The following is a 144179-nucleotide window of genomic DNA, read 5'->3' as shown; positions in this document are numbered from 1 at the left end:
ACATTGTTCAGTTTTCCGTCCGACATTTGACGCAGAACGTGACATTTGACGTAGGACGTGAATGACGTGACGTGAATGACGTGACATTTGACGTAGGACGTGTCGGTTGACGAAGGACGTGACATTTGACGTGAAACATTAAACGTGACCTATTATCGGTTCGATTGTGACGTATGAGGTGTCAAATACGCAAGCCCAACATCAACTGCTCGTCACCAGCCTACTTATTATTGTTCTTTCAAATAAACTAGTCAAATGTCCACTATTATACAGAAGTCTTCCATTCTTTCGTCTATAAGTAATTTTTGATCAACACGGTATATACAAGTACTAATATTTTCACACACTAGAGTAATTCCAACGAAAATTTCTAATCTGGACTTTTAAAATTTCCTTATTTTATAACTTCTATTTCACGAGTAAATTCGTGAGCCACCCCGTATATACAAATACTAATATTTTTCATACATTACAATTAAAATAGGTAAATAAATGCACAAGAAATGTCGTTAAAGAAGGAAACTGTATATGTGAATCATTTCCAATAACAAAGTAGTTTAAACAAGGATGTTGTCTGCCTCCGACTTTATTCAAAATATATTCAATCATAGCTAGAGCAGTGGAGGAAACAATTATCCGGAATGGGAATAGACAGAGGCGGTGGTAAATATCTAGCAACCTTGTTTTTCGCAGATGATCAGGTAGTCGTAGCGAATGATGAAGAAGACAGACTACATGTTTAGAAGAATACATAAAGAATATGAATTATTAGTCACACAAAACGATGAGGAATCCTTTAGCGGTCATTAATGACTTAATTTGTTGTTAATTACGTGGGGGTAATGGCCTATAATAGTAGTTGTGTATTTCGAAATAAAATAAAAAAAAAACGGTTAGTGGTTTCTGATAAATTAATATCGACATTATTTAACGCATGTTGGGCAAAATCCGATACAGTAGAATACAGCAAAAGTAGACATGAAAAATGATAGTAATACATACAAATTCAATATCAATATTCGCACACCAAGCAGTCCTTGCTTATTATAGATATTATATCGACGCTTGAAAGGTAAAACTGCTAATACGCAAACTACGAATTTTACAGGAGAACCCTTTAAAGTTTGAAATATTATAAAAAAAAATTATAATTTTTGTTGTACGCTTACTATCTTGATAAATCTTAGGAATATAAATGTTTCATAATAGAATGCTTTCATGGTATAAATTTCTAAAGGAAATATTATCTAGTTTTAAAATTAATGGCACATTATACAAAGTGATTCTTGAATGCAATCAGGAGAAATGTATTATAAGCATAATGCGTTATATAACCAGGTAACTGAAAACGGTTAATTTACCATTTATGAGTAATTTTATGAGAAGGTGAAATGTTTTATAATATATTTATCTTATGAGTGCAAGCTACTAGAAATGTCTTTTGAAATTACAAGAATATAAGTCATTCTCGGTTTAAATTCTACTATTTTATTATATTTATTGCATAATTATTAGATATTCTAGACATTCCACATTAAAAACAAAAAGAAATAGTTTAAGTTATTAGAAAATACTTTATTTCTACGAAAAAAAAGTGAGGTTCATGGCAAAAACAATAAAAAACACATCAGCAATATATTAAAGTTGAACTCAATCTTCTTCGTCAGTATCTATAAGGACATCATTTACACTATTACCTCTAGGTAATTTATATGTAAGGGTATATATTCTAGGTGGTTGGCAACGTTGCTTGGCTAGATAAACAAGTTCGGAAATTTACTGTGAATAAATCGCGAAAATTCTTAAAACTGAGGTGAAAATAAAATTTAAACACCACACCAATTCGTATCTAAGGACAACAGCGAAGTGTACAAATAAAATTCGGAGTGAAACAAACATTTTTAAGTAAATAAAACCTGCAGAGCCAGTGCTGGTCAAAAAAACAAGGTTAGCTATAAATAAATAAAACAATCAATTATTGCATTCCATAAGAAGGTAACTGCTAAACAATTTTTGGCGGTGTTGCCAAATCTGAAAAAAGCACTGAGAAATAGGGAAGAAAGAAATAAATACCCTTTTAAATAGGCCAGTCTAAGAAGGGCAAAAATCTCCGCGAGGTTGAATCGGATTTTTGCACTTACCGCAGACAGCCAAATTATACGTGTGTAAAAAATATATTTAGTATATCAAATAGTAACAATCAAATAGTAACAATCGAATAGTAACAACATGGAAGAATTCATAAAAGATTTGCGAGAAAAATTGGACAGAATGGAAACAAGGGATACGAGGATAGAGCAAAAATTGGATGGAATCCAAGAAGAGCTTAAAGAATTAAGAAATCAAAACCAGGAGCTGAAAAGAGAAAATATGCTACTAAAGCAAGAAATGAGTGAAATAAGAGCAGAAAATAAACAAATGAAAGCTGAAATTAAAGAAGTGCGAGAAGAAATGGAAACGCTAAGCAAACTAAAATTTAATGAGGCAGTGCCAAAAAGACTAAGCGACCTAGAGGATAGAACGGAAAGAGAGGAGAAAAAGAAAATTGAGAAAAACGTAATAGTCAGGGGAATTAAAATAGGAGAAGAAAATGTAAAAGAAGATCTAGAAAATTTACTAAAAATAAAACTCAACGTTGAAGCTAAAATAGAACAAACAGAGATAATTAGACCAAGAAATTCACAGCCGTTCATAATAGCAAAATTGAAAAATATACAAGATAAAAAGAAAATAATGGAACAAAAGAAAATCCTCAAAGGTACAAAAATATTTATCGACGAACAAAGAACCTATGAAGAACGAAGAATACACAGGCAAGTAAAGAAAAGAGCAGAGGTGGAAAAGGAAGCAGGGAAGAAAGTGAAGATGGGCTTCAAAAAATTATGGATAGACGATCAACTTTGGGAATGGAATAACATTATAAAAGACTTAAAGCTGAAGTGTACTGGAAACAACAGAGAAAATCCAAAAAACTGAAAGAATCAAACCGAAGGATAGTGGAAACAGACCCGGCTAAGGAAATGGATAATGATAATAATAAAATAATGTACAAGAAAAAGAGGAATAAAATTAACATGAATAAAAGAGCTAAACCCATTAAAATTGGATCATGGAATATCCAGACAATGCTAAAAGTAGGGAAAATGCAGGAAATTGCTTTAGAAATGGAAAAATACGAACTAGAAATACTAGCACTACAGGAGATCCGATGGAAAAATGAAGGAAAAGTTAAGAAGAAAAACTTTACTATGTATTACTCAGGAGAAGACAAACAGGGGAAAAATGGAACAGCTTTTATGGTGAGCAAAAGAATGAGAGAAAAAGTTATACATTTCAAAGCTATTAATGGAAGAATCTCCTACATCAGAATCGAAAATAAACAAGCCAATATATCTTTAGTTAACTGCTACGCACCTACCGAGGAAGCAGACCAACAAGATAAAATGGAATTCTATGAACTTTTAGAAGAAACCTGCGAAAATATTCCTAGGAACGATATCTTAATAATACTGGGAGATTTTAACGCGCAAGTGGGAAAAGAGAGCTACAACCAAAATGTAGCAGGTAAAGAAACGATCCACAATGTCACAAACGATAACGGGGCAAAAGTTTGCAATCTGGCAGCAGCAACAAATACCTACATCGTCAGTACGAAATTTATTCATAAAAGGGAACACAAGATAACCTGGATGTTACCAGGGAGATCAGATGGCAACCAAATAGATCATGTTTTGATTTCGAAAAAATGGACAAAGATAATACAGGATGTGAGATCCTTTAGAGGAGCAAACGCTGACACTGACCACATACTCTTAATAGCCAAAATGAAGATGAAAATCATCAAAGCTAATAATAAAGTAGGAAAAAGAAGGAAGTGGAACTTAACCAAATTAAAAGTGCAACAAACAAAACAAGAGTATTCAGAGGAATTAGTACAAAAACTAAAGAGGTACAATGGCACGAACGTAGAAGAGGAATGGAAAAATATAAAAATGAGCATCATAGAGGCTGCGGAGCAAACCATAGGACCTCAAGAAAATAAAAAAACTAAAGAATGGTTTGACGAAGAATGTCGATACCAAAGTCAACTGAAAACGCTGGCACGAAACAAATGGCTTGAAAATAGCGGACAAGAGGAAAGAGAACAATACCAGAAAGAAAAGAGAGAAGCGGCCAAACTTTATAAAAGAAAGAAAGAGACATGGATCTCAGATCAGATGCAAGAGATTGAAACAAATAATAGAGACAACAAAAAATTGTTTGAATATATAAAACAACAATATAATGGTAACAAAGTGACCAGCAAAATAAGCAAAAAAGATTGGGAAAATCACTTTAAAGATATAAATACAAGCAACCAAGCAATCGACACAGAAGAAGAAGATATAACAGATAACCGAGATGAAGAAGAAGATGCACCTACCTACCAAGAATTTATAGAAGTAGTAAAACAACTAAAATCTGACAAAACTCCAGGACCAGATGAGATTAACAATGAACTTATTGCAAATGGAGGAGATGACCTTCTAAACCGTATATATAAATTAATGGTCAGTATATGGGAAAAGGAATACATGCCTGAAGAATGGAAGAAAGGACTCATTATACCAGTTTTTAAAAAAGGAGACCCAACGCTTTGCAGCAATTATAGAGCAATTACGCTATTAAATACAACATATAAGATCATGACAACAATTATAAGAAATCGGCTAACCAGATACACAGAAAAAAACTTAGGACCATATCAACAGGGATTTAGAAAAGGGAGATCAACAATTGATGCAATCCACGTTTTAACGCAAACAATCGAAAAAAGTTACGAACATGGCATAGAATTGCACATATTGTTTATTGATTTCCAGCAGGCTTTCGACAGCATCTACAGAAAACAGCTATTAAAAGAAATGAAAAATATGAATATACCTGCAAAATTAATAAGATTGACCAGAATGACAATGATGGACACAACAGCAAAGGTCAAAACAGTGGATGGTGAAACGAAGAATATCAACATAGAACACGGGGTAAGACAAGGTGACAGCCTATCGACAACGCTCTTTAATATAGCCTTGGAGGGAGTAATTAGAAACACAGGACTAACAAAAAAGACAATAATCCAAAGTTCTACACAAATAATAGGGTATGCAGACGACCTAGGGTTGATAGCCCGTGACAAGAGAAGTCTAGAAGATGCACTGCTAACATTGACAAGAGAGGCAAAAATCAGGGGGTTAATAATTAATCAGAAAAAAACAAAATACTTAATAAGTACGAGAAATCAAGACCAAGTAAATAGAATAAAAGAGATAAGAATAAGTGATAATGTATTCCAAAGGGTTGACTGCTTTAAATACTTAGGAGTGATAGTAGATGGTCAAAACAGAAGAAGCATAGAGATAAATGAAAGAGTTAAAGCAGGGAATAGGGCATTCTGGAAATACCACAAGTTACTTAAAGATAAAAACCTAAGCAAGAAAACAAAGACAAAGATATATAGAGCGGCAATTAGACCAGTCATCACTTATGGAGCAGAAGCAATGTGCCTTACAAAAAAAAGATGAAGAAAAATTGAGAATAATAGAAAGAAAAATTATTAGAAGAATACATGGCCCAATCAAAACAGATCAAGGAGAAATACGAATTCTGATGAATCACGAAATAAGAAATCTAATGGAAGGAGAAGATATAGTGAGATTCATTAAAGCACAAAGGTTAAAATGGTTTTGCCACATCCAACGAAGAGAAGCAGATGCACTAATTAGGCAGATAACAAATTGGACGCCAGTAATAAACAGACCTAGAGGAAGACCGAAAATAAGATGGGAAGACCAACTGCGAGAGGATATATCCAATATGGAAATTACAGGCTGGAGAGAAAAAATACAGAATAGGAAAGAATGGAAACAGATTACAGAAAAAGCAAAAAAACACGAAAATCTATAAAGGATAATGAAGAGGAATTATGCGGACCAATCCACCGCATGAAATGGATTAAAAGAGCTCATGAACCTGAGCGACCTATACTCTATACTAGAGTGACCGGTCTATATATATATATATATATATATATATATATATATATATATATAACGGAATTCTGAGGTTATTGGGATATGCAGCGGTGAAATAAGTGTACTCTTTTAACTAAGTTTCAAGCTTTCGAAAATGTTTATTTTCATCATCAGGAATAACTGAAATAAAGTGCTACTGTTAGTACAGCATCCTCGAAAACATATAGTACAAGGTGTAAAGGTTTAAAAACTTACGTTATTGAGATTTGCTTTCCGTGGATGTTATACTCACAGGTGACAAATTCACGCACCACTCATTGATTGAGTCAAATATTAAAAAATACATGGTGTAAAAGACCAAATTGACAAATTATTTTCTACACTAACACATAAGAAAAAGACAATTAAAAAGATTTACATGCCACGTGTGCCGGCAAGTGTGAAATGTGAGGTTAGAAGTCAATGTCAACCTCACATTTCACACTTGCCGGCACACGTGGCATGTAAATCTTTTTAATTGTCTTTTTCTTATGTGTTAGTGTAGAAAATAATTTGTCAATTTGGTCTTTTACACCATGTATTTTTTAATATTTGACTCAATCAATGAGTGGTGCGTGAATTTGTCACCTGTGAGTATAACATCCACGGAAAGCAAATCTCAATAACGTAAGTTTTTAAACCTTTACACCTTGTACTATATGTTTTCGAGGATGCTGTACTAACAGTAGCACTTTATTTCAGTTATTCCTGATGATGAAAATAAACATTTTCGAAAGCTTGAAACTTAGTTAAAAGAGTACACTTATTTCACCGCTGCATATCCCAATAACCTCAGAATTCCGTTTTCTACGTTGTCAGCAAAGACTTCTTTTCCTTATATATATATATATATATATATATATATATATATATATATATATATATATATTCTAGGTAAGGGTATGACATTCGATTGGCACAATTTATTCAGATCGCTATATTTTTCTTTGGAAATTAACAAAGGGGTTGGATATAAGTTACAATTTTCTGAATTCTTTACTTTACCGCTCATTTGTATGATCTCTTCTTGAGCATCTGAGGCCATCGAAAACTCAGGATATGATTTTGTTCATGGAAAAAGCCATAAGAGGCGGAAAAAGTCGAAAAAAAAATATGTCGACTAATGTGTATATAACCTTAAGAAAGATGAAAGAGACTTGAAGACCCACCCAACATATTTGACGAAAAGAACGATAAGAAAAAAAGAAAGAAGAAGGATAAACATGTGAATCTTCTTATTCAAGATAAATAATATGATGTGCAAGTTTTGATTAGATACCACTATGTATGGATAAACAATCTATACAGCTCCCTTTCCACACAATTAAATAAATTTAAGGGAACAAAGTATTTCGGCGATAGTTGTTGTACATTATTTTCTTACTATGGAAAAGCTAAATGTTCAAAAGGAATGTTGTTAGGGGAAATAAAATCTTATTACTGATATATGTATGCACCCGTTTTCATCGTCTACTCAGCTAGAACCACACACGGGACATCCGTGGCAAATAAGCATGTGTAGTAATAAGTGTACAAATTCAGCAAACGTGTTGCAATATTTTATCAAATTTCCTGATGCAGTAAAACGAAGCTTTATATTCATATAGGTAAAAAATGGGGGTTACTATACTTTCGACTACCGTGTTTCAACTACCATTCCAAGGTCACAAGCTAACGTAGGTAAGCATGCGCTAATATTTTAAATTGGTGTTCATGGTTAGGAGAGGAAAGAAAAAACAAAACTTTCTGATCTAAATAATATATTTTTAATAAAGAAATAAAGACTTAACATTATTTTTAATATAAATACAAAGTTCTAAACACAAAATACAGCTCGTTCTTTATTTTTACTCGGCGTTGTTCTGATTTTGTCTAGTTTTAGTTTAATCCTATAATGTAGACTTATGTGTAAATCGTTTATTTCTTTCTCCAACCAGTAGTTGGATACATATAAATCACTTGAATTTTCTAACGACAAAATGTATCTTATTTTATTTCTAAATTTAATTTCTCTTATTCCTCTTATAATATGCTCCGTTCCCTCCTCCAGTTCCTCCAACCGTCGACACTGTGCAATTTTTATTTTGGCGTCAATCTCTTCCATTGTAACCTTTTTGAGATTGTTTATATCGTCCTGGTTATAACTGTCTTCTACAGCAAAATTCTGCCAAACCGGTGTATAAAATTTTAGATTTTCGATCTTTGCAAATGAATTTCCATTAAATGTACATAGTCCGTTTGTATTAAATTCAGCGAAATTATCTTCCGACGGTAAGTAAACGATGTCCAAGTTTTTACAAGGTAAACTAAGATAACCATATTCTTTAAGCTGTTGCCTGTTTTCGAATGCCTTTACAAAGACGGATTTTGCGTATCCTTTTAAAAAGTATACATTTTTATGTCCATCGTTTTCTAATAATACTCCAACATGGGGATATTTGCCCCTATTGTTTACCGTAAAAGCAGAAACTTTATAAAATCCGGATGTTTCCATATTCTTCCAATTTTTAAAATAATTACAAAATTTCTCTTGGGCCGCAATTATTTTCTCTTCTTTTTGGAGTAAAGATTTGTATTCGTCCTTAATTGCAATAGTTTTTTCGGTAAATTCAACTTTCCTCTTTTTAATTTCTATTTCTTCCAGCTCCAATTTCCGTTTGCTGGCACTTATTACGAGAACCGTCGAAAGAGGAGTAATTTCTTTAAAAGGGTATGGAAACAGTTTACTATTCTTGTTCGTTCGTGTTCGTAGAACCTGCAGTATAACATTATTTGTCTTTACCAACCCCAAATCGAAAATATTAATTTCTTTTGGAATTGCGGAAAATAGTGTCTTAGATCGAGTAAACAAAGTTTCTCCAGCCTTAATATAACATTTGTGCGTAACAGTCACATTATTTTCGTATTCACATTCGTTTATCTCCAAATAGTTTACAGGTAAACAATTAAAACTGAATGCAGATAACACATAATTGATTAATTTTTTACGACCATCCTCGTTCTCTGGTAGTTCAATTTGTATTCCAGATAATTTTCTCGTGCATCGATTTCCCCAGTAAACATACTGCAGAAGATTATTAAACACAAGACAACAGCTATTTTGTAAGCAATCTGTTAACTTAGTCCACATTTTAGATAGCGGAACCGAGTATAACGGTGCATTTTGTAAAAATTGTTTATTCATTTCCAAGATGTCTAGGCAATCTTCTATTGGATCAAAATGGTTACAAAGTCTGTGGTTATATATTGTTGCCTCCAATCTGGTAATTCCATGCTCTTTTGCCAAGGAAGATGCAAATGTTTGCTTAAGTCGTTCATCTGGACAATTTATAAAATCTATAACATGTGTTCCAAGTTGTTGGTTGACACCAGGACTGGTAATTTGACAAACAAATTTGTTGTATATTTTAATTCTACAATTGGAGTTCAACCATGTTAAGCAGTCGATTCCAACTGTATTATCGTTATCCACAATTACATTAGAATTTTCGTCGTATTCGCCTTGGTAGCAAAAGTTAAAAGTATTTGTCAAATAATCGCACATCTCGGTCTTGTTAAAAATTCCAGCAAAATCTTGCGTAATGTCCAAATCCAAAAGATAGAAATTATCTGCTTGGAGTTGGTTTAGTAACATCGGTAATTTTTCCAGCAAAATTTGCACTTTAACATCTGCCAATTCAATTTTGTATGGTATTGCAACAGGATTTCCATATTTTTCTTTAATTTTCTCCATTTCCTCTTGTCCAATTTGTTGTTCTATTTTTTTGCTCCTTTTATCACAGGCATCCAAGAGAAATGGCAGCTTTGCTTTGACTCCGTGTCTAGCAGAGACGAAGTCGGAAAATTTTCCACGTAAATAACTGTTAAACGATCCGCACATTTCCTTCTTCAAAAAAACTTTGTTACCTTTCTGCAATATTTGCTGCTCACAGTCACCTCGGTCACATATTTTAATAACCATAATATTATCGCAAAATGGTTCTGTAATAGGCAGGAGTTCTTTATGCTTAAAGCGTGTCTCATTTTCCGTGTACTTTATACTGCCCACATCAGTAATGAGATTGTTATTTTCCAGGTTTTCGAAAAGAAGCCACAACCCGAAACGTTCATTTGTAGGTTTTACTCTATTTCCCAAGAGCTGCGTAACACTATACACTTTGGAGAGAGACATGTTAACAGTTTCAACTACTTGCGAGTTATGAGAATTGATTGTTCTGACTTCACTTTTATATATTTCGATAGTAGTTCGAGTATGCCCGAACTTTCCCGATTTTCAATATTAGCGCATGCGTAGCTGTGTGCAGTAGAGCGTAGCAGAGCACAGCAGCGGTTAGCAGAGGCTAAAAACTATATCCCAATATTAGCGCATGCGTAGCTGTGTGTAGTAGAGCGTAGCAGAGGTTAGCAGAGTGTAGCAGAGGATAGCACGTCGGACGTCACGTCAATGTCGTCCTACGTCGAATGTCACATTCGTGCTAACGTCTGCTACGCTCTGCTAACCTCTGCTACGCTCTACTACACACAGCTACGCACGCGCTGATATTTGGATATAGTTTTTAGCCTCTGCTAACCGCTGCTGTGCTCTGCTACGCTCTACTGCACACAGCTACGCATGCGCTAATATTGAAAATCGGGAAAGTTCGGGCATACTCGAACTACTATCGAAATATATAAAAGTGCAGTCAGAACAATCAATTCTCATAACTCGCAAGTAGTTGAAACTGTTAACATGTCTCTCTCCAAAGTGTATAGTGTTACGCAGCTCTTGGGAAATAGAGTAAAACCTACAAATGAACGTTTCGGGTTGTGGCTTCTTTTCGAAAACCTGGAAAATAACAATCTCATTACTGATGTGGGCAGTATAAAGTACACGGAAAATGAGACACGCTTTAAGCATAAAGAACTCCTGCCTATTACAGAACCATTTTGCGATAATATTATGGTTATTAAAATATGTGACCGAGGTGACTGTGAGCAGCAAATATTGCAGAAAGGTAACAAAGTTTTTTTGAAGAAGGAAATGTGCGGATCGTTTAACAGTTATTTACGTGGAAAATTTTCCGACTTCGTCTCTGCTAGACACGGAGTCAAAGCAAAGCTGCCATTTCTCTTGGATGCCTGTGATAAAAGGAGCAAAAAAATAGAACAACAAATTGGACAAGAGGAAATGGAGAAAATTAAAGAAAAATATGGAAATCCTGTTGCAATACCATACAAAATTGAATTGGCAGATGTTAAAGTGCAAATTTTGCTGGAAAAATTACCGATGTTACTAAACCAACTCCAAGCAGATAATTTCTATCTTTTGGATTTGGACATTACGCAAGATTTTGCTGGAATTTTTAACAAGACCGAGATGTGCGATTATTTGACAAATACTTTTAACTTTTGCTACCAAGGCGAATACGACGAAAATTCTAATGTAATTGTGGATAACGATAATACAGTTGGAATCGACTGCTTAACATGGTTGAACTCCAATTGTAGAATTAAAATATACAACAAATTTGTTTGTCAAATTACCAGTCCTGGTGTCAACCAACAACTTGGAACACATGTTATAGATTTTATAAATTGTCCAGATGAACGACTTAAGCAAACATTTGCATCTTCCTTGGCAAAAGAGCATGGAATTACCAGATTGGAGGCAACAATATATAACCACAGACTTTGTAACCATTTTGATCCAATAGAAGATTGCCTAGACATCTTGGAAATGAATAAACAATTTTTACAAAATGCACCGTTATACTCGGTTCCGCTATCTAAAATGTGGACTAAGTTAACAGATTGCTTACAAAATAGCTGTTGTCTTGTGTTTAATAATCTTCTGCAGTATGTTTACTGGGGAAATCGATGCACGAGAAAATTATCTGGAATACAAATTGAACTACCAGAGAACGAGGATGGTCGTAAAAAATTAATCAATTATGTGTTATCTGCATTCAGTTTTAATTGTTTACCTGTAAACTATTTGGAGATAAACGAATGTGAATACGAAAATAATGTGACTGTTACGCACAAATGTTATATTAAGGCTGGAGAAACTTTGTTTACTCGATCTAAGACACTATTTTCCGCAATTCCAAAAGAAATTAATATTTTCGATTTGGGGTTGGTAAAGACAAATAATGTTATACCGCAGGTTCTACGAACACGAACGAACAAGAATAGTAAACTGTTTCCATACCCTTTTAAAGAAATTACTCCTCTTTCGACGGTTCTCGTAATAAGTGCCAGCAAACGGAAATTGGAGCTGGAAGAAATAGAAATTAAAAAGAGGAAAGTTGAATTTACCGAAAAAACTATTGCAATTAAGGACGAATACAAATCTTTACTCCAAAAAGAAGAGAAAATAATTGCGGCCCAAGAGAAATTTTGTAATTATTTTAAAAATTGGAAGAATATGGAAACATCCGGATTTTATAAAGTTTCTGCTTTTACGGTAAACAATAGGGGCAAATATCCCCATGTTGGAGTATTATTAGAAAACGATGGACATAAAAATGTATACTTTTTAAAAGGATACGCAAAATCCGTCTTTGTAAAGGCATTCGAAAACAGGCAACAGCTTAAAGAATATGGTTATCTTAGTTTACCTTGTAAAAACTTGGACATCGTTTACTTACCGTCGGAAGATAATTTCGCTGAATTTAATACAAACGGACTATGTACATTTAATGGAAATTCATTTGCAAAGATCGAAAATCTAAAATTTTATACACCGGTTTGGCAGAATTTTGCTGTAGAAGACAGTTATAACCAGGACGATATAAACAATCTCAAAAAGGTTACAATGGAAGAGATTGACGCCAAAATAAAAATTGCACAGTGTCGACGGTTGGAGGAACTGGAGGAGGGAACGGAGCATATTATAAGAGGAATAAGAGAAATTAAATTTAGAAATAAAATAAGATACATTTTGTCGTTAGAAAATTCAAGTGATTTATATGTATCCAACTACTGGTTGGAGAAAGAAATAAACGATTTACACATAAGTCTACATTATAGGATTAAACTAAAACTAGACAAAATCAGAACAACGCCGAGTAAAAATAAAGAACGAGCTGTATTTTGTGTTTAGAACTTTGTATTTATATTAAAAATAATGTTAAGTCTTTATTTCTTTATTAAAAATATATTATTTAGATCAGAAAGTTTTGTTTTTTCTTTCCTCTCCTAACCATGAACACCAATTTAAAATATTAGCGCATGCTTACCTACGTTAGCTTGTGACCTTGGAATGGTAGTTGAAACACGGTAGTCGAAAGTATAGTAACCCCCATTTTTTACCTATATGATGCTGTCAATTCTTCTTCTTTATTTCGTTTGTCACGTCATACGTCAAATGTCACGTTCTGTTAGGCACTATACGGAAAAGAAGAAGAATTGACAGTTAATATTGAACGTTGACAGAAGAAGAATTGACAGTTGGCTTCTGTGTCACCGCCGCTTTCATTTGACACTCCATACGTCACAATCGGACCAATAGCAACAAAGATATGCTGTAATGCCGTTTTGGCACTGCCGCCATCTTTGTTTTTTGTCTCAACTTATTCGTTACCCCCTCCACGTTCCGACGAGCCCTCTTACGTCAAAATCGGACCAATAGAAAAGAAGATATGACGTAATGCCCTTTTGACACTGGCGCCATCTTTGTTTTTTGTCTCAACTTATTCGTTACCCCCCTCCCCGTTCCGACGAGCCCTCTTACGTCAAAATCGGACCAATAGAAAAGAAGATATGACGTAATGCCCTTTTGGCATATTCCGATGCGCACACCACATACTGCGTTCAACCCCCCTTTTCATCCCCTTTCCAACGATACGTCACACGTCATCCTACGTTAAGCCGTTTGGCATTTATTAATATTTAAGGGTTGCGATTTAGGGGATGCGCCAGAACGCAGGTTGTCTATCTACTTACGTGGGCCACAACAAATAGCCTCGCAGGCCGGATGCGGCCCGCGGGCCGCCAGTTGGACAACCCTGTTCTAGATCTTAATCATTCTTTTAATGAACAGTTTCAAATTCTTCGTATTCAAAATAAAGGCCTTAAGCTATCTATATTAGAATCTATGGAAATTAACAAAATAAAAAATACAGATATAATTCTAAATGACCAACTTCCCAGATAGCATGTAAACTTGTGGCAAGTTTGATTCTTCTTTGATTTTATTTGCTACGTCAAATATGACGAGGCAAGTTTGTGTCAAGTTTGCTGCAATATTGTTATGACAAAGATGATGATTCAAGTTTGTAGTAACTTTGCTGCAAGCTTACAGTTGCAAAGCCACGTCACTCGTGCCATCTATTTGGTTCACAAAGGGCTACAAACATAGAAACAAAACGTTTTCGCCCTGTAAATCAATTTTCATTATTAATAGATTTGTCAAAATATTCAAAAACTACAAATAAAATCAAAACAGCCATTCCCATCTGTATTTGCCGATAATATTTGTGATTTTTTTATCGTATATATTTTCCATACATTTGTAGGATGCATCTTGAATTTATTATTGCTTTTAAAATCATAGATAAACGAACAAAACTACTCAAAAACACATAAAACTAAATGCAAAATACAATATTGTACGTCCACTCTAACAAAATACAATACGGTATCGCAAATTTAAGCCGCTTCTACATAGAATTGACAATAAGTTAAACAGAGATAAACAATATAAAAAAATACTAAGTTTTCAATCTAATGGCATATAAAACATGTTACTCTACATCCCACCAGACTGAAAACAATGGGAACCTTCTCTGGTTACACCTCCAAGGCTTCTACAAATTGCAAGCCATAACGGATGCTGAGGGAATTTTACAATTTATAATTCACGTCCCATCTGCTCAGCGCGGTAAAGTTCCAACGAGAATGGTTCCCTTCATACTCCAATCAGAGTAAACATGTAAATCAAAAATGAATAACCATTTTAAATTTCCTTGCAAAACGAAAATACAGCCGTATCATATTCTAGTATAATCAGAGAGTGCAGCAAGCACCTCTACCGGTATCGAAACATATTAGTCTCTCATCAGGAGGCACAGGATCAGAGAGAGCAGCATATGTGCCTCCTGATTAGAGACTAATAAGTTTCGAAACTGGTAGAGGTGCTTGGTGCCCTCTCTGATTGGACTAGAATATGATGCGGCTGTATTTTCGTTTTGCAACGAAATTGAAAATGGTTACTCATTTTTGATTAACATGTTTACTCTGATTGGAGTATGAAGTGAACCATTCTCGTTGGAACTTTACCGCGCTGAGCAGATGGGACGTGAATTATAAATTGTAAAATTCCCTCATCTTCCTTAGTCTCAGCATACGTTATGGCTTGCAAATTGTAGAAGCCTCGGAGGTGTAACCAGAGAAGGTTCCCATTGCTTTCAGTCTGGTGGGATGTAGAGTAACATTATGTTGTTTTATATGCCATTTGATTGAAAACTTAGTCTTTTGCTAGCAGTTGCCGCTAGGGCATCTATGCCATTTCGTTCGTTGCAATCCGTGACTGCACGTCGGGGTTTGTTTTGGTTGGATCATAGAGAGCAGCATATGTGCGTCTTGATGAGAGACTAATAAGTTTCGAAACCGGTAGAGGTGCTTGCTTCACTCTCTGATTGGACTAGAATATGATGCGGCTGTATTTTCGTTTTGCAACGAAATTTAAAATGGTTATTCATTTTTGATAAACAATATAGTATGTCGCTGATATCTTGTTTACTAATAATTTTGACGTTTATGATTTTAAATGACAGTGATAGCGCATTTGTTGGTTATTATTTGAATTTATTGTTTACTTTTAGTTTTTCAAATTATTTAACTTTTAGTTTAGTAAAATTGTATATTTTCAAACATAATTATTAGAACTACTAACAACTCGAGTGTCTTAATTTGATTAGGTACTTTCGGCAAGTACCTATTTACTTTTTTACGAAAAAGATGACAAGTAATATTTATGAGTTTTATTTGTTTGGGTTTATATGACTGCGCACACTAATATTTATGAGTGTGGCTATAGTTCTATCGAACGGAAACTTATATGTATATTTGCGAGATTACTTGAAGCGTTTATTTGAAAAACAACACTTATCCAAAAATTTAAATTTTATTAGATTAAGAAATACTGCCCTTATTAAATTAATATTGAAAAACTTATTTCAAATCTTATTTTTACTAAGTTATTTATTGGAAGGAATGTGGATATCAGAAAAAACTGTAAAGTGGTCGCATACTTTTATTGATATTTTAAGCAAAAATAGGTACAAACTTACCAAATATATTGGAAAATATAGAGGTATTGTGTTAAACAGTTTTCGCCATGCTGAACTGTTTCTATAAAAATTCACTCTCAACATTTTTCTCAATCGCGCCTAAAGAATTATAACTTCAAAAAGATTATTCAATAAAATACGTTCACGGAATAATAGCCATTTACTAATTGTTACCACTGTCACTCTGACAGTTCGTACGTATAGGGCTTTTCATCGACTGTCAATTGCTTCGAGCTTCTGTCATGTGTCACATAATATTAATATATCTACGTCGTACGTCTTTGGTTTGTATTATTGTAGATACCAATAACGTATGACGTAGATATATTAATATTATGTGGCACATGACAGAAGCTCGAAACAAATGACTGTGAATGAAAAGCCCTATAGAGCTTTTCATTCACAGTCATTTGTTTCGAGCTTCTGTCATATGTTGTATAATCCGTGTATATTTTTATTATACACGGATTATACGACATTTGACGGAAGCTCGAAACAAATGACAATCGATAAAGGCCCCGTCTCACCATCAAATAATTGACAGTTATTTGATCAAACTTGACTAGTGACACAAACTATACATACTAACTGTCACTTTGTGTCACTAACTGTCAAGTTTGATCAAATAACTGTCAATTATTTGATGGTGAGACGGGGCCTTAACAGCCCTATACGACCTACACACATAGATATAATAACAAGTAGATTAAGCCAGTTCCGAAAAATAGCGTAACGCGGAGCAGTTCGGGTCGGTGGCCTATCTATCTCTCTCTACCGGCGCTTGGCTTTCTCTATCTAGCATATGATGTCCGGCGCCTCTGTGTTTGTGTCATTCCATTACTCCCACCTCTGGGTAGATACGCTCACACTCGCACGACAAAGATAGCTAGACCACCGTACTTGATATTTGCGTTTCACCCCGATGCATTGAGTGGCATATAACTAGCCTGGTCTATTGTTAACATGTCTCTGCGTACACATCGACGTACGTTTCAATCAATTTTTTGATTCAACTTGTTTGAAAATGAATCGTGACGCATGGGAAAAGTTATACGCTCTGAGCTTCGCTAGTGTCGCTCCTAGCGGTTATTAATTCAACTTTTACCGGTAATTTTTAAATTTATTATTTAATTGTTATCGCTTAATATTTACAACGCAAAAAAGTAATTAAATTGTAATCGATTTTTTTAAGATTTTGCTAATCATTTTGACGTTCTATTGATAAAATATGAATTTTTTACTTCGGATACTTTCACAATTATCGTGTAGATGGCGCTAAGATTAATTTATAATTACATATTACGGAACATTAAAAAAACGGAAATTCAGTATTTAAGACGTAAGTATATTTAAGGTAAAAATATACACCAAAGCTTTGACCAACTAATATTTTTTATAATTAATGTTTTTAATTTTAATTTTAAATTAATCACTTTGACATTTCTGTCAAATTTCCGGTAAACGTTTACAGACGCTGTGAGCTCGTACGTAGAGGGGATATTTACAAATTCGCGAACGCCAGTAGTGACAAGTTTGTAAACGTTTACTGGAAATTTGACATAAATGTCAAAGTGATTAATTTAAAATTAAAAACATTAATTATAAACAATATTAGTTGGTCAAAGCTGTGGTATATATTTTTAACTTAAATATACTTACGTTTTAAATACTGAATTTAAGTTTTTTTGATGTTCCGTAATATCTAATTATAAATAATCTATTATAATCTTAGCGCCATCTACACGATTATTGTCAAAGTATCCGAAGTAAGAAATTGATATTTTATCAATAGAACGTCAAAATGATTAGAAAAATCTTAAAAAAAATCGATTACAATTTAATTACTTTTTTGCGTTGTAAATATTAAGCGATAACAATTAAATAATAAATTTAAAAATTACCGGTAAAAGTTGAATTAGTAACCGCTAGGAGCGACACCAGCGAAGCTCAGAGCGTATAGTGGAAGAACAATATGTAAACAATTAGGCATTCCAATGAACTGTCAGAATGGCCGACGGAGGGCAAATTTCATATCGTATCTAATCTTTACATTGACATTAATTTGTAAAGAATATCCTGTTTGGTTGTATTTTGGTTAATTGTGTAGCGAAATAGTCATAGCAAATTAAATATGAAGTGATTTATTGCCTACAGAACTGAATTATCCCATAGTAGTTACCATTTTGTGTCAATAACCAGTACCGGTGTTAGGATATAAGGTGCCCGCCTGCAAAACTAGCATACTCGCCCTTCGGTTTTTTAAAATTAGTATTTTGTATAACACCAGCAGAAAAAAGCTCGTTATGGCGCCCCCTAAACAACCGCGCCCGCCTTCAGCGCATTCCTTGCAGGCCCGTTATCGCCAGCCCAGTCAATAACTACTAGGATGGGATAATTCAGTTCTGTAGGCGATAAACTACTTTATATTTAATTTGCTATCACAATTTCCTGTACAATTAACAATAACAAACAAAACCAAACAGAATATTCTTTACAAAAACTGTGTAAACATTATATTATGACATTTTTGCCCTCCCCCAGCCATATTATATAAAGTGATTTGGAATGATCTATTATAATGGCTCTTAGCTCGGTTCAATTTGCTACAGCATTGGCGCTGCAATCTTAATCCGAATTGTCAATTTTGGTAGCAGTTTCTCAGTAGAAGAATAATACATCAAACCATTCTTATGTGTTTAGATTACTACAAGATCGGCACAACATTCAATGGTGATTTATTATCAGTATGCATTGTCATATGTACTTTTAAATAATTCTTTGTTGAAAATTGTTTGGTGCAAATGTCACATTCAAATGGTTTTTCACCAGTATGCACCCTCGTATGCACTTTTAAAGCTCCTTCCCTTGAAAACTGCTTGGTGCAAATTTTACATTCAAATGGTTTTTCACCAGTATGCTCTCTGATATGCCATTTTAAAGCTTCTTTCGAAGCAAATTGTTTGGCGCAAATTTCGCATTGAAATGGTTTTTCACCAGTATGCACTCTCATATGCCTTTTTAAAACTTGTTTAGTTGGAAAGTGTTTGGTGCAAATTTCACATTCAAATGGTTTTTCCCCAGTATGCACTCTCATGTGCGATTTTAAAATTCCTTTATTTGAAAACTGTTTGGTGCAAATTTCACATTGAAATGGTTTTTCACCAGTGTGCAATATTATATGTTGCGTAAAATTTCTCTTTTCTGAAAACCGTTTGCTGCAAATTTCACATTTAAAAGATTTCTCACCAGTATGCAATCTCATATGCGATTTTAAATTATGTTTCAATGAAAAGGATCTAGTGCAAATTTCACATTCAAATGGTTTTTCACCTGTATGCACTGCCATATGCCTTCTTAAAACTTCTTTCGCTGAAAACCGTTTGGTGCAAATTTCACATTGAAATTTTTTTTTACCAATATGCACTCTCATGTGCGATTTTAAATAAGCGTATGTTGAAAACTGTTTGGTGCAAACTTCACATCTAAATGGTTTTTCATCAGTATGCACTGTCGTATGCCTTTTTAAAGATTGTTTCGCTGTGAACTGTTTGGTGCAAATTTCACATGCAAATGATTTTTCTCCAATGTGTTGTTGGCCTCCAGTGTTCACATTGGTAGTGAAAGTTATATATTGGTTCAAATGGCTGTCACTTCTATCATGATTACTTGTTAATAGGCTACTAGCATCAGTGTTCATGTTTTCACAAGATAAGCCTAAAATTAAAATCCTCTGTTAAATCAATAAAATGCAACAAAATGAGAGATGAGGCCTATAGAATCAAAACCTGCTAGATTCATTTTTTGAAATTTTTCAAGAGACTAAAACAACATTAAAAATGTAAACTTCCCATTTCTTAATCAAAGTGGCATCAATAAATGTCATAAAATGGCACACTAATTTGACATTGCCAATTTTCTGCATACCCCTTGGGCGACCTTTACACCATCAATATTATTGAAGCAATATCGATATTCCTCAATATATTGAACGTGTATTTAAGGAGTACATTGGAGACCACGCGAACACAGTCGTAGTAGAGGAAGACCACAAAAACGATGGCTAGACGACATCAAAGCCAAAGTAGGGAGAAACTGGCATCAAATAACACAAAACAGAAAAGAGTGGAGAGCTCCCCATGGGGAGACCTTTGTCCAGGAATGGATGCAAACAGGCTGACGAAGAAGAAGAAGGAGTATATTGAAACAATAATATTCATGGCAATAATATTGAAAAAAATCAAAAGTTTGATTTTTATTGAAGTCCCATCAATATATTGAGGCGCCCGCTGTCAGCATTATTGACCGTGTGAGGGGTATACGAGATATTGAACAATAAAACGTCAGTTGTGGTGAAACGAGTGCAACTACTTAGGTGTTGAAACAGTTGTTTATCCATTCTTAAAAAGTGTTGACTACCGTTTTTATCTTTATTGATCATCAATATTATTGAGTCGTGTGAGCGCTACCGTTTTTATTACCATTTATTCGTCAATAATATTGCTTCAATTATATCGACCGTATAAAGGTCTTACATCTTCAGAAATTTACAGCCCACATAATATTGCTCATTCTAACCTGCTTTCAACCGCGATTATTGCACTAAAAGTAGGTATTGAACCATTTTCTGAGGAAAACATACAAAATATACAAAAAAAAAAAGTATTTTATTGTTCATAAAACTATGGGCATAGCAGGGTTTGCTTCTACGTTAACATTGCCGTGGTATTTTGAAGAGTATTTAGAAGGTTTTGAGCCGAAACTATTATGCCTGTAGATTAACATATATTTGACAATCCCGACAGGTTTGATAAGTTTCTTTTTAACATATAATTACATTTATTTCTTGTTTTTTGTTTATGGCCATCTGTTTTTTATTTTTTGTTACTAAACAAAAGTGTTTTGTATTAAAACTATTAAACAAAAGTCGGAATTTTTACTTATGCGAGGATTGTTGCATGTCCGGATCCCGCGTATGAAAAAAAAGTTGATTAATAGCAAGTTGAAAATTTGTTAATAGCTTAAGGGTGTCTAGTCGGATAATCTTTGATATATGGGAACACTGTAACAGGCGCAGTTTTAATTGTGGAATAGGTTAAAAATTTGGAACGGTCAGACCACGAAAACGGCACATTTATTTTGTCCGACAGAACATACTTAAATTCTCCGAACAGAGATTAAACTCTCATGCAAAAATCAGACTGCTATTTATCACCTGTCATAATTCCTGTCATTTGACATATTCTACATGTTCCACTCATTAAAACGCCCATTTGGTGATAAATAGCAGTCTGATTTTTGCATGAGAGTTTAATCTCTGTTCGGAGAGTTTAAGTATCTTGTGTCGGACAAAACACATGTGCCGTTTTCGTGGTCTGACCGTTCCAAATTTTTAACCTGTTCCACAATTAAAACTTCCTCTGTTCCAGTGTTCCCATATATCAAAGTTTCCGACTAGACACCCTTAAGCTATTAACAAATTTTCAGCTTGCTATTAATCAACTTTTTTCTCATGCGCGGGATTCAGACCTAATACTTATTTATTAATTTTCAACAATGAATAGAAGTAACAAAACTAGTAATTCATCATCGATGATAAGTTCTAAATTGATGGTACAAAAATCAAGTTATTGAAACAGTATGCAGTGTCTGCTAAATGCTTCAACTAATCTTTTTTTAATAATATACAAGGCTTACTAAATATATCACAAGGAAAAATTCCTGTAAGGAATACAAGATAAGGTATATAAGGAATACAATACAAGATAAGGTTTTTATTTTTTGCTTACTAAATATTTTGGACAAGAGACAGTATTTTTTATGTTCTGCAGAACTGCAAAGCAGTCTGAAAGAATTAACGTTTTTTTAATATAAGAGTTTTTAATATATTTCAATACGTTGAGTATGACCATTGATTCCGCCGAGAAAATTGAAAACTCATTGGAAAGCTTGTATTTGAATTGGGAACCCCCTGAGAGTAAAAAATAAGCAAAGCTTTTATCGATTTAGATACGTCTGTGTATATAACTGAGGCATCACTGTAGCAGTTCATATTGTTGGTGATTTTATTGTTTTCACTGTATATCGATATATTTACTTCAAGTTCATGGAAGATAGTTTTATTGATCTTTTTCTGCATGTAAGAAGATGTTGTTCTGAAGCTATTTCCTTGTGGCATTTTTATAATTAAGTATTTTCTATGGGAAATAAGCCACAATTTTACTAAAAAATGAATTTATTAACGTTTCGAAGCCCAAATCGGGTTTCGTTGTCAAAATACAAAATACTATTAAAATAAACAAAAATGTTGTTGCTAAGTAAAAAAAAATTCTTCTAATAATTTATTTAATCTGACTCATTTATATTGGCAATTCAGACGTATATTATACATTTTAAAGTAGAAGACTTTAAAATGATATCGCCAATATTTATGAGTTGCGTTCCTGGGACGACTTTATTAAAAGATAGTTCATTCGATTACATGAAATCAATCCCAACTCAAGAATATCCGTCGCAAAAAAATCATAGCATGTGATCTGTCTTTAAAAAGACAACCAAATGCAACGATGACAGTAAAATTCTCGCGTTAGAGATTCCATAGTAAATCACGTGGGAAAACAAGAAAAAAACCTCGTGATACTATCCCGACATCGTAAGTAAGTCTTACATTTAATTTACCTTCAAAAAACTAATACTAAATTCTGACTTTAATATGTTTAAATTATAAATAATAATAATACATAGATATACAATAAGTAATACTAAAATATAAAATTTGTACTCGATATGTTATATTATATGCAAATTCCTCGGTAGAATGTGGTTACCCATACTGAAAGAAGAAGTCAATAGAAAGAAAATACCACGATTAGTAAGTCAATTACATATCGATAATTTAAACATATTAAAGTCAGAATTTGGTATTAGTTTTTTGAAGGTAAATTAAATGTAAGACCAAATACTTACGATGTCGGGATAGTATCACGAGGTTTTTTCCTGGTTTTCCCTCGTGATTTACTATGGAATCTCTAACGCAAGAATTCTACTGTCATCGTTGCATTTGGTTATCTTTTTAAAGACAGATCACATGCTATGATTTTTTTGCGACGGATATTCTTGAGTTGGGATTGATTTCATGTAATCGAATGAACTATCTTTTAGTAAAGTCGTCCCAGGAACGCAACTCATAAATATTGGCGATATCATTTTAAAGTCTTCTACTTTAAAATGTATAATATACGTCTGAATTGCCAATATAAATGAGTCAGATTAAATAAATTATTAGAAGAATTTTTTTTACTTAGCAACAACATTTTTGTTTATTTTAATAGTATTTTGTATTTTGACAAAGAAACCCGATTTGAGCTTCGAAACGTTAATAAATTAATTTTTTAGTAAAATTGTGGCTTATTTCCCATAGAAAATACTTAATGTAAGAAGATGTTCCATATTCTGTATTTCTACAGAGTCACAGTTCACATCATCTTGGTCTATTTCCCCCCATTTTACCATGTCTGATTTTACTGAAGCGACCCCCGTTCTTATGCTATTCATAGTTTTCAAGGAGGCTTTTTCTGGAATTTAGCAGCTTTTGCGGTGTGCGAGCTTTGTATAAGAGATGCCGCTCGTCCGCGATCTGTTTAATTTTCTCTATGTGCCCTTCAATACCTCTGCGTATTGAGAGTTCTGCAAAACCCTCTGCTTTATATAGATTTGAGAGTGACGTCGGTTTTATGCACTCCGTTACTATCCTGCATGTCTCATTTAGAGCAGTATCAACTTGTTTCCTTGTTTGGTGTGGGCAGATCTGACCCAAACGGGGCACTCATAAAATATAACAGCGTAGCAGCTTAGACTTCCATCTTGAAATTATTGAATTAAAAAACGCGTTTTCTGCTGACTACGCGCTAAAATAAGTGTGGCCAGTCACTTTAACGCGCAGTTTATTCCATCATTTTTGGTGTGTTAATTAATACGAAAATGGACGTTAGACGTTAACGTTACTGTGGCCCCAGCATTACAAATTGGCGATCGGGCGCCAATTAGGAGTAATCAGGAATTGTATTCTCATTGTAAATAAAATAGTTATAATAAACTGTTGGACATTTTGTTTATTTATAGTACTATACAAATGACCTGGAATCTTGTGACTAATCCAGGTCGTTTCCTGATGGGATTACACAGGGCCCCCGTAACCGGGCGTGCAACGCGTGCGGCGCACGCGGGCGTTGCCCCAAAGGGGCGCCAAACCGAAGGTTTGGTGAATAAGAAATATTTATTTTAAATCAGATAATAAATTTTTATTTACAATTTTAATTATTTCATGAACAGCTAGAGAAATCTCAAAAATCAAATATTGTGTTATTACTGAAAAAATATTATTCCCATCCTGAAATGTTAAACTTACTCCGTGAAAAATATATTACATTTTGTTGTTCCTTCCTAATTTTTTCTTTGAAGTATATTGAATTACGCTTGGCATACCATCCAATCAATTTTATGTTGTAAACGAAAGCGACACTCAAAATAGTCAAATAAACATCAAATCACACTCCTTGACGAGTAGAAACATAAATTAACACCCATAAAACGCAACTTAGCAGTTTTACTCCAACAAAAACACTACTTGCTGGATCAAGCAGTTTTATTCGTATAATCTTTAAAAAGTGAATCTTTGACTCGAATTTATGATAATTACCCTTAAGTAAACAAATACTCGATGAATTATGATTATGTATTTGACTTAAGTATCTTTTCCCTTCTCGTCTATGCGTTTATTAGCCACACACATTATTCACTGTTACTGCTGAACGGGTGGTTTTCTGCAGTGAAAGGTTTAAAATTTTATTTTATATTGGTGTTAGTAATTACCTACGACTATTATTGCAATATCCGTTGGGTTTGTTCTGCCCTGATTTTAAACTTTTGTTTTCGTGTAAAAAATATTGGACAATCTTTTTTATTTTAAGTAGTGTGGAAATTAAATTAATTGTGAAAATGGTAAGTATCATAATCATTGCATAGAATAATAATAATCTATTTTAAATAGTTATAATCGGGTTTCCTCTAATAAAATCCACAATTTACAATTTATTTTGAAAAAAAAAAGAAAATAATTATTAAGACATTGTGTCTGCGTAACTTGGAACCATATGAGAAACTTTTTTATTATTAATTTTAAGGAAAAAATTTATTCATAAAATGCTTTGCATAGTCTAAAAACTAAAATGCAACTAAATATAAAATTATGTTAATATCGAAAATTATTATTATGAAAAGTTGTTTGGAATTAATTAAAAACTATGTTTTAATATGCAATTACAGCAGAACGTCGATAATGCGGACGTCAAAAATCCGGACCGTTAATAATCCGGATTTGTATCTAGCAAAAATATCTGATTCTTTTAAAATAAATTAAGAACTTAACTGCGAAAAACGAACCTCTAGCGCAGTTCAAAAATATTTTACACATTTTTTTAAAAGCCCGAATAGTGTCTGATGTTTTTACTGTACACATGGTGCTATTATAAATTAATTACAATACAGTGTTTAAACATAAAAAAATGTTTTGATTAATTTCACCTCTAGACACTTTACTGTACAAGAGAAAACATAAAATTTTAAAATGTTTGTTGTACTTTAATGTGTATACTGGCCTTTTTTTTTGAGGTAATTTCGATAATCCGGATGGGGTCCGGTCCCAATTAATCCGGATTATTGACGTTCTACTGTACATCCCTTTATTTGAAATTTTTTTTTCTCAAATTACAGATACCCAACGCCCTCTTCATTTATTACGAATAATGCGATAACTCTTTTATTGTTATTGATTAATTAATTAATAATAATAAAAGAGTTATCACATTATTTGTAATAACTGAAAAGGGCTAATTATTAATAATAAAAGACTTATCATATTATTATTATTTCTAATAAATGAACAGGGCGTTGTTGAAAAGTACAATTAATGTACGATAAAAAGTTCTTTCTAAAAAGCTTTGCATGGTCTAAAATCTAAGATGCAACCATCAAATCCTATCAAATTTTTTCAATTTTATATGAGATATATGTAAAAAAATATGAGTTTCGATCAAAAGTAAATTAGAATATATTTCAATTAGAAGGATGTAATTGCATACAGAAACATAGTTTTTAATGCTGAACAATTTTTCGTAATAACTTTTCAATATTCTGAAAACTAAACGTACTTTGCTCTTGACCGAAATCCATATTTTTTGACATACCTCATATAAGATTCATAAAATTTGATATTTGATGGTTGCATTCTGAGTTCTAGACAATGTAGAACTTTTTATGAAGAATAACTTTTTCTCGTAAAATTAATAATAAAACAGTTTCCCATATGGTTCCTAGTTATATAGACACCCTGTATAAATTTGTTTGAAAACTTTGAAATGACAAAATATTATTGTTTATTTACTTAAATGTATATTTTTAATTTAATATGCAGGGTGCTTCATTAATGTTGCAAAAAATTTAAGGGGAAAGGCGAAAAATGTTGTCTGTCAAAATTTTCAATGTGTTTTAAATGTATTTATTTTTTTCCAATCCTGAAAAAACTGATAAGTATTTTTAAAAAATTTAAACGCAGAATGAAAGATAACGTTATTGCGGAGGGCCGACGCGACAGTCCCTTAAAATAAATAAAAAGTTTCTTTTGAATTAAATATTTGCAATTATTAAAAATCACACAAAATCTTCTGTTTTATTTTCACCCCTGCAACTTATTAAAATAAACATAGAAGTTTTCAGGGACTTTCGGTATAATGTAGTCTTTCATTCTGAGTTTAAATTTTTCAAAAATATTTATTAGTTTTGTACATATAGTAGATTTAAAGGGCGCTAAAATATGTTCCGCACGCGGGCGCCAATCAGCCTTGCGGGGGCCCTGGGATTACAGTAGGTAACTTTTAAATAATTTTTATTTTAACAATTTTCTATTTATTTAACTAATTAACAATGTCCTTAATCTATTACTAATTCTGAAAATTATAAATAATTCTAATGAACAATTCTAATAAACAAAATATAATTTTAATTTTTTTTGTGAAATTATAATTTTTATAAACGTGGTTCCAGTTCTCATTCTCAGATGAGAAATGCCAGCACTATTCATCTAAAAATATTTAAGATGAAAGGGTTTTCACCAGTATGCACTCTCACATGCAATTTTAAAAGTTTAAACGTGAAAAGTTGTTTTTTCATTAGTATGCACTCCCATATGCAATTTTAAAACTTCTCTCGTTGAAAACTGTTTGGTACAAATTTCACATTGAAATTTTCAACAGTATGCACTGTCAGATTATTGTTATTTAAATATTGTACAACCTCTGAACCGAAACATCGTTTAACCCGAACGGCCGAGAGTTTCAATAATTTCGTCAATAAAAAGTAAATTTTTGTTGCAAAACGGAAGTACAGTAGAGCGTCGATAATCCGAACTAATTGGAACAGGGGTAGTTCAGATTATCAAATTGTTCGGATTATCGAACATATGTTCAAAATACATACAAAGCTCATAAACATAGTACATATGTACATACGTTTTAGTTACAAGGAATAAAAAACCTGCATAATAAACAACTATATTGTATGTATTTCTGCACAAACAAAACAAAAATCCGCGGTCATATTTTGCCCATATTTTCATATTAAATCCAAAAATTCGGTCCGCGATCATATTTTTTAATTTTATAATTTTTTTTGCATTCGGATTAGCGAACTTTTGGATTACCAGGGTTCGGATTATCGACGCTCTACTGTAATTCTATGTTAATTTGCCAACATTGTCAACACTGTTTTCATACAACTAAAGAACGCAATTAAATATACAACACATTACGGAATAACCTCATAGTATTTTCTAATACCAACTTTGACCAAGAATACTATGTGATTTTATACAGGAAGAATACAAAAAGCAATGTTATTTTTAACAGAAATTCTTGTTATCCGAAATTGCCTCACCCCCCAAACGGAGGTTTTACTGTATACAGGGTGAGGCAAATAAAGGGCCTATTAGAAATATCTCGAGAACTAAAGGCAACTAAATCATAAAAATTGGAATAAAGGGGTTTTGAAGACTGATCTATTTAAAGAAAATATTTTCATTTATTTGGTACTTCCGGTTATACCGGAAGTTGCTTATATCTTCGTTTTTTTTTAGATGGAACACCCTACATTTTTGGATTCTCCTCGATTTCTTCTTTCTTAAAATATAAGGTTTTGTAATAACAGGGTAGTTTAAAAGATAATTACGTTTTCTTATTAATTTCCTATCAACATCCACACCCTGTAGAATTGTAGTAGTTTGACATAATAAACTCTATTTATGTTCAAATGATTTTTAATATAGTCTACTATTGTTAAGAATTATTGGTATAGTTAAATTTTTCATTTTAGTAAACAGGTTTGGTCTAAACTCGGAATGAGTATTTTCTGAGTTTTCTTAAATGGAACACCCTGTATTTTAGTATTGTAATGAAATGTTATTTTATGGTACATGTTAATTTCTTAAGCATTCCCTATACCTAACTGTTTTAATTTGTGAGTTATTGGTGATTCAAGCCAAACATTAATTACAACACAAAATACATGAAATTTTATTAGGTTCGCCGTGAAAATATTCAATCACAAATAATTTTTCGCAAATAAATACATATTAATCTAGACTGCTACTTAAAATTGACAATAATGGTTGAGCTATCAAAATACCTACGTAGTTAAGATTGTTGGTGCGATTAACAATTAAGCACTAATTAAAGCAGTTAGTTATAGGGAATGCTGAAAAAGCAAAAAGTACCATAAAATATCATTTCATTACAATACTAAAATATAGGGTGTTCCATTTAAGAAAACTCAGAAAATACTCATTCCGAGTTTCGACCAACTCTGTAACTAAAATGAAAAATTTAGCTATACTAATAATTCTTAACAATAGTAGACTATATTAAAAATCATTTGAACATAAATAGAGATTTTTATGCCAAACTACTACAATTTTACAGTGTGTGAAAGTTGCTACGAAGTGAATAAACAAACCGAGTTATCTTTTAAACTACAGAGTATAATATTACAAAACCTCATATTTTAAGAAAAATGAAATCAAGGATAATCCGAATATGTAAAAATATTCAGGGTCTCCCATTAAAAAAAACAAGTTATAAGCAACTTCCGGTATAACCGTAAGTACCAAATAGATGAAAATATTTTCATTAAATAGATCAGCCTTCAAAACCCCTTCATTCCAATTTTCATGATTCAATTGCCTTTAGTTCTTGAGATATTACTAATAGGCCCTTTATCTGCCTCATGCTATATATTTATTACACATTTCACATTCGAATGGTTTTTTTCCTCTCTGCACTCTCATATGCGATTTTAAATTGGGTTTCAGTGAAAAGGATCTAGTGCAAATTTCACATTCAAAGATTATTTATTATCAGTATGCATTGTCATATGCACTTTTAAATTACTCTTCAATGAAAATTGTTTGGTGCAAATTTCACATTCAAATGGTTTTTCACCAGTATGCACCCTCATATGCACTTTTAAAGCTTCTTTCGTTTGAAACTGCTTGGTGCAAATTTCACATTCAAATGGTTTTTCACCAGTATGCTCTCTGATATGCCATTTTAAAGCCTCCTTCGTTGAAAACTGTTTGGCGCAAATTTCACATTGCAATGGTTTTTCACCAGTATGCACTCTCATGTGCGATTTTAAAATTATTTTCTTTGAAAACTGTTTGGTGCAAATTTCACATTCAAATGGTTTTTCACCTGTATGCACTCTCATATGCAATTTTAAAGCTTCTTTCGTTGAAAATTGTTTGGTGCAAATTTCACATTGAAATGGTTTTTCACCAGTATGCACTCTTATGTGTGATTTTAAAACTTGTTTCGTTGAAAACTTTTTGGTGCAAATTTCGCATTCAAATGGTTTTTCACCAGTATGCACTCTCATATGCGATTTTAAATATATTTTCATTGGGAACTGTTTGGTGCAAATTTCGCATTGAAATGGTTTTTCACCAGTATGCACTCTTATGTGTGATTTTAAAACTTGTTTCGTTGAAAACTTTTTGGTGCAAATTTCGCATTCAAATAGTTTTTCACCAGTATGCACTCTCATATGCGATTTTAAATATATTTTCATTGGGAACTGTTTGGTGCAAATTTCACATTGAAATGGTTTTTCACCAGTATGCACTCTTATGTGTGATTTTAAAACTTGTTTCGTTGAAAACTTTTTGGTGCAAATTTCGCATTCAAATAGTTTTTCACCAGTATGCACTCTCATATGCGATTTTAAATATATTTTCATTGGGAACTGTTTGGTGCAAATTTCGCATTGAAATGGTTTTTCACCAGTATGCAATTTCATATGTTGCGTTAAATAACTCTTTACTGAAAACCGTTTGGTGCAAATTTCACATTCAATTGGATTTTCACCAGTGTGCACTCTCATATGCAATTTCAAATATGCATATGTTGCAAACTGTTTGGTGCAAACTTCACAACTAATTGGTTTTTCATCAGTATGCACTGCCATATGCTTTCTTAAAACTTCTTTCGATGAAAACTGTTTGGTGCAAATTTCACATTCAAATGGTTTTTCACCAGTATGCACTCTCATATGCGCTTTTAAATGGTATTGCGATGGAAAGGGTCTAGTGCAAATGTCACATTTAAATGGCTTTTCACCAGTATGTACTGGCATATGTATTTTTAAAGAATTCTTTTGTGAAAATTGTTTGTTGCAAATTTCACATTCAAATAATTTTTTACCAGTATGCAATTTCATATGTATTGTTAAACTACCCTTTGCTGAAAACTGTTTGGTGCAAATTTCACATTCAAATGGTTTTTCACCAGTATGCACTCTCATATGTGCTTTTAAATGGTGTTTCGATGAAAAGGGTCTAGTGCAAATTTCACATTCAAATGGTTTTTCACTAGGATGCCATCTCATATGCCTTTTTAAAACTTGTTTCGTTGGAAAGTGTTTGGTGCAAATTTCACATCCAAATGGTTTTTCATCAATATGTACTGTCATGTTATGGTTTTTTAAATATATCTTTGTTGAAAATTGTTTGTTGCAAATGTTACATTCAAATGCTTTTTCATCAGTATGCACTCTCATATGAGATTTTAAAAGTGGTTTCGTTGAAAACTGTTTGTTGCAAATTTCACATCTAAATGGTTTTTTATCAGTATGCACTATCATATGATTTTTTAAAATGCATTTCGTTGAAAATTGTTTGGTGCACAGTTCACATTTAAATGGTCTTTCACCCGTATGCACTCTCATATGCGATTTTAAATTATGTTTCGATGAAAAGGGTCTAGTGCAAATTTCACATTCAAATGATTTTTCGTCAGTATGCACTATCATATGTTTTTTTAAATAACCCTTTGTTGAAAATTGTTTGGTGCAAATTTCACATTCAAATGGTTTTTCATCACTATGCACTATCATATGTTTTTTTAAATAACCTTTTGTTGAAAACTGTTTGGTGCAAATTTCACATTTAAATGGTTTTTCCCCAGTGTGTTGTTGGCCTCCAGTGTTCACATTGGTAGTGGAAGTTATATATTGGTTCAAATGACTGTCACTTCTATCATGATTCGTTAATAGGCTACTGACATCAGTTTTCTTGTCTTCACAAGAGAAACCTAAAATTATAATCGTCCGTTAAATCAATAAAATGCGACAAAATGACAGATAATATATACAGTCGAAAAAATTAAAAGATTGCCCATGAACGATCACATCAATCACTTATTTTGTATTTGCTGTCTTTTTCTATAACAATTTATAGAAAAAGACAGCAAACAAAAAATAAGTGATTGAAATGATCGTTCATGGGTAATCTTTCATTTTTCCGACTGTAATTGGCATTTCGTCCCAAGCATTACGCCCTCTAGTGGCTATTGCAGTAACCGAGCTAAAAGCCATTATTTATTTTCTTTCACGTTGAAGGTATACTGTTTTTGTGTTTTCGAGTTTTTTAGTACTTTATTTTAGCTTTAAAAATAAATTACTATTGTTGTGTTCCCGTTGTAATTCTTGACTTAAAAGGAACCCAGAATTAAGTTATCTCTTCCCAAAACCAAAGAAAACGAATCAGACTGAAAATCAGTTGGTTTTGACATGCTTATTTATAATAATTACAAATGCTGAATATGCTGTTCCATTACGTCGCAATTAGTATTGCAAGAGTCAAGAATGTTCAATGCTGACGGGCGGTAATCTCTTATTGAATTTTTTGAGTGATAGAATATACTAGAATATAGCTGTCATTGTACCGTAACTCATGTGTGGCAAATGTACAGTTGTACATTTATGCTTTGTTAGTAGCAGAAACTATTTTGTGGAGTTTCACTAGAGACATAAGGAGTTTTCTATTTTCTACTGTTTTATTCAATGTTAGTAAGAAATAAAATTTGTAAGTACAGTAAGTACTGTGTTTCATTTAGTTTCGAAATTTGGCAATGTATCTATCAATACAGAGGCGTTTTTGTTCCATAAACTAGCAGAGTGCACTCACTCAATACATATTCATACATGTAAATATAAAAGTTACATTTCGTATTTTTACCAAATTCATATGTTCGAGCATTGTTGCTTACACACAGACCAAATAAATTGCAAAATATTTTTTTAATAACCTAACTTTGTTTTGACAAATTTAGGGTTAAAAACGTTTAAAGTGTATTCATAACTTTACAATTTATTATTCTTTATAAACTTTAAAAATAACATGTAAGAGAGAGAATTAGATTTTATTGGAATGTTTCCAACGGGCTATCTATCGAAGTCTTTAATATGTAAGTAGGTATGTATTTTACTGTAAACATACAGTAGAACTATTAAATAAATAAATAAAAATACTAACATGCCTTTTATTCTTTACAAAGGTAGTGTACGTAAAAATAATTATATTTTATTTTTAACAACATATTGAAGCAAAATTCAAAATCAATTTCCATTATTAATAGATTTGTCAAAAGATGCAAAAACTAAAAATAAAATCAAAACGGCCATTCCCATCTGTATTTGCCCATAATGTTTGTAATTTTTTTATTGTATATTTTCCATACAATTGTAGGGATGCATCTTGAATTTTTTGTTGCTTCCAAAATCATAGATCAACGAACAAAACTACTCAAAAACACATAAAACTAAATGCAAAATACAAGATGTAAACAATTATTATAGGTTTGTTTCAACTCCATACAAAACCATTCTTGAATTGTTACGCGCATGCACAATAACGAATAATTGCGCACAGTAACACATTTTTCGTTACTGCGCATACTCGTAACCGTTTAAGGACGGTTTTGTATCGCGTTGGAACAAACCTTATAATGACTCTTAGCTCGGTTCAATTTGCTACCGCATTGGCGCTGCAATATTAATCCGAATCGTCAATTAGTGAAGTAAAATCTAGGATGACTTGCCGAGTCATGACAATGGCACTAACAAGTTTTTGCTGTTGAATGTTTATCTTTATCAGTACCTAATTTTGTTTCAGTTCCTTAATGATAAATCGATATTAAGTCAGTTTAAGGTTTTTTTGTGCGTTTAGGAATTATTTTGCTTAAAGTGTTAAGATCCAATGAGAATCCAGAAATCTAACACATGAATAGTGTGCTCAGGCGGTGGTATTCTATGAATAAGGTTGGAATTATCGCTGAATAGTGAAATATTCAGTGTGTTCTAGACATCAGTATCGCAATGCCTTTGACCGAGACAGGGTAACTGACTAGACCTAAGACAACGATTTGTAAAAAACTCAGTTGCTATCTGAGTTTCAAAATACAATTATAAAATATACAACTCCCTGTTAAGTTAGGCAAAATTATTATAATTATTACCAGATTTAAATTTTTTCACTTTTTTACATTCTATGTGATTAAAAAATAAGACTCGGTTTAATTTTAACCCTCCACCCACCACCGAACACATTTTTTCGTTTTTTGTTTTTTTTTGGTAGTATATATTTATACAATTTTATTTAGTGGAGGCTCGCTTTTGGCGTGGAAAGACATGTCATGAACAGTACGCATGGATATAAGGATTTGGTATTAAATAATGGCAATCTTAATGCTGAAAGTTGCATATTAGATGAATTTGCGTTTTGACTTACCCTGAGTTGTATCGTTTCATTTTCCTAATAAAAACGGCCCTTAAAATTTTGATTGTATGGGTGTATGGGCTGTTTGAGTGGGTGGTTCGATAAGTATTTAGCCTCTCTGCCTGATGGCTCTACTATCACAAGAGAAATATACTGTTATGTAATACATTCTTGTAGACGGCCTATGTCAAAATCTCAGCCGAATCGGACTAGTAGTTTTGTATTAACCGCATGTATAAGCCGGCGTGTCTGAGGATTTTAGAAAAATGAAACAAGAGCAACTGTCGGTGATTCGATTCTTGTTTTTGGAAGGGAAATAACGCAGCGAAATCAAATAAAGGTGCGCGAGATATTTGAGACAGTTTGCATCTCAAAAAACTGCGTGGGTCATATCCTGCATGAAATTTAGGGCATAAGGGCGCGATGGGTGCCGCATTTGCTCACTGTAACGCTATGAGACGTTACGGAATCAGTTTTGAACTCTTTAATTATTTTTATAATTATTTTCTCTTAATCTATTAATTAATTTCTCTAATTTTCGCGTAATTAACTATTTATAATTATTATCTTTTATAGTTAAAAATTTCTCGTAACGATGCCACATCTAATTATGTGTGGTATCACTGTTTGATTTGTAATATGACGCCACACCTCAACACACTAAAAACTACCTGTTAGTTTCGTGGGTTGGTAGCGGTGAATATTACTACGTGTTCTGAAAATTTGACAAGGCGGTCGTGCTTTACTTGGCTCACAGATCACCTATCTCCTCTAGATGTTTCACGATAACGCTTTGGTTAAATATGAAAAACAGCGCTCCATGCCGCTTGTATCGGAACTAATGCAAGCGGGAATTTCAAAATGTAATTTTGGTGGGAAGAAAATGTTAGGTTAAAATATTATAATTTGGTTTTAAAATATGCAAATTATTTTTAATTTCAAATATACAAAATACCATTTGGGGAAAATAAGACATGACAACGTATTTTTATTTATTTATTTAATACCAGCAAAACCACTTTGTATATACTTTTTTACAAATCGTATCTTTACAAATGAAATTATTAACAGTTATCTTCCAAATACTTCTACAAAAGGGTATCTCAAATGATTGAAACATGTGTGCATCTCTACTTGTTGAAGGATTTTCAACTAAAACAAAAAATTAATAAAATTGATTTGATAATAACCATATTCATTTCACGTAAAATAATTTGTATTAATTATATATTTTCTGTAGGGGTTACTTACTTGGTGTTACATTCGTTTGCTTCCCTACACCACTAACTGTGTTACTTGTTCTCTAATAACAAATACTTGTTGAACTCACCATGCAAATGTAAGCTAGGAATTTGATCTTCCTAGGGATCTTCAAATCACATTCGTTTTGTTTCAAAAACTGTATTTGAATCCATTTTATCTAAATCAGGATTTTTTATTATTGCTAACAATCAGATAAACATTTTTACTGACATAAATATAAAAGATAAAGGCATACTGACAATGATGACAATTGACAAATTATAATGACACTCAGACTCAGTGATATAGAAGAAATCTTCACTCCAGGTGCTTGGCGACATCTCAAAGAACGTATCATTACTAAAAATGACATTTAGTTTAGTATGACCTTGAGATACCTGCGTGAAACATATAAAGAGAGTTAAGTGATCTGTAACTTGGCTGTGAAGTACGCTGGAAGTAGGTCGATGAACTTTTGGTTCCATAATGACGGAAGGTTTCATTTATTAAGTCAGTTTATTTGGAAAATACAGTTTCACTGAAGTGAAAATGGTATCCCGTGGTTTTCCCAGAATCCATCCAGTGTTTCTATAGGGACAATAGTAATGAAAACCTGAAAGATCCGGTAAATATTTTTTTGGCATATAAAGGTTAGGTTGGATCTTACATTATTTTTTTTATTATTTAAAATATTAGTCGGAGAGATAGAAGCGGATTTTGTGCGTGATAAGTAATATGGAAAAACTATACGGGGATATGTTGAATTAGTTGTGTACATGACTTTCACCAACGGCCGGAAACCAGAGTTGGGGCCGAGGGTAGTTATAAGGGGTCAAAGTCGCGGATTTTATTATTTTTTTTATGACGCTCATGATCGAGATAGTGCACCAAAATTTGGGAATAAGTAGGTCATGACGTAACTAAGTAAAATCTCTAGGGGCGTAACGCTGCGTGGCCGACAAAGGGGTGGGGGTAGGGGTGAATATAAAAATTATAAAGGGTTTTTTGCGACGTTCGTGATTGAGATAGTGGACCAAAATTTGGGAATAAGTAGATCATGACATTACTAAGTAAAATCCCCAGAGCCGGAAACCAGAGTTGGGGATTAGGGTAGTTATAAGGGGTCAAAGTCGCCGTTTTTATTATTTTTTTTGTGACGCTCATGATCGAGAGAGTGCACCAAAATTTGGGAATAAGTAGGTCATGACGTAACTAAAATCTCCAGGGGTAGCACGCTGCGTGGTCGACAAAGGGGTGGGGCAGGGGTGAATACAAAAAATATAAGGGGTTTTTTTGCGACGTTCGTGACTGAGAGAGTACACCAAAATTTGGGAATAAGTAGACCATGACATAACTAAGTAAAATTATCAGAGCCGGAAACCAGAGTTGGGCATGAGGGTAGTTATAAGGGGTCAAAATCGCCGTTTTTATTATTTTTTTTGTGACGCTCATGATCGAGATAGTGCACCAAAATTTGGGAATAAGTAGGTCATGAGGTAACTAAGTACAATCGCCAGGGGTGGAACGCTGCGTGGCCGGCAAAGGGGTGGGGGTAGGTGTGAATATAAAAAATATAATGGGTTTTTTGCGACCTGCTAGATTGAGATAGTGTACCAAAATTTGGGAATAAGTAGACCATGACTTAGCTAAGTAAAATCCCCAGAGCCGGAAACCAGAGTTGGGGATGAGGGTAGTTTTAAGGGGCCAAAGTCGCAGTGTGTATTATTTTTTTGTGACTCGGCACAACATTTGTTTCCCACGCAGCGTTCCGTCCCTGGAGATTTTACTTAGTAATGTCATGATCTACTTATTCCCAAATTTTGGTGCACTATCTCGATCGCGAACGGCAAAAAAAAACCCCATATATTTTTATACTCACCCCTGCCTACCTGTTTGTACCCCAAGCAGCGTTCCGCCCCTGAAGATTTTACTTAGTTACATCATAACCTACTTACTCCCAAATTTTGGTGCACTATCTCCACCATGAGCGCCACAAAAAAAATAATAAAAACCGCGATTTTACCCCTTATAACTACCCTCGTCCGCCACTCTGGTTTCCGCCTCTGGGGATATTACTTAGTTATGTCATGGTCTACTTATTCCCAAATTTTGGTGCACTATCCTAATCACGAACGTCGCAAAAAACCCCTTACATTTTTTTATATTCACCCCTGCCCCACCCCTTTGTCGGCCACGCAGCGTTCCACTCCTGGAGATTTTACTTAGTTACGTCATGACCTACTTATTCCCAAATTTTGGCGCGCTATCTCGATCATGAGCGTCACAAAAAAAATAAAGAACGGAACTTTGACCCCTTATAACTAACTACCTTCCTTCCCCATTCTGGTTTCCGGCTCTGGGGATTTTAATTATTTATGTCACGGTCTACTTATACCCAAATTTTGTTGCACTATCTCAATCACGAACGTCGCAAAAAACCCCTTATATTTTTTATATTCACCCCTACCCCCACCCCTTTGTCGGCCACGCAGCGTTGAGCCACTAGAGACTTTACTTAGTTACGTCATGACGAGACTTTACTTATTCCCAAATTTTGGCGCGCTATCTCGATCATGAGCGTCACAAAAAAAATAATAAAGAACGGAACTTTGACCCCTTATAACTACCTTCCTTTCCCATTCTGGTTTCCGGCTCTGGGGATTTTAATTGTTTATGTCATGGTCTACTTATACCCAAATTTTGGTGCACTATCTCTATCACGAACGTCGCAAAAAACCCTTTATATTTTTTATATTCACCCCTACCCCCACCCCTTTGTCGGCCACGCAGCGTTGAGCCCCTACAGATTTTACTTAGGTACGTCATGACCTACTTGTTCCCAAATTTTGGTGCACTATCTCGATCATGAGCGTCATAAAAAAAATAATAAATTCCGCGACTTTGACCTCTTATAACTACCCTCGGCCCCTACTTTGGTTTCCGGCCGTTGGTGAAAGTCATGTACACAACTAATTCAACATATCCCCGTATAGTTTTTCCATATTACTTATCACGCACAAAATCCGCTCCCAGCTCTTAGACTATATTCTTTCGAGTTCAATTTTCCCAGTAAATTTGTTAATTATCGAATTTAGTTTCTTAATCTTTACACCGTGTTCAATATTTGTTCGGAGAAAGTTCTAATAGTCTTAATTTTTGGTTAATAAAGTTTGAAGTCTGTCCACACCCAATATTTGATAAATTGTGAATAAAAAATCTAATGCTATGCTCATATCACACTGGTAATATAATTATCCTATAATATTTTATTCTAAATATCATATTCTGTATCCAAATTCTGCCTCAAGGTCAAACTCGTACCTTCTTACATTTGATTCTTCTTCTTTAAGTTCCATCTTCTATCGAAGGTTGGAAATCATCATAGCAATGCGGACCCTGTTGACTGCCGCTCTAAATAGCTCTGCACTACTACATTCGAACCATTCCGGTAAGTTCTTAAGCCAGGATGTTCTTCGTCTTCCCACATTTCGCTTTCCTCGGATTTTGCCTTGCTAACAAGTTGTAATAATGAGTATTTTTGCCCTCTCATCACATGTCCCAAGTACTCAAGTTTTCGTCTTTTGATAGTATTATTTCCGGTTGATTTCCTATCCTTCTAGTTACTTCCACGTTCGACATTCTTTGAATCCATGATATTCGTAGGATTCTTCCGTAACACCAAAATTCAAAGGCGGCCAACTTATTCAAATGGACTTGTTTCAACGTCCACGCTTCCAAGCCGTAAAGAAGAGTAGAGAACACGTAACATCGAAGCATCCTTAGACGTAGTTCTAACCTTATATCCCGACAACAAAGAAACTTTTTAAGTTTAATGAATGATGCACGTGCTATTTCAATACGTGTCTTAATTTCTTTGGTTTGGTCTACATTTGATGTTATCCATGTTCCTAAGTATTTGTAGTTATCCACACTCTCAATCACAGTATCTTCAATAGTTAATTGGATGTTTACTTGTGCTGATTTAGTTATGATCATGCATTTAGTTTTCTTTAAATTCATCTTCAGTCTGTACTCATGACAGCGTTCATTAAGGCGTTGCATAACGTTTTGTAAATCACTGTTGTTATCTGTTATTATTACTGTATCGTCTGCAAAACGTAAGTTGTTCAAAACTTCTCCATTGATAGATATACCTTCTATTGAATTTGAGAGCGCTTCTTGAAATACCGCTTCACTGTAGACATTGAAAAGTAGTGGAGACAACACGCAACCCTGACGGACTCCTCTCTGTATTTTGATATCTTGGGTGTCCTGGTTGTTAACTCTTACCTTGGCAGTTTGATTCCAATATAATTAGATATAATTTTCATGTCACGACTGTCAATATTTTTGCTTTTTAATATATCTACAAGCTTTTTATGTTGAACTTTATCAAATGCCTTTTCAAAGTCTACAAAACATAAGTACATATCCTGATTCATGTCCATACATCTCTGGGCCAGCACATTCAAGCCGAACAAAGCATCTTGCGTGCTCATACCATTTCTAAAGCCAAATTGTGTGTCACTGATTTCATATTCGAGAGTTTTAACAATTCTACTGTGTATTATTTTCAAAAATGTTTTAAGTGTGTGACTCATTAAAGATATTGTTCTGTGATCCGAGCAGGTTGTTGCACTTGACTTTTTGGGAATTGCTACAAAGGTCGATTGCAGCCATTGTTTGGGGATTGTGGCAGTCTGATATATTAGATTAAAGAGTTCAACCATTACATCAATACCATCTTCATCAATAAGTTTTAATAATTCGATGGGCACATCATCTGGTCCAGTAGCTTTACCCTCTTTCGTGTTTTTAATGGCATAGATGACTTCGTCTCTTAATATTGGTGGTCCGGTATCCTCTGTGATTTCTAATGACAGTTCTCCTCTTTCATCATTAAAGAGTTGTTGGATGTAATTGGTCCATTGACACAATCTCTCCTTCACGTCAGTAATAATATCCCCTTTATCATTTTTAAGGGTATTCGTTCTTGTGCTTTTTCTAAAACCTGTCATTTCTTTGATTTTTTTGTGTAAATTAAAGCTGTCATACTTTTTATCCAGGTCTTCTATTTCTTTGCATCTGTCGCTTCTCATCGCTTTGACGAAAAAATTTTTGTACATATATAGGTATATTATGTGTTTTGTATATATAAATTGTATAGAAGTATTTAAATTTAAAATAAATGTAAAACTTATTTTAGGATAGGGAAAAAGGATTTATTTCGCGACCGTCATCTCTTCGGCGAAATAAATTTTGTACGTACTATATTATGTGTATGTATATATAAATTGTATAGAAGTATTTAAATTTAAAATAAATGTGAAACTTATTTTTGGATGGGGAAAAAGGATTTATTTCGCGACCGTCATCTCTTCGGCGAAATATATTTTGTACGTATATTTATTATGTGTATGTATATATAAATTGTGTAGCAGTATTTAAATTTAAAATAAATGTAAAATCTATTTTGGGATGGGGAAAAGGGATTGATTTCGCGACCGTCATTGCTCCGACGAAATACATTATTGAAATGAACACTTCTTTAAGGACGTTGTGCAGTTTTTAGATGGGGAAAAAGTATTGAATTAGCGACCGTCATCGCTTCGGCGAAATAAATTTTTGAAGTGAAAACTTCTGAAGAAACGTTTTGACCTTTTTAGATGGGGAAAAAGTATTGAATTAGCGACCGCCATCCCGACCGTCATTGCTTCGACGAAATAAATTTTTGAAGTGAAAACTTCTTTAGGGACGTTCTGCACTTTGTAGATAAGGAAAAAGTATTGAATTAGCGACCGTCATTGCTTCGACGAAATAATTTTTAAAGTGAAAACTTCTTGAGGGACTTTGTGCCCTTTTTAGATGGGGAAAAAGTATTAAATTAGCGACCCCCAAAGCTTCGACGAAATAAATTGTTGAAATGAAAACCGCTTTAGGGACGTTGTGCACTTTTTAGATGGAGAAAAAGTATTGAATTAGCGACCGTCATCGCTTCGGCGAGATACATTTTTGAAGTGAAAACTTCTTTAGGGACGATGCCCTTTTTAGATGTAGAAAAAGTATTGAATTAGCGACTGTCATCGCTTCGGCGAAATAAATTTTTGAAATGAAAACTCATTTGAAGTGAAAACTTCTTTAGGGACTTTGTGCACTTTTTGGATGGGGAAGAAGTATTTAATTAGCGACAGTCATTGCTTCGACGAAATAAATTTTTTAAGTGAAAACTTCTTTAGGGACGTTGTGCACTTTTTAGATGGGGAAAAATATTGAGTTTGTGACCGTCGCCACGTTGCCGAACTAAATTTCGTACGATATTATGTGTATGTATACATAAATAGCATAGAACGTGCGCAACGCGTATATAATATAGGTATAGTACTTCTTTTTGGATGGGGAAAAACGTTGAGCTCGTAATTGATATACTATAAGAAGTTTTCACTTCGGTCGGCACTCCCATGAGTGCTTTAAATTTTTTCTGACACATGTTCGATTGGAAATTGAAACTAAGACTGGGAAATGTTTGTTTTTAGCCATTTGGGAAAAATATTAAACCCTACCATGTAGACCCTTCGACCACCTGGAAGGAGCCGATTCCAGCCACGGCCACAGTCAAGTCATTTGGGACCAAGCTTATGGGAGATTCCAGCTCCTGATTTCCTGTACACCTGGACCTACAGGAGGTACAGATTTGCACCACGATGGTGCTCATTTTCCGGTATACGGCAGCAACCTTTTCATAAGTCAGTTGGGTTTGTTTGGGAACCATCAGTTTTGTGACTTTGAGTAACTATTGTGGTTTAATTTGCAGACATTTGGTTGATGTATTATGTTAATAATTTTTTTTTCAGATTTAGCTTGCATTTATTTGTTTTTTATATACATAAAAGTTAAGTACGTTCCCATTAACATTAAGTTAATTTTAGTTGTACGTAGCAAGCGTACTATAACCAATTGGTAAAGAAGTCTCATGTGAGTTGTACCCTATGTATAAGTAAGAGGTTTATAATTTTGTAAGATACATATAACAGGACTGTTGGTTTATTGTATAATATCCTGTAAAAACATAACTTTTGTCATTTTAGAGTCACATAATATTAAATTTGGTTTAACTCAGAGATTGTGCAAATCTAGGTAGTTATTTTTAATAAATATTTACTTATTTTGTATATAATTTATTTTTATTATTCCTTTATGTTCACATTTACTGATTTATTTTATTTAATATTTGACAGCAGTTACAGCAGTTTAAGATACCTGGGAGAGTGATCAAAGATCATGTTCTTGGCGCCCATGATTTGTTAGGTTTATTTAATTTGTTCTTCTTTTGCAATTACTCATCTTTATTCCTCTCAAAACATTATTCTTATCTTAGTATTTTCCTTTCTTAGTCATCATCCCTATCTACTTAGAGCTACCGTCTTCGACCGGCATGCAAAATTGGCCGTATCCATCCTTGAGTGTCAAGTTGTTCTCTTGCATCTCTTGCTAGCCAACTCCATTCAGTTTTGCGTCTGTCTATTCATACTTTTATTATCAGTACATCTATTTCTACATGTCATCATTTTCCCCATACATAATACTACTGCAAAAGTAGTATTTTTATTACTTCAGCCTCTCCAGCGCGAAGCTCTCTTCATTTTTGTCCCATTAGATAACATCTAAGTTATTCCTCTTTTCCCTTACTTCTGTTGGAGTTTATGGCTCTTGACTTTCACTCCAACAGAAGTACCTCAATTTTGTTTCATCACTCCGGAAAAATAAGCACAACCATGAGACCACTTCGGAGCAGTATCTTAGGCTGTTTAAGCGTCATCCAAAATAGTTTATACGTTGTTTCATAACCGCCGACGAAACATTGTTCCACTGGTATACACCAGAGACCAAAGAACAGTCGATACAGTGGACGTCACCCCGCTAACGTACTCCGAAGAGGGCGAAGACTGTCCAATTGGCCGGAAAGCTAATAGCCACCATTTTCTGGGACTCACAAAATGGGATAAACTTCCAATAAAAGGACAAGACGGTCAGAGGGCTTTACTGTGCCGCAATAATGAGCGCATTCGACACCGAACTTCACAAAAAACAGCCCATTTGGGGAAGAAACCAAACTCTTACACCATGATAACGCACCGGCTCATACCTTCGCGTCGCCATGGCCAAATTGGGCTACGAACTGCTATCTCATCTACCGCATACTCCAGATTTGGCTCTGTACGACTTCTTTTTGTTTCCAAACTTGAAAAATTGACTCACCGGACAGAAATTTAAGTCAAATGAGGTTCATCGCCGACACGGAAGCCTACTTTTAGGTTTAGGGCAGTCAATGAGGGTATTTGGCTCCGAATTCCATCCTACTACATCGATTTACTTGATATTTTCACAGTAAGTAGGGAATAGCTCAAGAAACAAAGTCTACCCTATATACTATGGCGCTTTTTATGTTGGAGGCGGTCCCCACCCCATCAATGGGTGGAAATTTACTTGGTCAAAATAACCCCGGAAGTGGCTAGAGAACCTAATTCTGAGCAAAAACTGTTCTATAATTTTTTTTGAAAACTTTTTTTGATAACTGATTTTAGGTGTATAGTGCTGCCAATACTTTTTGTAGTACTTGAAAAGTCCTTTAAAATGAGCAATATTAGATGTCGATTACATTTAAAATAAGCGAGATATGCAGCAAAAAAATTGATGACTAATGTATTTTAAGAAAAAATGAGATGTATATTTAACCCCTCATCCACCACAATTTAAATGCCTGGATTTCCTTCTACAATACTTTTTATTATAGTGTTATTTCTATGTTCAAAAAGTTGGACGGGGTTAAAACGAATGGATTTTGAAAAAAAAACAAGAGCAAATTCTAGAGCGCATTTTTAAATTTTTTTAAAAATCTTCCTTTTTCTCCATGTAACTCGAAAATGATAAGAGATACGAAAAAAGATACCGCACAAAAATGTAGGATTTTTTTAGAAGAAAATTTTGTTTTTTTTCATTACTGTATCCCTTACCAGTTTCAAGTTAGATGGAGAAACAGAAAATTTTTAAGAATATTTAAAAATGCATTCTATAATTTGATCTCATTTTTTTTCAAAAACCATTAGGTTAAACCCGTCTAACTTTTTGAATATAGAAATAACACTATAATAAAAAGTATTTTAGAAGGAAAACGATGCATTTAAGTTCTGGTGGATGAGGGGTTAAATATAATTCTCATTTTTTCTTAAAATACATTAGTTATCAATTTTTTTGCAGCATACCTCGCTTAGTTTGAATGTAATCGATATTTAATATTGCTCATTTTAAAGGTCTTTTCAAGAACTACAAAAGGTATTAATGGTGTATAAAAGGTAGCATTATACACCTAAAATCGACGGTTTCTCTGTTATTTCAAGTTGAATACACCGATTTGAGCATGCACCAAAAAAAAAAGGCAAACTCTTTTCACCTATCATATCTCTTTTTGTATTATAACTAAAGATTTATCAACGAACGAATCTCTTTTTTTTTATTTATAAGCTACAAAAATGTTTTAGAGTTTTTTTTAGTTAGATGCATAGTTTTTAAGGTATTCGCAAAAAACCGTTCGAAAAGATATTGTTTCAATAAAAATGGCCAATTTTCAACCACGAATAACTCAAGAAGTATTCAGTTTTCAAAAAAAAATTATAGAGCAGTTTTAGCTTAGAATTAGGTTCTCTAACCACTTCCGTGGTTATTTTGACCAAAAAATGTTCCACCCTCGAGGAGGGGTAGGAACCACCTCCAAAATAAAAGCGCACATCGGCACAGGGTAGACTTTGAATTAGGACATAAGTAGAGGCTATTACCAAAATTCCATTAAAACCCATGCAGTAGGATAGAATTCGGAGGTAATATCCTGTTCTTGCTCTCATTGACTGGCGTATAGGGATTGCAATCAAGCAGCATTTTCAATCCAGCTGGATTTTTGCAAGATTGGCCTGAATCCAGCTGGACCCAGCAAAATGTGGAATCAAAATAAAAACACGATTTTAATGTTTTTTTTGTCTGTATTCTAAATTTCTAAACAACACAAACATGAATTATTTAGTTTTTTGGAAGTGAGACCTTAAAAACATATTTTATCTATCGTCTTATCGGTTAACCTACTTCACACAGAACTGCACATATAGCCGGTTGCGGAGAAAGCCCTTTCGGTGTCTATGCTGGTCGGCTTTAAGGTCATCAAATAGTCATAGACCATGGACAAATGATCGCCTTTCACTCCATCGGTCTCATAAACGGTCATTTCCTTTTCCAAAATCTTTTCGTAATCTTTCTGAGAACCATTTTTTTTTGGTTATAAATGTTCTCTCTTTCTGTTCAATTCAATCTAAAGTTCTTGTTCGAAAGTAAAATTCACGGGCTTCGGATTAGTTGGCCCATCTTCTTCCATAATGTCCTCTTGCATTGGTTCCTTAATCACTTGTTTATTTATACGCCTCAATAAATTTGTCTCTTGTCGCATTGCATTGTTTTTTCGGCATGGGGAAATAACCAGGATTGTTTAGTCCTTCGTCATACTTTTTTGGATTTTGTACGTACCTACACTAATGTACCTCTAATTTCATAGAGGTGCCGTTCTGCGATTCTGTTGCATAGTGCTTCCGATAGATCGGCACTAAGCTAGAGTCCTGGCTATTTAATTTGTCTAACACAAATTTCACGGTTGTGTCGGTTGTTATCAAAGTGGACTCTCTTCTGAAAAGAGCTTCTACGGCCAGTTTCACCGGTTAAAGAGATCAACCCATTGATTATTGGCCACTCGCGCTGAATTTTATCGCAGAATCAATGTCTATCAACGCTTTATCGATGCAAACTTTTAGGCTGTAGGAACTTTCCAGCATACTGAGCTATTGCTAGCGCGATAGAATGGCAACTTGTCGACTCACGGCTTTGAATAAAGAGGCTAATGAACACATTAAGTAACTTATTTCGAATTTGACGTTTGCGGATCCGTGCTGCTGGATGCAGCACGGTTTGCTGGATGCAGCATGTAAAAAAGCGCTGAATCCGGATGCTGGATCAAGCAATTCCTATCTCTATTGGTTACTTTCCTCTAGTTTTATTGAAATATATTTCGTGCAAATTTCACATTCAAATGTTCTTTCTTTCACCAGTATGCACTCTCATATGTGCTTTTAAATAACCCTTTATTGGATATTGTTTGGTGCAAATTTCACATATAAATGGTTTTTCATCAGTATGGATTGCCATATGCCCTTTTAAATTTTCTTTCGATGAAAGCTGTTTGGTGCAAATTTCACATTGAAATGGTTTTTGACCACTATGCACTCTCATATGCGCTTTTAAAAGATGTTTCAATTTAAAGCGTCTAGTGCACATTTCACATTCAAATGGATTTTCACTGGAATGCCAAATCATATGCTTTTTTAAAAGTGCTTTCGTTGAAAAATGTTTGGTGCAAATTTCACATCCAAATGGTTTTTCACCAATATGCACTGACATATGTTCTTTTAAATATATTTTCATTTTGAACTGTTGGGTGCAAATTTCACATTCAAATGGTTTTTCATCAGTATGCACTCTCATATTATGAGATTTTAAAAGGCGTTTCGTTGAAAACTGTTTGGTGCAAATTTCACACTCAAATGATTTTTCACCAGTGTGCAATATCATATGTTGCGTTAAATTACTCTTTGCTGCAAACCGTTTAGTGCAAACTTCACATGTAAAAGGTTTTTCCCCAGTATGCACTCTCATATGCGATTTTAAATTTTGTTTCGATGAAAAGGGCCTAGTGCAAACTTCACATTCAAATGGTTTTTCACCAGTATGCACTCTCATGTGCGATTTTAAATATTCTTTCGTTGAAAACTGTTTGGTACAAATTAAACACGCAAAAGGTTTCTCCCCAATGTGTATTCGCATATGTAGTTCTAAAAGATAATTGTTTGAACATGATGTCTTACAAATGATACATATAAAACGTCCTCCAGTGTTCACATTGGTAGTGGAAGTTATATATTGGTTCAAATTACTATCACTTCTATCATAATTCGTTAATAGGCTACTGGCATCAGTTTTCATATCTTCCCAAGAGAAACCTAAAATTATAATCCTCTGTTTAATCAATAAAATGCAACAAAATGACAGATAATGTATAATTCGTGAAGTAAAATCTAGGCTGAAAAATTTAAATGAAGTGTACAGTATCTTACTATATTCTGATTTATCTTTCTGATCTTTCTGATTGTCCATCTTCAACATGTACCTGGCATAGAAGTACCGGCAATCAATTTTTATCTGTTTGCCCTTTGTCTAGTGTATGTTATATGTTAAGTTAATTTTGCCACCAAAAATCAGACAAATGCTTATGACATTCAAGGATTCCTGTTTTGATGAAATGCCCCTGAAGATGCTCTAGGAGCGAAAATATACTTAAGCAAGATTTAATAAACTCGGTGCTCGATATCTGCCTTTTACTCCCGTAAATTTAAGGTACTAGTACACTTTAGAAGGCCAAAAATAAGCATTTTTTCAAGATTTTTTTTCTCCGAACCTTTATTAAAAATGAAAATAAAACTTTTTACATATTAATATCTAACTCTTAGAGAATACAAAAATATATCTTTTTTCATTAATGCACGTACACTAATATTGTCCAGGGCACCAAAGTGGAGGCCTCGAAAAAAAGTGGTTTCAATGGCGGACAGTTAATCTCAGGATTGGGATCTCTGAAACAAAAAAATCGTACGGCACTTGAAAAAGGAAGGTTTCTTACGTGACAATTTACCACCGTTAGTGAAAAATTCCGCAAAAAAAGATATTACGGAAATTTAAAAAAAATTGTGAAAAAATCGCCCGTTTTCCTTCAGTTTTTCATGGTTAAAAAATATTTATTTTTTATGTTTTGGTCAAATTGTGGTAAATTGTCACGTAAGAAACCTTCCTTTTTCAAATACAGTACGATTTTTTTGTTTCAGATATCCCAATCCTGAGATTAACTGTCCGCCATCATTTTTCGAGGCCTCGACTTTTGCGCTCTCTGGAATATTAGTGTACGTTCATAAATGAAAATAGATATATTTTTTGTACTCTCTAAGAGTTTTAGATAAAGGTTCTGAGAAAAAAATTCTTGAAAAAATAAATATTTTGGTCTTCTAAAGTGTACTAGTACCTTTATTTCTTTTGCTGACTCATGACAATGGCACCAACAAGTTTTCGCTGTTGAATGTTTAACTTTATCAGTAATTTTGTTTCAGTTCCTTTAATGATAAATCAATTTTAAGTCAGTTTAAGGTTTGATTTTTACGCGTTTCGGAATTATTTTGCTTAAAGTGCTAAGATGCAATGAGAATTCAGAAATCTAACAAATGAGTAATGTGCTCAGGTGGTGGTATTCTACGAAGAAGGTAGGAATTTTGGCTGAATAGTAAAATACTCAGTGTGTTCCATACATCAGTATTGCAATGTGGTTGAGTGATATAGGGTAACTTGCTAAGAACTAACACAACGATTTGTTAAAACCCGTCGTTGCAATCTGAGCTTCAAACACAACTGTAAAGGGTAGGTACCCCCCCGTTAAGACAGGCAACATTGTTATTATTATTGGTTACCTACCGTCCGCTATGTGAGGACGCAGTGTAACGGTACGAAGGTATTTTTGAACTCTGTAATTATTTTTATAATTATTTTCTCTTGATCTCTGAATTAATTTCTCTGATTTTCTCGTAATTAATTATTTATTAGACGAAGCAAGTTTTCAAACCTAATAGTAAATTAATAATATTGAAAAATATTAAAAATCACTAAAAGATTTTTAAATTGAAAACTTATTGGTACATTTTCATGGTAACACCTCCAAGACTTCTATAATTTGCAAGTCATATGGATGCTGCAGTGAAGACGAAAGGGAAGGAATTCTACACCTTGCAATTCACATCCCCCGTCTGCAGCCGGCAAAGTTCCAACTGAAAAATGCACCTGGTTACTCTACGGAGTAATACGAAAAATAAAATAAAAATGTGTACCATTTTTATTCGGTTGCGATGCGAAGGCAGACCAATCTTACTTTTTAATTAGAATACGGAGTGCAGTCCAGTTCCTTTAACCGCGATTTTCTGCTCTTATTGGAGCTTCATCAGAAGGAACGTAGGCACTGTTCTCCATACTCCAACTAAATTGCATCGAGAGGTTTTCCCACACATCGCAACCAAAGTGATGATAATAGGTGGCAAGCGCCATCTGGCAATTGAAAGACGAAGCAAGTTTTCAATCCTAATAGTAAATTAATAATATTGAAAAATATTAAAAATCACTAAAAGATTTTTAAATAGATATTTCAAAATCTTTTAGTGATTTTTAATATTTTTCAATATTATTAATTTACTATTAGGATTGAAAATTTGCTTCGTCTTTCAATTGCCAGATGGCGCTTGCCACCTATTATCATAAATATCTATTTAAAAATCTTTTAGTGATTTTTTCAATATTATTAATTTACTATTAGGATTGAAAACTTGCTTCGTCTTTCAATTGCCAGATGGCGCTTGATACCTATTATCATCACTTTGGTTGCGATGTGTGGGAAAACCTCTCGATGCAATTTAGTTGGAGTATGGAGAACAGTGCCTACGTTCCTTCTGATGAAGCTCCAATAAGAGCAGAAAATCGCGGTTAAAGGAACTGGACTGCACTCCGTATTCTAATTAAAAAGTAAGATTGGTCTGCCTTCGCATCGCAACCGAATAAAAATGGTACACATTTTTATTTTATTTTTCGTATTACTCCGTAGAGTAACCAGGTGCATTTTTCAGTTGGAACTTTGCCGGCTGCAGACGGGGGATGTGAATTGCAAGGTGTAGAATTCCTTCCCTTTCGTCTTCACTGCAGCATCCATATGACTTGCAAATTATAGAAGTCTTGGAGGTGTTACCATGAAAATGTACCAATAAGTTTTCAATTTAAAAATCTTTTAGTGATTTTTAATATTTTTCAATATTATTAATTTACTATTAGGATTGAAAACTTGCTTCGTCTTTCAATTGCCAGATGGCGCTTGCCACCTATTATCATCACTTTGGTTGCGATGTGTGGGAAAACCTCTCGATGCAATTTAGTGGGAGTATGGAGAACAGTGCCTACGTTCCTTCTGATGAAGCTCCAATAAGAGCAGAAAATCGCGGTTAAAGGAACTGGACTGCACTCCGTATTCTAATTAAAAAGTAAGATTGGTCTGCCTTCGCATCGCAACCGAATAAAAATGGTACACATTTTTATTTTAATTATTTATTCTTTTATATTTAAAATTTCTTGCAACGATGCCACACCTAATTATGTTGTGGTATCACTGATGGGTTTGTAATATACGCCACCTAGTGGTGAATATGACTTCGTTTTCCAAGTCTTAATTTTGGGGGACAGAGAAATTTCTCGTCACTTTTGGTTTGGAGGGTCAACGAGTGGCATGTGACAAAATTAGCTCAAATTTAAAGGTTAAGACTTCGTTTTATGGTTAAATTGTTGAATTTCGAAATGTGGATCAATAAAATGTATTCAGGAGTGTTTAGAAGAAGTCAACAAATAGATCTATCTAGTTTTCCGGCATAGAATTTCCGTCACATGGTAACTACATCTTTTTATATTATTTTTTTATGTTGTTACCTACTGTTGTTACCAACCTGTTGTTACTCCGTTTCATTGTAACATATAATCTTTCCAATTAAATCTTATGTGTAAATTTATTCCGTGAATTTAGTATCTTTTAATCATTCCAATATTTATAGGTAAGTAATATTTATTCAGAGAAAATCCCAACCTTATTTTTTCCATATAAAAGTCAAAATTTCTTTTGAATTATTCCAACATCATTAATAAGTATCCGATAATTATTTTAAAGAAATAATATCTATTCTGTATTTAAATTCCAAATTCACGTGTCTGTAATTTGAAATTGTCACATACATCCATTTTGTCAAGGCCATTCAGTAATGAGAGTTTTTGTGTGATTAATGCCCTTTTTTACATTACTATCTATACTAAAAACACTTTCCTAGTTTTTCTTTTTCTTTCCTTTGATTCTTTCGCACACTTAAGAAATTGAAGTAAACGGTAATTATGTTTTTTAGTCACTAATGTGAAAACTTAAAAACACTGAGAGGCCAATTTCCAACCACCAGTCACTTGGGAGAACAAGCTTGTGGAGCGTTCCAGCTCCATTTTCGTCTTTGCACCTGGGCGTACAGGAGGCCATCCTGGTGCTCATTTTCGGAGATCCAGCAGCAACCTTTTTAGGAGTCGTTTGGGAACAATGAGTTTTTGAGATAGTAACTTTCTGTATATGGTGTTTCATATCACAGACATTTTGGTTTAATGCACTATGTTCAGTAATTATTATTTTTAAGATTTAGTATTATTTATTTATTTGTTTTTTTAATATACATATAAGTTTAGTAAGTTCCCAAACTCATGTATAATCCTGCTCTACTGTACGTTGAGCTCGGCGTATCTGCCAGAAAGGTATTGTTGTATTTTGTTGTTAATTTGGTTGATTTCATTTCATTATGTAAATTTAGTTCGTATTGTTAATTGCTTGTTTCCCATGTATTTCATTATTTATTCGCTTTACCTCATTTATTCGGTCATTTTAAGTCGTCTGTATAGGTATTTATCTTAACTTCAAGTTTTGTAACGTTCATTCATTAACTTTGCTTAATTCATTTTGTTGTATTTCCCTTAGTCCGGCTTGTGCCTGCTTATTTATATTATTATTAATATTTGTCGGTTTTTAATTTAGTTGTGCGTAGCAAGCGTACTATAACCATTTGGTAAAGTTAGTCTCATATGAGTTGTAAGTAAGAGGTATCTTAATTTTGTAACATGTAACATTATTGTTACATTACAGTACATTGTTTAGTATTGTAACCAAATAACTTTTGTCATGTTGGAGTCACATAATATTCACTATGTGTAACTCAGAGATTGTGAAAATCTAAGTAGTTATATTTAATAAATTTTGTTTATTTGGTATATCATTTATTGTTATTCCTTCATTCACATTTACTGATTTAATATAGTTTTGGTAGCAGTGTAAGATACCTGGGAAAGTGATCTAAGATCATTTCCTGGCGCCCATGATTTGTTTGTTTTTATCAAATTTGTTCTTCTTTAGCAATTATTTATTTTACTCATTTTCAGTACATCATTCTTATCTTAATATTTCCATTCTTAGTCATCATCACTATCTACTTTGAGCTGCAGTCTTCGACAGGCATGCAAAATTGGCCATATCCATCCTTGAGTGTCAAGTTGTCGTTCTCTTTCATATCTTGCTAGCCTAACTCCATTCAGTTTGCATCTGTCTATTCATACTTTTATGATCAGTTCATCCCACTTTCTTCATATTATCATTTTGCTTCTACAAATACTACTGCAAAAGTAGTATTTTGTAACCTCGGCTTCTTCAACGTAGAAGCCACCCTCTTTTTTTGTTAAACTTATAGTCCGTTCTTTAACGGTAAAATATTGCGAAACCTCTAAATTTTAAAGAACCGCTTGGATTGACATGAAATTTGGCATACGTATAGCTTACATGTCAAAGAAAAAAAGTGATATTGTGCCGATGTGTGCTTTTTCCCTGGGGGTGACTTTCACCTCCTTTTGGGGGTGAAAAAATATATGTCCAAAATAAGTCCGGAAATGGGTAAACTGACTAATTTTAAGTAACTTTTGATCTATAGAGCTTTTTCGCCAAGTCAACACTTGTCGAGTTATTTGCAAGTGAATATGTTCATTTTTCAACAAAATAACCACATTTTTAGACGGTTTTTCGCAAATAACTCAAAAAGTAAGTATTTTGTCGAAAAAAACGTTCTTAGAAAAAATATAGCCTATAAAAAAGTTAAAAAATGGTGTACGCGTTAGGTCTCTGGATCTCGTAGAACCAGAGTTATAGCCAATGAAAAATAGATTCATATTCACCAAATTTCAAATAGAATATTTTGACGTGAAATATCCAAAAAATTAACCACTTTTTGGGGAAAACTCATTTTAACTTTTTTAAAGTGTTTAAAAAAGCTTTATTTCTGTTTTTACAAAAAGTTTCTAGCATTAAATTTAAGCAAGTTACACTCAAAATAAAGTTGGACCCTTTTGTTTTTGCAAAAAAAAATCGGCAAGACCACCCTCTAATTAGCAACTTAAATGAAATTAATCGTTACCGCTCCACAAATTATTTTACTTATGTTGTGTTTATAAAGGGTGTCCCGAAAAGATTGGTCATAAATTATACCACACATTCTGGGGTCAAAAATAGTTTGATTGAACCTAACTTACCTTAGTACAAATGTGCTCACAAAAAAAGTTACAGCCCTTTGAACCTCTAAATTTTAAAGAACCGCTTGGATTGACATGAAATTTGGCATACACATAGCTAACAAGTCAAAGAAAAAAAGTGATATTGTGCCGATATGTGCTTTTGCCCCGGGGATGGTTTTCACCCCCTCTTGGGGGTGAAAAAATATTCGTCCAAAAAAAGTCAGGGAATGGATAAACTGGCTAATTTTAAGTAACTTTTGTTCTATAGAGTTTTTTCACAAGTCAATACTTTTCGAGTTATTTGGCAGTGAATATGCTCATTTTTTCAACAAAATAACCACGCTTTTAGACGGTTTTTCGCAAATAACTCAAATAGTAAGTATTTTGTCGAAAAAACATTCTTAGCAAAAATATAGCCTGTAGAACATTTGAAAAAATGGTGTATATATCACGTCTCTGCACTTAGTAGAAACAGAGTTATTGCTAATGAAAAATAGGTTCATATTCGTCAAATTCCAAATGGAATACTTTAACGTGAAATAACCAAATATGAAGCACATTTCGGGGAAAACTCATTACAACTTATTTAAAGTGTTTAAATAAAGCTTCATTTTTGTTTTATAAAAAAAATTTCTAGCATCAAAATTAAACAAGTTACGCTCAAAATAAAGTTAGTCCCTTTTGTTTTTGGTAAAAAAATCGAGAAAATCACCCCCTAATTAGTATCTTAAATGAACTTAATCGTTACGACTTCACAAGTTTCTTGACTCGTGTATATATTGTTTATATGATCTGTAAGTTTCATCGGCTCAAAGTCCTTATTATTGAAAGGGCTGTAGTTAAAAGGGGTTGAACGAGTCACTGATCACGAATGTATGCAAATTTAGAAACACCAAATCTTAATCAATTTTTGTCCAACAGAAAAACAAAAAAAATACATGATATTCAGAAAAGCAAATCTGACTTTTTTTGTTCTTCGAGATTTTTGGTATCTCCAACAATTTTTAAGTTATTTTGAAAAAAAGCATATTTTTCAAAATTTAAATTTTTAAAAATTTTACTTTGAAACCAAATTTTTTCAAAAATGAGCACTTTAAACCGATGAAACTTACAGATCATACAGGGTGTCCCGAAAAGATTGGTCATAAATTATACCACATATTCTGGGGTCAAAAATAGGTTGATTGAACCTCACTTACCTATATACAATAGTGCACACAAAAAAAGTTACAGCCCTTTGAAGTTACAAAATGAAAATCGATTTTTTTTCATCTATCGAAAACTCATGTTTTAGACATGTGGCATTTTTACGGCAGCAACATCTTAAAAAAAATTTAAGTAAAATTTGTGCACCCCATAAAAATTTTATGGGGGTTTTGTTCCCTTAAACCCCCCAAACTTTTGTGTACGTTCCAATTAAAACTTTTTTGCCTCTTATTACTTTTTCGATAAGCCAGTGTTTATCGAGATATTTTAAATAATTGTCGAATCCACCACATATTTGTGGTTAAGTACGGTTCTAATAGAGACCTGTTATTAATCTGAAAATTTATTTATAATTTACATTTTTAGGTATATTTTGAAAAAGAAGCTACATCTCGATAAAAGGTGACTTATGAAAAAAAGACTAAGAGGCAAAAGTTTTAAAAACACTGTGGTTAACTAATGGTACCACAATAATAGTTTAATTGGAACGTGCACAATCATTTGGGGGGTTTAAAGGAACAAAACCCCCATAAAATTTTTACGTAAATATATTGAAAAAGAAGCCGCATCTCAATAAAAACTGGCTTATCGAAAAAATACTAAGAGGCAAAAAAGTTTTAAAAACGTTGTCTTTAACTAATGGTACCACAACAATGAATTCATTGGAACGTACACAAAAGTTTGGGGGGGTTTAAGGGAACAAAATCCCCATAAATTTTTTATGGGGTGGACAAATTTCACTATAATTTTGTTTTAAGATGTTCCTGTCATAAGAATGATACATGTCCATTTTCAATAAAAAATCTCTAATAGTTTTCGATATATTGAAAAAAATCGATTTTCATTTTGTAACTTCAAAGGGCTGTAACTTTTTTTGTGAGCACATTTGTACTAGGGTAAGTTAGGTTCAATCAAACTATTTTTGACCCCAGAATGTGTGGTATAATTTATGACCAATCTTTTCGGGACACCCTGTATAAACACAACATAAGTAAAATAATTTGTGGAGCGGTAACGATTAATTTCATTTAAGTTGCTAATTAGAGGGTGGTCTTGCCGATTTTTTTTTTGCAAAAACAAAAGGGACCAACTTTATTTTGAGTGTAACTTGTTTAAATTTAATGCTAGAAACTTTTTGTAAAAACAGAAATAAAGCTTTTTTTAAACACTTTAAAAAAGTTAAAATGAGTTTTCCCCAAAAAGTGGTTAATTTTTTGGATATTTCACGTCAAAATATTCTATTTGAAATTTGGTGAATATGAATCTATTTTTCATTGGCTATAACTGTGGTTCTACGAGATACAGAGACCTAACGCGTACACCATTTTTTTAACTTTTTTATAGGCTATATTTTTTCTAAGAAGATTTTTTTCGACAAAATACTTACTATTTGAGTTATTTGCGAAAAACCGTCTAAAAATGTGGTTATTTTGTTGAAAAATGAACATATTCACTCGCAAATAACTCGACAAGTGTTGACTTGGCGAAAAAGCTCTATAGATCAAAAGTAACTTAAAATTAGTCAGTTTGTAGCACGGTTAATTTTATGAAACAGCCCCACGCATGGAAGCCGTTTTATGTAACACGACAAAGAATGGAAGTCATATGGGGCCATTTTAATGTAAGACAAAAGATAGCCCCTGTTGTTTTATGAAACATGACTAATTAAGAATTGGACAAAATTCGTGCTACATAAATTATTAAGTACCTCGGTTGCTACTGTCTCAGAGATTTTAGGGAGTGGATTCTTTAATAGATGTTATGATATACTCTTATTAGCTTAGAAAAATTAGAAAGATAGAAAAATCGGATTAAGGATGTGAAATAAAAAATAAAGAAAAATACAAAAAATAAAATATTGGGCGCCATTGGTTACCTAAGGGAAACCAAACTTTATACAAAAAAAAATAGAAATAAAACAAAGAAAGATAAATTAAAATAAAACAAAGAAACATAGTCAAATAAAATGATATATAATATACAAAATGTTATAATGTAACTTACCTCCTTTACTTTATTTATTTATTAAGCGCAACAGGCCTTGTAGGCCTAGGGCTAAAATGTTTACATTTCTGATTACATAAATAATATAGTAAATAACTTAATATAACTTACATAACTTATAAATTTTATTTAAATACACTTCAGTCTTTTTATACACTCCTTCACAACCTCTCTCCATCTCCTTCTGTCCAATGCTAGTTCTTTCCATCTCTCAATGTTACTTTTCTTCAAATCTTCATATACACTGTCCTTCCATCTTTTCCTTGGCCTGCCTTTCCTCCTCTTTTGTATTGGTCTTCGTGAAAGTACCATTTTTGGCATTCGTTTACTTCCCATTCTCTCTATGTGCCCCAAGTATCGTATTCTCTGTGCTTTGATCGTCGTCGTAATCGTTGGCTCTTGATATAGTTCTTCCAATTCTTTATTGGTTCTTCTTCTCCACTGACCTTCTATTTTCACACCTCCATATATTGCTCTTTGCATTTTTCTCTCCCATCTTTCTAACAGCTCTGTTTCTGACTTTTTGAGCACCCATGTTTCGCTTGCGTATGTTACTGTAGGTCTGATAACAGTCTTATAAATTCTTATTTTTGTTTTTCTTGATACGTATTTGGATTTCAATAATGTGCGTAATGCTCCATATTTTTTATTTCCTTTAGCTATTCTTGCCTTTATCTCCCCTTCTTCATGACCATTTTCATCTATTTTGGTTCCCAGGTAAATAATTTCTTTGGCTCTTTTAAACGAGTATGTTTTTTCTCCATCTATTTGTACTATGATGTTATTCTCTTTTTCTTTTTGGATCTCTCCCATTATCATATACTTTGTCTTTTCTTCATTGATTTTAAGTCCGAATTTTTTGGCTTCTGTTATTATGTTTTTCATTAACTTTTGTAGTTCTTTTTTGCTTGTTGCTAATAGCGTCAGATCATCTGCAAATGCTATGCATTGGTGGCCGTTTTTAAATATCGTTTCTTGCATGTTTATTCTGCTTTTCCTGATTATTCCTTCCAATGTTAGATTGAATGCCATTGTTGATAGTGGGTCTCCTTGTCGTAATCCTTCCTTGGTTTCAAACTTTTTGGATGTATACCCTTTCCACGCTATTTCGTTTGTTGTGTTTTCCATCGTCATCTTTAGCATCCTGACAATTTTACTTGGTATCCCCAATTCTTTCATCAGTTCGTACATCTGCTGTCTATTTACTGTGTCGTAAGCCTGCTTAAAGTCTATGAACAAAGCATATAGTACTGTTTTATGTTCGTAACAGGTAGTCTGTATTTCTTTTAAGGCAAATATTTGGTCAGTCGTTGATCTGTTGTTTCTAAAACCTGCCTGGTATTCCCCCAGTATTTTTTCCGAATAATGACTTAGCCTTTTACTTATACTTTGTGCCAAGATTTTGTAAATTATTTCTAATAGTGCGATGCCTCTGTAGTTTTCGCATAGCATTCTATCACCTTTTTTATGTATAGGGCATATTCTTGCTATGGTCCACTCTTCTGGCATTTTTTCTACTTCCCATATTCTTTTTATCAGATCATATATCTCTTTCTGTAGTCTTTTCCCTCCTGATTTTATCATTTCGGCCGATATTTCTGTTATTCCTGGGCTTTTGTTATTTTTCAAGCTCTTTATTTCGTTCTTTATTTCTTGTTCTGTGGGTATTTCTATTGCTATCTGATCATCTTCAATTTCAAGGTTTGTTTCCTTTTGTACTTCGCTCTTATTTAGCAGTTCTGTGAAATAGTTTTGCCAGTTTTCCATTATTTTTTCAGGCTCATTTAGCAACATCCCTTTATCATCTCTCATATATGGGTTGTTTTTTTGATATCCTCTTTCCATTTTTTTTGCTTCCTGGTAGAATGATCTTATTTCTTTTTTTTGAAATTTTTCTTCTATTTCTTTCAGTTTGTTCTCGTTGTATTTTCTCTTTTTGCTTCTACATTTTCTTTTCATGATTTTTCTCAATTCTCTGTATTCTTCTCTAGTGCTTTCTTCGTCATTTGTGAGATTTTTGAGTCTTACTTTTCTTATTGCTTCTGCTATTTCTTGACATTCTTCATCATACCAATCTTTTGTTTTGTGTTTTCTTTTGGTTTTCGCTAGGATTGCTTTACTTGTGTCCAAGATTGCTTCTTTGATATTTTGCCATTGTTTGTCTGGGCTTGACGTTTCTTGTTCCCTGATTAGTCTGTTGGTTATTCCCTGTTCATACTTCTTCTGTGTGTTGTTATCTTTTAGTAGTCCTATGTTAAATTGTTTTCCAATTTTTTCTGTTGTTTTATTGTTTCGCTTTATGTTATGCTCGATTTTATATTCTGCTCTCACCAGGTAGTGGTCAGAGTTACAGTCCGCTCCTCTCATACTCTTTACATTTATTACATTGTTTGCATGCTTCTTCTCTATTAAAATATGGTCTATCTGATTTACTGTCTTCTTATCAGGGGAAATCCACGTTCCTTTATATATATCTTTTCGGCGTAATTGTGTGCTTCGTATCACCATTTGCCTTTCTGTTGCAAAGCCTATTATTCTTTGGCCATTATCGTTCGACACCTCATGCTTACTATATTTCCCTATTATGTGTTCGTATATATTCTCTCTTCCTACTTTAGCGTTGCAGTCTCCCATTATTATTTTGATGTCAAACCCTGGTAATTTATCATATTCTCTTTCCAATTGCTCGTAGAATTCATCTTTTTCTTCTTCTGTGGCATCTTCAATCGGTGCGTGTACATTTATTATACTTATGTTTCGTTTGTCGCCTTTTAATCTTATTGTGCATAGTCTATCTGATATTGGTTGGAATGCCATTACTCTTTCCTTCCATTTTCTCTGTATTATAAAACCTGTTCCTAACCTTCTGGTTTCTCCCCCGCTTTTAAAAAATACCACGTCTTCTATTTCTACTATTTCTGTTTCCAATTGTTTTGTCTCTTGTAAAGCTATTATTTCTACATTATATCTTTTAATTTCTCTAATTAATTCTTTGAGTTTTCCTGTTTCGTATGTGCCTCTTACATTCCATGTACCCAAGTTGACTTTAGTTTTCTTTTTGTTATCTTTACTTATTGCCTTGTCCATTGCCTGCGTCGTTTCCTTCTTATTTATCCCTGTTGCAAACTGTATCTTGTCATTTTTCGGCTTTTCTTTTTTATTGCTGTCTTGATTTGTTTTCTTTCCATAGTTCGTAATCCTATTCTTTGCATTTTTCGTCGTCATTTGTTTCCTTTCATTGCTATTGCTTAGTTTTTTGCTTTGGTCTCTACCACCAACGTTTGGTTCATTCCATCCCAGCGCCATATTTCATGATCGGCATATATTTTCTTATACCCTACTTTCACTTTTCTCCCTTCCTTTCTTAGTTCTTGCGCTTTTTGTCTGACATGTTTCTGTACAATTCTGTCGTTCTTTGATAGGTCATCGTTGATATAAACTAGACCTTCTTCTCGATTTCTCAATTTGGTTTTGTTTCGCATGATTTTTCTTTTATCTTCTTCCTTTTCAAGCTCAACCAGACAAACTTTTTCTCCTAACTTCAGAGCCTTCTCTATTTGTACATCTACTTTTAATTCTGTCTGCATAAAATTTTTCATTGCATGTTTTAGGATATCTGGCCCATTTGTATCTATGTTCAATCCTTGTATAATTATATTTTTCCGCCTTTTTTGATTTTCTAAACTTTCAAGCCGTTCTTCTATTTGATAAACTGCCTGTTTTAGTTTCGTGTTTTCTTCTCTTAATGTTACATTCTCCTGGCGTAGCTCTCTTATTTCATCTCTATATTCTTTCTGCTCTCTACGCATCTCGCTAAGTTCTCTTGATTGTTCCTCGATTTTTAGACTTACTCCTGCCATCATTTCCATAATTTTTTGTATATTCTCCTCCATTTTCTCCTTTCTGTAGGAGGGAGATCTGCTTATTTTTCGACTTTTGTTAAAAGCCCGTTCCAATTCTTCCTCTTTTCTCTTCTTGTCGTTTTCGTCTGTCGTGGTACCGTCACTTTCTGTTCGAAATAATAGCTCTTCGTATTTTTTATCTTCTCTGCTCATTTCAACTGGTTCGTTTTACTGCGATAAAGGTCTCGTTCGGACTATCTCCGCGGAAACTTAACCTTTCTCAGTGTAGCGTCTTACTTTTTTTTTTTTTTTGATAAAATTATATTGAGCAGTATATACTATTTCGCTCCTCCCTACTTACAGGACTTCCCTGTCGACTTGGCAACACCGCGTTCCAATCAAACAATAATCCACTTCGAATATCGTAATATCGATGACGTTTTATTTGTTTGTGTGTTACGCTTACCTTGGATTTTTGCCAATTTGGAGCACAATTTCAATATTTAGTTTATTATTTTTCGTTCAGCGCGAAGATTACTCACTTAGCTTCACACTTTAGCGTTTGCTGTAATTGATTTACTCTGCATTTCGCGAAAAACGGGTTTAATGCAGGAGCAAAATACAATTAATATTTACACACTCAGCGCAACGTTGCCAATCCCCCTTTACTTTACACTCAAAATTATATACTCAGTCAATGTTTTATCGTTCTTACGATTCAAGAGAGAAGGAAAGAAAATAAATTATATGTTGAAAATCAAACATTATTTATTAAAAACAAAAAAATTAATCTCTGATCTCTCTGTTATAATTAGAGACCAGATTACCAATTAATCAAAGATGAAACGAACAGTTTTACAAATATAAAAAATTATACCTTAACAATTAGTGTCCTGGCTTCTTCCTCGTAGCTTGATTCGAAAGTCCAAGGCGCTATTGCACTCGCGAAACACTTACTTCACTGTCGTTAATTACAGCAAACAGCAAACAGTACATTGTTTATAAAATGCGTATTATTTCAAGGAACGGATAAAGAAATAAAATTCGTAATGTTGTGGGAACGAACAAAATAACAAACTCACATCAATGCGGAAAAGCGATTTGAAACTGCGTTTCTCCGACTCAATATACAGGGTGTAGCGAAAGTGTACAACTGTAAACTGGGTCGAAATTTCAAATATTTAAACGGAGGACTTTCAGCGTGTTTCAAGTTTACCCATTTCCGGACTTATTTTGGACATATATTTTTTCACCCCCAAAAGGGGGTGAAAGTCACCCCCAGGGCAAAAGCACACATCGGCACAATATCACTTTTTTTCTTTGACATGTAAGCTATACGTATGCCAAATTTCATGTCAATCCAAGCGGTTCTTTAAAATATAGAGCAAAAACCGTGAAAGAATGGACTATTAGCTATTTTTTAAATTTTTCTACTTCTGTTGGAGTTTATCATTCTTTTTACTTTCACTCCAACAGAAGTTTTCTTTTTTGTTACAGCAGAACCTCAGGATGTGTTCAAACCACGTGGGGAGTCAGATGGTGCCTAGTGCTAAATCTAGGATAATTTCAAACATCAATGTTATAGTCGGTTCGCTAAACTCAAACACAATTGGCTAGTGATTTTAGTAAGTAATTTTGCCAATTTCGTAAAATTGGCAAAAAAATAATTGCTAAATAGTTAATAATTACTAAATAGTTGGTAATTTTGCCAATTTTGGCAAAATTGGCCAAAAACAAAAAAATTACCTACTAAAATCACTAGCCAGTTGAGTTTAGCGAACCGACTATATTTAATATTTACAATGTAAATTTTCCCATTATACAACATTTTAAAACGTTTTTACCCTCATATTTTTAATTTTGGTGGCTTAGCATGTTAACATCCTGTTCAGCACTGATGATGATCTGTAATATATCGAAAATGTTCTGCATTTGTGATGTAGCCCTTTAAGGGACTTTTAATAATAAATTATATATAGTAGACACGGAACTTTGTCAGAATGCTCAAAACTTGCCCTATCAATGTTCGGTATAAATGTTTAAGTAATTCAATACGGCCGCTTTGAAGAGCTTGCTGATATTTTAACATCACATTAATCATAAAAATTAGTCATTAGTAGTCGACTTGCGTATTAGTACAGTTAACACATTCACAAACACGACTGCATATGAAGTCACTTACTCCATAAGAAGATGTGCAATGGCGACTCGTGGTAATTTAAGGAGGGTATTCAATTAAAGAATGTAATTATACAAACGGTGAATAAGCGCCGCAGGCGAAAAATTTTTGGGGCCTCGCCAAAAGATGTTCTGTAAAATGAAACCTATCTTTGACCCGATTAGTCAGGATGTCACACACTTTTTTTGTTTTGTGCAGAATATGATACCTACTGAATGATGGCGCTTCTTCGGTGGTGAAGGTGGACGCAGAAGTTACGAATATTGAAATGGCTTTGTCAAAACTGTATCACACCCGCATAATCACGAAGTTTTTCTATATTGTTCAACTTTAAAACAATGTTTAAACTTTTTGTTTCTTATTGCACATTCTTGTACCAAGTTTATCTCCGGCCAAGTTAGTCCATTCTTTTTATAAGAAGTCGATTTTCAAAACTATTTACATTTTCTTTTATAAACTTCACTGAATAAGGCTCCATCCTAAAAAAAAACTACCTACCAATATTGTATTTAATAAATTCCCACAATAGAAAATGCCAAACTGTGAATCGAAACGCTCCGCCCCGGTCTCTGTGTGCAGTGCACAAATCCTCAATGTTTTAAGATAGAAGAATCGCTGGTTCACGGATTTAAGAGCTCTCGTTCTTCTATAGCAGGGGTCACCAATTAGTTTCCCTGACGGTCCGTTTCGAAAACCTATGACACTTCCGCGGTCCGGATTTAACGCTACCTGTGTCTGGTTATTCTCTGATTCGGTTCCTGGGCGGATTCTTGTTTAAAAATATCCCCTATAAACAAATCAGAAGGGTTCCAGGCGAAATTTTTGGGCAGAAATTGTTTACCAATTTTTTTTTGTCATAGGTTCAAAACATCACCTTTTCCCCCGAAAATATGTTTTTAGCATTTTGGGGTCATCTTAAACAACAAAAATCTTCTATCATTTTCTCAAAACTTGATAGATTTCGAGTTTTAAACGATTTAAAATCTGAAAAATGCGAAAATGAACATTTTCGAAGCTTGAACACGTAAATTATTATTTTTGTGGTTGTGCCTAAATTGAAGTTTAAACATTAAATTTGAAGATTCTGACGAGTAATCGGGGCTTGTTTTAATATAAACATTTGTTTTTAATTGTTAATTATGCGCGTCCTTTCGACCCTTAAGTCGCCCCGGCGGCGCGTTGCACTATACTTATGGTGCGTATAGCACTATATGATTGAAGTATTTAAATAGCACATTGGCAATAATTAATTGAATAAATAAATAAATTATTTAAAAAAACTATGGTTATAATAAATTATAAGATTTTAATAAATGTCAAGTATTTGTTGGCAAGTTTTTGCATAAGTACGTATACGTATGATATGTATAAGTGCGACAGAGACGCACCTTAAAGTGCGACGCGCTGTGATTTAGAAGTCGAGTGGAGGCGTATAATTAACAATTAAAAACAACGATCTATTGAAATCAGTCCCGATTACTCGATGAAATCTTGAAACTAAATGTATAAACTTCAATTCAGGTACTTGACCACCTGAAAATTAATCAGTTACATAAATATATAAGTTTTCAAGCATAAAAAATGCATGTTTTTGCATTTTCAGATTTTAAATCGCTTCTAACTCGAAAGCTTTTAACCTTTCAGAAATATATCAAGAGCCATTTTTTGTTAACAATTACCCAAGAAACCTAAAAATATATTTTTCGGGCCAAAAAGGTAATTTTAAATTTGTTTAAAAATATAGTTTTCGTTAAAAAAAACTATTTACAAAATTAAATTAATAGTGAGAAAAATGAAATTTTTTATTATGTATAACCTGTCTGAAGTTTGGAGTGAGTTTAGTGCAACTTATTCTCATTAGAAAGTTGAGATATTCATATATGTTAGCTGAGATCTATAGGTAGCGATTTTTAATGAAGTTCATTCTTGATAAAGCGACTTCCCACAAATAAGTTGAGCCAAATGTAGTACACAGTTTCATGGCCAAACATTTCCAAAATTGCCAAACATTATATTCTGAATTTAATGGAGGTCCGGACAAAACTAGCCCACGGTCCGGATGCGGACAGCGGTCCGCTAATTGGTGACCCCTGTTCTATAGGGTTACTGTATGTATAGTGGCTGGGTTCAATTTGAATTCTGCACTTACCACGTGCATCTAGCGTAGCGGTGTTGTGCAAATAAATTATGTGATTAATAAATACAGTTATATTTTAATGATACTATGATATTTATGAGATTTAAGAAAAAATATTTTAATGATATTTATGAGATTTTTAAAAACATGTATTTTAATGAAATTTGATTGGGTGTTCACTGCACAAGTGAACCAATGGAGAAACCGCCCCTGAAGATGTGGCTATATGTGAAGCGTGTCCGTGAATGTATTAAGCTTATTAGAGGATAAAATATTAAGCAAGAATAATTAGACTTTTTTCTACTTTTAACACGTTGACGGACAGTGCGTCAAATGTATAAGCAAGTGTTGTGACACTATAATATGTATTTTGCAAAGTAGAATAGGGATATTCTTTTAGCGCTTATGTTTATGAAAACATGAATTTTTTGAGATTTTTTGTAAATATATGGACGACGACCATGGACATCGTGTCACATCTAATATGCATCGTAGATGTAATGTGACATTTTTTGACACCAATTTTTTGTCACAACTCGTTATTTTACAAATGTCGTCTATAGACGTTGTGTCACACTACATCAATGGAAATTAGATGTCTATAGACGTTCTGTCCGTCAACGTGTTAAGGACAAAAAAAGCAATTTCATCGACGTAACCAAATTCAGAATTATTCTGCACATTTTTTTGGTGGACATATTCTCATATACAGCGGTGTACCGAATGAAAAAAGAGCAGCAGCGGGAGTGGGATGTATAATAAAAAAAGATAGAATAAAACACATACAAAAATGGGAAAGTTGGACAGAAAGAATACTTACAGTAGAGATGAAGGATGAATGGGAAGAAAACCTAACCATAATCACGGTGTATTTATGTCCCAGATGAAAATGATAAAAAGGAAATAAAGGACAAATTTTGGGAAGACCTCAACATAGCCGTAGAAAACAGTAAAGGAAATATTTTTTTCATTGGAGATTTTAATGGTAGAGTAGGAACCAAGGATATATCAACATCTGATGTAATTGGAAAATATGGCGAGGAGGAGAGGACTAACAATGGAAAAAGATTAATAGAATTTTGTGAATTAAATAGTAACTAACACACACTACGAACATAAAAATATACATAAATTCGCAAGACAAGGACCAAGAGAAAATGAAAAATCAATAATTGACTACATTCTGATGGAACGCAATAATAGAAGGGCACTCCAAGACGTAAGAGTTAGAAAAGGACGTGAAATAAGCAGCGACCACTATTTATTGGAAGCCAAGATAAAAAATAGGACAGAACCCCAAACGAGAGCAATAGAAAATAGAAAAAAGATTGAGTTCGAAACAATTAAAAACTGAGCAATAGAAAATAGAAAAAAGACTGAGTTCGAAACAATTAAAAACTACAAGCTTAGAGACAAACAAGTAGCTCAAAAATATGGAGAACGGACAAACTTAAAAATAACAAACTTGATGAGACCAATACAGGAAAGCAATCTGGAACAAAAATGGCAACAACTTAAAAATAAATATTAACTGAATCGGCAAAAGAAACGTGCGGTGTATACAGGAAAAATAACAAAACTAAACAAACTGGCTGGTGGAATGAAGAAATCAAAAACCATGTAAAAATTAAGATGAAACTGTGGAAAAATTATTTAGGGAACAAAACCGAGGAAAATTACGATAAATTACAAATGGAATACAGTAGTAAAAAAAAGCAGAAACTTTTCTACGGCACTATGAAAAATATAGGAATAGACAAACCAACAGGAGATACAAGAATAAAAGACATCGATGGAAAAATAATAACAGACGATCTACAAATAATGGAACGATGGAAGCAACACTTTCAAGAGCTACTTAGTAGTAATGAAGTAAACAGAGAAGAAAACAACGGAGAAAATGAAGAAAGAACAGAAGAGAAAGAAAACACAGAAGAAATAACAAACGACGATATAGAAACAGCAATCAAGAGACTTAAGAATGGGAAATCTCCTTGACATGATAGAATAACACCAGAAATGCTAAAGTATATGAGACTGGAAGGAAGGAAACTACTCAGAGAAATATGCAATGAGGCATGGAATAAAAAAGAAATACCGTCCGACTGGGAGATGGGAGTATACTGCCCGTACATAAGAAAGGAGATACCAAAGAATGTAACAATTATAGAGGAATTAAACTACTATGTACGGCGCTGAAAGTATACGAAACAGTATTAAAACAAAAGTTGAAGAATATAATAGAAACGACACTAGAAGGAAGCTCAGAGTGGTTTCCGGAAAGGACGAATAGTGTCCACATATTCACAGTGAAGCAAATAACAGAAAAAACACTACTGACTAAAACTAAAGCGTACATGGCCTTCATCGACCTAGAAAAAGCATTCGACAGAGCTAAAAGACAAACAATATGGAACAGTCTAATTAGAAGAGGAGTAGATAGAAAACTAATAAAAGTCATCAAAAGTTTATATAGAAAAAACACGAATTATATAATGCATAAAAATATGAAATCGCAACAATTTGAAACATCTGAAGGCTTAAGACAAGGAGGGGTGATGAGTCCTACACTGTTCAACATTTTCATGGACGAAATAATGAAAGAATGCATACCACAATTCAAAAAACTGCATGTATGCTACCGAAACCTAGAAAGAGTCAGAATAACAGAATGTGCATTTGCTGACGATGTAGTTGTTATGGCGGATAAATAGGAAGATCTGAGAAATAATTTACAAACATGGAATGAGGTACTAAATAGACATGGGATGAAAATAAACACACGCAATACAAAGATTATGGTAATATAGTGGAGTCACTGAAGGTTTTCACCTCCGATTTCGTTGAACCTTCATCGATTTTCATGAAAATAGGTGAGTAGTTAGAAGATACTTCAATGAACAAAGGTGACATGATGCCAATTATATAATGCATAAAAATATGAAATCGCAACAATTTGAAACATCTGAAGGCTTAAGACAAGGAGGGGTGATGAGTCCTACACTGTTCAACATTTTCATGGACGAAATAATGAAAGAATGCATACCACAATTCAAAAAACTGCATGTATGCTACCGAAACCTAGAAAGAGTCAGAATAACAGAATGTGCATTTGCTGACGATGTAGTTGTTATGGCGGATAAATAGGAAGATCTGAGAAATAATTTACAAACATGGAATGAGGTACTAAATAGACATGGGATGAAAATAAACACACGCAATACAAAGATTATGGTAATATAGTGGAGTCACTGAAGGTTTTCACCTCCGATTTCGTTGAACCTTCATCGATTTTCATGAAAATAGGTGAGTAGTTAGAAGATACTTCAATGAACAAAGGTGACATGATGCCAACTTGTGCTTTTACCCTGGGGGTGGATGCCACCCCTTCTCGGGAGTTAATTTTTTTTTAAATAATACCAGAAATTGATAGAGGGGCAACTTCTAAACAAAATTTGTTATATAAAGTTATTAACATAAATCAATACTTTTTGAGTTATTAAATATCAAAGATTTTATTTTTTCTTAAAAAAATGCATGTTTTAAAGCTGTTTTTCACGTATTACTCAAAAACTATAACCTTTTGTAAAAAAGCTATTATTACCAAAATTAAAGATAATAAAAAATTTAATACACTCCCCACTTAAAAAAACTAAACCAATGTTAATTCAAAGTGAGTTATGGGTAATTGAATGTATATTTTTTTCGACGAGTACTCAAATCTAAGTATTCAAGCTTACATAACGGGAAAACGATGCATTTTATATAATATACTTGTTAAGCACTTGTCAAAGTACTTCGAAATACCTATTAAATAAGCTCCAGTAGAAGTTAATAGCATCAAAATTAAGCAAGTTATGATGAAAATAAGAGAACACTTTCGATTTTTTTTAGGAAAAAGTGAAAAATAAAACATACGCAATTTCCACAAAAATTAAAATTTGTAGTAATCCTCACGAGAATTTCTTTACGTTAACATAGTTAATGATTTCAACAATTTAGACCGGTTTAGAATGCATATTTTTGAAAAAAAGATATAATTTAAAAAAAATCAGAATTTTTAAAATGATGGTACTTTTCATTTTCTTTTATGACGCCTATGACCGGTTTTAGAAATTCGCAATCGATGGAATCGATTTATCTTTAGAAGATAAATAGGCGTACGAGTTTTCGTTTCTCTAAATAGAAGCGTTCTGGAGCTATTTAAAAAACACTATTTACAAAACGCCATCTTTAAAGGGCTCTAGCTCCCTTAGGAAGCATTTTTGGACTAGGTGAATGGGGTTAAATTATCTTCAAATTATCTGAGGAATCTCCTGTCTTCGTTTGTCGGGAGGGTTTCTGGACACCTTGTATATATATACAGTAGAGCGTCGATTATCCGAACTAATTGGGGGACATGGGTGTTCGGAAAACCGATTTGTTCGGATAATCGAACTATATTGAGATTGTCATACAATCCACAAGTGAATAAAAACCATATTTGTAGAACCCCGCAAATCCGAACCCCGCTAATCCGAACGTTCGGCAAATCCGAACCAACAGAAAGTAAAAAAAAATTAAAAATTCAAGACAAAATTAAAAACATTTTTATTATAGAGTAAAACCAGAAAAAACATGTAAAAACATGTTTATGTCAAACCATTTACGCATAAATATTCCATCGACCGGTAACGCAGCAGAGTTCTGCTCCACGTAACGTAGAGCCACACCCAGAGCTTTAGTGGCATCTGCGTGTGACAGTAGATATGGCAGGGAAACTTCTTCCTCGCTTTCTTCATATTCGTTAGTGTTGCCTTGAGGTTGAACCAAGTGTACAATGTCTTCACCTGTAAATTCTTTATGCCCATTGTCGTCAGCTTCAATTTATTCTATAATTGCACTTTCTTCTTCGTTTTCTTATCCTGTGTTGTACGACTTTTAGTTCATCTTGTAATGGAGCGTGGAAAAATGGAGCTTCTTCAAATTGTAAATCTAGCCAGCTAGTTAGCGACTAAACACAAACAATGACACTGGCTCTTCATCAGTGACATCAATCTGAGATATGTGGAAGAGGGAGAGAGTGAGACAGGTGCAGCGACTTAAAATCAACGACAACGAAAGCTTTGAATTATTAGTTAGGCTAACTTTCGGATAATCCGAACTTTTCGGAATCCGAACAGACTGTCCCCCCAATTAGTTCGGATTTGCGGGGTTATACTGTAACTGTATATTTGTTTATACCTTGATAAAGACAAATAGCAATTAAACAAAAAAGTGCAGTCTTTGCAGCAACATATTTTTGGATACACAATGGAAGAAAATTGAAGATATTTTAAGCGTTAATTACTAACGCTTGCTCAGTTCTCAAGTGCGGGGCGCGGGAGTCAGCAGTTCGGATAACCGGTCGTTCGGTTGATCGACGTTCGGATAATCGACGCTCTACTGTATTTTTAAAACGCTATTTGTTTAAAATATCTCATTTTTGTTGGAAAAAAAATATATTAATTCGTCTGAACTAAATTACGGTTCTATTGAACTTGATACTCACACAATGTTGCCAAACTGAATTTTGTAATATTCAGTTTTAAATTTTCCAATTGATTTCCGAGGCGACTATACCTTTTATAAAGAGTTTCTTTTATTAATAAATTATATACCTTTTATAAATGGTTTTTACACATAAAATTTTTGTGATATATGGTATAGGTACAGCCAGCTACAGGAAATCATTCTCCTTGTGGATTTAAAAATTATTATAATCATTACCAGATTTTTTTTCATTTCTCTGCGTTCTATGTGATTAAAAAATAAAACTCAGTTCAATTTTAACCCTCCATCCTCTTACCCTTGTCTAACCACCAAAAATGTCATTTTTTTCGTTTTTATTTTTTTTTGGTGGAATGCAATACTTACATTCCACCTAAAATTCTAATTGCAATGATTAATTTGTCACCTTTTACCTAGTGAATGTTCATTTTTCAACAAAAAAAAAAACAGGTTTTTAAACCAATTTTCGAAAATACATAACTCAAAAAATAAGTATTTTATCAAAAAAATATTCTTAGCAAAAAATATAGCTTATAAAAAAGTGAAAATGGTGGATGCAGGATGCATGAAGTCTGTGGACCCAGTAGAAGCAGAGTTGTACAGTGGCGAACTTAAATGTGTTAATACATATTGTGAGCTATCTTGCAAGAACATTTAGGAAAGTGTAAGGATGGGATGATTATAAATGGTGAAATCCTTAATAATATAAGATATGCCAATGAGAAGATCATATCGATGGCTTAAAGCAGTGATTCCCAAAGTGGTCTATATCGACCCCCAGGGGTCGATAAAAACATGCAAGAAAATGGGGGTTAATGTCAAGAACCGCAATGGATTATCATTCAATATGGTGACATTGAAGAAACAGATGTTACATTACAAGAGAAATTCATTGGAATGGGCACCAACGAAGAACTTAAGGTAGAGTTTAAAAACGGATATCAACAATTCTACTTTAAAATTAATTGAAAAATAATTGTTTTTCCATCTTCATACCTAGTAGCAAGGGGTCCCTGCGCAGTTATAAATCTCATTCCAAAAAAATAACAAACTGGACATCATTAACTGAGGAGATTTGAGATTGTAACAAGCTAAATATATGCCAATGCCAAATGTTGATAATTTATTATTAAACCATCAAGTGTACCCCTCCCATTAAATGAATTTAGCTTTTGCTTAGTTTTTTTCATTTAATAGTTACTATATTTTTATTTAAATTTAAATAACAAATGTGTAAAAATGTGTTGTTTTTTTTTTACTTTTTCACATTAATTAAGTACTTTAGTACTGTTAGAAATTTTAATCTTTTAAAGTGAATAGCAGGGGGGTCGATCTAAAATTGGAAAACATGGCAAGGGGTCTACGAGAGAAAAAAGTTAGGGAAACTCTGGGTTAAAGCATACTTATTGTATGTCCGTGCATGTACTTTTTGAGAAAATCGAGTTTGAATGTTTAAGCTCTTGTAGTACAGTACTATAGCGCACAGTTTTGAAATGTCATTTATACCACACAAAACACGTTAGGAAATGTCATGTCTGTGCAGGATCATGGACTGTTAGGAGGTCATCAAGGTACAGTGCATAACTCAATAATAGAAAAAAATGGACATACAATAAGTGTGCTTTAAGCCATCGATACTCGCTTCAACACTACAAAGTGACAAACGTACTGAAACAGCTGAACAAAAAGTTTACCATATATGGTACTAAAATGAACTTAACATATTCACGGACATGACTGCATATACAGTCACTTTCTCCATAAGAAGACGTGTCTACATCTAAAGCGTGTCCGCAAATGTGTTAAAGAAAACAAGATTCATGGTCATTACAAAATATCCATAAGATAATGAGACACTTCATATTTATAATATCCAGATAGAAAGGGTAGATAAATACAAATATCTAGGAACATTGGTTAGTCAAACAACAGAACAAACACAAGAGATTACAAGCCATATAGAAATAGCAAGGGCAACATTTGTGAAAATGAAACATCTATTACGTAGTAAAGACCTAAGAATAGATCTAAGGATAAGGTTATTGCGGTGCCACGTTTATACAACTTTGCTCTACGGATCTGAGGCCTGGACAATGAAGCAATCAGAGATTAAGAAATTGGAAGCTTTCGAGCTTTGGTGTTAGCGAAGAATGCTACGAATATCATAGGTAGACAAAATTAGCAATATTGAAGTCCTTGATAGGGTTAATAAAAGGGAAGAAATTATACAGACAATTAAGAGGCAGAAGATTAAATATTTTGATCATACAGTAAGAGGTCCTCATTATAGTCTACTACGTTTGATTATAAAGGGCCAAATAAAAGGTAAAAGAGATGTAAAAAGAAGACGAACCTCCTGGTTAAGAAATCTAAGGGAGGAAATGGTTTAGTCTTAGCTCTAACCAACTATTTAGAGCTAAAGATAAAAAGGAATAAGGCACAACCTGCCACATTCGGACCTGTCATATCCGGACAGTTCTGCTGTCCGCATCTACCGAAATCTACCAAGAAATGCAGTCCTGCTGTTGGACAATGCACCCTCTCATCCCTAATGATGTAAAAAGAGAATATTCTCAAGAGAATATTCTCGAGAACAAGAATATTCTCGTTCTCGAGAATATTCTCTTGACAGTTGCTGCGTCCTTAATCGTGCTAAGATGATACATAAAAAAGAAAAATGTAAAATGTGGATACAGCTTTTCTAAGTAAACGCGAAACAATGAGTAATTTAACTATGGAAATAATGCTTAGACAATTGTTTGTTTAAGAATTTTACGAGAATGTCAAAAAGTCATTTCGAATTATTAATAAATATTTATTTATTTATTTACGGGCAAGCCCAATTCAGAAAATATTACAAAAAAAAAATATTACAAAGACAAAAGCAAAACCATAGACAGTGTCAACACAAAGAACAAACATTATAATATGTATCGGATAACAAAGCTAATAAGTTAAAGGAAAAAAAAGAACATTACGATATAAAAAACAAACAAAGTTTAAGCTTAAAAAATTGTTGATAGAAATTATAAATTATATCACTAACATTGTATGTTCAACAAATGGTTTTTAAATCTATCCAAGGAATTGCAGAATATATTTAAGTCATTTAGAGAATTCGCAAGTCTAAGTGTTCGTGGTAAAAAATTGTTGTAAGTATAGTTATATCTATGAAAGCTTATGTGAAAAGTTTGAGTTTGTCTTGTTGGCCGAGTAGGTACAAAAATACCAATTTTTGACAGAAGATCGGGACAGCTACTATTACCATTAATAATGTTGAATAAGATTGTTAGATCTTTTCTTTTTCTGCGGGTTTCTAATGAAGTAATATTCAATAATAATTCAATATCTGTGTAGCTACGATATATATGTTGTTTAAAAGCTACATATCTGAGAAAGGTATGCTGAACTCTATCAAGTTTATTTTTATGAACTAGATAATATGGAGACCACACAGAGGAACAAAAATCAAGATGAGCTTTAACAAGTGAGCAATATAAAATTTTCATTGAATTTATATCTGCGAAATCACAAGATGTTCTTTTAATGAAACCAAGCATTTTCATAGACTTTTGGCCAACGGTACTAATGTGGTGTTTAAAGCTGAGTGAAGAGTCTAATATTATGCCTAGATCTCTGATTTGTGTGCATGATTGCAATGCCTGATCGTTAATAGTATAGTCATGTGTTAGTAAATGGTGATTCCTACAGAAACGCATAATATAACACTTACTATGTATTCAGTGATTGTAATAATTTATTTGTACAATAAAGACTAATACTCAATCGAGAAAAGAGGAAAAGTGTTAAAGTGATTTTTTAATAATATATTGTTATGGAACGCTTACAATTTTGAACATCTTTAACAACAAGATACTTGGATCACAGAATATATTATCCTGATTGTTCTCTGCTTGGATCTTCCACAAATAATACACAATAAATAACTTTTTATTAAGTTCACGTCTTAAATCAATTATTTATCAAATACACTATATATCAATAATATTTAATCAATAACTCAACATATTTCCGATGCAATGTCAAATATTTAAAATTGTCACTGATTGTCAGTGTCTGACTGACAATATATGCTGACAATATTATATTCGGCTGAGTGTGTTGTAAGACAAAGATAGATTTGGAAAATATTACCACGGCATTGTGTTTATTTTTTTCGAATCCTGAAAAAACCAATAAAAATTTTTGAAAAATTTAAACGCAGAATGAAAGACTAAATTATTACCGAGGGCCGAAAGTCCCTTAGAATAAATAAAAAGTTTATTTTGAATGATATATTTGAAATTAAAAATCACACTAAATTTTCTCTTAGTTTTTTACCCCTGTAACTTATTAAAATAAACATTATAGAAGTTCTCAGGGACTTTCGGCCCTCGCTAATAACGTAATCTTTCATTCTCCGTTTAAATTTTTCAAAAATACTTATTAGTTTTCTCAGGATTCGAAAAAAATGAATCCCCATTTGAATAACATTGCAGCCGAAAATACGTACCGATCCTCTTAAGAGAGCACCACTGGGATAATTTATTAATATCTGATTGTAGTCCAAGAATATCATCATGAGATCTTATTATTGTAAAGCACTTAAGGTCATCAGCGAAAAGGAGAGCTTTTGTATGGGAAAAACAAGTGGTAATATCATTAATGAATAGATTAAATAGTAGCGGTCCCAGGTGTGAACCTTGAGGAACATCTGAAGTTACAGGAAAAATGTTAGAATAACAGTGATTTACTCTAACCATTTGAGTTCTGTTTTCTAAATAATTACATAACCAGCTAAATACCAGACCATCAATACCATAAGAACGTAATTTATGTAATAGAAGGTCATGGTTTATCTTATCAAAGGCTTTAGAGAAATCAGTGTACAATGAATCAACCTGCAAGCCTTCCTCCAGGGCTTCAGATAGGTAGTCAGTATAACTGAGTAGACTTAGCTCAGCAGATTTACCGCAAGAAAACCCAAACTGTGAGTTAGTAAGAACACTAGAGCAGTCGTAAGTAAGAAATTCAGTTATAATCCTTTCAAATACTTTAGGGCTACTGGGGCGATAGTTCTTAATATCAGATTTAACACCTGATTTATAAATAGGAATTACATAAGATGGTTTCCAGAAGTCGGGGAATTCACCAGAATCGAGAGAGGCATTGAAAATATGATAAAGTGGTCTAGATAGTATAAAGCTGCATTCTTTTAGAATAATAGGAGGAATTCCATCGGGTCCAGGTCCCTTATTAATATTCCGTTGTGACAATCTCTCATATATTTTTGATATTTGAATGTGGTAGGAAGATACACTAACGTTAAAGTGGATTTGGTTATGGTAATAATTTAGCCTTTGGTTAGTATACACAGATGAAAAATGATTGGCAAATAAATTGGATATATCATTTCCATGAGAGGCAATAGAATCGTTTAGTTTCATTGTGTCAGGTATTATGTTGTTTTCTCTTTTGCTATTAACGAATTTCCAAAATGACTTAACGTTAAGTTTAATGCAGTTTTCAGTTTCATTAATATAATTAGTATAGCAATCCCTTGTTAAAAGTTTACATTGGGCTCTAAGTCTACTAAATTCTACATAGCTTTCTGGTGATCTGGTAGCTTTAAACATTTTATGAGCAATTTCTTTGTTATGTATTAATTCTTTAAGATTAGGTGTAAACCAGCAAGGAAATTTTTTAGAACTTACTTTTTTTAGTGGAACATACAGGTTAATAATATAGTACAGAGTCATACAATATAGAAATCATTTCATTGAGTTGTTTATTATGTAAAAGATTGTCCCAGTCAATAGATTCAAAACTTTGGCGAATGGCTGTGTAATTTGCACTGCCAAAATAGGTATGATAGGCCAAGAATAGAGAAGAAAGATCAAACATAAGAAACGCAATACCAATCTCAACAAGATTAGCAATTGTTATTTATATATACTAAAAGTTTTAGTTTAATGTATTTATTCAGGGTGCACTACTCTTCCATTTGTCTCATAGTTCCAGAAGTATGCCAAGTTCCACAACTCTGGACGTACTGCATTGATAAACCTTATTGTGATTTCATTTGACCATGTATTCATCTTTTCTTTGTATGTTTTGAGAAAACCAAATTAAATTTCAACAAAGTACAGGAAATAAAGAAGAAATACAGAGCAACATGCAAAATTTTCCACAGCAGTTCGACTTTATCCGCAAAGAATCAGGCACTGCAATAGTGTTCAAATACCAGTAAGATTTCGGCCACATCGCTCACCCAAACGGCGATATGTTCATTAGATGGCTGTAATGTTGCCAGAAACATACCAAATATGTCTGAGCTGGCGACTCGTGAAAAATAAAATCCCACACCTTCTTATCAGTACATTGAAATGCAGAATGTATGTAGATGACCAGGATGAGCTAATGATAGAAATAAATTCTGAACCCGAGGCCTCATGTTTTTCTGATTAAATCATCACATCCATTATTTGCATTAATTTGTTGTTAAGAGGAAACTTTCATTTTTTTATCAAATAAATTTTGTGTTCTCTGTTGTTTTTGTATTTTGTTTATATATAAAGAACACTGTTGTTTAGTCTCATAATTTTGAATATAATTTCATAATTTTTAATACCCTATTTCATCTTCAACAATGTCCCTAAGTGCGTCATAGGGTTCATTCTCAGAAAATTCTCCATATCGAGAATATTCCTGAGAATATGCTCCGATTTTTCATTCTCGAGAATTTTCCAACACTACTCATCCCGACCCAAAAGAACTAAAAGATGGCGAAATAAAGTGTCATTTTTGCCCTCAAATGTGACATCCCTGTCAGCCTATGGATCAAGGTATTATAGAATCTATAAAATGTGTCTATCAACGAAAGTTATTGATGGCGTTGATTACTGGGATGTATGAAGGAGCAAACGTTTCAGAGACTACAAAAGAAGTGTTCTTGATATATGGACTTTTTCATATCCGGATCGGTCTGTCGCCACATTGATCCGGATATGGCAGGTTTTACTGTATGTATTTTTAATAGTCAGTTAGATAATAGGGAGCTTTAACTACTCTTACTCTTAAAATAAATAAACTACTCTTTATTTTGACTTACCATCATCTTGATCTAGTTCAGCTTTTATAGGATATGTCTTAACGTCTACATAATTAAATGTATCATAATTTGTACTTTCACTGGCAGGTTCCTCCTTCACTTCAATTTTAAAGGACTCCTGTAGAACTTCATCTATTTCTGTTTTGCAGGTCATTTCATCAACTTCTTGCTTTACTTCAGTTTCATTTTTAGTAAACATGATTTTATATGTTGCAGACAGTTGCAGTAATATCAAGTAATAATACGTTTTCCTTGTATTTTGATTATAAAAAATATTTTTAATATACAACAATAAAAAATAAAAATAAACAATGATGAAGATGATGGACTATGGATGATTGAAACAGAAAAAAGTGTTGTGTGATTTGCAAATTCCATCTTCCATCATGGAATGACGATGCAGGGTTGCCAGATGAAATTTCAGAATATCCCTAGACGGGAGCTTCAATTTCCCCTAGAAATCCCTAAATCGTATTAATTTGACCTAAAAAAGAAGAAATTGACAGATGACAGCTGTCAATTTAATTTATAACCTATTAAACACTATGTTTAATCCACTTTAATCATTGATTAGGTAATGTTTTAATGTTTACTTAGGAATATTTATGTCAGGGAACAATAAATAATGACAATAATAATAATATTTGAACAAAAAGATATTTAATAACAACAAAAAATGGCGCCAGCACAGTTTAATAAATCCCTAGATTTCAAAAAAAATCCCTCCAGCGCTCCAAAAGCTTCAAAAAATCCCTAGATTCGGGGAAAATCCCTAGACATGGTAACCCTGTGACGATGTATGACTTATGTCGCAACTATGGGTCGCAACAAAAGAACAATAAATGTCAAACGGCGGGAAGGGTGGATGTGAAAGTTAAACAAAAAGAAGAAGAACGAGAACGAAGAATCTTACCGACAGCTAATGAAACTTTGTATATTTGTAAACAAAGGAAAATGTGGATATTGTTATTATAATTTTTAAACAAAATAAATAATTCAATATGAGCTTAACTAAAAGTCACCACGAGCAATTGGAATTATGTACTACCAGGCCGGCATACAGACAAGGACGAAAATTAACTGCAGTCAAGGTGAATAAAACAGTTTTCCATTCCTTTAAAATCATGGCTTTCTTGAGCTTTTATGGTACTCACGTGGACAGAATCTGTTGCGACTTCGAATTATAGTCAATTTACCATTATATTGATATTCTTCTTCTGGTTACTATCCGTTTCGTATGTTGGAAATCATATTGGTAATCAGAACCTTGCTCACTGCGGCTCAAAACAGTTCCCTTGATGTTTTCTTAAACCATGTTGTCAAATTCCTCAGCCATGATATTCTGCTTCTACTGGGTCCTCGTATTTGTTAAATAAACATTTTTTTCTGTTTTCTGACAGCAGTAAAATTAATTTTGAATTGAATAAATTACCTACAGCTGGTTCCTAAAAAAACTGATAGGACTCTTATGCCTGGTTGCACCAACAGATCTTAAACTCCAGCTTAGCTTAGCTCTACTTATATATAGGGTCTTCTTGAGTATTACTTACGTTGCACAATAATTTTAGATTCTTACTTATTATGGTATTCTTATTGTAATATATTATATTATATTAATTCTTGATATTCTCGACTTAAACTTAAGATCTGTTGGTGCAACCGGGCATTAGTAAGATTATAAATACCAGACCAGAGAAAAGACCAGACAAATAATAAAATAAACAAAGAACTGATTACATTTATGTTAATTCATAAATTGTCATAATTATTAAGGTCTAAATTTTGATATTCTTTGGAATTCCTGCATTTTATAAAGAGTATATAAATGATAGTTTTTACATAAAATAGGGTTGTTGTCAACCTGGTTTTATGTTGGTTTATCATAAAATAGGGTTGTTGTTATTATTTTTATTATTATTAAGGAACAAAACAAACAACTTAACTCAACAGTATATTAAAGCAAGAATATTTCAACAAAGAAAATACTAAATATATTGAAATGTGTCTTCCAGAACCTTGCTTTCTTTCGAGTTTCTTGTTCTCTCCATCTTTTATTAATATTAAAAACTGTTGTTCTGCTTACGTTAAAATGGTTCGCTACGGCAAAACGTGACCAGCCATCTTCTAATTTCGTTACAATTCTTGCTTTTAGTTCTTTGTTAGCATTTGGAGCCATCTTTTTAGGCTGAATAGTATAACTTATCTGACAAATTTTAAGATTTGGCAGTGACAGTGTATAAATAATAAGTATTTATTCTTTAAAATACACTGCTCAATTTTCTACAAAACACGCTTTAAGAGTCGTATCAGTTTTTTTAGGTACAAGCTGTACATTCTTCTTTTTGTGTCAATTAATTTAATTCAATACAATTTTATTTGGACACCCTGTAAAAATAATTATGTTAATGTTTATATTAGTGAATAGAGAATTGAATAACCTTTCAAATGAGCTAGCACACGACCCCTATTCTCATTTAAAAATATCGATTAAGTCACCACACCCAGATGGATGTTGTAACTAGTTTGATATGTATGTCAAAAAATCATAATTTAAAAATAAAAATCGACCTGTTTCAGGATTTTTCTTTAAAGTCACCGACTTATTAAATAACGAAATTATTCCTTTCATTTGCACCATACTGTATAGCTCCCCATGCATGACCAGCTTTATTGGAACAATTAATAGGTGGCAATACATTACATTATCGTTAATTAAATTAAATATCATTTTAGGTTTACACAATTAATCAGGAATCCCAACATCTCTACATCTATGGTGTACCTTCACTCAAATTACATCATGAGCTAAAAACTAAATGTCTTAGGTATGGAAAAGTGGCATCTATAGCTGTAGTAGAAGACGCAAACAATGTTCCCTTTACTGAATGTTACCATATCGAGTATAGCAGAATACAGTCAGCAAGGATAGCTAAACGGTTATTAGATGCTATATCCTTTTATGGTGGGATTCTACATGTGTGTTACGCTCCGGAGTGTGAAACAGTTTCACAAACAAAAGCTAAATTGTTACAGAGGAAAAAGGATGTCCTATTGAGGTTACCAAAAAGTGAGAATGAGACAACTTGATTAGAACCTTTTCTACTGCAGAGCTAGTTTTCTATCAAGCATTTACAGATTTAGCATAAAGGTATAAAAAAGAGTGTGTGTAACGTAAGAAGTTATACATCTATTATTATGATTTCAACGAAATAAATATAATTTAAACAGTTTAATTGTATTTTTATTTCAATATTAAACTAATTTTAACCCATTAGCGCACACGAAATCTAATTTGAAGAATTAATATATTTTTCATTAAGTATTTATTAGTTAAATGTGGCATATAATACAGACATGAAACTCTCATCAGGAGTACCACAAGGGTCCGTTTTGGGACCTACTCTATGGAATGTACTGTACAACGGGGTATTGGAAATAGACTATGGGCAAGACACCTATGCCATAGCATATGCAGATGACCTTGCAATCCTAATAGAGTCTAACATAAACGGGGATATTGAAGAAAAGGTGACAAGTTGTTACAGAAAAGTCAACAGGTGGATGACAGAGAATGACCTAGAGTGGGCAAGTAGTAAAACAGACATAGTAATATTAAAGGGACCAAGACAGAGACCAACTTTGAGCTTTGATTTAAATGGTAGCATTATAGAACCGAGTAACTGTGCTAAATATCTGGGCATACACCTTGATTCAGGTTTGAGATACACGAAACACCTTATAAATACAGTTCAGAAAGCTGAACAGAGAATTGCTGCTATGACAAAGATTATGCCAAATATAGGCGGACCTAGCAACTATAAAAGAAAATTGTATCTCCAGGTAGTACAATCCACCCTCCTATATGGGGCACCTGTATGGCTTGAAGCGTTGAGATACAAAAAATATGAGGAAATATTAACTAGAAGTCAAAGAAAACCCCTCCTGAAGGTAGTAAGTGCATACCGAACTACATCGACGATAGCCCTACAGGTGATCGCGGGTACGCTCCCCATTCACCTCCTAGCAAAAGAGCGTAAGGTTATATACGAAAATGATAACGGTCACCTAATAGGAGTGAAAGCCGAGGTAAGAGAGCAAATGCTAAACGAATGGCAACAAGAATGGGAGCAACACATAGAAAAAGCACAATGGACGAAAACACTAATTCCAGATGTGAAAGAGTGGTACCAATGTAGGTTTAAAAGAACAAATTACTTTTTTACTCAATTCCTGACCGGGCACGGCTCATTCAGGTCTTACACATATCGTATAAGGAAAACTGAAGATGACATGTATAGAATGTGGAGTGCGTGACGACGCAGAGCACTGTGTATTCCATTGCAACGTTTTCCACGATAAACAACAAGACATGAGAAGAAAACTAGGTGAGATAACACCAGAGACTATAATGAATGTAGCCATGCAAAGCAAAGAAAATTTCAACGTGGTAGTAGACCTAATAACAGAGATAATAAAGAAAACGGAAACGCGAGAGAGAGCGAGACAAGATGGGAGATAAGAGAGTGACAGAAGACATCGTCAAGGATATTTTATCATTTATTTTACTTATACACCTTTATCTATACACTTTTATCTTTACAATGTTTTATGAATACTTATTTTATCTTACTTTATTTTATTTCAGTTGTGTACACTTCGTTTTATTTTAACTTTTTCCATATACTCTTCTTTTTGTACACAGTACTCAATGTTTTATTTCTAGAACAAATAAAAGAATAACTACTCCTCACAGTCGGCTCCACCGACATGGAGTAGAGATAGGGTCAGCAGCGGGGCATCTGAAGTAACGTTTGTTAAAAATACGTACCGGGTGTCCACGGCTGGAATGAGGGGGTTTTAGTGGGTAGGCAGTTGCGTTTTCACGATTGATTCGCTCGGCTTCACGGGTGTCTGAATCGGGCAAGCGGACTGAATCCCACACACCAGGGTAGAGGGCAGAACACTAATTTCTTGGGGTGCTGCCGTCTACCCTGACGGTCTTATGAAGATTTCCTCCTTCCCAAAAAAAGGTATTTATTAGTAATATTGTTTGTAACAAAACTTCAAAAAAAAATATTTGAAAAAAAAATAGAATTACTTAGATATAGATATGTACCCAAATGAGTACACTGGGCACTACAGCGTCTTAATAAATAATGTAGCAGAAAAAATTAATTTAAATGAAGTTTTTTTAAACGGTCACTATCAATACAAAGAGTTATATTACACTTTTCACCAACTCCATCTGGCTTGGCTCTTTGATGACACTGATAGTTGTGACACAATTGTTTCATAAGTTTTTTTGGAAAGTGCCGTCCTTCATGTTTCTTAACGGTAGGCAGAATATCTCCGGAAGGTCTACATTTCATAAACATTGATTTGGCATTACAACCTAAATAAACGTCATTAATCTCACTCCACCAATTTGTATAAGTTTTTGTCCATTGCGGGCCTAAACACTTTTGTTCTCGTAATCTTTTTAACCGCAGTGCCGAAGGTACATTTTCTAAGTCTGCATACGAACGAAGAGTAATGAACCTCAATTTCTACTACGTCTTCAGGTAGTGTCAAACTGCCTTCATAAGGTTATGCCTCAATGTCTTCCTCATCAGTTAGCATCTCTAGAAGTATTTTAATACCAATATCCACCTCAGACCGCGAATTAGAAGCACGAATATCTTTTAATGCTAAAATATCTTTTAAGGTAAACCTTCGTATTTCTTTTCATAGAAATTTCCAACACTAATACTCTCAAAATCATCTACAGATGACATATCTGTAGCAAAATTGTAAAATATCAAAAATACTCCCATATGCGCCCATTGTACTCAAATGAGTACCTACACCAAAAATTAATCACTTAAGCCCTTTCCTAAACTTACTATAAGCTAACGTAAACCATTTGATGACAAAAGAAGTAAACGAGAGAAGAGAGAAACATAATATATTGTAAATTTACAAAGTTGATGTCGAAAAAATAAGAAACGCACGTGTTGACTTCATAAGGCTTTGGCTTCACGGGCAGTTTTTACGGCCGCCGTAAGAGCAGTAAAAATCAGCGCGAAATGGGTTCCACGGTGAGAATAGTAGATGGCAAGACTGAGCTGTAAAATATCGCGTGGCCATCTACTATTTTCACCGTGGGACCCATTCTCGCGCTGATTTTTACTGCTCTTACGGCGGCAGTAAAAAACTGCCCGTGTGGCCAAAGCCTAAACAATAAAATCAAAACTATCAAACCAGCTGAATCATTCAACGAAATCTGTTAAGGTTGTCGTCTTAGGCCGCTATTATATTAGGCAACTGGTGACGCCACCAAGTTGCTCCACCAGTGACTCATGACGTCACGGGGCATTTAAGTAAATGAGACCTATTAGACTACGGCAACTGGTTGCGCCACCAGAAATTGTTGTCGATCTGGTGGCCGAACCAGTCCACCAGCCGGGTAACCGGGTCTGGTGGCGCCACCAAGCCGGGGCATTATGTTATATGGACCCTATTAGACTGAGCAACTGGTGTCGGCCACCACTAGTTCATTTGTATTGTAATCGAGTGCTTCGTATTTCTTTTCTATTAACTTCTATATTTTCTATTAACAAGCGTATATTTTTCTAAAATCTTTTTGTTGATTGATAAATATGCTATATTAAAAAGTTCTTCTCGCAGATTTAGCCGTTAATTGTTTATTCATTGTTTAAACAATAAAAGCTCTTTTTATATTTTAGAAATATCGGTGAATTCATCACTTTACCTTGATCAAAAAGGTTTCTATTTTGTTTTTAATTATGCTGAATCCGAATGTGACGTTAATTGGAAAATTTAAAGAAATTGAGCTTTTATATACAGTGTGTCAATTTTCAAATTTACAATGGCTATATCTCACGAACAAAAGCTGAAAACGAAAAATGCTTGAAACCGTTTCTAGGATAGTAAGGGGGAACTAAAATGACATAAGAGAGAACTCACCCCCATCAACCCCCTAGGACCCACCCACCACAACCAAAAAAGTTTAAATTGCAAACCCCTGCTTGTGATACATCATTGAAAAGGTTATAAAAAATGCTATCCAATGGTATAAATAATAATTATACAGGGTGAAGCAATAATTGTGAAACTTTGGCTTAAATGAAAAATTTAATGAGGTTTTGTTGAACTACAAATTTGATAAAAATGTCAATTAAGTAAATGTTCAAAGTGGGTTCCGTTGTTTTGTAAACAATAATACAGTCTATTTTCAAATTCTGCACGAAATTTGACAAATGTTTTTCTAGTAATAGGGCGACATGCTTGAGTAATTATTTCTCCCAATTTCCCAAGTGACGCAAGTTAAGTTTTATAAACAACTGATTTAAGTCAAAAATGGCAAATTAAGTTTTAATTAACAAAAAAAAGTACGAGCGGACACCTACCATTTAAAATAATAGTCCGGGAGATAGCATTACAAATACAAAGGTCATAGTAAGCCAGCTGAAATTAACACCCTGTATAATTATTATTTATACCAATGGATAGTACTTTTTATAGTAGGATAGTATATTACTTTTTTCTATGGGGTTACCCTTAATCAGTTGTTTATAAAACTCAACTTGCTTCACTTAAGGAATTGCAAGAAAGAATTACTCAAGCATGTCGCCCTATTACTAGAACATTTGCTAAATTTCGTGCAGAATTTGAAAATAGGCTGTATTATTGTTTACCAAACAACGGAATTCACATTAAGTATTTACTTAATTGACATTTTTAATAAATTTGTAATTCAACAAAACCTTATTAAATTTTTCATTTAAGCCAAAGTTTCACATTTATTGCTTCACCCTGTATAATTATTATTTATACTATTGAATAGCATTTTTTATAGCCTTTTCAATGATGTATCACAAGTAGGGGTTTGCAATTTAAACTTTTTTGGTTGCGATGGGTGGGGCCTAGGGGGTTGATGGGGGTGAGTTCTCCTTCATGTCATTTTAGTTCCCCCTTACTATCCTAGAAACGGTTTCAAGCATTTTTCGATATCAGCTTTTGTTCGTGAGATATAGCCATTGTAAGTTTTAAAATTGACACACTGTATAGGTACAGTATGTCTGCGTAACTTGGAACCATATGGGAAACTTTTTTCTTATCAATTTTACGAAAAAAAAAATTCTTTATAAAATGCTCTGCATAGTCTATGTTATACGAGGTATGTCAAAAAAATTGTATGTAATGTACCTTTAGATTTCACAACATCGAAAATTGTTATTATGAAAAGTTGTTAAGAAATAAAAAAACTATGTTTTGGGACGCATTAATTTTATTACATCATTCTAATTGAAAAAAAAATGCAATTTTTTTTAAATTATGGATACCCAACATCATTTGATTACAAATATCTATAAGTATTTTATTATTAATTTTACGAAAAAAGTTATTTTTTACAAAAAGCTTTATATGGTCTAAAATCTGAGATGCAATCATAATATAGTCCGTCTAGAAAGTATCCGGAATTTTATATTTTTCCTACTTTTAATAGATTTCCTTTTTGTAGCATTTTAAGACAAATTTAATGCATCAAGTAGGTTGTGCCGATAGTAGGTTATGAACAAAATCGCATGACAACACCATCTGTCAAATATTGTTGTTTGTAAACAGACTTAAGATTTGTGAAATAATGTCGCAAGTAGAAAAAAGAAAAGTGGTGGAATATTTGTATAGAAAGAGTGTCCGAAACGTTAAAAAATTAGTGCAATTGACTGAACTCGGAAAAAGTGCAGTGTATGAGACAATAAAGAGGATAAAAATGGCATAGATATGCGAGACATAGAACAGTTTCGGGTAGTCACTGTAAGATTCGCGGAAACAATTTAAATGCTTTAGTGGCTTAGGACGACAAAATCCGCGCCTAGGGTTTCGAAAATTAGCGAACAGATTTGGAAATCAACGAAGACTGAAAGTGTGCCCAGAAACTGTCTGCATGTCACTAAAAAAGCAAGGCTACATATCACGGAGTCCAAAAAAAAACCCCTACAATGACACCTCTGCAAAGGCAACGAAGAATAGATTTTTGTCAACGTTTTCGAAAAGATACTTTTAATATTGTCTTTATATCTGATGAAAGTTGTTTCCAGCTTGGTGCAAATCATCTAAAAGTCCTATCAATAGAAAATGTTACCGTTCAAATTTCCAAATTTCCCACTAAAATAATGGTTTGGGGAGCAATATCTCAGCGTGGTGCTACACCTCTCCGTATAGTTAATGGTACTGTTGATAGTGCGAAATAATATTGTGACATCCTAAATGGTTTTCTTCTTGAAACGGCTCATGTTTTATATCCAGAGGGGTGACGTTTTCAGCAAGATAATGCAAGATGCCATACTTCTGCTTATACTCAAGCTTGGATGCAAGAACACGAATTGTCAACAATTCCGTGGCCAGCAGCATCTCCAGATCTTAGCCTCATTGAAAACATATGGGGACTGATGAAGATTGAAGTGGAACGAGCAGCGCCACGATATAAAGAAGGTTTGATTCGGTCAATTTTACAGGCCTGGAACACCATTACCGAAAATTATGGCCTTGACCTAGTTTCGGGTGTACCTGGAGGTTTAGTTAAGAGTTTAGATTTAAATGGAGATTGTATAAGTAAATGAGATAAATTATTTGTTGACATTTTATATTTCAAGTGATAGAAATAAATATCGTAAACTTATAATTCTGCTTTCTTTTTTCCGGATACTTTCTAGACGGACTATATATAAACTTTTATCAATTCTATACGAGGTATGTTAAAAAATATGAATTTCGTCCAAGAGTAAAGTACCTTTACAGTTCACAATATTTCAATTAGAAGAATGTAATTGCATATTCAAACATAGCTTTTAATTCCGAACAACTTTTTATAAAATATTTTTTGATATTGTTTAATATAAGGATATTTTACTCTTGAGCGAAATTCATCTTTTTTGGCATACCTCGTATAAAATTCACAAAATTTGAATCTGATGGTTGCATCTTATATTTTATACTAGAGCATTTTATGAAGAATAACTTTTTTTCGTAAAATTGATAACAAACAAGTTTCCAATTGCATTTGATTATTTTTCCAATTCCAATTCATTTTATTATTTTTGCTGGTGGCTATTCTCGGCCACCAGTTGCCCGTGCTCACAATTTGGTGGGCCCACTAGTTGCGCCACCAGTTACCTAGACTAATAGAGCCCTTAGGGGTATTTAGTTTCCTGTAATTACGAAGAATTGCAACTATTTTATTGTATAATGGCACTATGTCAAAATAGCAGCTATACTTAAATGAATACAGTGGGCTCTAATGGGTTATTAATACTTAAAATAACACCAAAAATTAAAAATAACGTTAATACATCAGTTTTTATGAACTGTAGCCTCCCCCGCAATTACTTTTCAAGTGAATGTATCATAGTCAATCTAGAAAACAACGGTTTTGTACACAAATTTTTAATTGTCTTTTCATCAAATTTTAATATCAATTATCCTATTCCCAATGAAGACAAATTCAAAGAAGTAGGTACAACAATTTACAATAAAAATATTTACTAAAAAACGCCAATAATATATTTTTTCACACTTTATTATTTGCATTGATAAATATGCAACTTGAAAGCTTTAACAACTACTTCATATTGTCGATATGCGCGTACTTCATACTGTCGCTTTTATAAAAATTCACTAACAATTGTTTCCCAATCGCGCCTAAAGAAGTAAGTATATACTTATAACTTCAAAAAAAACTGGTGCCGACAGAAGTGAAAACTTTCATGAACCATGTGCTTCAGGCAATTAAAAACCCATCCAAAAAGTGCACAACGTTGCTAAAGAAGTTTTTACTTCAAAAATTACACGTTCAGTCGGGTGAGGATCATTGGCGATATATTTCAAGTTTAGTGTATCTTTTTTTTTTTTCAAAACTTCATGCATTGAAACTTATGACACCTCGTAAGCTAACCTACACATACAACTTGTAGTCAAGGTAGTTGGTATGTATTACAACATAAATGAAATATAACGTTGACTACACATTCGCAGCTGACTTTTTTCGAGAGTTGTTATCCAGGAGCGGCAAAAATATCATCATCATCATTGGCTCGACAGCCCTCTCTGGGTCTTAGCCTGTTCCAGGATTCTTCTCCACTCTGATCTGTTTCGTGCTTTTTTCTCCAGTTTTTTATTTTTAAGGTTTTTATATCATTTTCTATTTGTTCTAAATATCTCAGCTTCGGTCTTCCTCTTGTTCTTTTTCCTACTGGCATCTGTTTGAATATTTTGTTTGGTATTTCGCCTTCTTCCATTCTTTCTACATGTCCCATCCAACGCAGCCGTCCTATTTTAATGAATGTTCCCATATAGCACACAACGTCCGATGGACGCGGACGTCCATATAACGTACATTTTAAGTCCAAACGTCCATGGACCAAAACTGGACGTACTATGTACGTCCATTACGCGACGTCCATTGGACGTTTGATTTCAACGTACATTGGACATCCATTTGTGGTCCATGGAGATTTTACAAAAAATGCGACTATTATTATGAGTTATTATATATAGCTTCTTGTTTTAATCAAAGCAATATTATTAGTAGAATACAAGAAGCTTCTAATAAATGTAGTCACATATTTTTTCATCATCGAATTAAAACACTGAACCACTAAAATTATTTTAATTAAACCTGTATAATATTAGATGATGATAAAACGATGGTAAACTTTTTCAGAATAACGGAGCTACATCGCGTATCGGTAATTATAGAACTTACAATAATAATTAGACACTACCAATTTAAATCTTAAATGTGCATTTTGTGTGTAACTCTTAAATTTCCCCCCAAACTAAATGAGAATCTTCTTGACAACGTTGTCGCTCTTCACGCTATCGGTCGTAAAAGGTAGTACTTGGCAGGTACTTTATCGGGATTATCGCTGTTAATTGTTGTGGAATACTGAAGAAAGATTTATTTATGATAATTCACAGAATGGCAAACTCGCTTGCAATATACAACCGTACTGACTCTCAAGTTCTAAGAAAATGTTTGGAAGGAACAGAACAGAAATAAACCTCTTTTAATGTGCATGCATTATAGGACGCCATTATCTGAATTTTGTCTTTATTAAGTTATTACATACAATATAATACTGTTTATCTTTGTACTGTGTATACATACTGTGATATCTTTGTGTTTGCTGTTTATCGTGCAAGTGCAGTCGTGCATTAATGAAGTTCCTATAATAAAGTATACATAATAAAGTTATAATAAAGAGAAATAAAAAAGGTATTTTGTGTAATACTTTACAGTATAAGTTTAGTATTATAGGAACTATTTCCTATACCTAACGGCTTTTTGCTATGTATGTATTCAAAAAATTATGGACACTAGATTGCTTTCTGAAAAGTGCCCTACAAAAATGTCCATAAGACGTACATTGAATGTACATAAAATGTACACTGAAAGCTTCAACAACGTACACTGTACGTTTGTAGCGGACGTTCTATGGACGTCCAATTTTGTGAACTCTGGACGTTCGTTGGACGTCCATCGGATGTCCATTGTACCTTAGCGGGACGTCCATTGGACGTTCCAATGTACACAGATGTACGTCCATTGGATGTCCATAAAACGTACTTGTGCTATCTGGGTTATGATATCTGGATCCTGGTATATTTCGTATAGTTCAAAGTTGTGCGGCAAAAATATACCGTATTGAAAATCAACGGGCCACTGTCCCCGATCGGAGTTATACCCATCTAGCACAGTGGCGGCCGGTCAGGGTCGGCAGTGCCTACCCACACATTTATATAGATTTTTTTAATATTTAATTTAATCAGAGTTGATGTCATCTTTATCTGTGAAATAAAAAAAATCTGTCAGATAATACAGACTGAATTTTATTCATGGTTTTTAAAAGGATTCGCCCAATCCGAGCGTTAAGTGATCCCTGCGCATAAGATACTTTTCAAAAAATGAATGATCCGAACCATTCATCTGACTGTTTTCGGCAAGCCGACCCCAGCTCATCTTGAGCTTGACGATTTACACGTAAAACTCACCAAAATACGAGTCGAATAGCAACCAAACGTATATTTCTCTCCGTAGGCATTAGGCGGCAGGTACGGCACATTTAAATCTGTCGATGCATTTGGAAGCATCGGCAGAAATTGTAAAACATAATCACACCGTTTTACGTCGTTTAATTGATATTGTAATTTATATAAGTTGTCAGGAATTATCATTCACGGGACATGATGAATCGGAGCATTCGTTAAATCATAGTAATTATAGAGAACTAATAAAATTGTTTAAGAAATGCGATTTGAAATTTTTCAATTTTTTTTTTCTGATTCCAAGATATTTAGCGGCGTGTTTAAAACAGCACAGAATGAACTAATATAATCAATTAGTTACATTTTGAATAATGTTATTAAATCTGAGATTCTGAAAACCATTTGCTTTTCGCTAGAAGTAGATGAAACTTCTGATTATCATGTCAATCACAACTATCAATTGTTGTTCGATAGGCGTTACGTGGTAATATTTATGAGAGGTTTTTAGGTTAAAGGACAGATTAAAATTTTTGGATATCAAAAATAAATTGGTAAGACAAATTTACGACGGCGCTGCCGTGATGTCTGGTGAATTGAATGGTTTCCAGGCAAAAGTTAAAACTATTGCACCACAAGCTTTATTTACTCACTGTCATGCGCATAGAATTAATATAGTTTTGCAGGATACGTGTTAAAGAATGAAAGAATATCGTCTTTTCTTGCAATTTTAGCTCGCCTAAACGGACTACAGTTTTAGGACAATTTGTTTCGAAAAAAATGCAAACAGTTTGTCGGAGGCGATGAAATTTTAAATCTCGGTTAGTTTTTACTGTAGCAGATTTTCGTGAACAGTTTTTTGGAAGTTTTTTATTTTATTATCGAAGGCGACGATTTTGAAAGCGGTGATATCTCGATCCGTGAAGCAATCGGTTTGAGAATTTTATTAAATACTCTTTATTATATTACTCTTGTAATATTCTTTTAAATATTTTTAAGAAAGTGTTTGCCCAAACCCATTTGATATTCATTGTTGTTCAAAATCAGTAAATTATCATTATTTATTCCAAAAATAGAATAAGAAAGCTGGTGCAAAATCTCAGAGATTTTCGTAATGATAGAAGTTTCCAATATATACGCAGGGACGTTTTGGATTCGCTTAATATTTTCGAACCACCCCAAAAAAAGACAAAGGCATGATACATATCTCGAAAAACGAGTATATTTTGAAATTTTGGATACCTGCTATTATGCAAATAGATACTCGTTTTTCGAATTTTGAAGATTTGCAAATTTTTGACCTCTTTGATAATTCAAAATTTAAAAATTACCTTCGCCAAAAAATTTCCATTATATTTATTTACAAGTTACTTAAAAATTATGCTGATCCAAATATTTTCGGAAAGTGGGATAAGTTACAAATATGTATAATTTTATATAGCATTCAATACAACAAACTGTTCATAAATTCTCTTATTACCTACCACTAACTTCTGCCTCAAATGAACCGGATTTCTCTTATGACAAAAAAATCTCCTATGATGATTTAAGCCTTTTTATTAGATGGTATACCTACATGAGGAGACAAAACAATCTTGCATCTAAAGCAATGAGCCGCCACTGATCTACCTTTTTATTAGATGGTATACCTACATGAGGAGACAAAACAATCTTGCATCTAAAGCAATGAGCCGCCACTGATCTACCAAATGACCACTTTTACTCCGATCGGAGTAATGCGCAGCGAATGTGTTAAGGAAAATTTAACAAAAATGAAACATAAGTATTAAGATTTATAAATATTTATTAAAAACCAATATTAACAACGTAAATTTTTAATATTATATAATACAAAACATAAATGATTATTATAAATAAACTTGTGATATTCGATCATTTTGAACAAAATGAACGCTTGATTCTTTTATTTATTAAATTTATGTGACACTGACTGTATAGCTGAAGAAATATACAAATCAGTGATGTGGGTGGGGATCTCCCTCCCACATCACTGATATAAATACATGTAAATATCCTTTAACTCATAAAAATATATAACCTACAATTATTATAATTTATAAAACTTTTGAACAAAAACAGTGTGGACTAGCCGACTCTTTGACATATACTTGTATTTAAGGTAATGTTATAGTTTCATATATTATATACCCAAGCTAGTGTTAATATCTTTTGATATAAAAATTACAGCATTCCTATTAATTAAAAAGCTTATTTACCTAAAATAATATTATTAAATTTTTTTAAAGAAACTAAAACTTACAAGAAATAGGTAGGGATATTTTATTTATACATAAGTTGAATACAGTTACGTGTTATGTACAATGATTCCACATAGTATGTGTAGCTTTTTAGGCTCCTGTAACCACAGTAAAACAACGCATACTGTTGCTACCAGCAATATCGTATTGTTTAACGAGAAATATTCGACCTGATTTAGATGACATTGAATCATAATTAAAGTCCGGATTATAAGCATTTTGCTTTTTTTTTGCTTATAATTAGGTTTTTTAATAAAAATGCTTATTTTAAAGATATGTTGCTGATCTTTGTTTATTTTACTTCTTATGATAAACTATAAAAACTGTAATAATTCAATAAACTATAAGAATTTTAATCTCTTCGGCTTAGGAGATAAACGGGAAAACCCATCGTTATACCTGTCTATGTAATAAACTACTATTTTTGTCTTCAGACAGCCCAAATTTATTATATTGTTGTAAAATAGTATACGTACATTTGTCTAAATTTAAATACGCACCAATCACATCTGCAGATGTTGAAAGAACTTTTTCTACATATAAATATATGTATACAGATAGAGGACATAGATTTTTACAAGAATATTTTGAAAAGCATATTATTGTTAATTGGTCATGAATAAAAAATATATTAATATGTTAATTATTTTTCGATCTTTTTTTATTATATTATAGCTTAACACTTTTGTAATTTTTTATTTATTGTTAATAATACGATAATTAAAAATACATGTAATTTAATGTTAATGTCCTTTATTCATATTTATATCATTATATCCATGTTTACTTACACGTTTTTTTTCTTGAACCTTGTTTATTTCATAAAAACTTTGCAGTGTATATTTTGACCTTTCTGTCATGCTTATAATCCGGACTTTAATCATAATCAATATTGATTAAGAAAGAAATTTGTTAATGTAAAATTATATTCCATCTCTGAGAGATGGGATATAGAACATATTGGGAAGCTGTTTGAAGACGAAAGAACAGAAACTCAATATCGACCTGATGAAAGGTAATCTTTGACGAGATGGAAATGGTTATCAAACTAGTAAAGGATATGAAAGCAACCAGACCGACCATACAAAATTCCTAACGAAGTAGTTAAATTGATGATGCCGTGGATATAGTGATTTAATGAGTCATGTATTGAACATTTTCTTAAGAATACTGCACTCTAATAGAATTTACAATAGTTTGATTTAAAAAAATTTGCCACCAAATAAGTATTTCAGTTTCTAGATCATGGAGCTCATGTAGAGATATAGTATCTTCGTGTGTTTTATCGACTTCAATAAGGCCTTTGTCTGGGTCAATAACGGCAAAATAATGTATGTCTGGCAACAGATTCCTACCAGTTAAAGAAAAATCTCTGACTGTCAGGCTAAAATTAGAACATTTATAATCCAGAAGTCGTGTGCGTCGATATGACGAACATGTCAGTTAATAGACCAGGGCGCATCTGTAAAAATATTAGTACATTTGGATGTTGAGAGGTGACTTATATTTTTTTGCAGAAATTGCTTGAAAATATCTCATATAATAATATTTCAGTTATCCTCCCACTCAAAAGGGTCCGGAACATTGTTTAAATAATCAAAATGTCAAAAAATTAAAGAAAAATTGGATTTTTTTCTTGGTTTTTTGATTATAACTTTAAAAGTATTCATTTTCGAGAAAAGTTGCATCGACATAAAAGTTGGGTAATTAAATTTTCTACAATATAGGATTAACTAAAAATTTTAAAAGTTGTCACCCTTGTTGCAAAATAGCAATAACTAAAAAAACCATAAAAAAACAAGTATTCGCATTTTACGTTTATCAACCATTTATGCTACACTTAGGACCTTCATATTTTACCCAGAAAAACTTTATGATATAATAAAACGATATGTACTGTAAATTTCATTAAGATCGGTATAATAGATTTTGCAAAATAAATTTTGCAATCCAGCTTTCGCAAAAAAAAATCATTTTTTCAAAATGTTGCAGCACTGAAAATAAAGCAGACAAGTTGATTTTTTTTTACGTATAAAAGAATACTGTACCTTTCATTTGCAATTTGCAAAATTAAAATCGGGTAACTACCACAGCGTCAGGATTTTTTTTAAATAAACATAAATTTTTGGTGCTACGCCCAGGACAGCGGATACGCGATTGGGCATTCCAATGACATTTGGTAATGATTGATAAATTTAAATTTTTAGTACATTTCGAAATAAATAAAAAAAATTGTTTATTGCAAAATAAAACACATACTCTGTCCTTTGAAATAACACTTTTTTTAGCAAAAACTTTCTTTGTTCATATATTTTTACTTAGAAAATAAAAGTTTATTATTTTTAAACAGATGCAATTGTTTAAACAATATTTCACAAACAATAATCAAATTAGTTTGATTTTTGTGGAATTAAAATATTAAAATACAACAAAATATAGAGTAAGAAAATAATATATTAGATAAACATTGGAAGAAATTTTGGCGGAAATCAACTTGTGTGAATCGAACACCGCTGTCCTGCGCGTAGCACCAAAAATTAATGTTTATTTAAAAAAATTCCTGACGTCGTGGTAGTTAACCGATTTTAATTTTGCAAATTTCAAATGAAAGTTAACAGTATTCTTCTATTTGTAAAAAAAAATTAACTTGCGATCTGCTTTATTTTCAGTCCTGCAACATTTAAAAAAAATGATTTTTTTTTGCGAAAGCTGGATTGCAAAATTTATTTTGCAAAATCTATTGAACCGATCTTAACTAAATTTACAGTACTGTTTTATCATATCATAAAGTTATTCGGGGTGAAATATAAAGGTCCTAAGTGTAGCAGAAATGGTTGAAAAACGTAAAATGCGAATACTTGTTTTTTATGTCTTTTTCGCAATTATTGCTATTTTGCAAGAAGGGTAACAATTTAAAAAAATTATAACCAATCTTATATTGTAGGGAATTTAATTACGCAACTTTTATTTTAGTGCCACTTTTCTCGGAAGTGAATACTTTTAAAGTTATAATCAAAAAAATCGAATAAAAAAAATCGAATTTTTTCCTTAATTTTTTGACATTTTGATTATTTAAACAATGTTCCGGACCTTTTTGAGTGGGAGGATAACTCAATTATTATTATATGGGTTAATTCCAAGCAATTTCTGCAAAAAAAATTAGAGTCACCTCTCAACGTCCATCTCAAAACAGATCCGCCCTGGACTATAAAGGGTTAATAAAGAGACTATTAAGACTGTGTGTTCCTTAAGACATTCATGCGGTATATTCGCTGTTGGTATACAAATTTATATAAATCATAAATTGCTACAGACAAAATTTCAATAATAGAGAAAAGGATAGAAGTACATGTATGCAATTCCATATAAATTGACGAAGCATAGAATATTTGAGAATATCAACTACTACCCAAGAAAATTTATGACAATGCGTAATTGTGATTATTATATGATTATATCATTTTTTCTTGGTTTTCTTTCCTTTCTTGTAATTTTCAGGATAAAAATTTACCACACCTATATTTATATGCACCAAGGCCTACCTACATTTATAAGTTTTAAATATCTTTATGTTAAATTTTTTCTACTCTAACCGACACTATTAGACTAAAGTACAATAGCTAGTGCAACCTGATGAATTTGTTTTCTCTTGGTTGTTCAGGTGAATGTTATTTAGTGCATAGGATTCCCACAAGCTCGGTGTTTGGATTATCTGAAAAAAAGAGGTTTTAATGTTAAACTATTTAAAGTTTACAACAATATCTTGTATTTAAAAACATCACTGGAGGAAAATAAGTTACAATTAATTAGACAAAACATAATGAGACTTATAACATTGTAAAGAAACTTGAAACTATCTATGTTAATTTAAAAACAAGGCACATCAAGTTCAAGTTACAGAGTATCTTCTTCCTTCTTCAGTGCTGTACGCTTAGCGATTGGTAGTCTCTATGGCAATTAGTTTCTTGATCATGTGCACATAATAATTTATCTACAGATAGATCAGTTCATTGACGAAGGTTTTGGGGCCACAAGTATTTTTCCTATCAATTCCCCTTTCCTTAAATATATTCAATATTAACTGTATCATTGAGTATCTACTATCTCTCATTATGTTGTTCTGAAGCTATTTCCTTGTGGCATTTTTATGATTAACTATTTATATGGGAAATAAGCCACAATTAAATTGAAAAAATAATTTTATTAACGTTTCGACGCCCAAATCGGGTGCCGTTGTCAAAATACAAAATACTACTAAATTAAACAAAAATGTTGTTGCTAAGTAGAAAATTCTTCTAATAATTTATTTAATCTGACTCATTTATATTGGCAATTCAGACGTATATTATACATTTTAAAGTAGAAAACTTTAAAATGATATCGCCAATATTTATGAGTTGCGTTCCTGGGACGACTTTACTAAAAGATAGTTCATTCGATTACATGAAATCAACCCCAACTCAAGAATATCCGTCACAAAAAATCATAGCATGTGATCTGTCTTTAAAAAGACAACCAAATGCAACGATAACAGTAAAATTCTCGCGTTAGAGATTCCATGGTAAATCACGAAGGAAAACCAGGAAAAAACCTCGTGATACTATCCTGACATCGTAAGTATTTGGTCTTACATTTAATTTACTTTCAAAAACTAATACCAAATTCTGACCTTAATATGTTTAAATTATAAATAATATTAATAATACATAAATATACAATAAGTAATACTAAAATATAAAATATGTACTAACTCGATTTTCTTTCTATTCACTTTCTCTTCCAGTATGGGTAATCACATCCTACTGCATTCTACCGAGCAATTTGCGACACAATTGGTTTCATTTAGCATAAATAGAGCCGCTTCTTTGATTTTTCTCTTTTTACTATCTGATTCTTTCAGCACTATACTTGAATCTCTCCACTGAACTCCATGTTCATTATCCCATGCGTGTTGACATATTTAAGATCTATCAAATTATCTATTTTTAATATAAGACTGATGTTCACTTATTCTATCGTTTAATGGTCTTGACGGTTCACCTAAATAAAATTGTTCGCATTCACAAGGTATTTTATAAATGCAATCTTTGTTCCTTCTTGTTCATTGTTAGGTTTAGTTTTAGATATAATAGATCTCAATGTGTTTGTTGTTTTGAATGTTGTTGAAATGTTGAATTTATTTCCTATTGTTTTAAGTTTCTCGGGTAGTCCTTTTATATATAGTATTGATATTTTCCTCGTATTATTTCTTGTGAATGTTGTAGGATCCCGTTCTAAGTTGTTCTGTTCCATTCGATCCAATCTTGACAATTCCTTATTTATAAACGATAAAGGATAATCATTTTTTAGTAAAACAGATGTTAACAATTGTTTTTTTTCTAAAAATGAATTTTCTAACGAAAATCGTTTACAAATAAGGAATTGTTAAGATTGATTCGAATGGAACAGAACAACTTAGAACGGGAACCTACAAAATTCACAAGAAATAATACGAGGAAAATATCAATACCATATTATAAAAGGACTATCCGAGAAACTTAAAACAATAGGAAATAAATTCAACATTTCAACAACATTCAAAACAACAAACACATTGAGATCTATTCTATCTAAAACTAAACCTAACAATGAACAAGAAGGAACACAGAATTGCATTTATGTTGTATTGCTTGTGAATGCGAACAATTTTATTTAGGTGAAACATTAAGACCATTAAACGTTAGAATAAGTGAACATCAGTCTTATATTAAAAATAGAGAATTTGATAGATCTCAAATATGTCAACACGCATGGGATTATGAACATAGAGTTCAGTGGAGAGATTCAAGTATAGTCCTGAAAGAAACAGATAGTAAAAAGAGAAAAATCAAAGAAGCAGCTCTAATTATGCTAAATGAAACCAATTGTGTCGCAAATTTCTCGGTAGAATGCAGTAGGATGTGGTTACCCATTCTGAAAGAAGAAGTCAATAGAAAGAAATTACCACGATTAGTAAGTCAATAAAATATCGAGTTAGTACATATTTTATATTTTAGTATTACTTATTATATATCTATGTATGTATTATTAATATTATTTATAATTTAAACATATTAAAGTCAGAGTTTGGTATTAGTTTTTGAAAATAAATTAAATGTAAGACCAAATACTTACGATGTCGGGATAGTATCACGAGGTTTTTTCCTGGTTTTCCCTCGTGATTTACTATGGAATCTCTAACGCGAGAATTTTACTGTCATCGTTGCATTTGGTTGCCTTTTTAAAGACAGATCACATGCTATGATTTTTTTGTGACGGATATTCTTGAGTTGGGATTGATTTCATGTAATCGAATGAACTATCTTTTAGTAAAGTGGTCCCAGGAACGCAACTCATAAATATTGGCGATATCATTTTAAAGTCTTCTACTTTAAAATGTATAATATACGTCTGAATTGCCAATATAAATGAGTCAGATTAAATAAATTATTAGAAGAATTTTTTTACTTAGCAACAACATTTTTGTTTATTTTAGTAGTATTTTGTATTTTGACAACGAAACCCGACTTGGGCTTCGAAACGTTAATAAAATTATTTTTTCAATTTAATTGTGGCTTATTTCCCATCTAAATAGTTAATTATAACTTCTTACGTGCGTACAAAGTACACACACATCCTTTTTTATCATTTCCTTCAATTAACCTACTTATTCTATTTATTACTTCTATGTTTTAAATGTGTTGAATTAATGATATTTTGAGCATTCTATGATAAGGCCACATCTCGAAGGCTTGTAACTTGTACACAATATTAACTTTCATGATCTAGGTTTCAAATCCTGATAGTAATATAGAATACACATAAAATTTTAGGAAATTACTTAATTTTCAGTTGTAGGCTCAGCTTTGAATTGTAGAGAATAATATATTGTTTCTCCATTATCCTGAGTAGACATCCTGTTGACAATTAGTTGAATAGGTCTTGTTTACTAGGGTCAAGTGGCTTTATCTCTGATGTATTTTTACTGGATCTGTTATTGCGGCATTGTCTCGAGGCATTTTCTAAAAGGAGTTGAAGATATTTGAATCTTTAAGCCATTATTATTGTGTCATCTCAATATCTAATATTGTTAATGTTATCTCCTGCAGGTCAAACAAATCATGTTTTTTTTGTTAAAAATTGTTTTTGAGATGGGGAGTACATGATGAATAAAATTTGGAGACAACACACACCATTGTCATATTCTTCTTTTGAATGAAAATTTGGTTAGTCTCGTCTACCAAAATAGAGGCTTTTTATTGGGACTTATCTTTTCCCTGGCCAGTGTTGTCAGGTTTGGGTATAAAAGCTACCCTTACAAGTTACCCTACTTTTGGATTATCAGTTTGTATTAGAACAGCTTCTAATCGTGCCTTTTCCCCTGCATGATATTTAGAATACCCAATAGGGAACTTGCATAAAATTTTAAATTCGAAAAAAATGTTATAAATCACAACAGAACATAATTTAAAACATGTATCAAAGATAAAAAAGTTGTTTTTGTGTTCCGTTTGACCCCTAAAGACGTTTCTAAATTCAAATTATAGCAGCTAGTCCAAAACACGTCGTTACGTCATATGGTTGTATGTTTACAATGTTTACATTCTGCACCAACAAAGTAAACAAAATTGTATATCATTTTAAATTAGACATTATAAACGTCAGTAGAAAATACAACTATCTGACGTCGCAAGTGTTTTTGATCGCTTGAACTATTTTAAATACATAGAAAATTTGTACTTTTACAAAATGGCACTAAACAACACTTATAGTGTTTCATTTTATTTTCCATAGTAAACCTTCTTTCCCTTCCTTCAAAAACTGTATCAAACTCCAATCTTAACAAACTGGTATAAATTATTACAATGACATACGATAAATGTCATTAGAATATAAATATTTTTCCCTTATTCCGCGTTAAATTTGTACTTCTAAGTTATTATGAGTTTTTGAAGCGTGAAATTTTGGAAATCTAATTTTTAAACAAAACTGAACATTATTATGAAATAAAAAAATGTGCAAGTTCCCTATTGATTGCTGTTTGGGGCCATAACTGTCAAAGATGCTTAGATTCGATAAACAAATAAAAAATAATTGACACGAATTGAAATCAATTAATCTTATAAATTATAACTTATATAGTCCTTTTCATGAGCATTTTTCAGTGCATCACAAATGATAGAAAAAAAGGCAAGTCCGTGATAATACACATTTATAACAATTATTCTAACATGACATTTTAGATAAATCTGACAGTTGTCACGTTTTATTTGCAATTTGGCATAAAAATGAATCAACTGTGTTTATTGCATTTATAAAATGGTATTTTCATTGATTTGTATAGTCTTATAAATTGTACAAATTATATTCGTAGATATATTATATAATTTGTAATTAACTTTTTTCGATTATAGCACAATCTATCGACAACTAGAATAAATGTTATAAATGTCTGTAATCACCGACGTGCTTTTTTTCTGTCACATACAATTTAATGCGTTAGAAAGAAATCGAAAAACTGTGACGCACTGAAAGATGCTGATGAGAAAAAGAATACCACCAAAATAACTGAAGTGTCAGTTTTTACATTAAATTGAGTACCTATCAAGGTTGCCAGGTCTGGTGAAAATTCACCAGATTTGGTGATTTTCTAACTCATTTGGTGATATGGTGAAAACTTTTTTAAAAAGCTTAATATCTGGTGATTTTTTGACCTTATCTATATTATATTTTTTTATTTAAAAAGTACGATTATATGTTTTTTATTCGTTATTAAGAATTGCCTAATATTCATATAATACAAAAAGTCTAATTTTGTATAATAAAATGATCCGCCTCTGTGGTGCTCAACCGGGGATTTCCCGAAGTTTACGCTACTCTTCCAAGTGTTCATGCGTCATGCACTTCCAATAATTTATGTCTTGGTTTTATAAACAAACCAGTTCAGTTAATATCAACATATCAATTTAGCAGTTTTATCTTTCTTGTGTCAGCTGTAGAGTTTTAAGTGATTACTGTTCTTCATATTTTGTAGTTTTGTCACGTTTTGTGTTAGTTTGATCATCTACTAAACTAAAATCTCAAAGGTTCTTAGGAACTATTTTTTCAATTTTAATTTGTATTAAAAATTTATTGGCATGAGCAAAAATTACTAGGTTTCCAACAAAACAATTTTGTATAACACCCCGCTCGACGAGGGTCGTCTGTCAGGCCAAGTTTAAGACATAAAACGTTAAGTTTTAAATAATATACATTGTCGGGATTATCAGTACCTTTTATAAAAATGAACACCTACATTTTACATTATATTTTACCAAAAAAAAATCGTTTCATTTGTATTCTAATTATTGTTTTATTAGGTTTGTTCCAACCCTTCACATTACCGTTCTCGAATGGTTACGCGTATGCGCATGCGCAATATTATGTGCAGCAACACATTTTCGTTACTGCGCATACTCATAACAATCTGGTGATTTTTAGCAAAATCTGGCAACTTTTAAAGCAATTGTCTGGTGATTTTTAGTTTTTTGACCTGGCAACCTTGGTACCTATGTCAACATTAAATTTAAATCAAAAATTGTATATATGAATACTAACTGTGTAGGACAGAACATAATATACCAGAAATAAAATTCGTAGGAGTGAACACTACAATTTTCCAAATTATGGCGAACAGATGAATGGTGTAGTAATGTATAAAGGACACACACAGACAGACATATTTTTGTTTTTATATATACAGAAGAAGATGAAATACAGTGTGATATGTTTCTTTTTATATAGGTTCTTTAAAACTAAAGTTTATCTTTATTGTCTGGATTATTAGATACTTATTAAAATTATAAAGTGGGATTTTCTTAATTTTTGCAAAATAAAAAAATAGTTTTAGTGTAGGTTTTAACTCTATAAATGATCAGAATGGTGATTTATTGTTTAAGTATTTTTTAATTGGTTATAATAAAAAGAGTAAACAAATCTACCTGATGAACTAGTTCTTCAAATGCTGCCTGTACTCCATCTTTTGTCTTGGCACTGGCCTCAATATACAATGTTTGATGTCTTCTAGCAAACCTCATAGCTTCTTCCCTAGATACTTCACGTTTATCCTTAAAAATATATATATTTGTATTACTGAGATTTATATATTATTGTGTTTCAATTTATCAATCAAAGATAGAATAAATTTTTTTTTAATATAACGCGGGCACATAAATTTGATACACCTTGTATATTGATTTGTAAATATTTATTAGAAGTTAGCTTTCACGCAAGGTGGTTTCTACTTAATGAGTTTTTCCATGAAATATTAAAAACATTTTTGTAAATAAAAAGTGAAACGAACATTTATTTAGGATTATAATTTTAAAAAGATTGTTTACGGGAAAAGGTAAAACCACAGGTAGATGTAATTATTAGTTTTTAGAAAAATAGAGGTAAAGAGAATTGGAATTTTAAATATGTTTGTTTAATGATAGGAATATTTAGATAATTTCCGAAAAGTCATAAGTTTGGAGTAGAAGTATTGTTTGATAGAATGACTGGTTTTTTCGAATGAAACAGAGGAAGGTGGAGAGAGAAATGTTTCTGATTGGTTTGGCAATTTGGAATGGGGAAAGTTTTGTTTGAATGTTGAGACAGTTTGGAAAAGAAAAGATTATTGTGTTACCGGCAGCCGAGAGGAGCAGTCAAAAGTTTTCGTGAGTAGTTCAGAAGTAAGTACTAGTGGTTGTGTTTGATAGTGAGAGTAGCTGAAAAGTGGAACGGGAGACAAATCAAATCGAGAAGAAATACCTCTTTGATTCTGTAAAGTCCAAGAGAGTAAGTTACAAGAATTATCGTTATTAAAATTATTTGTGACACCAAGTAAAAAAGATAATTGGGTCTCAGGAGATTATTGTTGAGAGAAAGAGAGGAGAGAGATTTGGAGTTTATTGAACGAGTCCTGGTCAAAGGAAGCCTGGCTTGTGTTTTGGAGAAATAGTTGCTGGTATCCTGCTGGATTGTTTGCTGAGAACGGAGAGGGCTTTGATTGGTAGCCTAACATAATCAACAAGGAGGAGCTGTTTGGGTCAAGAGGAGACATCATTGTGTGTGAATCAAAAAGGTCAGTCAATAACCTATGTGATAGATTTTTTATAATCAGAAGTTAATTTTTTTTTACGTAAAAGCATATGAATTTAAGATTCCAACATTTCAAAAATTTAATAGGAAGTATAAGTAATTTTGCGAATACCCAATTTGTTTGTTTAGTTGGTTTTATTAATGGTATCAAAAACAAAGCGATAAATATTTTTTTTATTAGATTAATTTATATGATAAAGGTTTCATTTGGACAATTATGCCCACAGAATTTAATTGATAAATTTACAGAGCATTGCTATTCGAGGTGTGCAAGTACTTGGAAGGGGAAACGAGAAACGACCCTGCGCGAGTCGCGGAGAAATATTGCAACTATCTTAAATAATTCATATTGTCAATTGAAATTGTCAAATTGACGTATATTTCATACCTTCTGTCAATGAAGCAGAAAAATTATATATTGCTCCACAATACTGATATGATATGCAATTATTATATAAAGGTAAAATTAATTTATTTTATTTTGCTTGCAGTACTGCATTTTAATAACTAATTTTATTTACTTCATACAATTGTTGACGGTTTCATAACATAACCTGAATTTTATTTTTCCTTCTTATTATTTTTTTGGACTATGGCCTTGACAATTATCCAGTAACCAGGACTAATATAATTGGCCAACATAATTAAAAGTGCGAATTTTAGTATAGAGCGTAGAAATAGGGGTCGCTTTGCCGAACTTGCACGGTCCCAATTGATAATAAAGGTATTTGTATGTGTTTATTTATGATATTTCTATTTATTTCCTTTTCCTATTTTTATCCCGATAAGGATCAACTAAGAGATACTGAAACCACGAGAGAAGATAACTATAACATAAGATAATTTAGACATTTTTTTATATTATAAAAAGGCACCCTGAGATTCTTTCTTAATTTTTATGTATGATTTGCGTTAATTAAATAATTGATCAGATAAATAATAATTAATATAAAAGTAATAGAAAGCAGATCATAACAATATGTTAAAACAAGTTAAAAGTAAAATAAAAAAAAAGTGGTGGTGGTGGAGTATTAATTGCAGTTAAGAACTCAATTCCTTCTTATCAAATTCAGTCTGATCCTTCGATTGAACAGTTGTTTGTTCTCTTTAATAACAAATCTATAATCGGTACAGTATACTTTCCACCTAAATCTATAGCTACTTTATACCAATCATACTTTGAACAGCTTATCACTATAAGCGAGCAATATGATAGAGCAAACCTTTTTCTATTGGGTGATTTTAATCTTCCATCTGCAGTTTGGGATGTCGATGATTATTGTTCCGTTGCTTCTCCTCAGCCTACAGCTACACAATCCGAAGCTGATTCTATTGAAACTATATCCAATATCTGTGCTTTTTTCAATCTCTTCCAGACCAACGAAATAACCAACGATAGAGGAGTTACGCTTGATCTCATTTTATCTCCATTGGGTATTGATGTATTGAAGGCTATCGACATTTTAATTCCAGTGGACACACATCATCCTCCGCTTGAATGCAGTTTGCCACTCAAAATCACAAATGATCATTCATCTGGTGAAGAGTATTATTATGACTTTGTTCATGCTGACTATGCAGCAATTCGCTCTTCCCTTGAAGCAATTAATTGGGATGGTGCACTTCAGGGAAAAGAGCTCTGTGACATGATTTCTGTATTTTACGACATTTTTTATTCCATCATTGATCGTTTTGTTCCGCTAAAAAAAATCTGTGATAAGAATAAATATCCATGCTGGTACTCCGCTGAGCTGAAGAAGTTGCTTCACAAGAAGAAATCAGCGCACAAGATATATAAGAGCACTAGGTGTCCAGAAAGTTATGCAGCATTTAGTAACTTAAGAACTAGATGTAAATTTTTATCAAGACAGTGTTATGCTGATTACATTCAACGTACCGAACATTCTATTGTTAATAACGTTAAATCCTTTTGGAAGTTTGTAAGTAGTAAAAGAGAAAATAACGCTATACCTAATACAATGACTCTTGGAGATCGTACTGCCTTCAATGGAACTGATATTGCTAATCTTTTTGCTAACCAATTCTCTTCCGTCTATACTAACCAATCCTTACATCCGCATGTAACCCAGATTTCACCTTTGGTTAATGTGTCTAATTATCACATTGAAATTTCAAAAATCTACGAAAAACTGTCTGAACTCAATACCAACAAAGGTCCTGGTCCTGATGGAATTCCCCCTACTTCCTTAAAACATTCAGCTTCATTCTATCGCGCCCACTTTTTTTTTTATATATTTAATAAGTCTCTATTAACAGGGGAATTTCCAGACTACTGGAAAAACTCTTATGTCACTCCAATATATATATAAATCAGGTCGAAAATCGGATATAGGTAACTATCGTCCCATTTGTATTCTTAGTGCTATTCCTAAAGTTTCTGAGAGCATTATTTCCGATTATTTAAGTTATGACTTCTCGCCAATTATAGAGGCCCAACAATTTGGATTTACATACAAAAAATCAGCAGAATTGGGTCTCATAACATATGTTGATTTTTTGACAGATGATCTTGAGAGGGGTTTACAAGTTGACTGTGTATACTGACTTTTCCAAAGCTTTTGACAAAGTTAATCATGAGCTCTTGATTCATAAACTTTATTTATATGGAGTTGATGACCTTATATTGAAGTGGCTCAAGAGCTATCTTACGCAAAGATCGCAAATTGTTAGGGTTAATCATCACTATTCTCATACCATCTCTGTTACCTCAGGTGTACCACAAGGATCACACTTGGGACCTCTGTTGTTTAATATATTTATCAATGATCTAATACCCTGTTTCCAAGTAAGTAAAACTTTGTTATTCGCTGATGATTTAAAATGTTTTAAAATAATCACATGTGAGGCTGATTCACTTAGTCTACAAGGTGATATTGATCGCCTATCTAACTGGTGTATGCAAAATGGTATGTGTTTGAATGCATCCAAATGCCATATTCTTCGTTTCCATCGAACTCATCATCCAATCATCTTCGAATATAGTATAAATAATCTGACCTTACATTCTGCCTCTGAAACTAGGGATCTAGGTGTGATCCTTGACTCCGCCCTTAGCTATAAATCACACATTTCCAGTACAATACAGAAGTCTATGAAGATGCTTGGCTTTATAAAAAGAACCACCAGAGACTTTACAAACATCTCAGCTATTAAATCACTTTATTTCTCCCTGGTTAGATCTCATTTCGATTACTGTTCCACAATCTGGTCCCCCTATTATTTTACTCATAAACTGAAACTTGAAGCTGTTCAACACAATTTTCTGAGATATACTGCTACTAAGATGCATGTATACTATGACTATTCTGTATTAGAGCGCATACTGAACTTACCTCCTCTTGAGGTACGCAGAAAACAAAGAGACTTAATAATTTTATTTAAAATTATCAACGGGCTGTGTAACTGCCCCGAGCTTCTCTCCAAAATATCTCTATTTGTCCCCAGTCGTTCGACTAGGCAGGTGCAAACCTTTTATGTCTCTTTTCATAGATTCAATTATTCTTACAACACATTTATTCCTAGAGCTCTTCGATTAGCTAACTCATTAAATAACCTCGAAATTTTTAATATATCAGTTTCCCGCTTCAAAAACCATATTTCTTCCCTAACTTTTTAATATTTTCGGTCAGAGCTTTTGTATTGTGGTTGGTGTTACATGACATGTATGTATTAGATAACTCAAAACCGTTATACCTTGGAACATTTCTGAATTGATTTAGGTGATATCTTTTGTTTGTAATTGTACTGACCTATATGTTATCTTATTCTTTTTTTTTCTTTTTCTTTTTTGTAACTGTACCACTCATAGAATTATTTTCTCTCAAACCACTTTGCTATGTTATATTATGATAATTTATGTTATATAATTGGTTAACATTAATGTTATATAATTGTATAATTATGTTATATAATTTAGAATACTGTAACATTTATATCTGAATAGGGCTTGCCCGTGAATAAATAAATAAATAAATTAAATAAAAAAACTATTTTGACACTAAAACTGTATAAGGTGAGACTTTCGTCCTAACGCCGTAATTCTTTCAATGTTTTTGTACTAATTTTGCAATATTTCCGGTTTTAATTACAGTCAACTCCCGTTTATCCATGGGGTTGGGTGGCATGGTTGTCGCGAGTCGCGGATAACGAAAATCACGTATAAGCCACAAATGGAGATCAAATACATAAATGCAAAAAATAAAAATCCGAAGTCACCCGCATTTGTTGGTTACTTTACACTGCAACAATAGAACATTATATTTCTGTTTATAATAATAAATTCATACCTAAATTGCGATAGATATTTATCAGGAATAAACTACAATTTTCATTAAAATCATATATTTTTGTATGTTGTGGATAAATGGGAGTTGACTGTAGTGGATCAAGGTTTACCAAACATCATTTTGTAGGTTCTTTAAAGGAGCAAATTACATTGATGATTTATTTATCAACAGACAATCCCCCAATTAAAATACAGTATATATTATCCCCAATTAAAAACATTAATCACAAGAGATTTTTAGCCTAATCTACATTAAATTTAAAAATTTTAATCATACAAACTAGGAACATTAAATAACAAACATTAATAAAAAATGTACAAAACACAAGGACATCAAGCTATCACACACAGTTTTTAAGCTGAGCTTTAAATTCTTTTGGAAAACTATAACAATCTAAACTTTGTGAATATTGGTTAGCAAACATTGGTGTTCTAGACATGAAGGAGTTATGCTTATGCCCGTAATTTGTTCGATGAGGCCTAACGTAAAAGGGTTGATTTAGCCTCGTTTGTCTACTGGGAACATGGAGGCTAATTTTCTCCAATAGTTGAGGACCAAAATTATTGGAGTGTAGAATATTGTAAAACATTGTGAGATCCTTATGCATGCGTCGGATTTGGAAAGAAGTTATGTTGAGAGACTTTTCCATATTTGAATAGCTAATTTCATCAACCTTCTGATTTTGTTTAAATGCAACAAATCTTAAGAACTTGTGTTGAACTCTCTCAATAGCTTGAATATGGGTGTTATAATGTGGAGACCAAACACATGAACAGTAATCTAGGTGAACAGTAATCTCACAAGTGAACAATACAATATTTTTATGGATGGGATATTTAGAAAGTCTTTAGCACAACGTTTGATAAACCCTAAAAATTGAAGTGATTTTGAGACAATAGATGAGATATGAGGGATGTAGGATAAGCTGGAATCAAGCACAACACCTAGGTCTTTTATCTGATATACAGAGTCTAAAGGACAATCCTTAACTTAATAGTATAGATATGATTTGTAGGAGTTCTATTTCGACCAAAAACCATTAAGTGACACTTTTTAACATTAAGTTCCATTCCGTTATTATCACACCAATAGCTCAACTGATCCAAGTTAGATTGTAATTTTTGATAGTCACCATCATTCTCGATTTTCAAATATAATTTTAAATCGTCAGCAAACATTAGGAAAAAAGCAAAGTGGAAACAGGAGACAATATCATTAACATATATCGCACCTTGAAAACCGTATGGCAATATCTGCAATTTTTTCATAAAATGACTTTTGAATGCAGTCTAATAGGAAAAAAAAATCTATTTTTTAATGCTATATCTGCAACAAAATTTAATTTCGGCACTAGAAAGATAAGTCCCTATGGCTTTTGTAAAAAATCGATTCTTCTTTTTATACCATTAGGCATTATCTGCAGATGGTGCACAATGGTTCTAAATAGGAACAAAAACTCAGATCTATATGGCAATATGTGCAAAATGCGACCAACGCTCGTAAAATAAAAGCAAGATATACCGAAGAAAAATGCTTTGAATGCAAAAAAACATAGTGTGTAAGTACAATTTAATTGCAACACTGGAAATAAGCGACAAGACTATAACAAATTAATATACAATGTACTGTAGATGGGTTTATTCTAAAAGAAAAGCAAAGAACTCATAAGAATGGAAAAAGAATCAACGAAGTCATGAAACAAAACATAATGATTTACATCGAGTCCATTCCTTGACTGGAATCTCACTATCTAAGGAAACAAACTACCAGATAATTCGTCAGCGGTGACAAAACTATTGCTGATATTGATTGCGATTATATAAAATTTTGCAAAGAAAAAGGTTCAGTGTTCAGAAATTACGCTACGTTGATGACCATATTTCTATGGTCATCTATGCTATTATATTGATTAAAGAGGAAAAAAAATGACTTAAAATCTGCAAAATCCAACACTAGAATGACTGTTTGTTTTGATTTACAATCATTACTACCGACGCCTTAAGCAAAGTCTTCTTATTTTATTACAAAAGGAGATTTTCAACATTTAATTTCACAATTTTTTACCTGACCCCAAATGTAGGACACTGCTCTCTTTGGTTCGAGCGAATTTCTAATTGTAATTCAAATGAAATAGCGTCGTCTCTGTTACAAATTCTGAGGAACCATGCCAGGGGAAAAGATAATATTATACTCAGATAACTGCAGTGGACAAAATAAGAACAAGTAATATTGTCTGTCTTTATCAATATGCCGTACAGAAATTTAACATACCTAAAATTAGGTACCCACAAAATTTTTATAACGGGTCGCTTCCCAAATGAGGTAGATAACGTGCATTCTTTGAGAAACAAAAAATGTCGACATCATATTGGACTTTAAAAAACGATGTGGAGGAAATGTGGAACAATAACATTGACGAAGAAGGAAATCAGGTAGTCTGGAATGACATCAAAATGAGCAAGGTGGAGAAGACACTTAAAAATAAGTTTCAGGTTAAGGTAAGCTTATACAGAGTTCAGAACCATTAATATAAGGTGAAGACAACGAAGTATCGTGGCTAATATGGAACTAAGTAAAGCATATTCTCATCCACCAGGAATATGCAACCTCAGAAAACAAATGTAGAATCTCACTATGTAAGGTTAATGTTATTCAACAGCGCTATCATATAGGTTTTATGCAAATTTGCACGTGACCAATGCAACAGTGGAAACCGAACAGACACATTATAATATGCAAGACTTTGATTAATAGGCCTGGATCCCACGAACCAAATAAAAGTTTATCATCAGACAAACTTTGATGTATGGTGTTGTTCTGAAGCTATTTTCTTGTGGCATTTTTATAATCAAGTATATTCAAATGGGAAATAAGCCACAATTTTACCTAAAAATGATTTTATTAACGTTTCGACGCCCAAGTCGGGTGTCATTGTCAAAATACAAAATAATACTAAATAAACAAAAATGTTGTTGCTTAGTAAAAAATTCTTCTAATAATTTATTTAATCTGACTCATTTATATCGGCAATTCAGACACGTATTATACATTTTAAAGTAGGCGACTTTAAAATGATATTGCCAATATTGATGAGTTGCGTTCCTGGGACGACTTTACTAAAAGATAGTTCATTCGATTACATGAAATCAATCCCAACTCAAGAATATCCGCCACAAAAAATCATAGCATGTGATCTGTCTTTAAAAAGACAACCAAATGCAACGGTGGTACTGAAATTCTCGCGTTAGAGATTCCATAGTAAATCACGAGGGAAAACCAGGAAAAACCTCGTGATACTATCCCGACATCGTAAGTATTTGGGTTTACATTTAGTTTACTCTCAAAAACTAATACCAAATTCTGACTTGATATTTTAAATTTTAAATAATACTAAAATACTAAATATGTACTAACTCGATATGTTACTGATTTACTAGTTGTGGTATTTTCTTTCTATTGACTTCCTCCTTTAATATGGGTAACCACATCCTACTGCATTCTACCGAGGAATTTGCGACACAATTGGTTTCATTTAGCATAATTAGAGCCGCTTCTTTGATTTTTCTCTTTTTACTATCTGCTTCTTTTAGGACTATACTTGAATCTCTCCACTGAACTCTATGTTCATTATCCCATGCGTGTTGACATATTTGAGATCTATCAAATTCTCTATTTTTTATATAAGACTGATGTTCATTTACTCTAACGTCTAATGGTCTTGACGTTTCACCTATATAAAATTGTTCGCATTCACAAGGTATTTTATAAATACAATTCTTTGTTCTTTCTTGTTCACTGTTAGGTTTAGTTTTAGATAGAATAGATCTCAATGTGTTTGTTGTTTTGAATGTTGTTGATATGTTGAATTTATTTCCTATTGTTTTAAGTTTCTCGGATAGTCCTTTTACATATCGCTACTTCAATACAAAAGGGCCACAAATCAAAATCACAGTTTTTACAGAGGAGCTACTCAAAGTTTTGACATTTATTTTTGGTTCATTTTTCTTTTTTTTTTTATCATTTATATGCAAGTAATATATTGTTAGAAAGGTAAAATTAAACTATATTTGATATTGTATTTAGATACAGCGTAAGTATTTTCCTGAAAGAGATATTAGCAGATATGGCCCTTTTGTATAAAAAATATTTCTTATGTCATGATAGGAATTGGAAATAAACGGACACATACCAAAAAAACAAACATTTTAATCAATGTTTTTGTCACTAATTAATGTAGATTTTGAGTAAAATTATTACAAAAAAGTTTTATCTAATCAAAAAAAAAAAAATTACAATGTCAGTCTACAAAAATAACAAAAGTTAATTCCAAAACTACTTAAAACTAATTCTTTACTTAAAACTAGTAAAATTAATTTCCCTATTATCTGTTATATTCCCTATTATAGCTGTTAGTGATAGTTATATTTTTTTGAGATAAAAATGTGATTACACTTCACTATGATATTAAGAAACCTAAACAAAATTAAAATAAAAATACAATCAATCCCATTAAAAATAACTTCATACGGGAAATGACTCAAAGAACATTTTTCGTTTACCTACTGTAAATTTAATTAATTTTTCATTGAGTAAAAAACCCTACTTCTTATGAACTATAACTACTTTGCAGAGTAGCAATATACAGATTTAGATAAGGCATGTCCAAATTAGTCAAAATAAAATGCGGTAGGCGGCACGCTCTCAATTAAAATTGGCAATAAACACATTGTGTAATATTATGATATTCAAACTTTGGAATTACCTATATTAAAATAAGACGATTGAAAACAATATACAGTGGACTGGACTCTCCCTATAACGAACACGGATATTACGAGGTTTCGTTTATAACGAGGTACATTAGGTGTCCCATGAAATTCCTATTGAACTAGAATCCTCTATAACGAGGCATATTTGGTTATAACAAGGAAAATAATCTATATTGAATCTCTATACATATAAATAGTTCTAAGCATAAAATAGTTCTAAGAATAAAAAAACACCTTCACACTGCTATTGTCAATGGTTCCGGACTGCAAGTTATTAGAAAATAAATCTCATTTTACAATGTCTTAACACTCGCTGGATAATAAAAAAAGGTATCAATGTTTTACAACTGTTTTGTGTCTCCAATAAAAACAGTTTTTAACAATTCAACAAAATTCAATGTATCAATTTATGTCAAGGGTTCCTAAGGCAAGTTATTAGATATAATAAATAAATCTGGGCCTCCCAGGTAAACTTCATAGTTACTGTTCAGCAATGTATTTTTACCAGATTTATTTATGACTATCAGATGTAGTAAACCTTACTCAACAATAATAACCCATAGAGAGACAAAAAAAAGTGCCGAAATGAAATTTTTATTATTAAATGTGTAAGAGGTCAAAAAATTTGACCAATGTTTATAATTTTTTTACTGAATGGGTGTTTGTAATAATCAAACAAAATGTATTAATCAGTTTACTACATTACAAAATATACAGGGTATATTTTTTCTTACAATTTAAGCAAAAATGTTAATGGTTGAAAAAAATTAAACTTTTAGTATCCCATAAATAGGTCTAATGGGTTAATGGTCGCTCGTGTCAGAGTCAAGCATGTACAAAATTGCCAATAAGGCACGCTCTCATATCAGAGCAGAGCGTGTACATTAAGGGGTTAATAAACTACATAAGAGGCAACAAAACAATTTCAATATTATTGTTGTCTGATATAACGAGATCCGCTTATAACGAGGGTCTTGGTCCGTCATTTCAGTTCTCGTTATAAAGAGAGTCTACTGTACAAGTAAATAAAAACAACGGCATTTTACTTTATAATAATAACATTTGACTGTCATAAAAAAATGCAAAATAGTCATGTCCCAATATATGGCCCTTTTTTATTTTAAATGATATTTATACTAATTACGAGAATATAAGCAAAATGAACGTATTCTGTAATACATCCTTTTTGATTGAGAAATAAAAATATATATTATGCGAATATTTTGTATAAAATGTTTCTGTTTGCTAAAATGCTTTTGTTTAAGAACTAATAATGTACTTACGTGAATCTTCTGTGCAAAACGGACGTATTTCGGAATGTGGCACTTTTGTTTATAAAAACGGTAACAACGACTAGGGTTTTTTGAAATGTGGCTGTTTAGCACAAAAGAAACGTGCGTTCACTTCGACTGCCAGGACACAACTAACAAAGTGGCGGTTTTGTCCATATTTTTTCTTTCAAACACAAAAATGCAAAAAGGCCGCAAGTGTCATTTCGATATTAAAAAACGAAAAATACATGGGGGTTTCAGTGGTATATAAAAATATGACTGCTTAAGGTTAGATTTTTTGAATAAACAAGATTTTCGTATTTTTTGAATTGTGGCCCTTTTTTACTGAAGTAGCGATATGGTATTGATATTTTCCTCGTATTATTTCTTGTGAATGTTGTAGGATCCCTTTCTAAGTTGTTCTGTTCCATTCGATCCAATCTTGACAATTCCTTATTTATAAACGATATGGGATAATCATTTTTTAATAAAACAGATGTTAACAATTGTTTTTCTTCTAAAAATGAATTTTCGTTAGAACAAGTAATTTTGGCTCTATCATATAAGGATTTAATGATTCCCTTTTTAACGTTGATGTTATGATTTGATTTGTAATTGAGATATCTGTTGGTGTGTGTTGGTTTTCTATACACTTTAGTCTCATATCCAGTATCCTTCTTTGAGACCAAAACATCGAGGAAAGGTAGGGTGTTATTGTATTCCTTTTCCATTGTAAACTTTATTGTCTCTTCTTGATCGTTTATAATATTCAGGAACGTAGCCAACAATTCCGATCTATGAGGCCATATGGAAAACACATCATCTACATATCTCCACCATACTGTGGGTTTTAAATTTTGTTTAGAAATGATATTAGTTTCGAAATCCTCCATAAATATATTAGCCAATAATGGAGATAAAGAAGAGCCCATTGCGAGACCAAAATTTTGTTTATGGAATTCATTATTTAGTTGAAAATAGGTCAATTTCTCGTCCAATTTCTCTTTTGCCAATTCTTTCCAAAGTGTTTGAGAGAATCCTAAAGAAGCAGATCAATGACTACTTTGAATCTAATCGGCTTTTTGCAGTGCAGCAATTTGGATTTAGAAAAAACAAAACAACAACACTTGCTATCGATCATTTTACAGGCAGTATTTTGGAAGGATTTGAAAACTTTCTTGATACCCTTGCCTCGTTCCTTGATCTTACTAAAGCTTTTGATTGTGTCACTCATAGTATTCTTCTTAAAAAATTACATGCCTATAATTTTCATCCTATGTCTATTCAATTGATTGAGTCTTATCTATCAGATAGATTTCAATATGTGTTTTTTAACCAGCTTAAATCTGATAAAAAATCTTTGATGTATGGAGTGCCTCAAGGGTCAGTTCTAGGTCCAATATTATTTCTCATTTATATAAATGACTTGGGATTTTCACAAGAGGGCCCGGTAAGCACAGTCCTATTTGCTGATGATACTACATGCTATCAAAGTTACCACCCTTCCCAAATCAGTGATATTGATCTTGAGACCACAGAGAGCAATTTGTTCCAATGGTTTTTGGCAAATCGTCTCTCTCTCAATAACTCAAAATCACAAACAGTGAACTTTACCCTAAGACATAACACCATTACACATCCCATTTTAACAGATTGTTCACAGGAAGCTAAATTTCTTGGTGTTTATCTTGATCAGGGACTCACTTGGGAACGGCACATACTGAAACTTTCCCAAAAGCTCTCAAGCCAACTCTTTTTATTTAGAAACCTATCTAAGGTTACCTCCCTTCAAACCCTTCTTACATCATATCACAGCAACTTTCACTCACGACTAACTTACGCAATCCTTTCCTGGGGACACTCTTGCCATATAGATAAGGTGTTTGGTCAGCAGAGAAAGTGTATTCGCATAATCACAGGTCAGGGTTATCGGGACGATTGTAGGCAGTCTTTCAGAAACCTGAGGATTCTCACACTACCTTCTGTGTACATTATGCAGTGCCTGTTGTATGTTCATCAAAATGTAGATCTGTATAAAACACAACAGCATACTTATCAGACTAGAAATCATGATGCCCTTGTACCAGACTTCAGTCGACTTGAGAGGACCAGAAATGGAACCAGATACCTAGCATTGAAATTTTATAACTGTATACCAATATCTATTAAAAGTCTTGATTTTAACCAATTTAAGAGACAAATTAAAAATTATCTTCTGATGGGTGCTTTCTACTCATTTGAGGAGTACTTCAGATCTAAATTTTGTTTTGTCCTGTAATTTAATTAGTGTTTAGTTTTTAAATTTTAGTAATAGGTTTTTTTTACTGAAGTACTGTCAACTTTTAATGTAATTTTAGACAATTTTAATTATTGCTGACCTGTAAAAGTACATTTGTACATTATTACCAATAAATACTCTACTCTACTCTATTATTAGTACATAATGTCAATAACTCCATTATAGGTGATACATTTAGTCTTGTCCTAGTTGTTAATGTATTATCATTTTCTAATTTCGTTTTGATTATGTTTAAAGTTTTATCTAATGGTACATTTGTAAATAAACTGTTTATGTCAAAACTTACTAAAATATTATTTGGATTAAATTCTATATTTGATAATTTGTTTAAAAAATGTTGTGTATTTTTTATAAATGTGTCATTATTATTTGCAAATGGTTTTATAATATTTAATAAAAATTTTGATGGTATTACAAATAGGTCTAAGTGGAATATTTGCTTTGTGAATTTTCGGTACTCCATAAAAATGTGGTGTCTTACTGTAATGAGGTGTCATTAATTTTCTTTGATAGTATGTTAGGTCATTTTTAAATTTGAACAAAGTTCTATAGATTTTGTTTTCCAGTGTCTTCGTTGGATCCTTCGTTAATTTGGTATAAGGTCCATTTGTAATTAGATCTGTAATTTTGTCCTCATATTGTACTTTATCCATTATTACAGTTGCATTTCCTTTATCCACTGGTAGGATTGTTATGGAGTCATCATTTTTTAAAGTTTTTAAAGCTTTCATTTCCTCTTTGCTGATGTTCTGTTCAATTTTATTAGATTTTTCCAATTCAAGTTTGCATAGTACCCTATATTGTTCTTTTTCATGAGTTGGTAAACACTGGGATATTTTTTCCACTGCACTAATTATGTATTATACTTTAAAATGTATAATACGTGTCTGAATTGCCGATATAAATGAGTCAGATTAAATAAATTATTAGAAGAATTTTTTACGAAGCAACAACATTTTTGTTTATTTAGTATTATTTTGTATTTTGACAACGACACCCGACTTGGGCGTCGAAACGTTAATAAAATCATTTTTAGGTAAAATTGTGGCTTATTTCCCATTTGAATATACTTGATTTGATGTATGGGAACACTGGAACAGGGGAAGTTTTAATTGTGGAACAGATTAAAATTTTGGAACGTCAGATTACGAAAACGTCCCATGTATTTTGTCAGACAGGACTTCCGATTGATTTGTTACACTTTCATTAAACTCTCATGCATTAAGTGACTAGACACTAGACACTTCTATTAACAAATTTTCAGCTTGCAATTAATAAACTTTTTTTTGGTACGCGGGATCCAGGGCTAGAATTAGGGGAAATGTGAATATTATACTTTATACTCAATAAGAAATAAAACAGCTAGTGACAAATAAAAGAGTCAAAAAATATTGCATCATAGAAAAAAATATGTAATACACCACAAATAGAAATCAAAGAAAGATATCTTCAAGACACTAGATCTGAAAATAGATTATAAGTAAAAAGGAAACATACACAGGAAAGCAAGAAAGGAATCTTTCCTATCCTAATTAACAGTGTAGAAATGTAATCTTACCACATCTATTTTGTTTCCAACAATCATTTTCACAATATTACTTTTTGTGGAATATGTCTCCAGTTCACTCAACCACATTTCTAGTTTTGAGAAGGAGGCATAACTACTAACATCAAACACTAAAATTGCACCCTGAGCATCCCTATAATACGAAGGAGTCAAAGTTCGAAATCTCTCCTGACCAGCAGTATCCCATATAGCTAGTTTGACTGTGTTGCCATCAATTGTAAGTCTCTTGGTTTTAAAATCTACACCGATAGTCAATGTTTGTTCTGGATCAAAATTATCCTCTGTGAATCTAAGAAGAAGGCTTGATTTCCCAACACCACTCTCGCCTATAATTAGAAGTTTTAAAGTTGTAAGTATATCTTCCTCCATTGTTATTTAATTTAACAAAAATCACTGTTCTCGAAAACTTTCAAACAAACTTTCACTTGAGACGAATTTCTTGTAGAATTGCCTCCAAGTATATGCCTTCTAACCAAATTGTCGAATTTAATTAACTATTTAATAAATTGGTATTTTCACCTGTGACGCAGATATATTTTTAAAAACAAAATATTAAGACGTCAAAATATGACATGACGTGACATGACCATGAAATCAAAGGTTGTTTAGTTCTTCAGAATAACCAACATACTAATCTTAAATATCAGAATCCTATGTCTATCACTCTTTCAACCCTTATACTAAAAAGAGTTAAAATATAACAATATGTCAAATGTCTACTATCATTATTTGTGACATTTGTCAAAGTGACATTTTATATTTACATTATTGAATAAGTCAAACAATTTAGTTAAATATCTAATGTAATAATATTATTGTATTATATTATATGAATAATTAATATGGATAAAGTAAAACAAGGAAATTTTGTTACTTTATACAAATGTCGTGTATGTTTAGATGACGTTGAAAGATTGTATCCTTTGGAAGGGCCAATTGCAAATTGTGATGTAGATATTGCTACTATGATTACTTACTGCACTTCTATAGAGGTAAGGAATTTAGAAGTAATTTTGGAATTGTAGAATATGATATAATTCTTTCATTGTTTGTGTCAATGCAAAATATGCAGTTCTGTACATAAAAAATGCAATGTAACTGGTCATATCAATTCATGGTATTGATGGCTTGAGTTGCATACATGCACTTTTACACTAACTTTTACAAATTTGAACAAATTCATTGTGTGTGTCATGGAAAACATGCACTTAAGAGACAATAACTTTTTGAACAAATCTATGGATTTTACATTGGTAGTTTTGTCTGACTTTTATTCTACATTCATGGTCTTTGTAGAGGCATTTGTTGACTGCATTTATGTAGGTGTTATTTATTCCGTGATGTTCCATTGCTTTTCACATGTTGTTGACTGGGACACTAGCATTTCGGAGGTCCACGAAGACAATGTGCAATTCAGCATTGAATGCAGGACCGCATTTAGGTCAATTGCCGCCCTAGGCAGTTCTATAGTAGCTGCCCTTCAAAATGTACCATTTTTGTGTATTTTTGCTTTTGCCTTTGCTCTCATAATTTGCCGCCCTAGGCAACTGCCTATATTGCCTAATGCAGCGTTTCTCAACCTTTTACCCTTTGCGACCCAATCTTCCATAATTATTTTCGCCGCGCCCCCCCTCGTTCAATAATTTTGACAAAAAACAGTAAAATCTTACTTTTTAGTATTGAGTGCTCTTTATGATTATAACTCCTATTCAGTGTTCATGTGTATTTTATTTTTTATTTTGTCAGAGTTTTGTTTTGCTTCGATTTTAGTAAATTAGTTAATGATGTTAGTGTATTTTTTTATATGCTAACGCCCCCCCATTACTAAAAGCGCGCCCCCCTAGGGGGGCGCGCCCCACAGGTTGAGAAACGCTGGCCTAATGGATAAAGCGGTCCTGATTGAATGCTATTGTTTTTTCTATGAGCTGTTTTATAAAACATTATCAGTACATGAGCATCCAAGACACAAATCACTCTGTTCTTCTGAAGTTCCCAGTTGTTCTTCTATCCTTTCTTTAATAATTTTCCCCTACAACCTAACCACAGATGGTGTAACGCATATTCCCCTATAATTATTTGGGTATTTTTAATTTCCTTTTTTACATATGGAGTTTAAGTAGCCCATTTTCTATTCCCTCAGTATTTTTCCATCATATTTAATTCTTGTAATAAAGTCGAAGGAGTATGTTTTAGCAGTTCTGAAGGTATGTCTCCAGGGCAGTTGTGTTGTTATTTTTTATCCTTTTTAGTGAATTTCTTATTTCATTTTCAAATATATCTGCAACCTGTGTATTGGACTGTCCTTTGTTTCGTAAGTTGTCCATGTGTATTAGACATTTGTCCATGTGTATTAGATGTACCCTTCAGACGGAATACCCTTTCAGGGGTATTCTGTTTGAAGTTTTTTTTGACAAAATTGTGTTTGTCTGCTCTTTATTATTAATAGAGAACTTGAATTAAGTCGACATTCATTTCACTTATTCCCCCCATTAGAGGGTGTTCTAATGTTACTACGGTATAAGTAAATAGTTTTATTTTGTACCTAGAACTACAGACATTTTGGTGTAAATTTGTCTTCTTGCATAGCCTCCTTGACAACAGGTAGACCTAGAAATAGCGCTATCAGGGGATAGCAGGAGACAGATTTAAATCAAAACAAAACCATATATTTTCTATTTTTACTAATGCCATACTCTGTATTAGAGTACAAAGACTCGTTTTGTATGGGTTCTCTGAATCGCATGTTGGAATGTTTTCCTAGAGGTGCCTTTTGATATAATCTGGGTTAACAGAGAACTTGAATCGAGTCGACATTCATTTCACTCATTTTCCCTGTTAGAGGGTGTTCTAACCTTACTACGGTATAAATAGTTTTACTTTGTACCGAAAACTACGGACGTTTTGGTGTAAATTTGTCTTATTGCATAGCCTCCTTGACAACAGGTAGGCCTAGAAATAGCGCTATCTATCAGGGGATGGCAGGAGACAGATTTAAATCAAAACGAAACCATATATTTTCTATTTTTTCTTTATTTTTGTTTGTTTTATAAGTCTGCCTTCTGTATTGACTTCTGTCTTCTTGATCCCCTGTGGTCAGCCACTTTTGGTAAGATTTCACCTTCTTTTTTTATTCGGTTTTTTACCTTTATTGTCCACCAATAGTAAAAACATACACCTACCTTAGTACAAATGTCAATGAAAATTGGAACCATTCTCTAGAAATCAAATATAGGATAGAGAAAGTAAGACATGCATTTCAAAAAATAATGTCATGATTTATCAATACCCATAAAAATCAGGTTACTGTGATGTTAAATCTTTCCTATACTGTTCTATGGAGTTGAGTCATGGACTCTCACAGACCCCACCTGCAAGAAAATTGAGGCTTTCGAAATATGGCTTCATCGTCGAATCCTAAAGATATCTTATACCAATCACGTTACTAATCAGGATGTTTTGTTGAGAATGCAAAAAGAAAAAGCTGCTAATCACAATAAAAACAACCAAAATTGATTACCTCAGCCACATCATGAGGAACAGCGAAATATATGGACTGCTGCAACTAATCTGACAGTAGAGTAGAGTAGAATAAATTTTTATCTGCATAAATTTTTAACATAATTGAGCAAATAACGCCACATTATTAATCACATATTAAAAAAAAATATATTAACATCACAGATTAAAATATAAACAATACAAATTACATGTGCTGATCAAGGCTGATAGGCCAGGTACTCCACCGTAATCTTACTGGGAAAAGTGGAAGGAAAACAAGAACCAGGAAGGTGAAGTATTTCCTGGCTGAAAAATCTACGTATGTGGTCCAACAAAACAACCAAAAATCTTTTCAGAGTAACAGTGTGCAAAGTACAAATTGCCATGATGGTTGCCAACATCCAAAACAGATAGGCACTACAAGAAGAAGAAGTCCACCAATATGGTTTTTTTGTCTTTATAATGTGTCTGGTGAATTTCCCTTCTACTGGATTCTTCTGCTTCTAGGATTCAAAGATTCAAAAATTTATTGACTACTCGTATATTTACAAAAAAAAAAAAAAATTGAATTGTAGCAAGTCAATTTGATATAATATATAAAATATATAAGATAATGTGTATATACAAATAACATATATAGAAATACAGTGGAACCTCGATTATCCGTCTCTCCATTAACCGTCACCTCTGTTAACCGTCAGGGTACATACAGACGTTGTATTGACTACATAAGCAAAAAGTTTAAGGTAAAAAAATAAAAAAAAAGTTAATTTGATTTGTGATGAGGACACAAACAGCTATCCATTGCTGACAGATAAAGAAATCGTTGAAATGGCAACAACGGCGGATCAAACAGATTCAGAAGCTGACACAGACTTGGAATTTGACTGTAGATAATATGTTGATGAACTTACTGTAACTGACAAAGATTTGCGTAAATAATCTAGATAAGCTGCATCGCACATGCAATAATTCATCGAGTGGTATTCTCAACAACAAGAAGCCAATAGAGTGCATGATCTTATGCCGATTAAGAAACTCAGCCGTCGCAAAATGTGAAGCAACAGTAAAACAGAGATTTCAGAATATTTTAAATTGATTCGATTGTACGAACACAAATCCCTCTTTGTCAAACAAAACATACAAATGAAATTTGAGAGTTGTACTATGAATTTTTTTTTAATATTCTGTTAACCGTCTTTTCGATTATCCGTCATACCCTTGGTCCGGTGCCCTGACGGATAATCGAGGTTCTACTGTATAAATACATTCACGCACATTCACAAAATGAGACATCGGAAAACATAGTGAGTAATATTCATGTCCTTGACACTGCTTTAAAATGATCAAAATATTCACTAACAGAGTAAAAAGCAAATCTCAGAAGATTTTTTTTCAAAATGACTTCAAATTTATTGATTGTAAGGTTTTTAAAATCCTTAGGTAGGACATTATACCTATATGTTAAACTCAATAGAGTTTTTTTTTGATTTACTCAAACGATATTTGACTGTTCTGATATTATTAAATTAAATTAATATTTATTGACGGAAAACTCCATTTTACAATTAAAATTAAAAGTCAAAATTAAACATTGAACACAAGTTAACTTACATTACTTACAATTAAACTAACGACATCAAAAAATTAAAATCAAATTAAAATAATTCACGTGAAATAGTCCTTTTAAAAGCATTTAGTGTGACTCCCATAAAGTCTATATTTGGAAACTCATTTACACTAGAAACAATTCTATTTAAAGGCATATTTTCTGCATGACGTGTATTGCACGATCTAGCGGATAGCAAGGGACATCTCAAATTCCTACCTGGAACATAAAAATCTATTCGACCCAGAATGCTAGGTGCAACAATAATACCATTTAACACCTTAAATACGAAATTAAGGTCAAAGTATCGCCTGCGATCCTCTAGACGGTGCAAATGAAACATCTGCATGACCTGACTGGAATTCAATTGCATTCCTCTAGTACCTAATCTATACCGCAGATATCTAACGAATTTATTTTGAATCGATTAAATTCGATATTTGTGATTCTCATAACTTGGACTCCAAATCACTGAACAATACTCTAGTAATGAACGAACATAACTCAAAAACAATCTCACAATTACAAACAAATTATTAAAATCATATGACATTCTGATGATTAACCCTAATGTCCGATTAGCGCGCGCAATAATGGCATCATAATGGTCCACGAAACTTAGCTTACTATCCAGTAACACACCTAAATCCTTAATTACCTGAACCCTAGATAAATCCACATCTCCTATCTTGTATTTAAAATCACTGGTGGTCTTATTACGTGAAAAAATAATATATGAGCATTTCGAAGCATTCAATCTAAAATTATTTTTCTGGCACCAATGTACTAAAGAATCCAAGTCTCTCTGTAAACCCTCATAATCAGATTCTGACCTAATGCATTTAAATATCTTTAAGTCGTCTGCAATTATTGGCACCTCTTGTGCTGTAATTATGCAAGTCAGACTGTTTAACTAAAGTATCTGCAGGTTTGTGTGATTCTTGGAGAACATTGTATAGCCATAGTGTTGGCAAGGGCATTATTTTATATTTAATAAATAATGGTTTGCAAGATTCCAAGTAACCAACTTTTGCTTCTTTTTGCAATTTAAATATTGTTAGTGCATTGCAAGAATTTTCCAACAAAATAACGCTATAGCCTTAAAAACGAATGGAAAAGCGAAAATTAAATTGTTCTTAAGGTATCAACACTTGTGTAACAAGTTTTAGTTGACTAAATAAAAATAAAGTACTTGAAAGTTTACCTTTGAGATGGTCAATATGGTTATACCAAGTCAGTGTCTTGTCAATTGTCATGCCCAGCAATTTTACTGTATTTTTTTCCACACAAGCATCAAATGGATTAGATGAAATGAATAAATTTTGAGTTTTGTTGTCATTTAGTCTAAGTTTATTTGCTGCGAACCATGATTGAGCATTTGAATTTACATTCATAGAAGTGGTTTCTAAAAGAGAACGATTTCTGTCAGAAAAAATAAAAGTAGTGTCGTATGCAAATAATACTGTTTTACATGCAGCCATAAAATTGGGCAAGTCATTAACATATATAATAAATAATAGAGGGCCCAAAACAGAACCTTGTGGAACGTATCTATCACTTAGATACGATTTAATTAGTTCCAGAGGAGTACCTCTGATACGTAAAAGTGCAGTTTTTTTAGTAAGATATCATGAGAAACACAGTTGAAGGCCTTTGAATACTAGGTGTATTTTATTTTTCATGTTTTGGATCCACAGGTGGCTCCTTCATATACTCTCGTTTCTTCTACCTTGATTTTTGAATAAGAAATACTTTGTTGTATGTATATTTATGTATCTCTAAAGAAACCGTTACATATTTGTAACAAATACTGGTTACATAATTACAGTAGAACGTCAATAATCCGGATTAATTGGGACCAGACCCCATCCGGATTATCAAATTATCCGGATTATCGAAATTACCCCAAAAAAAGGCCAGTATACACATTAAAGTACAACAAACGTTTTAAAATTTTATGTTTTCTCTTGTACAGTAAAGTGTCTAGAGGTGAAATTAATCAAAGCATTTTTTTTATGTTTAAACATTGTATTGTAATTAATTTATAATAGCAGCATGTGTACAATAAAAACATCAGACTATTTGGGCTTTTAAAAAAATGTGTAAAATATTTTTGAACTGCGGTAGAAGTTCGTTTTTCGCAGCTAAGTTCTTTATTTATTTTAAAAGAATCAGATATTTTTGCTAGATACAAATCCGGATTATTGACGGTCCGGATTTTTGACGTCCGGATTATCGACGTTCTACTGTAAGAATATAGATTGTGTATTAGTTGAATTAAATAATAACATCTTTTTTAGATTGATTTAAATGATGATTTACCTCATGGAGTTTGTGTACCATGCTTCAGAACAATAAGGATAGCATACAACTTTATTATTCAATTTAGAGAAAATAATCTTCAGTTACTTAAAGAAAAATCATCCTTAGAATCAGTAAATGAAGATGAATATGACTATGAGGAAAATGATTATGAAACTCAAGTGGTTGATGCTGAAGATAATACAGATGAAATTGAATTATATTGTGAAGCACTTGATAGTGATGATGGCTCGAAATCCTTTCTTGAACCAACTGAGATCCATTTAGAAGCCATTAAATATAATGTTTCTGGAGACCAGGAATTAGCAGAACAGAATTTAGTAGAATATGATCAACAGGATGTTGAAATAGAAAATATGAATTTTTTAGTGGATAGTTTAGAAACAATTCCAGATACATCTGCAGATATCCAAAATACCACCACTATTAAGACAATTAAGACTTCTCTACCTCCTGATATTAAGCAACCTCAAACGGCCACTAGAAGGAAAATCAAAGTCCAGTTTGCTTGTCCTATATGTCCCAAAGCATATTTTGTAAATTTCGAAACTGGATTTGTTTCTCACATGTCTTTACATACTGGACAATTTCCTTGTAACATTTGTACTGAGAGCGAAACGTTATATACCTCGGATTCTTTTCTTAATCATTTTATGCAGTTTCACAGATACCAATGTCCGTACTGTAGGAAAAGTTACAATAAGGCAGGGACTTTGGGGGCCCATATTAAGTTACATTATAAAATAAGGTAAGCGTTTCCAGATGAAAGTTAAATATACATAGTTCTCTTTCATCAAGTACCTGGTCGTTTAGTACATTATTTAATACATTGCTGATTTAAAAAATTGTACCTACAAGCATATAAATATTTAAATCTAATAAAATAAATAAACAAACAAGTCACACAAACAAGTACACATATAAACACACACAAAGGGCAAATCACAGAGCGCTGTCAAACTCTGGGTGATGATAGCCTTAGCATGATAAAGGCTCACTGCCATGCCTGACAATATTTCGTCTCAACTTGTGAAAACAGTATATACAACGAGACAAAAAACAAAATAGAAATAAGAGCTCAGGAGAAAAGTCAGAACTGAATAACCCTTTGAGCTTATAATTATAAACGCAACAGCAATTATGAGAGGAACAACATCAGCCACAGACTCATTATTTGCCCTAAATACTGAGCTAGAGGGTGCTCATTGACAGATTCAGAGTAAAAAACATACACCACAAAAATTCCCACCTCAAGCTATTAACAGCTTAAATAAACTTTTTCATTAAAAAAAGAAGACTTATTGGAAATAGTTAGAGTGTATACTAAACTCATACAATTTTGTGGAATTTATTTCTCCAAAATATTTTTTTTCTACAATAAATAATTTTCTCATTTGTTATCAATACATTATTGTAAATAAATAATTAAATCGTTTATTTCAGAAACCCGCCAACTGACATTTACACTGACCGGAACGAAAAACGGGCACCCCACAAAATAGGTCATTTTTGATGCCTCGATTTTTCTAAATCTGTTGTCCGAAAGTGATTTTTTTAATATTTTTAATATGTTATAGCCTTATTCTTTAACAATATCGCTGTAATAATATTGTTGCTAGACAGGTAAATTGTCATTTTATACCGGGTGTACCAATCAAACTGTGTTTTTTCTCAAAGTTCACCACTATGGGATATTCTGGAATTTATAAAATAATGAAATTAAAACCCAACTATAGTCTCAGGTTTTCTTAATATTCTGTTTTTGAAATAATTCGCTTATGTTGGATAATAAAAAAAGTTAGGTCCTACTTTAACAACTAGTCATGTTCTTCATCAATACAATAGGATGTTTCTAAATAAGTGCGACAAACTTTAACAAGTAATTTTTCATGAGAAAATAATGATCGTTTGCTTATAAACATATACAGAGTGTCCCAAAAGTAGCGGAACGGTCGAATATCCCGCGAACTAAACATCAGATCAAAAAGCTGATAAACACATTTTCAATATTCTTTAAAAATCTATCCAACGACATCAAACACGATCCACCACTCCACCCCCTTGAGGTGGGGGGTAACTTTAAAATCTTAAATAGCAACCTCCATTTTGTATTACAGATTTGGATTCGTCATGAAAAATTAAGCAACATTTATTCGAAACATTTTTTAGAATTATTGATAGATGGCGCTATAATTGTAAAAAGACGATTTATTAGCGCCATCTATCAACAATTCTAAAAAATGTTTCGAATGCATGTTGCTTAGTTTTTCACGACAAATCCAAATCTGCAATAAAAAAATGTGGTTGCTATTTGAGATTTTAGAGTTACCCCCCACCCCACCTCCAGGGTGTGAAGTGGGGGGTCGTGTTTGGTGTAATTCGATAGGTTTTTGAAAAATATTAAACACATATTTTGTGGTATTTCATTTGGAAGTGTATTTCTCGAGATATTAGACCGTTTCTATAATTTACCTATGGTGTCAGGATAAATGGTTTCTTCCGATTATAGCACCATCTATGTACAGTTCAAAAAATGTCTCGAATAAAAGTTGCTTACTTTTTTGTAAGAAATCCAAATCTGAAATAAAAACTGGGGGGTTTCTATTTCAGATTTCAAAGCTACCCCCCACCCCACCTCAAGGGCGTGGAGTGGGGGCTCGTGTTTGGTGTCATTCGATAGATTTTTGAAAATTATTGAACACGTATTTTTCAGTCTTTCGATATGATGTTCATTTCGGGAAATATTTGACCGTTCCGCTACTTTTGGGACACCCTATATGTCCGCAAATGCTTCGTTTCTGAGATACGGGATGTTGAATTTTTTCTTACAAACTGACGATTTATTTATTGCTCCAAAACCGGTTGAGGTATGCAAATGAAATTTGGTAGGTTTTAAGAGGAAGTTATTGCGCATTTTTTGACATACAATTACAGTAGAGCGTCGATTATCCGAACGTCGATCAACCGAACGACCGGTTATCCGAACTCCCGCGCCCCGCACTCGAGTACTGAGTAAGCGTTAGTAATTAACGCTTAAAATAGCTTCAATTTTCTTCAATTGTGTATCCAAAAATATGTTGTTGCAAAGACTGCACTTTTTTGTTTAATTGCTATTTGTCATTATCAAGGTATAAACAAATATACAGTTATATAAATATGGTTTTTATTCACTTGTGGATAAATATGTATGGCAATCTCAATATAGTTCGATTATCCGAACAAATCGGTTTTCCGAACGCCCATGTCCCCCAATTAGTTCGGATAATCGACGCTCTACTGTAATAATTTTATATTCACCATTGGCGTGCACACGGGTAATATGACGGGTAATGCACGCTAATGGTGAATATAAAATTCTTAATTGTATGTCAAAAAATGCGCAATAACTTACCTCTCAAAACCTACCAAATTTCATTTCCATATCTCAACCGGATTTATAGCAACAAATAAATGGTCAGTTTGTAAGAAAAAATTCATCATCCCTTATCTCGAAAACGAAGCATTTGCGGACATATGTTTATAAAGCAAACGGTCATTATTCTTTCATGCAGAATTATCCCTTAAAGTTTGTCGGAACTTATTTAGAAACATCCTATATTGATGAAGAACATGGCTAGTTGTTAAAGTACCTAACATTTTTATTATCCAACATAAGCGAATGAATCAAAAAACAGAATATTAAGAAAACCTGAGGCTATAGTTGGGTTTTAATTTAAGTATTTTATAAATGCTAGAATATTCCACAGGGTGTGGTGAACTTTGAGAAAAAACTCAGTTTGATTGGTACACCCTGTATACAATGACAATTTACCTTTCTAGCAATATTATTATTAGAGCGATATTGGTAGGGTTACCATACGTCCGGACAGTCCGGATTTGAAAGACATGTCTGGATTGGCGTCCGGATATGAGAAATCTCCGGATTTTTTCTTTTCTAAAAAAAAAAAATAGAAAACACTTGGCCCAACGGTGGGAAATTTTATTCTGCGCTAAATCAAATGGTTAAGGCTACAAGATGATCCTACCTGGCAAGAGATGGAAGAGAGCGCTTTAACTTTAGTCAGCGTTGTACCGAATTCTGTCGATGGGGATAAATTATTTGATGAGCACTCGTCTCTTCTCCAAGTTCTAAAAAAGCTGAAACCTAAATGGACTTTACTACCTAAAGAAGAAACCCCAAAAACTCATGACAAATGGCAAGAAATATTTGAAGCATTTTCTAAAAGCAACGTTTCCTTTACGAATATTTTTAAAATAGGAGAATTCATTTTTTGTCTGCCTGGTACTTCGGCTCCTACTGAACGTATCTTTTCGATGATGAATTTTATATGGACGGCTGAAAGAGGAAGATTATCTCTGCGTTCCGAATTCCATGACAAAATAAAAAATGACAAGCCACTTTTGAGAAAAATTATGTCTTCTGAAAATTACGAAAGAAGAACAGATGAAGAACATCCTATCCCTGGGCCCAGTACAAACTAAGCATTTCGCATATATGTAGGTACAATGTATGTAGAGGTAGCAACACAGTCAAATTCACATTTTACATTTTCTACAACCCCTTGGACTACCCCTGTCCGGATTTCGCCTTAATAAATTATGGTAACCCTAGATATTGGTAAAGAGTAAGGCTATAACATATCATAAAAATCACTTCAATCGGACAACGGGTTTAGGAAATTCGAGACATCAAAAATGACCCATTTTGTGGGGTGCCCGTTTTTTGTGCCGGTCAGTGTATATTATACAATTGCACTTGACGGGTTTCTGAAATAAACGATTCAATTACTGATTGGCATAAAATTTATGTAATTTATGTTTGTTTGTTTATGCCCGTTTAATATAATAACATGCTGATTATTCACTATTTTTGAATAGATTACCCATTACTTTACCAGTGAGTAATAGTTCGTTACTCACTTTATTCACAGGTTTACGTTTAGTTTAAGTGGTGACATATGTGACGGATATTAAGGTCCAAATAAGCTGTAAATAAAATTACTTAAACTTGTTTATTTAATATAATAATTATTGCAATTTATAGCAATAATCAACTTCGAAAAAATTTTAAAAGATTTTTAACTGTAACATTCGATATGTTTTAGGTTTAAATTTCATCATTTGAACATTTAAGATTGAGGTTATTAAAAGGCAAACATAAACAATGTTTACATAAATGTCAATATGCACTGTTTATCATAAACGTAAACATTTAAGATTCTATGCATTCATATCCACAGTGAGATACAATGAATTAAATTCACTTTACTAATTACACGTCACATCTATATTTTGGAGCAATATAAAGAATGTAAAATTTAGGTTATGATACTTACTTCTGCTTTATTATGATAGAGTTCCACTTTCCTCTTTGCATTGATTTGTGCTTATAATTTTTCGGAAACGAGTAGAACTTGAATTGACTATTTCTTGTTGTATTTTTACAATACATAAGACAGCATTTGCGAAGTTCCATTTTCGTCAATGATAGTCCTTATGAAATGTGCTAAGAATACTAAATAATGCAAAATTTCGCCACTTCACGCACACAATCGTTTCTCGTATCCCCTCGAAGTACTTGCACACAGCGAATATGCTTAAGTAGACAACCAATTATTCAGCCGCGTACTATTGATAAACAACCATGAATATAAGACAGTGGAGGAGAAGGGCCCAAGAGAGATCTGAATGGAAGGACATAGCCAGACAGGCAAAGACCCATCCAGGGTTATGATGCCAAAAGAAGAAGAAGACTATTGATAAACAACATTTATTTTTGTAAATTATAATTTTAATCGAGAGTAGTTGATAATTATATTTTTCTACTAACTAAAATAAAAAGGTCATATAAAAAGTATAATAATCTACTCGCATGTAATGGATATTACTCACTCTGAGGAATTACTATACTCGCCTTCAGCTCGTGTCAAAAAGGTGGTTTTTTTCTTCTGGAAGCCTTCCGTGCATGCACCCCGGTCGCACTGCAGCTTTTAAGCTTATTGTGTTTTCTTCCATTTGTTCTCATGACACCCAATCCAATATAGTAGTGCCCTTCACTAGCCTGTAAAAGTCCATTGGGTTAGTACTATACACTTTTCGGACTTGGTCTGCAGTCTCCATGTATTGCTTGTCTCTTGCTGTCTAGAGTCTCGCAATCGCACAATAAATGTCTGACTGTCTCCGTCTCTCTATTGCATAGTCTGCAACTAAGATCTCCATTATATAGTCCTATCGAGTGTAGGTGTCCTTTTACTGGAAAGTGTCCAGTTAGGAAACCTGTAGTGATTTTGACCTGATTTCTGTTCATCTTGAACAGTTCTTCAGCTCTTTTTACACATGTCTGAGGTATAAATCTCTTCGCATGCTTTTGCGTGGGAATTTTTTCCGAGTATTCTTTGTGCTGTCTTCGTATCCAGCCTCTTAATCGGTCTCTGATTGTGCTTTTGGGCACTCCCAGTGTCGGTTCTGGACCGAAGTATCTTGTTGCTGATCCTTGTCTAGCAAGCTCGTCAGTTTTCTCATTGCCAGCGATCCCTTGATGTCCAGGCACCCAGATGAGTTTTACCTCATTATATTCCGCTAGGGTGTCAAGTTCTTCGGGGATTCCCATACAAACTTTGAGTTATCCTTGGGTTCTTTAAAGCCCTCAACGTCGCTTGGCTGTGTGAACAGATATTGATTCTTTTATTAGTATAAGTCCTCAATATGTTTATCCGTGCACAGTGCAGGATTGCATATACCTCTACCTGAAATACAGAGGTATATTCTCCTAGTGGAATGGAATCGTTGTAGGTCCTATCTTCACTATATACTCCTGATCCCGAACCATCTTCTGTCTTGGACCCATCTGTATACCAGGTGTGGCCCTCATACTTCAGATGTCTGCCAGGATCTTCCCATACCTCTCTGGAGTGTATTTCCACCTAGAAAGGTATTTCCATGTTATATTTAGGGATAGAATGGTCTGTTATCATCTCCCATATCGGATCTCCGCATATATCCTTGATGCTGCAGTGTCCTTTGCCCACTGCAGTTTTGCTTTGATTTCCCTGCAGTCTATGTAACCCCATCCTTGCCTCGCCCTTCACTCTGATGTCTAAGAGAGGAAGGTCTAGTAAGGCTTCCATTGCTGCAGTTGGTGTGCCTCTCATTGTACCTGTTATCCTGAGACAGACAAGCCTTGTATCTTGCCTAACTTCTCTATAGCATTTCTCTGTTGCACCTTTGGCCACAAGACCAATGCTGCATACGTTATTGTGGGCTTTACCATCATGTTGTACAGTAGACTCGCGATTATCCGAGGTATCTGGGACCGTGACTACCTCGGATAAAGAAAAACTCGGTTAACACTGAGATTGGTTATGTTGATAGAAAAACACGTAAATAACCATAACTGTGGATATTTTAGTCACAAAACTAATAACTTTTACTGTCTATAAAAGATAAAAACATTTACCTTATCAATATATCTGTTTAAACAAATTTTTGATTGATTTTTGCGTAAGCTTCATTCCTGTTTTTGAGGCGGCGGTGTTGCGCCAAGGTTGAAAGTTGTAACTCACCAGTTATGACTTTTGCCTCGGTTAACCGAGGGGCTCGGATAACCGAGACTCGGATAAACGCGAGTCTACTGTATATCCAATACATCATGTCCGGTTTAAGTCCCCATGTTCTGACATGTGTGGGTCTGCTCACCATTAAAGTGGTCATCGCTCTTTTGGTTATTCGCCCAGGTAAGCCTTGAGTCTATTATGACTCCGAGATATTTTACCTCCTTCTCCACCTTTAGGGAAATCCCTATGAGATTTCCTCTAACTTTCTCCTTCTGGTGAAGGCTACTATTTTGGATTTGTGAGGGCTTACGGACAATCCTACCTCACTTTTCCATTTTGATACTACGTTCAGGGCTTGCATATTATCCCTGACCGTTGTATTGAACTTGCCCCGTGCCAGAATGACAAAATCATCTGCATAGCCCAGGACATTATATCTTTTCCTGTTGAGCGTTCCAATCAGTCCGTTCATAACCAGATTCCACACTAACGGAGATAAATGCACCTCCCTGGGGGCATCATCTGGCAACCCGTGTTGACATGGTATCGCCCATCAGTGTTGAATATACCACACGGTTTATAAGCATGCATTCTATCCACCTGCAGCTTATTTCATCCACTCCTTTCAGACGGATGACCTTTGTGATTGCATCGAATGAGGTGTGGTTGAAGTGAGGTTGAGGTGTTGTGTTGGCTCCCTCTATGTCGAGAAAGGCTCCCAACATCACCTCTTTGTTTTCCACAACATACTCCATCCTCTGTACTAGATGGTGCAGTGCTGTTTCTATTGATACACCTGGCCTTTATGCATATTGGTCTTGTTCTATTGGTCTTTCAACCAATATTCCATCTCTAATATAGACATATATCTCTACCAGCTTTTCCAATGTCTTTAGTAAAAAGGACATCAGACTTATTGGTCTGATACAGAGGTATATGAAGGGACTTTGCAATCATATGTCCACCCTTACCAGGCTTTGGTATGAATGCTACCCTTGTCGACCTCCAAGCAACTGATACATACCCCAGCGCAATACTTGCACGAAGTATTGTACACATTTGCTTGTACATTGCTTCCGTACCTTTTTGGAAAAGTACAGGATACATCCCGTCCGTTCCCGATGATTTATATGGTTTAAATGAACTTACTGCCCATTTTATTTTGTCTGGTGTCACCATCTCTTTTGCAGCTCTCCAGCTTCCCTTATTTCCATATTTCATGGTAACTGGTCCTTCTTGCTGTAGAACTTCTGGTGTCATCATTCTGGTTACTGACCCAGGGAAGTGAACATTGAAGAGTTCCCTCAGCATCTCTTCACTAGTCTGTGTGTAGTCGCCCGACTTCATCTAGAGCGTGGCGATATTGCTCTTAGGTTCTTTCGAGAGAACCTTTTGGAGTCTAGCCACTTCTGCAGTCTGTTCTATCTTCTCGCGGTGCCTCCTCCATGATTCTCTTTTGGCTTTCCTTAGAGCTTTGTTATATTCAGTCAGAGCTTTGCGATATTCGCTCCACTTGCCTGATCTTTTTGCAGAATTGAATTCTTTTCTCGCATCTCTCCTTCTTTTAGCAAGTTCATTGTTCCACCAGGGCACTTTCCTGTTGTAGCTCCTTGCTGTTACCAGATAGTTATCTTTATATGTTTCTATGACTATATCCTGAAATTGTTTAGTAGCCATATATAGCTCTATTGTGTTCCTTGTCCTCTTTATAGCCCCACGAAAACTATGTCAGGTCTCCTTGATACGCTTCCCAATCAGTTTTCCTGGGGTTTCGATAAGTCTCTGTTTCGTGCTCATTACTGCTCATAGCCCGTTGTTTCAAACTTTATGTGTCTGTGGTCTGAGAAACTTTCTTCATCAGACATGCCAGTTCCTAACGATGCTGCTTGCAAATGCAGTCGCCATCGTTATATCGATAACCTCCTTCCTATTTGCAGTCACAACGGTAGGTCTGTTGCCTACATTGAGTATGTCTAAATTATATTCCGTAATAAATTATAGTAAGTGCTCACCTCTTTCGTTGTTTCCGGTGCTCCCCCAGCTAATGTGATGCGAGTTGGAGTCATAACCGATGATTATCTGTGATCCTTTGCCTGTGCAGTCTCTCATCAGCTCCTCCAATTCCCTTGGTGGTAGTGGGTTAGGATTATCATAGGGCAGGTAGGCTGATCCGAGTATTATCTCATTCATTCCAAAAAGGTCGTATAAAAACTATAATATTCTACTCACATCTAATGGATATTACTCACTCTGAGGAATTACGACACTCGCCTTCGGCTCGTTTCACAAACTTCATCTTCGTGAGTAATAGCCATCCTTACATGCTCTTTGAATAATATACTATTACTCAACATATTGACTATGAGTACGTGTGCTTGGTTGTATAGTAATTTCCAGTCATGTCTAGTCTGTCAAAATGTAACTAACTTCGCAAAAAATAATTACTAAAATTACTAGACAGCTGTGTCTGAAATTAACGAAACGACTATAGCTATGTCTACTTTTTTAAATAGGTACCTATAACTTTTGCTATACTAAACGCCACAGTTAGAATACAGTGCAGGTAGCATAGAGCAATGTATTTCTTACGGGAGAACGGCCGACCACGTTGCCGGTTTACCCCGAGCGGCGCATCAGGACCGGTGATTTTTCAGTCTATCGGCAAACTACCACGCACCTACCACTGTGCCGACATGAGCGGCATCGCTGCGCGTCGTAAGACCAACACTGCATTCTAACTGTGGCTTCTACTTTAGCTACCACTAATTTTTGGTTTTATTGTTTCAGATATCATTGTAGTCATAACGGTTGTAACAAATCCTTTCCCACTCAATGGGGTCTTAAAAAACACGTAGCTGTGCATTCAGATTCTTGTGCGTATTCATGTGCCGAATGTAATAAGCAGTTTAAAACGTATGACACTTATATGTACCACCAAAAGAAACATGGCGGCAGAAAGTTTCTTTGCATGTGCTGTGGTAGAACGTTCCTCCAATCGGTACATTTGAAATATCACATGCAACAGCACACTGGGATTAAACAGTTTAAATGTAATTTATGTGTTAAGAGTTACACGTCTACATCTCAACTTAAGAAACATAAAAGACGACATCATCCGGATCAAATTGAGACAAGCGAGATGAAGCCATACATTGTAGATCTTTTGTAGATTTTGACTTGTGAATTTTATTTTAAGATTAATTATAAAACTAATTTATTTTTTGTACAACTTTTTCTTTGTTTTTAGATTTCAATTAAATCATTCTTATTGTGCAGAATTTGGTATTGACGATAAATTTGCTTAATCACTGGACATCAAATAATATGTACTAGCGTAGTTAAAATACCATTAACATCTTTTGGTAAACTTTACCATTTAATTGTATATCTTGATAAATGTCTAATTACTATGAGACAATTACTTATCTGTCAAGTACTACATACACAATAGATACAAAAGTGGGAAAACAATCAGCATTTATTTTGGAAATCTATAATCATGAAAGAGAAGACTCTGCAGTCTTCTGAAGAGAACAGTACATGCATGTACATACTATATGAATCTATAAGGTGTGTAATACTATAAGGAACCACATATAGCAAACGTAGTAAAGATAGACTGCATAGGATGGGTTGCCACGTGTTAAGAATGAAACCTTACTAGAATGTCTATGTCAAAACCATTAGGGAGTAAAACTACTATGTCGGTTAATAAGTTCCGGGCCTCACAATGAGATTGTGACTTTAATGAATTTTCCATTTGATATTCCGGTAGTCCTAATCTTCAAAAGCATACTGTCAAAAAACTGTTCAAACTCTTCAAAAGCATACTATTCATGTTATTCGGATTCTTATTTATCGAGTTACCGTGCTTGAAGTGAGGCTACTTTTGTAATTTTTATAAACAATGGAGTCAAAGCAATTCCGTGTCTTGATTTATCACTGTTATTTGATGGGAAAAATACCGCCCAAACTAAGCAATGGCTCAAGATAACCATAAAGACTGGGACAAATTCATACCAGAATTCTGCTATGTCATAAATTCGTCAAGACATGATTCAACAGGATTTTCACCAGCGCTTCTTAATTTTGGAAGAGAATTAGACACAACAGATGCGATAAACCACCAAGGTATACAGGGGTACGGGGAAAACTTGAACAAGTTAGAAGCGTTAAGAGAATTGGCGAAAGTGCACATGGAATACGCTTTCGAGGACCAAAAGAAACATTACGATCCAAGACGAACGAGACTGGGAGTCACATCCAGGAGACCGGGTCATGAAAAAAGAATGCTAGAAACAGCAGAGATTTGATAAAAACCCTTCGAAAAAATCTATGGTAAAACAGTGTGGGACAGAGTTAGATATACAGAATATTAATAACTAGTTAAGAAACAGAAGAGTAGAATGAAACTACCACATAAGCCAAATGATAACAAATATATAGTAAGGACTGCACTGCGAGAGATGTTTCTCCAATAGAAAGACGATCAGTGGGAAGATGGAACGACAACTTACTGGTGGCACATTAAAAAAAACAGAGTTATGTCTACACACAAAGAAGAAGAAGAGATAAAATAAATATAAAACTGGTACTGAAATACAAAATATCAGACAACCGATGTAATTATTTATTTAAAATGTTATATAATTTATTAATATAAATCATTATCATCATCATCATTCTCTTTGCCTTATCCCTATGCGGGGCCGGCTTCCCTAATTGCATTTCTCCACACAATTCTATCTTGGGTCATATCAATGTTAATCACCTTTACCAACATGTCCTGCCTTATCGTCTCCCCCCAGGTCTTCTTTGGTCTTCCTCTCGTACTCCTTCCAGGAATCTGCACTTCAGCTATTCTTCGTATTGGGTGATTAACGTCTCGACACACCTAGGCTTCCCCTAATATACTCATTTATAATTTTATCCTTCTTTGGCACTTCCTCACCCAACTAAGCATTCTCATTTCCGCCACATGCATTCGTTGTTCCTCTTTCTTTTTCACTGCCCAACATTCAGTTCCGTACATCATAGCCGGTCTTATGGCTGTTTTATAGAATTTTCCCTTCAGCTTCATTGGAATTTTTCTGTCACACAACACACCACTCGCTTCGCTTTCCACTTCATCCATCCAGCCCTAATTCTACTGCATGCATCTCCATCTATTTCTCCATTACTCTGTAATACCGATCCTAGGTACTTAAAACTATTGCTTTTCACAATCATTTTACCATCCAAAGATACCATTTTATTTGTAGTAACTCCATCTTTAAATGAACATTCCAAATACTCTGTTTTTGTCCTACTAAGTTTTAAACCTTTTTCCTCCAGAGCTTGTCTCCACTGTTCCAGTTTTTGTTCTAAGTCTCTTTCACTATTTCCTACTAACACTACATTATCAGCATACATTAGGCACCATGGAATGCTACCCTGTATAGGGCTTACAATACCGAACTAAAATCTGAATACCGGTATTTGATATTTGAAATTTGAAATATCGGGATACCGGTATTAAAACCGGCATTCTAAATACTTAGGTTTGTTAACTGCTCAGACTTTGAAAATACTCTTTCGGAAGGTACTGATGTGGCAGGTATTGACAAATAATATTTTATAGCCAAATAATAAAGGTCAAGGAAAGTGGATTTCTATTTTTTCCAAAAATCCATCGGGTTAACTTTTCTTGCAAAATGTGGCATTTCGAAAGAAAATGTGGCATTGGGTAGTAGACGTAAAACATAAACAATCGCTTTATATTGCCGACACCGCCGCTTCTCGATGGTGCCATACTTGGCTCGGTATATGCGTGTAATAAATATGCCTGATATAGATTTTAATACAACGAAATTGATTCTTCATCTTCAAAAAAAAATTTTTTGTAATTAATTAGTATTATTTTAAATTAGATCTATATTGTGCATAAATTCAATTTTTATCAACTAATGCAATACCAAAATACCGGTATTTTTAGATAAATACCGGTTTTTAATACCGGACAAAAATCGTCCGGGATTCCGGTATTCGGGATCCCGGAATCCCGGTATTGTAAGCCCTAACCCTGTAGTTTCGCTGTTATCTGGTCCAAAACTAATGAGAATAAATAAATAAGGACTATATAATCACCGAGCCTTGGTGCAATCCTACTTTCACCTGAAATTTATCAGTCTCTCCCACACCTGTCCTAACACTAGCCGTTACTCCCTCATATATATCTCTCACAATCTTTACATATTCGCCAGGGACTCCTTTCTTATTGAGTGCCCACCACAGAATCTCTCGAGAAACTCTATCATATGCTTTCTCAAGACCAATGAATACCATATGAGCGTTGGTCTCTTTATTCCTGTATTTTTCCATCAGTTGCCTTACAATGAAAATTGCATCTGTTGTTGATCTGCCCTGCATAAAGCCAAATTGATTATCGGATAATTCGGTTTCTTCACGTATCCGTCTATCAATTACTCTCTCGCATATTTTCATGGTGTGGCTAAGTAGTTTTATAGCCCTGTTTTGTACATTGTTGTATGTCTCCCTTGTTTTTCTAGTCAGGTATTAATATACTGCTTCTCCATTCGTCTGGCATTTGTCCAACTTCCATAATTCTATTAAATAGACCTGCTAGCCAACTTATTCCTGTCTCTCCCAATGCTCTCCATACTTCCCCAGGAATATCATCTGGCCCGACTGCTTTTCCTTTCTTTATTTTTTGAAGCGCTTGAGCCACTTTCTCGTTTGTTATTCTGGTAACCATTGCTGTTACTGTCTCCGTTAACTCCACAGGCTGTCTGTCAAATTCTTCATTTAATATGATTTAATATAAATCGTTATATTATGATTCTTAATAAAAAATTAAGAATTTTTTAAGTATTCAGGCTTCATTTCAATAATAAATTATAACATTTTATTAAGAGAATTATATTTATACATCCCGTTAAAAAAATTAAAAGCACAAAGAAAATAGGCATAAATTTCAACAATCCATCCATCATCTAATGTAAATTTCATTATGCACCAGTTAGAACCACCGTGTAAGGTACCTCTAAAGATGCTCCGCAGTTCTGCATTATGATGGGAAACCTACCTTATAGATGGGAAAAACCTACCGGCTATAACCTAACACCTGTTTTACTCCACATTAATCGTTTTTCTGGTTGTTTTTTGCCTTGCTTATACCGTTTTTCCATTTAAAGTAATAACCGGGTAAAAACAGAATCAGTTATCTCTGGAATAAATAAAAATTTTAGAGAAAGAATGGGGTAATCTTTCGACACAGTGCGCGCGAAAAGACATTTTAAGTTGACCGAAACCGAATCCGATTTGACAACACTGATGACTGATCGATTATATATTTTCGATCCCAATTGGCTAGTTCCAACTTCCAGTTCCCCCTTCTCTAACCCACTACCGATCACTCACGGTACTGGGGTACTGCGGTGTCGTTCGACAAAATCGTCGATGATATCAATTCTGTAGTACAGCAGCAGACCGGCCAGTCTCTGTGGTTAAATTGTATCGATTTTGTTGGATGCACGGTCGCACATGATCAAAATTTTTGTCAATACGGCTTTTCATTCACAGTCTTTTGTTTCGAGCTTCTGTCATAATATGTCTATGTATAAAAGCAAACATTGTATAATATCAAAGTTTTTAAGAAATATTAAATATAAATCAGCATATATCATAAAATATATATCATATAGGTACATACCTATGTATTTATAAAAACTCAAGCTAATTTATAGTCCATTTACTCAGAACTTTTGCTGTAATTTAAAAAAAACCGCTTGGATTGACATGAAATTTGGCGTAGGGGAGAGTTAAACAAAACCGGGCAGGTTGATAAAACCGGGTACCCCTTAATTCTTCTAACTGTCTGCTGCTATCTATATTAGACAATGTTAAAATTAGTGTCCCTTTACCACCAACAGTCGTGTGTATTCATTTCTACCTCATTTGAGTAATCTGTGCCGGAGCACTAAGACCTCACCTGTTTTTTGATGCAGGAAACTCGATTTTTAAGGTAAGTTGATAGCTGTTTTCTCCTCTAATGAATAACTAATGGCCATTTCAAAATTAAATACATGTAACCTAGTATATTACCTTTAATTTGGCCAAAAATTTTGAATATTATATCATAATTTAAAAATTTAAATAACATTTAATGTCTTGTTTACGAGTTTGACAAAACCGGGTAGTCCGAAAATCGACAAAACCGGGCACCCGATTTTATCAGACCTCTTGTTACTTCCAGTTTCTACAGTGGTTTTTTTGCTTTTAGTTAACTACAACGTGTGGCTTCTTCTGTTGAAGAAGCTAGTAAGAAAGCTAGTAGGAAAAATTAAAAAAAATCTCCAGTCGTAAAAAAATTAAAACTAAATGAACTGGACAAAAAAAAAAGAAAAAACGTGGTAAAAAGGGCTGTACCAAAAACAAAATTTTGGAGAGTTTGAAAGAAGAAGATAATAATGACGATGCATGTCTATCATATATTACAATTAACTATTTTCAAATTATAATGCGAAGGAAGGCTGGATAAAATGTGTGTTGTCCTAAATGGGCTTATGACGCCTGTAGTACCTATGATGTAAATGAAGTTTTTATTTGTGACATCTGTTCATATATTTTCGATTTTTGTTCACATACTTTTAATAAATATTTTATTTTCTGCCCATTAGTATTTTTTTTACATGGTAATTAAGTTACTACCCGGTTTTGTCATACCGGTTGGACAAAACCGGGTATTTTGCAATATTTTCATAAAAATAAAAAATATTAAAAATCTAAGAATATTCTTAAAAATTGGCATTGGCATATCAAACTTGTCATTTGAGAATATTTCAATCTGCAGCAAACATTTGCTACTCTCACATAGCAAAAGATACAGACGGTTTTTGGAGTGGTACCCGGTTTTGTCCAACTCTCCCCTACACATAGCTAATATGTCAAAGAAAATAAGTGATATTGTGCCGATCGGTACTTTTGCCCCCTGGGGATGAGCTTCACCTCTTCTGGGGGGTGAAAAAACATACGTTTAAGATAAGTCCGGAATTGAATAAACTGACTGATAATTCTAAGCAACTTTAGTTCTGTAGTGTTTTTTCACTATAAGTCAATACTTTTTGAGTTATTTGCGGGTGAATATGGTTATTTTTCAACAAAAAAAACACGTTTTAGACTGTTTTCTCAAATAAATCAATAAGTAAGTATTTTATCGAAAAAAATGTCTTAGTAGAAATATAGCTTAGAAAAAAGAAAAAATGGTGTATACAGGGTGTCCAGACACCCGTTGCTCTACCCAAAACGGACGCCTATGACCGGTACTAGAAATTTGCAATGGATGGAATCGATTCATCTCTGAAAAGGTAATATGCATACCAATTTTTGTTTTTCTAACTAGAAGCGTTCTGGAGGTATTTAAGAAAAACTAATTACAAGACGCCATCTTCAAAGAGCTCTAGCTCCCTTCGGAAGCATTTTCGGACTAAGTGAATTAGGTTAAATTATCTTAAAATTATCTGAAGAATCTCCTGTCTTCGTTTGTCGGTAGAGTTTCTGGACACCCTGTATATACGAAGTATGTAGACCCAGTGGGAGCAGAGTTGTAGGTAATAAAAAGTAGGTTCTTATTCGTCAAATTTCAAATCGAATATTTCAACTTGAAATAACCAAAAAATGAAGCACTTTTAGGGAAAAACTCATCGCAACTTTCTTAAAGCGTTTAAAAAAGATTTATTTTTGTTTTTTTTTCTGTTTATGAAAGCTTCTAGCATCAAAACTAAGTATGTAGCGCTCAAAATAAATTTGGTCTCTTGTAAGTTATTGGTGATACCAAAAATCTCAAGTAGTAAAAAATAATATTATTTAAATAATTATAATATAGGTTTTGCTATTGCGTTTTGGATTTTTTATTTTCCTGAAGACAAAAATTGGTTTAGATATGGCTGTTCAAAATTTGCATACACTCGTGATTAGTGACTCGTTTAAGCCCAGTCAACTGCAGCCTTTTCAAAAATAAGCACTTTGAACTAATGAATCTTACAAATGTTATAAACAATAAAAATAAAGTAATTTCTGAAGCAGTAACGATTAATTTAATTTTGGATGCTAATTGGGAGTGATTTTCCCGATTTTTTTTTACCAACAAAAAAATGGACCAGCATTCTTTTGATCGTAACTTACTTACTTTTGATGTTAGAAATTTTTTAAAAAACAAAAATAAAGCTTTTTCAAATACTTTAAAGAATTTTGGTTTTTAAAAAATTTAAATTTAAAATTAAAATTAAAATTTAAAAAATTTTCGGGGAGTTTTCCCCGAAAAGTGCTTGATTTTTTGGTTATTTCACGTTGAAATATTCGATTTGGAATTTGACTAGTATAAGAACTCACTTTTCATTAGCTACAACTGTGCTTCTATTGGGTCTACAGACCTTATATATACACCATTTTTTTTCACTTTTTTATAACATTGTGTTTATTTTTTTCGAA

At 33.1% G+C, this 144179-nt stretch overlaps 4 protein-coding genes across 4 annotated transcripts; 2 read left to right on the top strand and 2 right to left on the bottom strand.

Moving 5' to 3' along the window:
• Window positions 1-29331: 29331 nt before the first annotated feature.
• On the bottom strand, window positions 29332-78793 carry LOC114329153 (oocyte zinc finger protein XlCOF6-like). The gene is made up of 2 exons (XM_050648223.1): window positions 78032-78793; window positions 29332-32016 (listed from the first exon to the last, which is right to left on the bottom strand). Exons 1-2 carry the CDS (start codon window positions 78228-78230, stop codon window positions 29774-29776), a joined length of 2442 nt encoding a protein of 813 aa, XP_050504180.1. The 5' UTR covers window positions 78231-78793; the 3' UTR covers window positions 29332-29773.
• An 87-nt stretch (window positions 78794-78880) lies between these two features.
• Window positions 78881-81264, top strand: LOC114329154 (RNA-binding protein 48). The gene is made up of 2 exons (XM_028278174.2): window positions 78881-79122; window positions 80765-81264. Exons 1-2 carry the CDS (start codon window positions 79033-79035, stop codon window positions 81116-81118), a joined length of 444 nt encoding a protein of 147 aa, XP_028133975.1. The 5' UTR covers window positions 78881-79032; the 3' UTR covers window positions 81119-81264.
• Window positions 81265-92864: 11600 nt separating this feature from the next.
• Window positions 92865-119294, bottom strand: LOC114329151 (ras-related protein Rab-18-B). Its single transcript, XM_028278169.2, has 3 exons — window positions 118701-119294; window positions 103356-103481; window positions 92865-97069 (listed from the first exon to the last, which is right to left on the bottom strand). The coding sequence occupies exons 1-3, from the start codon at window positions 119076-119078 to the stop codon at window positions 96959-96961; spliced, it is 615 nt and encodes a 204-aa protein (XP_028133970.1). The 5' UTR covers window positions 119079-119294; the 3' UTR covers window positions 92865-96958.
• A 162-nt stretch (window positions 119295-119456) lies between these two features.
• On the top strand, window positions 119457-136920 carry LOC114329149 (zinc finger protein 354B). The gene is made up of 3 exons (XM_028278168.2): window positions 119457-119701; window positions 126117-126886; window positions 136479-136920. Exons 1-3 carry the CDS (start codon window positions 119552-119554, stop codon window positions 136858-136860), a joined length of 1302 nt encoding a protein of 433 aa, XP_028133969.1. The 5' UTR covers window positions 119457-119551; the 3' UTR covers window positions 136861-136920.
• The last annotated feature ends 7259 nt before the right edge of the window (window positions 136921-144179 follow it).

This window comes from Diabrotica virgifera, chromosome 4, assembly GCF_917563875.1.
Source record: "Diabrotica virgifera virgifera chromosome 4, PGI_DIABVI_V3a".
Classification (NCBI taxonomy): Eukaryota; Metazoa; Arthropoda; class Insecta; order Coleoptera; family Chrysomelidae; genus Diabrotica; species Diabrotica virgifera.
This window is presented reverse-complemented; position numbering and strand designations above follow the sequence as displayed.

Bases quoted from the DNA above. Each gene is read 5' to 3' on its own strand.
- LOC114329153 (XM_050648223.1), bottom strand. From the start codon at position 78,230: ATGTTTACTAAAAATGAAACTGAAGTAAAGCAAGAAGTTGATGAAATG. The intron at 32,017-78,031 runs GTAAGTCAAAAT...TTATAATTTTAG, and splicing joins TGAACTAGATCAAGATGATG to GTTTCTCTTGTGAAGACAAG.
- LOC114329154 (XM_028278174.2), top strand. From the start codon at position 79,033: ATGAGCTTAACTAAAAGTCACCACGAGCAATTGGAATTATGTACTACC. The intron at 79,123-80,764 runs GTGAATAAAACA...ATATCATTTTAG, and splicing joins GAAAATTAACTGCAGTCAAG to GTTTACACAATTAATCAGGA.
- LOC114329151 (XM_028278169.2), bottom strand. From the start codon at position 119,078: ATGGAGGAAGATATACTTACAACTTTAAAACTTCTAATTATAGGCGAG. The intron at 103,482-118,700 runs GTAAGATTACAT...TATATTTTTAAG, and splicing joins TTGGAAACAAAATAGATGTG to GATAAACGTGAAGTATCTAG. The intron at 97,070-103,355 runs GTAGATTTGTTT...TCTTTTTTTCAG, and splicing joins TTGAAGAACTAGTTCATCAG to ATAATCCAAACACCGAGCTT.
- LOC114329149 (XM_028278168.2), top strand. From the start codon at position 119,552: ATGGATAAAGTAAAACAAGGAAATTTTGTTACTTTATACAAATGTCGT. The intron at 119,702-126,116 runs GTAAGGAATTTA...CATCTTTTTTAG, and splicing joins CTTACTGCACTTCTATAGAG to ATTGATTTAAATGATGATTT. The intron at 126,887-136,478 runs GTAAGCGTTTCC...TTATTGTTTCAG, and splicing joins AAGTTACATTATAAAATAAG to ATATCATTGTAGTCATAACG.